The 140,892-nt window shown below is 37.8% G+C and overlaps 6 protein-coding genes across 8 annotated transcripts; 3 read left to right on the top strand and 3 right to left on the bottom strand.

Annotated features, from left to right (window-relative positions):
- The first annotated feature begins 26,311 nt into the window (after positions 1-26,311).
- On the top strand, positions 26,312-30,171 carry LOC306879803 (actin, alpha cardiac muscle 1). Its single transcript, XM_079432995.1, has 8 exons — positions 26,312-26,353; positions 27,101-27,245; positions 27,347-27,586; positions 27,949-28,033; positions 28,113-28,274; positions 28,350-28,541; positions 29,398-29,579; positions 29,674-30,171. Exons 2-8 carry the CDS (start codon positions 27,117-27,119, stop codon positions 29,815-29,817), a joined length of 1,134 nt encoding a protein of 377 aa, XP_079289121.1. The 5' UTR covers positions 26,312-26,353; positions 27,101-27,116; the 3' UTR covers positions 29,818-30,171.
- Positions 30,172-32,064: 1,893 nt separating this feature from the next.
- On the top strand, positions 32,065-36,032 carry LOC306879760 (gap junction delta-2 protein-like). Its single transcript, XM_079432940.1, has 2 exons — positions 32,065-32,349; positions 33,706-36,032. The coding sequence occupies exons 1-2, from the start codon at positions 32,279-32,281 to the stop codon at positions 34,547-34,549; spliced, it is 915 nt and encodes a 304-aa protein (XP_079289066.1). The 5' UTR covers positions 32,065-32,278; the 3' UTR covers positions 34,550-36,032.
- Positions 36,033-56,362: 20,330 nt separating this feature from the next.
- On the bottom strand, positions 56,363-95,616 carry LOC306879947 (syntaxin-binding protein 6-like; the record flags this gene model as incomplete). Its single annotated transcript, XM_079433178.1, has 7 exons — positions 56,363-56,436; positions 56,491-56,629; positions 92,880-93,064; positions 94,671-94,769; positions 94,896-95,145; positions 95,217-95,347; positions 95,460-95,616. The coding sequence occupies 7 exons, from the start codon at positions 95,614-95,616 to the stop codon at positions 56,363-56,365; spliced, it is 1,035 nt and encodes a 344-aa protein (XP_079289304.1).
- Positions 95,617-100,641: 5,025 nt separating this feature from the next.
- On the bottom strand, positions 100,642-117,673 carry LOC306880129 (phospholipase DDHD1-like). Its single transcript, XM_079433450.1, has 13 exons — positions 116,621-117,673; positions 114,790-114,966; positions 114,312-114,440; positions 112,984-113,131; positions 112,789-112,898; positions 112,601-112,707; positions 110,943-111,190; positions 108,512-108,587; positions 108,271-108,420; positions 107,563-107,627; positions 107,193-107,371; positions 103,861-104,109; positions 100,642-103,070 (listed from the first exon to the last, which is right to left on the bottom strand). The coding sequence occupies exons 1-13, from the start codon at positions 117,351-117,353 to the stop codon at positions 102,889-102,891; spliced, it is 2,553 nt and encodes an 850-aa protein (XP_079289576.1). The 5' UTR covers positions 117,354-117,673; the 3' UTR covers positions 100,642-102,888.
- A 1,019-nt stretch (positions 117,674-118,692) lies between these two features.
- Positions 118,693-129,847, top strand: LOC306880629 (cell growth regulator with RING finger domain protein 1-like). 3 transcript variants are annotated; one of them, XM_079434269.1, is made up of 7 exons: positions 118,693-118,734; positions 119,920-119,993; positions 125,812-125,948; positions 126,035-126,212; positions 128,347-128,494; positions 128,573-128,680; positions 128,868-129,847. In XM_079434269.1, exons 3-7 carry the CDS (start codon positions 125,888-125,890, stop codon positions 129,207-129,209), a joined length of 837 nt encoding a protein of 278 aa, XP_079290395.1. In that variant the 5' UTR covers positions 118,693-118,734; positions 119,920-119,993; positions 125,812-125,887; the 3' UTR covers positions 129,210-129,847. The 3 variants fall into 3 exon arrangements, with proteins under 3 accessions (XP_079290395.1, XP_079290394.1, XP_079290393.1); XM_079434268.1 differs by having other exon boundaries at positions 119,920-120,380; XM_079434267.1 differs by lacking the exons at positions 118,693-118,734; positions 119,920-119,993 and adding an exon at positions 125,371-125,626.
- On the bottom strand, positions 128,861-134,262 carry LOC306880628 (26S proteasome regulatory subunit 10B). The gene is made up of 14 exons (XM_079434266.1): positions 134,128-134,262; positions 133,689-133,768; positions 133,565-133,604; positions 133,423-133,475; positions 133,279-133,346; positions 133,047-133,161; positions 132,157-132,244; positions 131,995-132,056; positions 131,765-131,888; positions 131,604-131,665; positions 131,307-131,427; positions 131,150-131,230; positions 130,986-131,057; positions 128,861-129,990 (listed from the first exon to the last, which is right to left on the bottom strand). Exons 1-14 carry the CDS (start codon positions 134,210-134,212, stop codon positions 129,872-129,874), a joined length of 1,170 nt encoding a protein of 389 aa, XP_079290392.1. The 5' UTR covers positions 134,213-134,262; the 3' UTR covers positions 128,861-129,871.
- Between the last annotated feature and the right edge of the window lie 6,630 nt (positions 134,263-140,892).

Raw genomic sequence — 140,892 nt, 5'->3', positions numbered from 1 at the left:
GGATTTTCATCACAGAAATAAATTTCATTTTAAAATATATTCAAATAGAAAATATTTATTTTAAATTGTAATAATATTTCAGAATAGTATAATATATATTTTTTATATATTTTATAATATATTGTATTTTTCATTAAATAAATGCAGCTTTGCACATAAAAAACTTTTTTTAAGAAAAAAAAAAAAAAAAACTTTGAATTACACAAGATATATTTAAATCTTAACTGTTTTTTTTTCTAGTAAGATTAAATTGAGATAAAATTGAGTCTTTCATTTTAAGTCTCCTGCATCTCAAGTTTTTCTTCAGAGACAAAGACCTCACCACATCTTAACAATGCGCTCAAATTTACACGTCTGCAGTCAACTTCTGTAAGAACTCAATCATTTTTTCATCAGAAGACAAATTTATCTAGGCTATTCTAATTTTTGTAGTGCATGTCAACATATATCTCAGTCTTTCTTATCCGTCCAAAGGTTGACAGTAAAGTTAATACACAAATAAAACACAACTGAGAAGTCCATTAAGTCTTCTGAGCAACAAGGTCTTGTTCTGTGGATCCCTTGTGGATGCTATAGACAAAATATTTTTACATATAGTTTAAATATAGACACCCATTGACTGTGACCCCTTATTCTGTCGGCAATATGTTCCTAATACTCTTTTTTGTAACATAGTGTATCATTTGTGAGAGGAATTGTCACCCCTCTGAACCTACACAGTAAACAGCACAATCGTCTTCAGACTTCAGTATGGCAACACATTTCAAATACTCCAAACAATGTGTTTAATCAATGGAGGTGACAGTAAAGGCCACTGCTCATCTGATTGATACCGCAGTTCCTTGTGTCATGTTTGCCATGGTTTGGCCTTACATTTAGAGTGTCATCTATCAGAAGTTGTTTGTGTTAGCAACTGTTCTTTTGCCTAATTGCTCGCACATGTGCGGGGCTGCTTAGATTGGGCATGTGTTGATAAATTAGATATCGTATATCGGTCGGAATGAGATGATGAATTGTGGGTGAAAGGGTGAAGCGAGATGCATGACTCAAATGTGACTTTGATTATAAAACCAATATGGCTACAGATCACCCAAACACAAATACAATCAAAACATGCACGTCCCATTATGATCAAAATAAAGACTATTAGAGGCTTTTGATTCGTGATTACGATTGTATTGAAATTAAATGGAATGACGCTAAACAAAAATCTAAATGTTGTTTTTTTTTGTGTGGTTGTACTGTGAGGGTCTTCTTGCACAGGATAAAAACATACAACCAAGTACACAATCAGTGCTGAAGCAATAAACACCACCTTCATAAGTAATCTACACTCTCTCAGAGGTCAAGCTAAAGTTTGACCTCTCTCTCTCCAACACACACACACACACACACACCTTTCAGGTTAAGATGTCAGTGGGAAGAGAATGTTTCAGGACTCAGCCAGCACATCTGGTTCTGCACTAGGGCCTCAGCAGAGCGGCTTTAGCTGACAGACAGAGGGGCAGGCAGAGGTAAAGTGGGCCCTGGGTTGGGGGTCGGGGAGGGGACGGCTACGGTTTGGCCAGGGGACATGACTCCAGTTGACACCTGAGTCAGATTTCTCAGTGAGAAGGACCTGTCCTCCAGGAATTGTCTTCCCAGAGGAATACTCTGCTGTTCCCATGCACCCTTTACTCTATAACCCCAGAAATCCCAGCGGAAAACTGAGTAAAAACAGTAGCTATGGTTGGAATTTGAATGTTGCATATTTAATTGTTGGGGTTTTTGTTAAATTAAACATGGACATTTTTTGGCAACATATAGGTTTTAGTTTAATGTGTGTGTTTTAGACCAAATGTCACAAGGACAGTAAAACCTGACATTTTTGACATTGTGGGGACCGACCTGCAGTCCCCACGAAAGAAAAAAAATGATTAAAAATAGTAAGTGATGTTTATCTGAAACAAAGGGTTAGGGGATAGAAAATATCATTTGGTTGGTATAAAAGTAATAGAAGTCTATGGAAAGTCCCCACAATTCACAGAAACAAACATGTGTGTGTGCGTGTGTGTGTGCGTGCGTGCGTGCACGCATTAAATAAGTGTATAATTTAAGTACTGTAACTGGTAACCCATTAACCTATGACTTTATTTTAAAAAATTATGTTAATCTGTAAGTATACTGGTCAACATGCAATACATTATTATTTTTTTTATTTTATTTTTTAGTTAGTTAGTTAGTTAGTCTTTTATGTCTCTTATAGTTCACTTAGCCCAGCACTGACAAATTCAATATTTTTATTTTATTTTATTTTATTTGAAATGTAAGTACTGTAACTGGTCATCATTTAAAATATTTTTTGTATTTTCATTTATTTTCATCTTTTAGATTTCTTACATTTCACTTTTACAGGCAACTCTTGTGACAAATTTATTTTATTTTATTTACTGTAACTGTACTGTAACTGTTCACAATTTAATGTGGCTTTTATTTTTACAATTTATGTTTTGCTCATCTGAAAGTACTGTAACTTATCACAATATAATTAAATTACCATTTAATTGTATTGTAATATATTTTAATTTACATTTTTTAGCTTATACAGAGTTTACTTAAATAGCCCAGGGTTGTAGCAAACTTTATTTATTTATTTATTTGTTTGTTTGTTTTGCTGTCTTACAGTTCACCCATATAGCAGGCAATTTGACAAAGGCATATCAATTGTTAATTTATTTCATTTTATACCTATCTGTAAGTTCTGTAACTGGCCACCATTGAATTATTTCTGACAGCTTTTGTAAGCAGCCCAGCACTGTGACAAATGCATTTTTAAAGTACAAACATTCAAACCCTCAAAAAAAGAGGTCACGATAATAATTATACAAGTACCAGACAATTACGTTTAAAAACTCTTTAGATGAACTAGTGTGTCACATTATGGTGCTTATAATTTTACGTAAACTAAGACAACACTCTACACACAGTATTACTGCCTCACGCTTTTTACACGCTTATTAAAAAAAATCTAAATCATTTTTGTCAGATGGTTCTTGGCAAATCGAATGCTTATACATCAGCCAGCATACAAATGCCATGCATCCATATTATGTTAGCTCAGATGAAAGCCTGTGGTGAGAATCTCACACAGATGACAAATGTTTTTGCCCTCTGTCTGCAACCAGATCTGACAAGGCCAGAGAAGAGAGGAAGTGCACACGGACCAGTCTCATCACATAAATCTCACGTGCTGACCCCTAAAAAAACGGGGGGGAAACTACAGAAAGAGATCTTTTATACAACCTGCCATGACAAAACAGGCATTTTTTCAGACGGCATGGATCCTCTTCACTCTATTGAATTTATCATTGCTCTTTTCATCTTTGACTTTGATCAAATGTGAGGCTGTTGGTTTATATCTCAAGAGTTTCCCCAGAAAACTAGTCAAGACATTTTTTAGAGAAATAAAAGATGAAAATGTTATAATGTGAAAAAAAATGTTAGTGACAGTGTCATCAGATGAAGATGCTAAGACCAGCCCCTGGCTATGTGAAGTTATTTTAATCAAAACACTTCTGACTGTTTCCATAGTAGGCCAAGACATATATATGAGCTAGCCTTTACATGTATTAATGATGTAAACAAGTTCTTCTGAAAGTGAGCAATAAGAAGAGCGAATTCTTCATATACACTGCAGATTTGTTTTTGATGAGTGGTTTAAGATAACAATACAGAACCAAAGCCCTCTGAGAGGAATATTTTATTGCTCAGATTTTGCTCTTTCGTACTTCAGGAGGCTTAATTAATTTATTTGAAGAATAAATTTTGTCTCAGATGTTTCTCCTATAAAATCCTTACATGAATGAATTATATAATAAAAAGACACAAATGTCAACAAACAGAAACAGCTGTTAACTTGGTGACTAAATTATTTAATGATGGACGGACAGACAGACAGACAGACGATGGATGGATGGACGGACGGACGGACAGACAGACGATGGATGGACGGATGAACGGACAGACAGACAGACGATGGATGGATAGATGAACGGACGGATAGACAGACAGACAGACGATGGATGGACGGATGAACGGACGGACGGACAGACAGACAGACAGACAGACAGACGGACGGACAGACAGACGATGGATGGACGGACGGACGGATGGACGGACGGACGGACGGACGGACGGACGGACGGACAGACAGACAGACAGACAGACAGACAGACAGACAGACAGACAGACAGACAGACAGACAGACGGACGGACGGACAGACAGACAGACGATGGATGGACGGATGAACGGACGGACAGACAGACAGACAGACAGACAGACGGACGGACAGACAGACAGACGATGGATGGACGGATGAACGGACAGACAGACAGACAGACAGACGATGGATGGATGGATGGATGAACGGACGGACAGACAGACAGACAGACGATGGATGGACGGATGAACGGACGGACGGACGGACAGACAGACAGACAGACAGACAGACGATGGATGGACGGACGGACAGACAGACAGACAGACAGACAGACGATGGATGGACGGACGGACGGACGGACAGACAGACAGACGATGGACGGACGGACGGACGGACAGACAGACAGACAGACGATGGATGGACGGACGGACGGACAGACAGACAGACAGACGATGGACGGACGGACGGACGGACAGACAGACAGACAGACAGACGATGGACGGACGGACAGACAGAAAGACAGACAGACGGACAGACAGAAAGACAGACAGACAGACGATGGACGGACGGACGGACGGACAGATAGATAGATAGATAGATATTAAATGTACAGTTTGTGAAAGTCAATGAGAAAAATTCATCTTTTAATTTACAGTGAAAACCATAAATTTACCTTCCCAGAATTCCCTGCGTGACACTTCAACATTTGATGGTATTTTGTTAATTGTGCTTCTTAATAGTTTTTGTTATTAGTTATATATTATACAACTCATGTTGTTTAATTCATGTTTGTTGCATTAGTTTAGTGTCATGTGTGTTACCATGTTTGTGTTTTGTATTTGTGCGTATGACACGTTGCACCTTCTATATATTAGTATTTACTTCAGCTTGTGGAAAAGCACCCTGTGACAAGCTTTGATTCATCATTTAGGTTTCTCTTTACAACCTATGTTATGGATGTCAGTATGTTTTTGTGTACAGTGAAATTGTAAGATATTGCAAACCTTTGCTCATATACTTTGTTTCTACAAACATGGTTATGCTTACTTTTTTGGATGTACATTTTTACACTACTTGACGGTTACAATTCAGCGCTTAGGGTTTTTTTTTTTGTTTTTTTCCAAGTTTAATTTAAAATCTCTGACTTGTGCTAAATTTGATATCTAAACTATGTTCAATGTGAGATATTGTTTATATCTCCTCTGAAATTCAAGATGAGGCAAGAGATGACTGGGAACTTTATCTCAGGAGAAAAAAGCAAAAGACCTACCTATTCTCTATTTAATCTCATTACTGTCTGTGAGAAACAACTGAAATAAGAAGTAATGTTTTCGTGATTTTTATTTCCCACGGGTATCTCTATAAAACCGTGGTTACTTGGTCAAGAAAACAAGATGTGAGGCCAGCTTCAGTGATGATTTCATTGGACCTCACATCTCGAGTTGTCGGCAGCCATGTTAGCATTAGTAACATCCAATACGGTCCTCTCAGCATATCTCTTTTCAGGCCAGAGCATGTGCGAAGACCCTCCGCAGTCGCTGAGTGAGGTAAGAAAACAAACCATTGGAGTTAATGGGCGAGAGCCACAGTCCCACGACTGTATATTTACCTATGTCAACTTCAGACGCTGGACACTGATCACATCTATCACGACGATCTTTCGCAATTACTCCGCCGAATAAACACAGTCATTCAGTCAGCTCCCGAAATCATCGTTCTGATTATGATATGGCATTAGCTAATGGTGAAAATCAGCCGAGGCGATCCTGTACGCCGCCGCGTTCCAACCTTGTTTGGGCGAAGCATTTCTTAATGAAAAAATAATCTTGAAAAAATCACAGTGCCTAATTTTTTCAGTGCCACACAAACAAGTCAGAGGGGGTGATGAACGAGCGCACTCTGCGCAGGGTCATCCATCACCTTCGCTGTCCGTTTGCCAGCAGGAACGTGACAGGAACGGTCAAATAACGTTTAGCACACGGGACCTGGTGTTGGGGGGGAGATTACTACTGTCAGGGCCATAATGGATTAGCCTAGGCCAGCCAAGCAGCAGCCAATCAGAAGCCAGCGGCTGCATTAGCATAGCTATCAGAGGGCCAGCCAGTCGGCAACGGGGCAAACTTGATTGACAGATGGAGGTGGCCGCCCGGCAGACATGCAGCCAGACTGAGGCCAAACAGAGAGAAGCCAATTATGGAAGGATGCAAGGACATTCATCATTCAGTTAGACACCTGTCCGGCCCTCACAAAGGAGAGAACCTCCGTCCCTGCGCACAGAAGATGCTCATTAGATTGGACTGGAGGAAATAAAGGAAACCGGTGGTTCATTGTCAGAGCACAGTGCAGTAAGACAAATGGATGGCCGGTCTGAACACTGACGGCTGGCAATCCACAGATGCGAGAACGTATAAATGGAAGACTCACGGTCTTCGCATTTACTCTTTTGTTTTACCCTGTAGGCATCTCTCTTTCACTGTCATTCATCTGCATCCTCTCTCCTACCATCCTGCTCTCAACAAAAGATTTCCAACTCTGTGTTTTTATCAGGGGAGGTATTTTGAGGGAACTCCATGTTGGTCTAACCATCAGCCTGCCCTTCAGTTGTTTGTGGAACGTAGTGAGTTCACACCTAATGTCAGATGCCTCGACACAGAGTGATGATATGATTTAAGCCGCACCCCCAGCAACGAGGTGAGTTTGAATGATGGGTGGAGGTTGCAAAACTGTATGTAATTCAGCTTTCCCACAAATATGCTGCTTCTTTAGTTTGTGGCGCCACAAAATCCAATAAGCCAGATTAATACAACTACTCTTCTGTTGATTTGATGAACACTGGTTAATAACATGATTAATAAAAAATAAAAAAAACATTATTAGTTTGTCATGATTTTTCTTTTCATATTTCTTAGAAAATAAATAAAGAAATGAGCAGTGATTAAACTGTTAATAACATTAGGGAGGATTTGTCCACCAAATGACTGTCATTTGGTGAGACCAGCAAAGTCATGTGATGCAACTATCATACAAAAACATGACTTGATCTCTTTTATGCTTTTTTAAAATGAAAATTAATTTCTTAATTAAAATTAATTGTAAAAATGTTTAGGTCATAAAGTCAAAAATGTCATGATGGTATGACTGTCCTTATATTATAATGATGAAAATAGCCTCAGTAAAAGGGTGACATTATTTTAGGGAAACCTTACTAAGCAGTTTGGCGCAATATTTTATTATTATTTCGAGAAAAAAAAAGTAAAAAATATTATTACTATTAAAAACAAAAAGGTCTGCCAAATCACTGTCATGTGGTGCAACAAATATGCAGAGATATGCAAAAATAAAAACATTAATACAAATAAAATAAGGTCTCTTAAAATACATTTTATAATAAGGCAAGATGGGTTTAGGTTCTAAAAAAATATATATATAATAATAATTAATAAATAAATAAATTAAAGATATCTATGAATGAATAATGCATGATATTTGTAAATTAAACATGTACCCTGAAAAATATATTAGAAAACATACATATTATTATTTTTAATAATTTTTAAAATATGTATCACATTCACATACAGTATATAAGGGTTTGAGGAAAATATGTTGTCACTTTCTACTCAATAGTTACACCACATGACATTTTTAGAGTCGTTAAATGTAAACTTCTCTTAAAAAAGGTAAGGAAAAAGTGGGGGAGGGAATTATTATAAGAAACCAACATCAATAAAAAGTATAAATGCTACAAATAAAAAGTGAAAACTTGGCACAAGGTTTTTAAAAAGATTCTCACTTCAAATCTCATGTTTCCTTTTCTAAGCCACAATTAGAATAGCAGCACTTGTTAATTTAATTTATTACCAGGTACAGGCAGGTCCTAAGTATTGTTCTGCAATTTGGATGACTGCATTTCCCAACAACTACTGCAAAGACAGACTAACTGCCGCTGCACATGCGTACACGCCGACAAGAAACATTGTTCTTTCCTCAAAATTGATTCTAGAAGATTGATCTTGTCTGGCCGGCCAATCGGTTTCTCATTGGGGTCATGCCTCATTGGTGTGGGTTCCACCCCCTCCACTGATAAGTCCTCCGCTGCAGAGAAATTAACAAACGTTTGACATTTGTTCCACGTCCCATTGCTCAATAGCCAAGGCTGAGCACATGTTTAATCAACATTCATGTCCCCCAGGGAGCTCTGAGCTGCTTGCATCATCACCCTCTGCCACATTACCAGCCTGTTCCCGGTGCATCCTGGGATTCCGGGGCAGACAGTTGGCACACACGAACCGGCCGAGGGTGAATCCACATGGGATTTCCATGTGGGGGTAAATATTGTCTTTTCACTCCATACTGTATTGAAGAACAAACTACACCCAGGACCCATGTGGTTTGATTGAAACTCCAATGTTCTGCAGGAGCAAATGTCACTCACGCATGAGCGCCCTGGTCGGAGCCCATGCTGAGAAAGAGCTAGCATCAGGAGGATGATGGGATATGGTGTCCGTGCAGAGAAGTTCAGCATTGCGAGAGGTGCATAAGCAAATAGGGAAGGGAGTTACAGGCGGACAGCAAGACAATGTTGGCAGATCGATGCTCAACATTTGGACAATGTGAGCTTCTGTCATTTCAGAACAGCTTCGAGGAATGAATGACAATGCTAGTTCATAGATGATTGGAGACCAGGATCAAAGCTGTTCAAATTAAAATAAGCACCATGGGATATGCTCATTAAGAGCTTGCAGTTTCCAGAGGTTTCTTGCCTACTTGAAAATAAAATTATGACAGCTGAATCTATTTACACTATAGAACTAATACATGGAATATTCTGACAGTATGAGAAAATTTTACTATTTTACAAGGTGGTGATTTTGTATTAATTCATACAATGTGATTTATATGGAATGATTTGATTTTTAGAAAAAAAAGCAAGCATGAAGATCCACCCCTAAACCTAAGCATCAGTGGAGCATAAGTGGGTTTTACAAAAACATATTTGAAAAAAAACCCTAGTAAGTAGTATGACTGTCATGAGATGCTACCAACAAAGTCATGTGGTTCAACTATCATGAAAAAAAAAAAAAAAAACACACTCTTGTATGATGAAAATGTTTTAATTTATAAATTACAAATTAATTGTAATAGTTTTTAGGAAATAAAGTTAAAATTGTTAGGGTGATCCAACTGTCCTGTCCAATTTACACCATCATGGACATCTATTAGAACAAATACATGGAATAACCAGCTCTTATGAGAAAACGTAATTATTTTACAAGGTGGCAATTTTTATGAATTTGCACGATGTGAAAAACTGTTGTCCACCAAATCACTGTCATGTGGTGCAACCAACAAAGTCATGTGGTGCGACTTACATGCAAAAACATCTCGTTCATGATTAAATTTTTATAATTTCTTAATTAAAATAAATTCTAAAAGTGTTAGGGCATTAGGTCAAAGTTGTCAGGGTGGTACAACTGTCCTGTCCAATTCACACAATCAAGGGCGCATGTTAGAGTAAATACACTCATGGAATAACCTGACCTTATGATCATAGGAAAACGTTTGAATGAGATTATACGTATTAGCCACGAATTTACCGAAACGTAAAGCAGTTAGATTTGCCATTAGAGTGTGTTGCTACAGTTTGAGGTTCACAGATACATAAAAGTGCACAAATGCACATCCAGAAAATTGTTCCATGCTTAACAATAACATATCCGTACACACACACTGAGGACAGGCTATGGTAATTCAGCTCTCCATGTGGAGAATTACATCTGTATGGGTGTGTGGTGCAGATCCTGTATAAGTGGATGTGCCAGAGGATGATGAATGACTGAGTAAATATCCAGCATCCCAAGAGCCCTGATACAACCAGCCCAAACCCCCATCCATCTGAGCCCGGTCCGCATCACCTCATTTGTCAAGGAAAACCATTTTCTGTGCAGCCGAGCAGCCAGTTTGGGGTTACCGCTCTCTCCCTTATTACAACCGAGGGATACGTGGAGGTCTCATACACTTCTTAGGAATTCCTTTCATGATCCTATGCAGCGTTTTTGTAAGAGATTCCAAGAATTGCATTTTTGTTTAATCGTTAGACATCCCTTGGTCCCTATTTATCAGCTTGCTTTTGCCACTTCAAAAATGATATAGGTCTGCAGGTGCTATGTTGTGTGTGTGTGCAAGCTATAGGGTAAAAAAAGAGGGAGGAAAATAACCAAATAAATGCAAATAAATCTAAATAATAATAACAACAACTGCACAAAACTAGATTTTTCACATTTTCGGAAGAAAATTAAAGCGGTGCATGACCCTGCAAAACTCACCACCACAATGCTGTGGTGTTGGGAATGGTTGCCACTGTGTTGCTGTGTGGTTACCAGGGTGGGCTGGGTGGTTGCTAGGATGTTCTTGGTGGTTTCTAGGCTGGTTACTAAGCCATATCTGAGCCTCTGATTCCAGTCCTTAGACATATCTCGGGTCCTCTGTTTAGTGTGTAAAATACAGGATAATTTAGTGCATTTTCACCATTTTCCAAAAAGGAAAAATAGTCAGATTAGCTACAACAGAGAAAGAAGTTTTTTTTTTTTTTTTTTTTTTGTAATTCAATGTCAGAATAAAATACTGTACCACAAAACAGTGTTAGAAATATACATAAAATGTATAATAAACAAAATGAACGATATTTATTGCGGAAATGAGTAATTGCAGTCTGTGTAAAGTCTAAAAGTAGTAGGCTAATAGCACACCTATTTTGAAAAATCCCCAAGCATGATAGTGTTGGTTTCCTTACCGAGCACCACTAATGACTTGAATTTACATTAATAAACGGGATCCACTGCATTTTAATGTAATTACCAGGAAATAATGATGACTCTCGTACAGTCTGCATGTATGAGGTCTTATCATAAAGCCCGGGTGTGTGTGAATGGTATTTAGGCTCGAGCTCGACACAAGCACAGAGAGAAACAAAGACTGAGAGCCGTCGTCATTAATCTTAGTCAGTGGCCGGTGCTCGCGCAATCTGCATGACCGGGGCAGTGACAAATGCCACTATGTGACTGCAGCGTCCAATCTCCCCAGCTTCATCTCCCGTTAATGTCACATCCATCAGGCCCGAGCCGCTCGCGCCATGTCGCAGAAAATTAAACTGCCTACAGATAAGGGCTAATTGCATGGACAAGCGCGCGGTGATGGGGTGGTTGCACAAACTGTGCTCCTCTTGCGTGTGACTTCTTTGAAATATGCACCCCCTTATTTTGAGGGTGGTTTAAAAACAGGGCATATTTTAAAGCAATATTCCATTATAACACTATGAACTTTAAAAGGAATAGCCTACCTGTAATGCTGCAAATAACATCGGTTAAAAATTTACATTATTTTCGGCAAACTAAAGAATTACACGGTGCCCACGAGAAGTATTTTTAATTATTTAAAAAAATAAATGCTCTAAAATTGTATTCAATGTCTGAGATCGATATCAAAGGATACAACTGTATTTATATAACTAAACTCATCTTATGCAAGGTTACACAAAGCTGAACTAACTACATTGCTTTTTATGTCTGTGCCTTGATTCTGCCATACAGCTCAACACTGCCATCTAGTGAAGAAGCTCTGTTTGTGAGAATTATTAGCTGTCTAATTGCAAGGTTGTGAAAACATTTACAATAAAATGAAATACTTACTAAGCAATGATGGAATTCACTGCCTTAATTACAAATCACAAAGCCCTTTCAGGCAAAGTGTGCTATATGGTATAGAATGTATTGGACATGCCAGCCTTAATTATTTCCTGCATATTATGGGAAAAGTTTACTGTTGAACATGTGCTCTTACATTGTGAGCCATATAATAGAGAAAAAATTTAGCTTTTTCACAAATTTAGAAATATGGACATCATAAAATTAAAGAATCTGTTTCGATGTGGAATCTATTTCAAAACAGAAACAGTAAAGAATGCACTTTATAACTTTATGTTAAAATATTTTGCGAGACAGGTAGTTATGTTTTTAGTTTCTCCTGTCTGGACTTCACACCCCATCCAGTAGGTGGCGGAATTTCATATAAACATGGTGCTAACCGCCAAAAAACGTGAAAGAAGGAGGAGTAGCATCTGTTCTGACTGAACTGTTGTTCATGAATTGTACCAACCTACAGATGGTCAGTGGACGGATAAAAACCAAGAAGCTGAGAAGGAACAAGAAGCCAGTGTCACAACACAATGTGAGGAGAAGGATATAAATGCAAAGGTGTTGCAAAATAAGAATCGTAATGGAAACAAAAGAGTTTATGAATGCCCTGTGTGCCTTAAAAGATTTGGTGCTCCATGGAAACTAAAAAGGCATCGTCTTATTCACACGAATCAGAGGCCCTTTCAGTGTTCCATATGCTTTCGTGCCTTCAGAGAACGCTCTCATCTAAAAACAGAACTCACACCAAACCTTCATCAACAGATAATGTCACAACTGCCAGAAATGGGATCTTTCCAGTATCCAAGTCCTCTGATCGCATGTGTACGCTTCAACTCAAAAATAAAAGTGGATATCAGTGTGAAATATGCTTGGAAGAATTTCAGTTTCCCCTCAAAACTAACTCGACATCTGTTCGTTCATTTGGACGTCAAGCCTTACACTTGCACAACCTGCAGAAAGTCATTCAAGCAGGCATATTATCTCCATAAACATCTCAAGGTACACACAGGAAAAAGAAACCGTAATTCTAGGTTGTGTAGCGTCCAGCAGAAGCAGGGGGCCAAATCTCCTACACCTGGAGCTTTTGAACGTACAAATAACTGCAGACCAGATGGTGGTAATGTGTGTTTGCCTCAGATGTTAGACTCTTTAGAGACCAAAAAGCATGAAAAACCCGAATGCCGAAGCAAGCTTAACCAAAACGTCCAGTTGATAGTCAAATTCAAGTACCTTAGAGATTAAAAGCTCTGACACTTTGAAAAATACTGAAGTGCAGATCACAACGTCCAGCCCAATTGACCTTAAGCACACACATAAAGGTGTAAATCAGTGCAGCATCTGCCTGAAGAACTTTCCATATCCTTCTAAGCTCGCCAGACATATTTTGAGCCACACAGATATCAGACCTTTTAAGTGCCACGTGTGCTTGAAATCATTTCAATTTCAGTGGCATCTGCAGTGCCATGTCAGGATCCACAAAAAAAGGGTCAGAATATAATTGCTGGTCATTTGGAACAGGATTGTACAGTTTATTTTAGTAATGCGGCAAAATCTGAAGAACAAGATGTGCAAATATCCTCACAAGATGGAGCTAAAGACTCTGCAACAGTGCACCAAGATCAAAATATGGTTAAAGCGAATATGATGAATCCAAAAATAAGCAGTGACAGTAGTGATTCAGGTGTATATTTGCAAGTTTCCCTACTAAATTAAGGAAGATTGATTCTTCCTACTAAACAGAGTTCTGCATATTCTCCCAAACATTCAGAGGGCCTGTGGATGGAGGAAAACCAAGAATCTGCAAATGAAAAAGAAGCCAGGGTCACAACTCAAAATGAGGACAAGGATGTAAATGCAAAGGTGCTGCAAAGTAAGAATTCTGATGGAAACAAAAGAGTTTATGATTGCCCCGTGTGCCATAAACAATTTGGTGCTCCATCCGAACTAACAAGGCATTATCTTATTCACATGAATCAGAGGCCAGTGCAGTGTTCTCTATGCTGCCGTTCCTTCAGAGAACGTTCTCATCTAAAAGTACACTTCAGAGCTCACAACATTCCTGAGAAGCGAACACCATCACTCCAGAGCTATAGAGACGATAGTGTGCCATGTAATCGAGTATCAAAGTCAAGGTTAAAACCATCTCCAAAATATCTAACTGACCACAATGATACCTCTTCAACAAATAAACAGAAGTCAACCGTGCAACAAGATCAAAATGTGCTTACAGAGGATATGCTGTCTCAAAAAATGAGTGGTGGCTGCAGTGATTCAGGTGTATATTTGTCAAAAACGACTATCCCGTTAGAGAATGATGAGAACAAGGTTGTTTTCTGATGCAACAGCAAATCAGTTTGGGGTCTGATGCATAAAACTCACATCTTGCATGATGGGAAAAAGGCATCTGACATTGTGCCTTTTGGCAGGGTGAGTGACTGTCCACCCAAAACTGACTCATCTCTCCGTCATTGGTCTCCCGAATCAAGAACTGAGGAAAAATGGGCACATCACATGGATGATACTGAAGATTGTGTCTGTGGACTCTGAAACTGTTGTGACACAGTGTGTCCCTGATTCTTACGAGCCCAGTTCTTGTCAGTATCAACAGAAACCTGACGTCCCCAAACTCCCAGAAGTTATTGTGGAGCTTGAGGACTTTGATTACAGTCAGGGCAAAAGGGGAGGTCATGTGGAGGTTTGATAAAGCATTCAACTGGATCCTCAGAGTTTCCGCACCATAAGGAACTTATTTGCACATAACTGTGCAAACAGATATCCTGAAGGGGAAATGAAGAAATCCCACCAGTGTGACATTTGCTTCAAATTCTTCAATGCACCATCCAAATTGAAGAGACACTATGTTACTCACACTGGTCAGAGGCCATTCCAGTGCACAAAGTGTCAGACGTCCTTCACACAGTCCCATCATCTAAAAACACACATGCTGTCCCACAGGTAGAAGGGTTACTCAAGGGTTGTCCAAAGATGCGACCAAACCAAAAGGGTTTTCATTTGTATTTCAGTTGTGTGCTATGTAGTTCTTTGAAATACTATGGTTTGGCTTTTCAAATAAATTTTGGATTTCCCTTTAGAGTGTGATGTAATCATAAATTTGTGTGATGAAATCATATATTTTACATAATACATTAATGTGTAAAAAAAAAACAAGACAGAAATTTAAATAAAAACACTGAAATTTGGTGGGTCATTTTCTGATATCATTCCAGCAACACCAAAGTGTTGCATGGCATTTGACCATCTGTTTTCAATTTTTCTGACTTGAAAACTTTATTCAGTATCTGTAATTTGCAGTACTTCTCTGTATATCCTCTAGATGGTGTAATTTGCTTTCGCACTGGTATCAATTTACAAAAGTAACCGACACTTATGGTCCACCGCAAATGTCTATAGCACGGAAATGATATGGCATTATGGCTTTTACAAAGATACCAATCAGGTTCGCACACTATGCCTGAAATTAATGTATCCTATGTAATAGCCATAAGCCTATCTACACATGACTTTTCAACTTAAACCTCTTTTTGTAAACTTTGGAGTCCTTTCCTTCAGTAGCATGGATGGAGGTAATGACAATTGAGAGTTTAGAGTTCAAGTAGGAATCTAGGGAAAAAATAAATAAAAATCCTACGGTTAATTTTATTGTCAATCTAACCAAATATTTCCTGAAATGAGGAGTGTTCATTTATTTATGTATTTATTTTTACCTCAGCAACTCAATGTCCAAATCACTCCATGTAGGCTACCTGTGGGCTTTATTCAAGTTTAATAAGTGTCTGCTGTACCTGGGAACAAGTACTTCACTGGACACACTGACCTCTATGTAATGCCAAGTTTTAATTGTATGTGTTAGCCTATATTTTTAATGAAACCAATCAGTCTATGATTTAGTTTTTCTCGTGGAGTCCCCATGCTAGCATGTCGGTTTCCCATAACAGATCGTATGAGAGTCTGTATGAGGTTTTGTGTAGATGCTTTGTTTTTACCTGTGAGGAACAGCCTTTATTTGGATCAAACAGGTTTTTCCTGGGAGTGCAGGAAATTATTGGGAATTTAGTTTAGTCCTCGTGTCACAAAATTAATCAGAAAATCATTATGTCACACCAACTAAACTTTTATTCCCAGAAGAGGTCTTAAAACTAGTATATGAAGATGTCTTTTTTTCCCCTCAAATGTTTTGGAATATTGCTTATTCAGAGATAGAGAGAGACTGAGAGAGATAAACATTCAACCGACCTAATCCTTCACAAGATACTTTAAATATCAAATGACAGGTCATAAATCTGCTGTGAGTAAGAGTTAGTTGACACTCTATCAGTATTCAAGTTACATTCTAGGTCATCCTCAGATTAAGCTTTGTTCTCATCATTTACATTTCTCTTGAGGAGGTTAACACAAAGTCTAATCCATTGAAAAGTCTCTATCTGATAGGATCATCAAGTCATTTAGGTCAAATACATTGTTAAATGTCGGCTAATGATGTTTTGTGGTGAGACAAAAGGATTTTGTTTATCCTGTCAAATATATCCACAAATGCTTGTTCAAGCGCCATAATTTCATAGTCATGTATTGCTTTTCTGTTCTTTAATGCATGACCCAGACCAACGAGAGGATATTGTCCTGCCAAGCGGATGAACATTAATATGCAACCCGCAACTAGCAGGTCATTAGTGCAACAACAAAAGGCTTCACTAATAGGCTACAATGCTGATTCAGATTTTAGTGTGTTTTTGTTTTAAACCTGAAACCAATTCTTAATCATATATAGTGACCCATCTAGAATCTATATCTTTAAAGCTTAAGTGTAATATTTTCAAATGTTAACATATTTGATTGTAGCAGTGTCCAATTCATAAATTTATATTTTAATGAATTCAGTGAACAGGTTCACAAAACAGTTCAGGAATCTACCTAAATTAGTCCAAGCTGTTCTGGACTAATTTTAATGAAGAAGTAAATTATGTAGGTTTTAAATGGCTTTATGTTTTTCTGAGTTGAATCATGGATGCAACAAGCTGAATAAAATTAAAAACTGCAATATGCACTTGGAATATGTCAAGGACAACATGACGGCAAAAGAATCACTGAAACAATTTTTGAACCTTTTCTTCAAATGAGAAATTAACAGTTTGAAAGAACCAATTCCATTAGCTGATTCTGCCAACAGAGCGACAACAAAGCTTGTTTTCAAGTCCTTTCCATGTCAAAATCTTGCTAACCGGTAAGGCACAGTCTAAGTCAAACACCAATTATTTTTGCAATTCATGTTGACAACTATTGGTGTCTTGTTTCATCAGACCATTTGTGCATCAGTGCAAACAGAGTGAAAGGTTAAGATCCATTTAAGACAAAACAAGTGCTACCAACTGGGTCTTTTGTACTCTTCTGTAATTGAAGTCAGCAACTGAATACAGTGAACGTGTAATTTATCCCATACTATATCTGAACTGGCCGTCCAAAACCTAAAAAGTGTGACCTTATGTGTCTGAAGGTATGACGCTTTGATGCAGATCCGTATGTCTGCACATTTTGAATCTTCTCAAAATGAGAAGTTGAAACTTTTTAGACGAGGTTCAATGCTGATAACTCCAGAGCTTCTTAGTTCAAAAAATCCCTTGCTTTAAATCTGAGTTTTTGTTAAATACTCCATTCAACTAAAATCCCTAGAGCTCAGATGTTCTCATTTTCCTGTAGTGTTTGCCCATTTGTGCGTGCAGGTTCAAGCGCTCTCTCTGTGATGTGAGGATCTCCTTTCAAATCCCTCTATCCTTTTTTCATTCCAACAATGGCAGCTCAGTGTCAATAAGACTGTTCCAGAATAACCTCAGACATTGAGGGCTGCATGTTTTTATTATGTAAAGTATGTATAGTAAAAGATGTTAGCCAAGTACACCTCTCAGCGGGGCTCTGCCACACTCGGTTTAAGAAGTGGTGACTATGTCAAACTCCCTGCAGGCGACAGGATTCTGGCGGTTTAATTTCCGTTAAGTAGGCCCAGTCATGCAAGGACACTTGCAGATCAGAAAAATCATAAAAAATAAATAAATAAATAATTTAAAGTACATGTTAAATGACTGCCTAGTGGCAATCTACATCTAAAAAAAAAAAAAAAGAGTGTGGTGCTTGTCTGTGAAAAATTCCTGCCACAATGCTACGATATTGTGTATGCTGCTTTATGCATTTACTAATATTTTCTGAAAGTGTTTAGCATGATTAATGCATTTGCTAATTGGTTGTTGTGCTATAGTTACTCGCATGTTCTGGGTGATTGTGAGGGAGTATGTGGTTGCCAAAGAGTGTTTTTATCATAGATACAGTATATACATAGATGCAACATTCGTCTGCTCCAGACATGTTGACTTGTCCACCATCTTGGAGCGGTCAATATGTCGTCAATCACAGTAAAAAATCAATGAGTTTTCTAAGATGCCACAACATTGTGTAACTTCAAGTTGTAAAGACTGCCGATGTTTAAATTCCTGAACAAATGTGCTTCAGCTGGTTTTTGTTGGTTGGTCAGCTGGTATGCTAGTCTGACCAGCTAAGGCCGACCTGACTACCTAAAACTGGTCAAAAACCTAAAGCCAGTCTGCAGACAAGCTAGCTATCCCTTACCAAAAAGTAGTATACTTCAGGTTTATTTTATTAAGTATATTTAAGTAAAGTTGAAGTATATTTTTACGTATACCTATTGTAGTAAGTATACAAATATCTGTGTACTAGTAGTATACTTGTAAGTTGTAATACTCATTGGGACTAAATTGGCCCACTTTCTAATATATAAAATATACTTTAAGTATACCAGTAGTAAACTTTGAGTACACAACTAGTTTGCATCAAAGTTCTTAGCTTGTACTGCAACTATACTAAAAGTGAACTTAGGTATACTGATAGTTTACTAATTAAATACTTATAGTAGCATTTTTAGTATACTTTAAACTATAGTCTCAATTAACTACTAGTTTAGTAGTTTTATAATGCAAGTATACTCCTAAGTTTTCTTTAACTGAACTTTACATCATACTTTAAGTATACTACTATGTCCCTATTTATTAATTTGTATGTATTTTGTTCTATGAATATACATCAAAAGAAAGAAAAGGGTATCTGCTTGTAAACAAAAACATTTTATTCTAGCTTCATGTATTCTTTTTTAAACACTTGAATGTGGGTGAGTTTTATAAATAAAAAAAATTAAATATTTTGAACAAAAAGCTATAAAGAACTATGAATTGGATTCAAAAAGATAACCAAATGTAGATGGAGTCAGTCGACACCCCAAAGCTTGACAGTCATTATTACCTCTTCATTGGTCGACATTTTATTCCATAATATTACACAGTTTTGGTGTTGTTTTATGTCTCATGACCGTGTTAGATTACATGTAGAAGCATCTTTTGTTTCGGTTTCTTCTAGTAGACTAAAAGTATACTTTCCTATGTTTTAGTTTAAAAGAAGTATACTAATAACACACTTGAATAAACTTCTTTTTCGTAAGGGATGACCCGCTAAAATCAGCCAACTAGCTTAGATTGGTTTCAGCTTTTTTGTTTTTCTCAGCAAGAAGAGTCTGGCTGATCGATATGCTGTAATTTTATAGTGTGATTGCCAGATGGTTGCATACTGGCCCAAGTCAAAAAAGTCAACGACCAGTATTTATTTATTTTCTGTCCCATAGAATGGCTCAGATCTTTCCCTCAATGTATGTCTATAGGACTTCTTGGCCCCTTTTATCATCTGCCACGTAAAATCCATAACAAAAAATAATAATAGCAAGTCAGGCAATCTGAGGTATGAAACATGTCCATAGCACTATTGGTGTACGTCTTTATTTATCAGTTACAGATCAAGTTATTATGAAGCCAGGATCAATGAGCAACAGCCAAACCATTAGTCATGTTGTAATACCTTCCTTGTGCTGCCAGCCAAAGAGACTTATCTCCACTCTAGATTAGCACCATATAAAGGTGCTCTTCCCCTAACCCCACTCCACATCCTGTGACCTTGTCCCTATCCTGAAGATTCCCCTCTCAGCCAATCCTGGGATGAAGTTACACACATAGGCATTCCAGTGGTCTGAAGCCACAAGGGTCTCTCTCAGCTGTAGCCCCCAGGGTCTGTCTGCTGGCCCTCTCTTGTGTGTTTGTGTTAGTGGTAATAATAGAAGGTTAAGTGTGTGATGATGCAGGAACCAATTTTTGGAGCTGGGGTGAGAATGAGAGGCATCTCTGAGGGTTGGAGGCCAGGATATTTTGGACAGGCCAGGCCAGGGTCTTTCACTTCAGCAGCAAAGGTTCTGGTTTCAATGCCGTCCCCTCCTCAAAGCACAGAAACCTTACACCACAAGAATTGACTTGATGTGACTCAGCTCCTCAACTTCACTGACGACCATAGTGGGTCAGGTATTCAAGACTGGGAGTCATACGGTTGTTTCGATCTCTGAGCTTTGTTGCTGTTGATTGATTTATTAATGGATCTTTAATAGAACTTGAGGCATTTGATATTTACTGGTGCTGGCTAAGGAAAGCATTACTATTGCTTATATGAAATACATGTTTGCTACACTCAAAAAAATGCTGGGTTAAAATATGGACAAACCAAGCGATTGGGTTGTTTTCAACAAACAGTTGGGTTAAATGTTTAACCTTCTGGGCAGTAACCCAAACGCTGGGTCAGAAACAACCCAATCGCTGGTATTTTACCCAGTGTTGGGTTGTATTTAACCCAGCATTTTATTTAGAGTGTACACATTCCCCTAAATAACTATTTGGCATATGCTGGCCCAAACAATTTCTGCAATGAATATCTCAAATCACTGGTTTAAGTAGAGGTGCACTGTTATTTTTCTAAATGATCAGACCTTTGCTTGGTGGATGATAAAATGAGTAAAATGATTCCATGAACTTACTAGGAACCTATGGGCCAATTATCATACTTTGGGGAGACTTTGGGCTGACATCATTTTATTTAAAAAAAAAAAAGAAATCTGATGCCCTGAAACCACTTAGCAATGTCCTAAAAGCAACCCAGAACATTCTAAGAACCACAGAGCAACTTTCAAACATCCTTTCAGATCATAATAGCAAAGGTGTTGCAATGACCCAGAGCACCATATGAGGCAAACAATGTGTTAACAACCACTCAGAACATGTTAGAAAAGTTGTTGCAACCAGAATAACCTAAGAACAGCATAGCAATGTGTTAACAACCACTCAGAACATACTATGTTAAGATACTCATGTCCAAGTCATTGCAACCAGAAACAACTGAAGAACCATAAAGCTACATGCTAACAGTCCCTCATTATAACCATCTTGAACACTCTAGGAACAACTTATTAACAACCACTAAAATGTTTTCAACCACCAGAACACCCTAGGAATCACATATAAACATGCTAACAAAAACTTTCATTTTAGCTAAATTGTTTCAGCCACTGGAACATCCTTGAAACTGCATAACAACATGTTAACAACCACTCAAAGTTAGCAAAGATGATTTAACCAACCTGAATACCCTATGAACTGCATAATATGCTAACAATCACACAAAACGTTAGCAAGTTACTACAACCAAACATAACTGCAGAGTAACAAAACTCAGAACAAGCAAAGTTGCAACTTGTAATTACCCAGAATAACCGGTGTGCGTGTCATAGGCAAGCACCAAAATGTAAAAATCTTAAGTCATTTGCAAAGTTTGGTACGGTTGTGAATTATAAAATGTTTCCTCGGGTGGCACATACATTGTCTGTGTTGTCTAAACACTTCCTTGGGAAAATGTGTCACCATTTTGCTGACCTGTAAACAAACAACAAACTTGGCCCCTCTTAAGTCTTGGGCTTTACTGTGCATGGTACTCTCTGCTCTGGGAAGACAGGTGTGTGTGGTTGTGTGTGTGTGTGTGTGTTTGTGTGTGTGTTGCACAACAGCTGTTCCACAAGAGACCCTCCCCCTAAACACACACATACAAACCTTGTCAAACTAAAAGAAACAGGAAGCAACAGGGAGCCGGTGTCTATGAAACAGTTGTTCCATTCTTTTTCCAAGTCCTTTTTCAAATCACAGCAGATGAATCAACACTCAAGACTCAGGAACACTGGACCACACATGAAAGAAAACGTCTCAAGACACCTGGAGTCTCCAAACCTGGAAGGACCAGCAGACCACAGCATAGTTTAGATATTCCATGCACTAATGTCTTAATTCTCTTAAGGTGTCTTCATATTTCTGTAAAATTTCAGGGGCAGGAATATTGTAGTGATGTAGGAAGCACAGCTGACACAGAAGTCTCTTTCCAATCAAGAAGCTTTGTGTTGGTCAATGCAAATTTGCCACTTCACTACAAACTCTTAGTTGTCAAGAGATAATAAATGCCATGTTCACTACTGGGTAGTGTAATCTGAATTACATAATCAGATTCCAAAAATGAATTACTTGTAATTAGATTCAATTAAATTTAGAAATACATGTAATCAGATTAAAGTTACTTTTTTGATCACATGATTGCATATTCACAAAAGCAATAACTTATCCATAATAATTTTTTCTCATTTTAAAGTTTCCTTTCTAAAATAGACTACCACTTACATACATTTAGAAACACTTCAGTTTTGTGGACATTCACACAAAAAAACAGCCACTAGTCACTGACTATATTTACACAGATAATTGAGAGGTCGCACAGCATTTGGCCACTGAATTTATAAAAAATCATTTAAATTTTAAGAAGTGTCTCAACATGTCAAGATTGCATCAACTATAAACACGTGCATTTTTATTTAAATGATCACTCAGAGGGTTATTTAGCCATTAAGTAAAAATAAAATGCACACATTATTATTATTATTATTATTATTATTATTATTGATGCAGGGATTCCCAAACTTTTTATTAAACTTACTTGAAGTACTCATTGAGATTTTAAGTTAATAATTAAATAACACATTTGCATGTTCATAGTTCTCTGATGTTAGTTAATCATCACATGACATGCAGGTAAACAAATAAAATAATTAATCTTTTTTAGCAAGTATATAATATATATATTCATTTTGTTATTTTAAAACTACTTATTTTACTTTTACATTTTTATGATATTATTTTATTGTTTATCATAACTTAATTAATAATGAATTATTAGCCGCTCCTTCACGAACTCCAGTTTGGGAAACCTTGATTTAATGTTTAGTGCACTTAATCTTTGCTTTGCCTTTGTATTTTAGTATCAATATGGTACAAGAATATCCTATTTAAATCAATGTGATAAATGAGTTAGGTCAAAAGTAATAGTAGTCAGATTATTATACCTAAAATGTGTAATGCAATGGATTACGTTACTAGATAAAACTTGTGTCATGTAATTTGCATCAGTACCGGAATACAATTTGTAAGTAATCTACCCAGCACTGGTTTTGTTTGTATACCAACTGCAGTGACACATATTTGGCATTTGAGTGTATCTACACTATACAAGAGAGAAGAAGAAGAGAGAGGGTGGTGACAGGTTATTCCTGTGAAGCTGGCATGAGTTTGGATCACAGAGAGGGTGTGGATTCAGCATTCCACACTCCACTATGAAATGTCTGGCTCTCACCCAGCCTTTATTCAATGTTTGACACCGACCACTCAATTCCATATCCATCAAACTATGTGTCTGGCCTTTATATACTGTAACTGGTTATTGATTACTGATTAATTTACTGATCTACCAATTCACAACAATTTTGAATATTACAATTGGCAACAAGTGTAGCTCATACAACGCATATAAATACAGCTGAGTGTAATGTGAATTATTGAACGTCAGTTCTGTGGGTCATGATGAACGAGGTTAGCGGCATGTAACATGGCTCACATCATAATTATGTAATCATACTATTTATAAAATACGAGCGACAATGTCAGAACATTGCTCAGTACATAGTATTGGCTAGTCTTTTCTGAAATCAAAAATGTGTTGTGTGATGAATGTCCCAATCAATTAATTTCAACAAATCAGAATATGAAATGCATAGAGTTTCAGAGGACCACGAAAAGATCTTGCCGACAGCAAGCAACATATCCTGTGACAAGACCAGACGGCATTACTATCCGGAGAATTTGACCCTAGAAAAATAATGTTTCTCTGCTCAACAGAAACCACTGCTCATCTGAAGAGTTATGACCTTCAGCTTTCCTTTTTAAGCAACTAATAAGCACAAGAGGTCCTTAGAGGGCAAAGGAGATGCACGTACGTTTCAAAAGAGAGATGCCACGAAAACCATTTGCATAGCCTTTTAAGATTAGCTAGGAACACTGCGAACAAAGGTTTACTGTTTTGGAAAACTGTGAGGAGATGCTTTCAACGTGAATGTTAAACAGAGTTTTGAAGTGTGAGTGGATTATTGGAATAGCTGCAGGAGAAACAGCAAGTAGATTAAGCACAACTGCTATCCCTTTACAGGCTGTTGTGCTGCTAAAAGGATTAAAGTTTTCTGTAAGTTCAAAGCAAGTGTATTGCAGAGGAAAGCAAGTTGTGAAGACTGAATTTTCTGGTTAGACTTCATTCTACAGCAACATATACTGTATATACAGAACAGTCTTGTTGATCATGAACAGAGTATCTTGTCTGAAATACATTTCCAAACATTGGCATATTCGCACACGTGCAGTTCGAGCAAACATCAAGGTTATTTTTATAGCAGCCAAATCACCCTTAACACAGCCACAACGAGTTCAAATAGAGGAAACCTTAAGCCCCTGCCGGCTGACAGATGCTCAGACAGAGAATGTTGGGGATTATGTAAAAAGCAGCACGTTACATCACTCAGTAGTCACATGAATTTAACATTATGAGAGGGAACGGTCATTACTAGTAGACAGTGTAGCGCAAATTAACATTTCAATGGAGATCTAGACCCAGCAACCAGACATACTTGCTTTTGCCCCCTAAAAAAAAAACAGAAATGGGGCGAAATGCTGATACAGGAGCGAGGAGGTGAATTGAGAGGGATGATAACACCAAAACTCAGCTATTTTTGGTTAAATAATAGAGTTAATAGAGTACACACTGGCAGTGGGTGGTGATGTGACTTCCAAAATCCCTAACAATATTTATTATTATAATTCTGCTAACCTAAGGGTGGTGGGTCTTTGACGTGGATTTTCAAGGGTGCTGATGTGGTACCTCAGTGATCTCCTTAGAATCAGAGCAGCTTCCCATGAATAAATTCATCTTATTCATCGCCTTTAAACGGTTGATGACTCATGCCAAATAAAGTTTCATTAAGTATCTTTGATATCCAGTGCCAGTTCCATGCACTAAATAAAGCAAATAACCCTACATGAGTTTTGCACTCTGGCTTTCATCTTCCTAAAGCTCAAACACTTCAACTATGATATGGAAACAAATGGCAGGGACACATCAGATGAAAGGTCTGGCCTGAATGGGGGATGGAAGAAAAAACAGCACAATTGCATTTTGGGTATCTTGTCTTGTCTATTGTGTTTTCAGGATTTTGGTCAAATTTAATTTGCACAAATGATCATTCTCCCTGATACATTTCTATTGTTGGTGCCCTCTATAGATATATCATTATGCTTCAAATTCTGTTTCCAAGACTAACATATGATTTAATTTCAAAGTCAATTTACTTATCCCAAAGTAATAATATTAAACTGTGTATTATATAAAGATTATGGCTTCTCTAGATAGATAGATAGATAGATAGATAGATAGATAGATAGATAGATAGATAGATAGATAGATAGATAGATAGATAGATAGATAGATAGATAGATAGATAGATTTCATGTTTTTATTTAGTTTTTCTGATGTTATGATCATTTTAAATGTTAAATACATTGACTTGTCATTGCATATTGGCCCAGAAAGGAACATATACAACATAATCTGTTGTTCCAGTCAATAGTGTTCTTTTCTTTTCTTTATTCCTTGCTTACCTCTTTTATGTTCATTGTTTTTCTCAGATAAAGTTGACAAACTCTTATTTTGCTTCTAAATGAAAATCTCAACACCTTAATCTAGAAAATGAGACATCGTTAAGTGTAAACGGCGGATTATCTGTTGTTTAAAGAGACAAATCGCTTATTGTCTTGTAATTTATATTTAGAGTGCAGAATTTAGGGATGCCATTTCAACAATGTCCACGGTGATTAATAATGACGCGTTGAAAATCGTGGAATACCATCACTCGCCCCCCGCGATGCCTCCCCGCGGCTCTTCCCATACATGGGCGTGGGACCGAGTGCCTCGCTGGGGGTCTCTCCTCTCCGCGCCCTTCCATTCATGGCCACTCCGCTCTCAATGGCGCTCGGGCTACCAAATAAGGAGAGGGAAGTCCAGCGGGCGCCAGGCCACTCTTGGAGTATAAATTGGCTGCTGCTCAAGGCGCTGTCTACCAGTCACTCTCCAAGGGAACCAGCTCCTGGTGCTGATCTGGTAAGTACAGCTGCTAAAGCTTTCCGAAATGTCAGACTTCGTTTAATGGGATGATCTTCTGAACGCTAGGATTTAAACTAGGGCAGTTCTGGTGCAATATCACTGGAATTCTAATGAAAATAATTGACTGTTGAGCTAACCAAATATTTAAGAGACTTAGAGTTGTCAGTTAGGAATACTTTGACTTTGAGTTTAAAAAAAAAGTTAATATTTTTACTTTTAAACTTGTCAGTCAAATTAGTCAGCATCTCAGGAGGTATGGAAATATGCTCTCCAAAAAGGAGTTTTCGCAGGGATACCATAGAAGAACCATTTTCGTTTCTCAAAGAACCTTTAACAGTATTTACTTAACAGAGGTATTTACTTAACAGTTCTTAAGTGTGAAGAACTTTTGAATAATCTGAAGAACCTTTTTCCACTATAAAGAACCTTTTGTTCAATGGAAGTTCAGATTCACTCTTGGTTCCCCAAAGAAACTTTCAGTGAAAAGTAATTTTTCTTAGCGTGAAGAACATTTTTATAATCTGAACCTTTTGAACAATGGAAAAGGTTCCATTGATGTTAAAGGTTCTTTGTGGAATCATAGATGCCAGTAAAGAATTTTAGTTTATTTTAAATAAATTTACAGAAGAATTTCAGATGGTTTTGTGGTCTATTCTGAAGAGAAAACATGAGCTTGTCAGGAATGCATACATAATGACTTGGATGTTCACAGTATGTTCATAAATGTATCTGCTCCTCATTTAGACCCCCATCTGACACCATGTGTGACGACGACGAGACCACCGCTCTTGTGTGCGACAATGGCTCCGGCCTGGTGAAGGCTGGCTTTGCCGGAGATGATGCGCCTCGTGCTGTCTTCCCCTCCATTGTTGGTCGTCCTCGCCACCAGGTAAATTCGTTTTTCAATGCAAAAATGGGCAAAATTATAGATTCAATGAGGAATATTACACAGTATGTACTGAAATATTGACAATGTCTCTTCTCTAACAGGGTGTCATGGTAGGTATGGGACAGAAAGACTCCTACGTGGGTGATGAGGCTCAGAGCAAGAGAGGTATCCTGACTTTAAAATACCCAATTGAGCATGGTATTATCACCAACTGGGACGATATGGAGAAGATCTGGCACCACACCTTCTACAATGAGCTGCGTGTGGCCCCCGAGGAACATCCCACCCTGCTCACTGAAGCTCCTCTTAACCCCAAGGCCAACAGAGAGAAGATGACACAGGTAAACTTAGTTAAACATCCTCAAATACGACTCACATGACTCTACAAAAGACTGTTCAAATTAATTGATGAATGACTAATAAATAACAAATTATATAACTACTATAAGTATATACAAGTACATAGTACAAGTGGTATGTATTATATAGCATATCTCAACTGCTTTATTGATTTTATTGTAGCAACATATAAACTACAGAATATTATTCCCTTTAATCTACTAAAAAGGCATGGAGATATTCAGATATTATAAACATTAACATGATTTTCTGTAAAGCTGCTTTGTAACTATGTGTATTGTGAAAAGCGCTATAAAAATACATTTGATGACTTGACAAATGTCTGGCATCCTCTAATGTGCAGATCATGTTTGAGACCTTCAACGTTCCTGCCATGTATGTGGCCATCCAGGCTGTGCTGTCACTGTACGCTTCTGGCCGTACCACTGGTGAGTATTAATACATGCATTGAAATACTTCATTACTTATAGGTTTTTCTGGAGCCTTAAAGGTTTTTGTTGTTTGTAGGTATTGTGCTGGACTCTGGAGATGGCGTGACCCACAATGTGCCCATCTATGAGGGTTATGCTCTGCCCCATGCCATCATGCGCCTGGATCTGGCCGGTCGTGATCTGACTGACTACCTGATGAAGATCCTGACTGAGCGTGGCTACTCTTTTGTGACCACAGGTATGAATAAGCTATGCTGTCTCATTATTAGAGTTATCAAAATATATTGTTAATACTGGAATTATATTCTCACAGCTGAGCGTGAGATCGTCCGTGACATCAAGGAGAAGCTGTGTTACGTCGCTCTGGACTTTGAGAATGAAATGGCCACTGCTGCTTCCTCCTCTTCTCTGGAGAAGTCCTACGAGTTGCCTGATGGTCAGGTCATCACCATAGGAAATGAGCGTTTCCGTTGCCCAGAGACTCTCTTCCAGCCTTCTTTCATTGGTGAGTGAAATCATATTGATTCTATCATTTTTCATTTTTACTTATATTGTTCTTAACTAGTTGATTTGGTTTTTAGTATTACTTATTACTTACTTATCTAAAGTTATTAGAAATTAATTAATATTTTGAATTAGCTTATTTTAATATATTTTCAGTTGGATTTTAATTATAGTTTAAGTTTTAGTAATTATGTTATGTTTGTTATTATTATTATTATTATTATTATTATTATTATTATCATTTCTATTTAGCTTTTATTTAGTTTTACTTCAGTTTTAGTTTTAGTCATTTTAATAATTCTACCTATTTTGTTTCAGTTATTTGCCACTGCAATATTTCTATATTGCACCTTTTTCATTTAATAATTATATTTATACTTTGTTTTTTTATTTGGGTTTTAGTATTTTAGTACTTCAAACTTTCAAACTGTTTAAGTTAGTTGCCAAGAAACCTTTTCTTTTCTTTTCAAGTTTATCACCTACTATTTATATTTAACGGCTTTGTTTTAATTAAATGAAAAAAAAAGTTAAAAATAAAAAAATTAAACTTTATTTTTAACTAACCAATAAAGATTTTTCATAGTTTCTAGTTTTTGTAATTTTGTTGTGCTTTTGTGATTTTCATTAATTTTGTCTTAATTAAAAAAAAAATCGATTTAACTTTTAAGTTTTAGTAATTTTAGTACTTCCACTTTAACTTATTTTCAGTTATTTACCAAGGCAACATTTCTAATTTTTGCTTTTTTTTTTTATCTAATATTTATATTATATTTTATTTCAGTTTTATTTAAATGGACAAAAAACTACTGTTCCAAGTTTTAGTTAACAATAACAACACTGTTTTCTTCTTATCTAAGGTATGGAGTCTGCTGGTATCCATGAGACCACCTACAACAGCATCATGAAGTGCGACATTGACATCCGTAAGGACTTGTATGCCAACAACGTCCTGTCTGGTGGCACCACCATGTACCCAGGTATTGCTGATCGTATGCAGAAGGAGATCACTGCTCTGGCCCCCAGCACCATGAAGATTAAGGTAGAACATTTATTCAGTCATTCAGATTTCCTGTCTTCTTTTAAGCTTAATTCAGTTGTTGATTTGTAACCTTCATGTGTCTTCTTTCTGACAGATCATCGCTCCCCCTGAGCGCAAGTACTCCGTCTGGATCGGTGGCTCCATCCTGGCTTCCCTGTCCACCTTCCAGCAAATGTGGATCAGCAAGCAGGAATACGATGAGGCTGGCCCATCCATCGTCCACAGGAAGTGCTTCTAAGTGCCAGGATACCCCTTTTACACCGCTGATTATGGATGTAAAGAACATAAATTCTCAACATTACCTCCGCCTGTTACACATACAGGCAGATTTTACCTTTATTTTTCTTTGTACAGTATGTTTACACCAAAGTGCAATTTGTTTGTAGTTATTTACTGGATCATAAATAAAGTTGTATGTGGATATTTATTGGTTTTTAAATAAACAAGACTAGGAAATTTGTGAAGAAATCTTTTTCTTTCTCCTCCAGAAATGTCACTATTTTAATTTGTCTTTAATTAATCTCTGTCATTTACTACAATAAATGTAACACTCTGTTCATTAATACACTGAATACAAGATTATATGAAAGCCATCCGTGATGAATTCATATTTGCGACTTCAATTAGCACCCAGTATAAAAATAGCTGCGGCTCTCTGGGAGACTAAGGCAGATCAGAGGAAAATGCAGCTCATTGTTAAGATGCCCTCTTCAGGCTTATGAGGGTTTTATTTTTTATCTTACCTACACTATAAGCATGTGCAAACATTGATTGTCCAGTGTTGAATTTTGCAGCTTCAGTTATCATTTGGATTCTAGCAGGGATATCCCATGTTGTCTTTAATTGTTTTATCGCTCAATCAGTGGGTAGTCCTAAAGCGATTACTCACCAGAGGAAGTTCACCACAGGCGTTACCACAAATAGGCCTACCTCTTCATTACCTGCAAGAGAGTGCAAGCGAGGGTTAAAGAACTGTGCTTGATGGGAAGAGTTCAGACTAACCAACTCAATCAGTTGGTTACAAAAATTAGACCGGCGTGTAATCATGTTTTTGCAGAACAGAAAACATAATTTTCATTTATAAACAGTGTTGCAAACATACAGACTTTCAGGGCGGTCGACAATTTTAAAGTAAAATACCCGCTAAACTAATTAAAATAAAGGTAATTTTCGGGGAACAATTGGTGGAGGTTCGTCTCATGCAACACCTTAGTCAGGTTAGACGCCATATTGAATTTACAGCAAAAGAAAACGAGGTTGTGAGGGATAGACTTACAGCACTGTGGTGCTATCACATGATTTCCCCCAACTCACAGTTTACAAAAGTTTCAGTTTTTGTCTTCTGAGTTTTTTGTTGTTGTTGTTTTATGCGTCAGCTGAACAATCGGTAGGCTAACAGTAGGCCTACAATCCATAAAGCGCACTGTATTTCAATCCTTCACTTCTTCGTTTTCACTCCTGTCAACAGTTAAATATGGCGGTAGCCTGACAAGTCTATTGTAATTTCGTACGTCTAGCTAAACATCATCTAATATACCTTTTAAATTTGTCTTGTGTATGCTTTATCGACGTACTGCCCGAAATCGATCGATGTTGCCAAATGCCTACTTGAAAAGTCTCTAAAATGTCTATGACGCCATGCACTAATTAGCATATATAAGTCACCACATCCTATCAGTCCTTCACATTAGTTTATTTTTATACAGCTATTTTAAGACCCAATAAAACTGTTCTCATTTACATATTTTTGTTTCTCTTATCAGATAACGCGATAAAATTGATTAGTCTGACAAAATTGCCATACAAATAAGTTGTGAACGGCAGAACAGAGAAAACGTTACAAACTTTTTTTTTTTGTTAATCACCAAAATATATACTGCCATAATTGCTCCTTGTCGCAAAACATTGATAAAAAATTACTCTAAAGTCATTAAAACCTTACAAAAGTCACAGCAAACACCTAATTTGGTGGCAAAATCCCCAAACTGACAAAACTGAATTCGCGATGTATTGTTGCTATGGTGACCTGGTTCCTTCAGCTTCTGTTGGTCGGTGTTTTGGCGGCAATTGAAAAGGCGCGCTCTGGCAAACTTGTAATCTAAATGAGTAAAACGCAGGAAAGCTCTTCTGAAACCTGTACTTACCTTTTGACTTTCTTTACCGGGGTTCAAGCCTTAATTACCCCCCATGATCCGCGCCCTGTTTATTAGACAAACTCTAAACTCTAATCTCCCATCCTGTCACGCTACTGAGTGTGTCGCCGGAGATTTGAGTTCATCACCAATGATTTTTTATTACGGATTAATCAGGGCATCTCTGGCATATTCGGAGAAAAATGAAACGGAGAAATCCCGCTGTTCTGATTTCTCTCCAGCAACCTGTCTGCGCGTGACGCAGGGGGGAGGAGGAGGGGGGCAGTCTACTTAAAGCGGGATTAGCACGAGCCAAACATTATACTCCCCTCAGTTCAGGCTCAGAGCGACCTATCGTCCTGCTCGCGAGATAGAAAATAAGAGGGCTTTCGACTAATCAGGACCTCGGACGAGTGCGTCCTCCGGAGCGAGGCGTGGAAGTCAAGGTGGACAGCAGCTACTAATCAATGCACTCGTCCGATACTACACTCGCCTTAGGAGCGGAACAGTAGCTCGCGTTTGATTTTACACGCTCCACTGTGTTATATCGTCTCCGAATGAACAGCCATGGGGGAATGGACCATTCTCGAGCGTCTCCTGGAGGCGGCTGTCCAGCAGCACTCTACTATGATCGGGAGGTGAGGGGAAAAAAGTAGAAAATGTTTATAGATTGCTTTGGACATTAAAAGAAAAAATATCGAGGTGACCCTTAATGTGCCCAATGTAAAGGACGGGAATAATTAAGATTACTGTTGCTGTTGTTATAGTTATTACTGCACATTTTAGACAACAATGCTTTTGTGTCATCGGTAAGATTGCTGTTCCATGTCAGATCTGATTTGCTTTCAAAGAAATGTTGTGCGCGCCCTGCATGTCTGGAAGCGCGCGTTTGCCTGTGGAGAGAGTTTCAGCACTGGACAGCTCCCCGCCTCAATCTGCACAGTCCAAAAAACATACAGTTAAAACCTGTTAGTTGGTTAACTGTAAATTACCATATCATATATAATAATAAAAAAAAGCAAAGTTAGATTTAACAGACATTGCGTGCAATTTTACTCAAAAAATTATAAAGTGACGTTTTTGAAAGTGAAAAGCATAAATTACCTTAAAAATAACGGTGAAATATTCGACACGACAATAAAACAGTACATTTACAGTCGCAGTAAATAAATTAAAAGTTAGCTTATAGATTTACCGTGAAAATCAGTAAAAGGGCGTTCACGTGTGCAAGTCTACGCGTGGCACATCATATTTCAATAAAATACTACTGTTTCTTTTTTTCTTTTTTTTCCTAATCAGCCGTGTACATTCATAGTGCATTGTATGTTAATATATATAACATTATTCTAGCGCCATGCGTGTTACTACCTTAATATTGTTTTGTGTGTTATAGCTAAACGAACACTGTATGCTGAGCGCATTTACATAATGTGGATGTGCTTGCTATTTTTCCAGGAGTTTCACATTTGATGAAACTGAATCCATCATGTGGTCTTGTATTTAACAATATGTATCAGTATATGCAGAGCAGAGCTTAGTACATTGTAGTTATTGGAATATTAATATTGTTAGATGATAGTATCAGTACATCATTGGAATATTAACATTAAACCAGGTAATATATGGTTATGATGTGCAAAATTTATGCCAATTATTTACAGTGAATTTTTTAGCAATCACAGCAAAATTTTTATAAAATCTTCTTACATTCTTTTTTTTTTACTTATATATATATATATATATATATATATATATAACGGTGCAGAATTTGCACCCTTAAAATGAAGTTTGTCAAGGTATTTTTACAGTTTCTAGAGTTTTCTAGAATTTCTAGCAACCACAAATGCCCATTTTTTATGTGCATTTCTTTCTTTTTTTTTTGCAGTTTTGCAAGTTTTAAGCGTTTTATATTCCTTTGCTTGCTTTGACCTAACTGCTTGAGAATACCATAGCAGATACAGTATGAACAATAATATTTGTGTCCTTATGTTTAGGATCCTACTGACAGTGGTGGTGATCTTCCGAATTCTAATCGTTGCAATAGTAGGAGAGACCGTGTACGACGACGAGCAGTCCATGTTCGTGTGTAACACTTTACAGCCAGGCTGTAACCAAGCTTGCTATGACAAAGCGTTTCCTATATCTCACATCAGATACTGGGTGTTCCAGATCATCATGGTTTGCACACCCAGTCTATGCTTCATCACATACTCGGTGCATCAGTCGACCAAACAGAAGGAGCGGAGATACTCCATGGTCTACCTGTCCCTCGACAAAGATCCCGATTCAATGAAACGAGACGACAGCAAAAAGATCAAAAACACCATCGTGAACGGAGTACTTCAGAACACGGAAAACTCCACCAAAGAATCCGAGCCCGACTGTTTGGAAGTGAAAGAGATCCCCAGTTCAGCCATGAGAACTACCAAATCTAAAATGAGAAGACAAGAAGGCATCTCGAGGTTTTACATCATTCAGGTGGTTTTCAGGAACGCGCTGGAGATCGGTTTCTTGGTGGGCCAGTATTTCTTGTACGGATTCAACGTTCCCGCCGTGTATGAGTGCGATCGCTACCCTTGCATCAAAGACGTCGAATGCTATGTTTCGAGGCCCACTGAGAAAACCGTGTTCCTCGTCTTCATGTTTGCGGTCAGTGGGATTTGCGTGGTGCTCAACCTTGCAGAACTCAATCACCTGGGCTGGAGGAAAATTAAAACGGCGGTGAGGGGGGTTCAGGCCAGGAGGAAGTCCATATACGAGATCAGAAACAAGGACTTACCGCGGATGAGCATGCCGAATTTCGGCCGCACCCAGTCGAGTGACTCTGCCTATGTCTAATGCTCCTTCATCAGTAGTTTATCAGAGCAGAGGTGCTCAATCCTGGTCCAGGAAGACCTCAGGATGCACATTTGGGATGAAACACGCAGCTGAAGTCTTGGAGCCTCTATTCTAAACGAATAGATTTCTCAAAAATAAAAAATTCTGTCATAATTTGCTCAACCTCATGTCATTCCAAATCTGTGTGAATTTCTTTCATCTGTGGAACACAAAATAATATATTTTGAAGAATGTTTAGGTCCATCCAATGAAAGTCAATGGGATAACACTGGACCCCATTGACCCTACTGAGATTTTTTTTTTTTTTTCAAAATATCTTCATTTGTGGTCTACAGAACAACATTAGGGTGAATAAGTCATGACAGAATTTTCATATTTGGATCTCAATGGCATCCAAAATGCATTTCTGAAGGAGCCCGGGCCTAGGATTATATTATTCAAACTACTTCATTCAATTATATACAAGAAATGTTATGTTATGAACTGTTCATCTCACCTGTTTCATGGTGGGGTAGATGGATTGTATGTGTCTGTTATGGACAACAAGAACAAACGGACCGAACAAACGTTTGTTTCTTATCAGTTACTGAAGGGCATTGATGCAACTTTTTCATTAGTCAGCACGGAAAGCTTGCAATCAGTTTTCAACATTTATTTCTCCGTTCACACGATCAGCTGAACCCGAAATATGTTTTGCACTAAATATGGATTTAAAGAAGCCAAAACGAACCCGAACTGTGCTGTGAAGGTCTTTTGTTTCATTATATTGTATTCTCATTCTGGTTTTAGCTCGCACATGTGATAGTTTCAGTTTACTCACCGCAACTAGTTAGACCGCAGTTCACATATGTTTATCTGTATTATATGAATCATATCTCTCTTCTGGCTTAGATAGACTGGCATCTTTAATGATTTGTTTGCCTGTGCTTGCACCACTGACCTTAACGTAAGTTATCGTTCCGTTATTTTTATGCTGACTTGCAGATCAGCAGCCGATGAACTGGCCAATGCTGCATAATGCTTAACTGTCCATCTTTTGTATTTATTTATTTATGTATTGGATTTATTTATTTATTTTTGACACCAAAGCGCCCATTGCTTTCATTTGTGGGAAAGAGATATATTGCTTTTATGTATTCAAGTGCCATATGTGTACATAGATATATACATATTATAGTATATTGTAATCCTTATCATGAGATATGAATTCCATGAACTCTTTGCGTGGACTCTTTTAAAGGATGTCCAATCCCTTTAATGTGAGATGTTTGGGAATGGAAGAGTGGGAAAAATCATCCATCCATATTTTACATTCATGAAAAGTACATATAAAGTACATATAAAGCACAGTTGATCAGAAATCAGCGAATAAGGGGTTGGGATTCACTTTCCCTGGTGCTTCTATTTCTCAAAAAAAAAAAAGATGTTAGGAACTATGTGAGATGAAAAAAAAATCTAATAATAAATTATAGAATTCATGACTAAAAAGCTGTGTGATTTGCATTGCTTCCTTTATGATAGAATTGGAATTTTAGTATAATGCATCAGCAAAAAGTGCCATTCTCCTCAGGGATTGAGGTCCCTGTCATCTTCCCCATGAATCAACTTCCTGTCAGGTCAGTTAGTTGAAATGCTTGCATGTATTTTTTTGACTGGTTCAGCAGCACAGTGCTTAAATTTGATCCGGGCGTCATAATTCTACCTGTCCAGCTTCAGTCATGCTGACACAATGACAGAAGCTTCCTCTCGGGCCGGTGCCCTGTGTACAGCATCGCTGTATTATGCGGAGGTCCGGTCCCTGCAGAAGCTGTGGTGGCCCTTGTGCCAAGGTCACAGAGAAAGTGCTGAACTCTGCAGCTGGTGGCCTCAAACCGGGATTTCTCTCTGCTGATCGGGAGAGGCCTGAGACTCACAAAAGTGCCAAGATGACTCTTCAGCAGAGAGGAGGGGGTGGGAAAACTAGGCCCAAGCATCCTGCAGATCAATTTGGAATTCAGCAGGGACCTGAGATTCCTCTTTGACACAACACAAACAGTGAAGGTCCAACCTGACAGGAGGCTGCTCTTGTGTGTGTGTGTGTGTGTGTGTGTCTTGTACAATTTCAGACTGCCCTGTCTTACCCTCCCTCTTTCATTAGTTTCCTCTCCAAAAGTCCTAAAAAAGTCCTCCTGAATTTGTTCTCTGATGCATTTAAAGGAAATCAATTCTGGTGTATGGCAGAATTACGGCATAAAAACAAGAAAGAGTGGGGGAACTTTATGTTATTTAATAACACATTTTTATAAAGGAACCTTAAAAGTATATTACCACTGTTTAACAACGTATTATATTAAGTATATTAAGCCACATTTAAGAATGCATCAGATACCAAAATAATAGAATCCAACTGGAATTTAATATATTAAAAAAAGTACAAACAAATATTTCACAAAAAAAAAAAGTTATTATAATGTATTTATACTTCAAACTGCTTGTCCTACATAGGGATATAATATATTATATATATATTTTTTTTAATTAACAAAAAAAAGTTTTTATAAATAAATATTAAAAATGAATTTACTTTATCAAACTTTGTGCAACATGTTACTCGATCAGAATCATTGTAAAATGCCTAAGAAAAAAAAACAGTTCAGAGAAAAGCTGTAGCATCATTTGTTTGCAGATGCCAGTTGAGTTGAGATTTTGTATATTAGACTAATAAAATCATTTATTTTTTAAGTGTGTCTTATGAATTGTAATATTTCTTATTTAAACTTTACTCGGTTAGACTACATTTAAATCATGCCCCAAACAAATAAATTAGTAACTTATTAACAATTCAAATGTGGAACGTGTAAGCAATTCAAAGGATCGCATGTTGGTTTATTTTTAGCTCTCAGTCAGACTTAGTACTGTGCAATGCTTAGAAAGCGTTTTGAATAATTCAGGCTCAATATACTGGCACAAGCTGTAATTCTCTAAAGCAGGTTAGGGAATGCTGATGCTAAGGACACCCCCCAAAGATCCCCTCCACCTCATCATCTATGAAGCTTAATAAAAGATTAAGGCAAAAGAGCGCCAATGCAAACCTTGACAGAAGCACAGAAGTCTCCTTGAGCATTAGTAGAGAGAGATAGAGAGTCTGAGACATCTGTGACGTGAACAATTTGTGATATACTTAAATAGTTTATAAAAGTAACGCAAACGTAACATAAGACATTACTTTCCATAAACAGTAACTAATAATGTTTAGGGAGTAACACAATGCACAATGCTCATCTGAACACAAGCAACTATTGCAAGACAGAATCAATGAATCACAGAGAGTGTTCACTCACTTCTGACAGTGCATTCAAATAGGGCTGCCGCTGCATTCCCAAAAAGTATCATATTAAGGAAGCATTGATGTTTTGGGGAACCGCAGCCTATCAGAGGACAGAAAAAACATGTATGTTTGAGTTATTTCACAATAAACAAACTGAAATTGTAGCCTACATAGTTTCTATGATTCTGGCCTTTAAAATTATCTGGATCATATCGAAAACAAAATAAGTGGTATTGCCCATCCCTAGCATTTTTGCAACTTTGGAGCCTTATTGCCTTATTAGAAGTGTACCCTTCAGAATGATTTTGAAACTCATATGTGACCCTGGACCACAAAACCGTAAGTCGTAAGTAGCACGGGTATATTTGTAGTAATAGCCAACAATACTGTTACGGTACGGGCCTCCAGGTAGGCAGAACAAACACAAAGGTAGACAGGAGTATCCAAAAATAGAGAGGTTTTAATAATGAGAGCTTCCAACGTGTAACATCAAATAATAGCAGACAAAATGGCAAGGGTGAACACAGGCTTATAAAGGCAGGTCATCATTAGGGGAGAACAGAAACAGGTGAGGAGCTAATTAACTAATCGGGGAAACTGGGTCAATGGAAAACAAGGCAAAAACAGAACAGACTCGTGACAAATACATTGTATGGGTCAAAATTATAGATTTTTCTTTTATGCCAAAAATCCTTAGGATATTAAATAAAGATCATGTTCTATGAAGATATTTTGTAAATTTCCTACCGTAAATATATCAGAACTTAATTTTTGATTAGTAATATGCATTGCTAAGGACTTAATTTGGACAATTTTAAAGGGGATTTTCTCAATATTTTTATTTTTTGCACCCCTAGATTCCAGATTTTCAAATAGTTGTATCTTGGTCAAATACTATCCTACGAAACCATACATGAATGGACAACTTATGTACTCAGCTTTCAGATGATGTATAAATCTCAATTTCAAAAAATGACCCCATATTTCAAGGTAAAACACATATCCAGTTGCTTTAAATGCTCAAGCTCTAAATTCAAGAGGATTTAAACTGACTGTCCATGTTTTTGTCGTTTATCAGCTGGAAAGAAAATCGCTCTGAAAGTGATTCAAATAATGTCATTACAGTTGTGTAGATTTCCCGATCCTTGTAAATTAAAATGATTTTTAAAACTTATTTGTGTTATTTATTGTCCTTGGAGTGAACAGGCCTAAAGTCGGGCAAAGTGCCCTGTAATTATTCAAACTCACAGTCATCTGGGTATAAGGTCATTTGCACTGGGCCTCTCATGCATCCATTGGCAACCAAGCCATCAGATGTCCACTTATGATGTAGGCACCGTGCCTGGCCACCAGGGTCTCATTAGACTGCCAGACATGAGCCCATGTAAATATACTGGCATAATAACCAAAACATTTCACGGCATCTGCGATAGAGTTCAAACGTGTCAAACCATTGGTGTAGACTGAGGCATCCAAAAGCCTGTCTGATCTGAGATGCTGTCATCAGCCATCAGTCAGGGATTTCCGGCAAAGTCATCAGATTCACAAAGTCACAGTCAGCAAGAACAGCTGCCAAAACACAACAGCGAAAACAACACAGGCACTTTTGTTCATCCAAGACATGCATGAAGTTCCCACAATAAACAATGTGCTAAAAAAAATACACTGTGATGATGCTAGACACAGCAGAAAAAAAGAACGGCAGTATTTTTTTTCTTATCTGTGGTAAAAATAGTTCCGCTGAGGATGGCTTATAGTTAAAGCGAAACCAAAGACTAACCCAAAGGTTGTGGATTCCAAGGCCAGACGGGGCAATTCATAAGCTACCACCACTGTGTCCTTGAACGGGGCACTTAATCCTGGGTTGCCCCAGGTGAAGCCTTCTAAAAAAGACTGTTCTGTTGACTGCTGTGTCTTCTTAGAAAAATAATACTAACAAGATATTTACATTTGAAGATGGAGCATTGCAGTGGTTGCTATAGTGTTGCTAGATGATTGCTAAGAAGTTTGGTAGCGAAAACATTCTGAGAGCTTTGTAGGGCACTGGTATGGTGTTGTGGTAGATGCTAAAGTGTTGCTAGGTGGTTACTAAGGGATTTGGAGTGGATTTTTGGAAGTTACTAGGCTGTTCTTGAGGTTGTTGTTTTTTTCTTCTTTTTTGAGTGCTCTGCTAAACAGTTCTGGTGAATGCTATACTGTTGCTAGGTGGTTGTTAAAGTGTTCTGAGTGGTTTGTAGGGTGCTGGTTTTAGCCATTGCTGCATGGGTACTGGGTGGTTTGTAGATGGTTGCTAGTGTGACTTTTGGTGTTGCTTCTTGGGTGTTGCTAGGCAGTTCTGGTGGTTGTTACATAGTGTTGTGAGGTGGTTCTTAAGGTGTTCTGAGAGGTTTGTAGGGCGCTGATGATCTAGTCATCGCTGCATGGGTTCTGGGTGGTTTGTAGATGGTTGCTTGTGTTAATATTGATGTTGCTAAGGTCTTCTGATTGATTTATTGGGTGTAGCGAGTCAGTTGCAGTGAATGCTATACTGTTGCTAGGTGGTTGTTAAGGTGTTCCAAGTGGTTTCTAGGACGGTGGTCTTCGATTCATTGATGCATGGGTTTTGAGTAGTTTTTAGGTGGTTGCTAAATTGTCTGTTTGATGTTCCTAAGGTCTTCTGAGTGGTGTATTGGGTTTTGCTAGGCAGTTCTGATGAACGCTATAGTGTTGTTAGATGGTTGTTAAGGTGTTCTGAGTGGTTGGTAGGGTGCTGGTTTTAGCCATTGCTGCATGGGTTCTGGGTGGTTTCAAGATGATTGCTAGGGTGTCTTTTGTTAAGGTCTTCTGGGTGGTTTTTTGAGTGTTGCTAGGAAGTTCTGGTGAATGCTATAGTGTTGCTCGGTGGTTGCTTATGTGTTTTGAGTGTTTTGGGCTCTGTTAGGCAGTTCTGGTGGATGGTATATGATGATAAGTGACTGCTAAAGTGTTCTGAGTGGTTTTGGGGTGTTGCTAGGGCATTCTGGTTGATGCTATAATGTTGACGGGTGGTTGTTTACATGTTAAGATTGGTTTCTAGGACATTGCTAGGGTTTCTTATGGGTGCTATAGTGTATACTGCTATGGTAGTTGCTACAGTGTACTGAGTGGCTCATAGAGTGTTTTTAGGTGTAGTTAGGGGTCGCCATAAAGTGTTACTAAGTGGTTGCTCAGTTATTCTAATTGGTTTATATGTGTTTGCTTGAGTTTCCCCTGGTGCTGCTAAGTTCTTCTGAGTGTTTTCTTGGTTGTTGCTACGCTGTTCTGGTTGATGCTCTAGTGTTGCTGGGTGATTGCCAAGGTGTTCTCATAGGTTGTTCAGGCATTGCTAGTTGGTTGCTAAGGAGATCTGATAGCTTTTTGGGGGCATTTCATGGTTGTTGCGAAGCTCAGAAACATGTTGTTTTGCTAGGTGGTTTTTAGGGTACTGTTAGGGTGTTCTGGTGGGTTTTATACTGTTACTAGATGGATAGTGACGTCTTCTGAGAGGTTTCTATGATATTGCTAGGGTACTCTGGTGATGGCTGTAGTATTGCCAGGTGGTTTCTATGGTGTTCTGAGTGACTGCTGGGGTGTTTGATTGCTGCAGCTAAAGGAGCCCAACTGAAATATTGGGATGCAATGTTCTGATCCCAAGATATGTATATATGGTCATTACAAGCATACTCCATACAGCAAACCCATTTTCCACTTATTAAAAACTGTTTTAGATCATTTTCTTTGACAACTGGCTTTTGTTCCAACAAACAGTTGCCAACTCTTCCTGGTGAAATCTAATTAGAATCCCACAAATCTCATTGGAGCACAATGGCTGGGCCTTAAGTCACCTGCCAAAACACTGGTACAAGCCCAAGGGGATTAAAATGTCTTGCAAAGGCTTAAACCCATGGGCCCTTTCCAGCCCACACCATCCTCCAACACCAAGGCCTTCATTCAGAGTACATCCCTTTAAGACTCCCTCTTTTCACAGTGGTGTAACATAATCTTCCTGTATAAGATGCAGGGATCAAAGTATTACCTCTTTTAGGGGACTCTGAGATGACATTGAAGCTCCCGTCAAGTCTTTGGTTGTGTAAGACGCGATTGGCTAGCGGTTGCTGATTTGCCAAACCAATCAAAAAGGAAATCCTTGATATTGCTCAGGATTGTGCTCATTAGACAAGATGCACCTGAGCCTCTTAAAAGAGCTGAGGATCTCTAGCAAAGCTGGATTTACCACATTTAAGTGTAAACCAGTTAAAGACATCTACTATTTTTCAAAATTGCATAATGCATCTTTCCGCAGGTAGGTAAGGGTAATCCAGCAGGCACATTTATTAATTTCAATGGCACTTTACTTGCTAACCAATAATCTACTTATGTAATTATCTTTTAGCTAGTTTAGATAAACCTAGAGACGCTCTGAGTAAAGCATGATATGTAGACTGACTCAGCAACCATTTATTCCAGACATCTCTTTCTGAGTATGGATCAGAGTCTGGGTAAGAATGTGACTAACTTCTATTACACTTCTATGAACACTTTTTATACATTACACCTTATTAGAGTTCCATTGTACTATTTATGCTTCTTAGGACAAATTTGAGTGTTTTAATAATTTGTTTCCAACAGTGTCACATTTTCGAGTCTTTTTAAATGAGTCTACTTAGAAAAAAGTAGCTATACATGTTTGAGTGGATAAGGACAGAAAGCAAATGTGAGTGGGTGGAGGGAGGGACACCACCAGTGTGGGGAAGGCTACTTTGGAAATGTAATAGGTTACAGATTACAAGTTACCCTATTTAAAATGCAATAAGTAGTCTAACTATGTCAATTATTAAAGTAATGTAACTGATTACATTAGATTACTTTTTGATCACTTTTCTAAATTTCTAACCAATGTTTTCAACTGTTCAACAATAATTTTCAACATTTAAACCAGGCAGTGTTAACCTCACAGTTGTATTCAACGCTGATTACTGTCAGACTTTCAAAATCCTTCATCACTTTAATTAAGAATATAATAATTCAATTTGAAAGTGCTACCACCACAAAATCAGACTTTAGCTCTTTTTACTTTGAGGTCGTTCTGAGGTTAAATACCGATTTGAAATCATAAGATATAGTTTAATAGCTTTGATACTGTTTTTGAAATCAAACATTTGCATAGCTGTATGACAGGAAACACTGGCATCTAACATGCTTTAGAAAAAAAAAAAAAAATTATATGAGACACATTGGTATCTCATATTTTAGAGCAGTCAATGCAATTTGGGAAGAAATCAATCAAATCTGTATGTGTTTGAAAATGTTCAGCTGTAACCCCCTTAGTAATCATTAACATTTATTTATTTATTTTTTCAGTAACTTCAGTAACTGATTACAGCTATATTATTTTGGGTAACAATTTATTTTTTAAGGTGTCCTTGTTACATGTACTTACTATTATAATAACAATAAATTATGCATAATTAAATACAAGTAACCCTAAACCAAACCCTAATCCTTACCCTAACCATATAGTAAGTATATGTAGTTATTGCTCAGTACTTAAATGTATAATTGCACTGTAATAAGGACACTTTAAAATAAAGTGTAACCTTATTTTGTAATTTTTGTAATAAGTAATTCTGTTATGTAACTAGTTACTCTCCAACACTGGACACCATTGAGGAGTCAGCATGCCAAAGTCAACAGCTCAGTAGAAAACAAAAAGGATTCACATCTGCTATGGTACTGAATGAACAGGAAACTAATCTCGAGACAAGGCTGAATTCAAAATAGTTTACTAACATAGTACTGTTACGGTTTCTCTAGTTTCTCAGTTGTTCTGAGTGGATTATATGTGGTTGCATATTAATATTGTGCTTTATTATGCTCTGTTTTCCCATATAATTCTTGCTCTGGAAATGGCTTTCTACCTCACATGCACATCACATCATAGGAATTACCCCTCTTGAGGAGGCATTGTGAGAAGTGGTTTAACTTCCATAAAGCCTGACATATTAAATCCCCTCAAGTTTCTGCAAGTCCCTTGTGACAGCAATTCTCTTTGGAGACTTCCTGTTTGTGTTGTAATTACTCTGCAGTGGATAGCTGGAATATCATAGTGACTGAGTGTCTGAACAAATGAACAACTGATGAACACAAATGGTACGGCGGCGCTGCGAGAGCTTCCTTTTGCTCCGTATCTCTCAGCATCTCTAAAGGGAGACCTGGAGGAGCGGTCGTCATTCAGTCCCGCTGCAGCTGTTCAAGCCTGTCTTCCTGCTCACCCTGTTTCCTCTCTAATCCTCTGCACATGCCGACATAATATAGAGGGTCACGTGATTCTCTTTCACTCTTGCTCTGCCTACATTATCTACAATAAATGAGAATTGAAAGTGACTCATCTGCATTAGAACATCATACGCTCATGAAAAACCGCTTATCACACTTCTAATACTATCAGAGGTTTCACGGCGCTCGTTCATTATTAATTGCTTTAATGAAAATATCTGTAACCATGACCTGAAACCTTGATAATTGATCAGTTCTACTGCACGTTCTTACCTATTAAAGAGATAGTTCACCAAACACTGTCATAATTTACTGTACTTATCCTCATTTGCTTTCAAAACATGTATGATCTATCAGTGTTGTTTGTTTGTTTGATTTTTTTTTGTCCATATGGAGTGAAGATTTAGTGCTGTTTTGGGCCCCATTGACTTTTCATTGTATGGACAAAAACAGGTTAAACATTCTTCAAAATCTCTCCTTTTATTTGTTTGAACATCATGATTTTTCTCGCTGTCTTTCTTTCAGCAAGCGGAACTTTCTCAGAACTTTGGCTAGCGTTCTGGCAAGTTTCTTTCAAAATTAACATTGATAGAATGCTAATTTAATGTTATCTAGGGTTTAATAACATTCTCAAAACATTAGCACAGAAACGTTATTCATCAAACATTTTTTTCTGAATCATTTTAGTTAGATGTTTGTCTGTCTTATTGTTTTGTTTAGGTTACTACTTGTTTCAGAACGTTCAGAAAAACTTTCAAAACATTGTCAATGTTTTGCAAACTTTTTAAATATTTAAAAAAAACACAAAATAAACTGGATGTTTTGAACATTTAGAGAACATCCCAAATTAATGTTTTCACAACTTAATGGGAACATTAGCAAAACATTCTTAGAATATTTGTGTTAGCTGGGAACCATTCCTTTAGGATGTGTGGAGTTCATGCAGAACGTGTTCTTGATTGCTTTAAATGAATGCTTTATAGATCTTGGTTTGGTTGCACAAAACCCTTTAAGCTAAGAAAACCCTTTACAAATTTACCACTAAGACTTCTGTGCAACCAGAGCTTGTCTCTGACTATAGATGTATGATAGGAGCTCCCAGAGAAATATCTGCTTTGGTTTCAGCACAGGTGTCTGATTACCATGTTCCTGTGAGCTATTGTTATCCACAATGACCTTTCTGACCTTCGTATGTAAAGATAGGAACCAGAGGTTTCACTGTTCAGAAACAATCCTCACTGCAACAAAAGCTCTTAAGAAGTCAACAAAGAGACAGACCATAATGACTTAGTGTTGTTGCTGTCATGTTACCCAATCGTATTAGGCCTTGAGCTGTCTCGTGCCCAAGCACACTTTACTATCACTGCACCACCTGGGCACGTAAGGACAGCTAGTCACTATCTGTGGTGCCAAGAAAAGATTCAGCACGGGTTAATCCCGACTGAGCCTTGCTTCTTAGTGGATTATTAATTAAGACGTCACAATTTGATACGTCACAATTCACAACCTATCAATCGTTTTCTCCTGCATGGTTTTTCTTTTCTTTCTTAATGTTAGACTACAGGCTCTACAAGATTAACCCAGGTTAACTGTCTTCCTTTTGTTTGTCTAAGTTTGGCTGTATATGCTCGTGTGCTTTTGTTTATGTGTTTGTATGAGATTTCCATCACATTACCATCGTAAGCCTTCACAACAAGTCAAACATAGTTGGTTTCACGTTTAAAAATACGACACACAGGGCAGTGGAATGAAAAAACTCAATGATTAGATAAGGAACTTGTTTTTTGTCATGCACAAGATGCTCCAATTGTTTTAAAACAATTTACACTCAAAAATTGCTAGTAAATAAAAACAAACAAAAAAAAAACATTGGATTAAATGCAATATATATATATATATATATATACACATATATACACACACATATATATATATATATATATATACACACACATATATATATATATATACACACACATACATATATATATATATATACACACACATACATATATATATATATATATATATATATACACACACATACATATATACATATATACATATATATATATATATATATATATATATATATATATACACATATATATACACATATATATATATATATATATATATATATATATATACATATATATATACTATGAGGTGCCAATCAGGAAATAATTATATAAGAATCTGAATATATAGATATACGTCTGAATATATAAATGTAAATTGTGAATATATAGAAGTAAACCTGAATATATAGTTATAAGTCCGAATATATAGAAGTAAACCTGAATATATAGTTATAAGTCCGAATATATAGAAGTAAACCTGAATATATAGTTATAAGTCCGAATATATAGAAGTAAATCTGAATATATAAATGTAAATTGCGAATATATAGAAGTAAATCTGAATTTATAGCAGTAAATTGCGAATATATAGAAGTAAATCTGAATATATAGAAGTAAATTGCGAATATATAAATGTAAATTGCGAATATATAGAAGTAAATCTGAATTTATAGCAGTAAATTGCGAATATATAGAAGTAAATCTGAATATATAAATGTAAATTGCGAATATATAGAAGTAAATCTGAATTTATAGCAGTAAATTGCGAATATATAGAAGTAAATCCGAATATATAGAAGTAAATTGCGAATATATAGAAGTAAATCTGAATATATAAATGTAAATTGTGAATATATATTTATAAGTCTGAATATATAGAAGTAAATCTGAATATATAAATGTAAATTGCGATTATATAGAAGTAAATCTGAATATATAATTTTAAATTGTGAATATATAGATGTAAATCTGAATATAAGTACATATTTTTGGATTTACTTCTATAAGTCGGAACGTACAAAGGTAAATCATAAAATATACTTTTAAGTCTATGTGTGAACGATTGCCCTAGCCCTCTCAGCCATGTTGATTTGTGAGGACCTTTTGGCGCTACGGCCAGCCTTTTGTAAAATACAGAAAAAAAAAAAAAATTCATTTGGTTTGCATAAGTGATACACTTACAGTAATTAATATAGTACAAAATTCACATTGATGCATTCAATTAATAAAAATAATTAATAAGAACATCTGTCTTTTGACATGCCTGATAATAAAGATATATTTATTTAGATGTAGACAATAAACATATATTCAGATTTGCATTTATATATTCTGATTTACTAATATATACACACAATTTACACTTATATATCCATAACTATAACTTTATATTCACAATTTACATTTATATATTCAGATTTACTTCTTTATATTCGCAATTTACTTCTATAAATTCAGATTTACTTCTATATATTCGCAATTTACATTTATATATTCAGATTTACTTCTATATATTCGCAATTTACTTCTATAAATTCAGATTTACTTCTATATATTCGCAATTTACTGCTATAAATTCAGATTTACTTCTATATATTCGCAATTTACTGCTATAAATTCAGATTTACTTCTATATATTCGCAATTTACATTTATATATTCAGATTTACTTCTATATATTCGCAATTTACTGCTATAAATTCAGATTTACTTCTATATATTCACAATTTACTGCTATAAATTCAGATTTACTTCTATATATTCGCAATTTACATTTATATATTCAGATTTACTTCTATATATTCGCAATTTACATTTATATATTCAGACGTATATCTATATATTCAGATTCTTATATAATTATTTCCTGATTGGCACCTCATAATGTATGTATGTATGTATGTATGTATGTATGTATGTATGTATGTATGTATGTATATATATATATATATATATATATATATATATGTATATATATATATATATATAACATACATACATACATATATATATATATACATATATATATATATATATATATATATATATATATATACATATATATATGAACATATATGAACATCTGTTCTATTGCAGTTGAAATATTCTTTATTCTTGTTTCACAAACAAACCAAATTATCGCAAAAAAATTATTTAAACAGTGAAATAAATACCATATTAAAGTCATCTTTACAGCAGAACAGTAACACAATAGCAAGTATAATATTTAACAAATATAAAAAATGACATAATAAATAAATTGTATTTATTTATTTATTTATTTAACACTTAATGATCACAAAATTACGGAAGCGTATTGCATTCACTTGAGGAAAAAAATCGACTCTGTTTTTCTGAATTAACGAGTTAATTATCTCAGAATTACGAGATACTTTTTCATTAAAAAAAAGTTTTTGCTCTGTTTTTCTGAATTAATGACTTAATTATCTCGTAATTCTGAGATAATTAAGTCATTAATTCAGAAAAACAGAGCAAACATTTTTTTAATGAAAAATTATCTCATAATTCTGAGATAATTAACTCGTTAATTCAGAAAAACAGAGTAGATTTTTTTTCCTCAAGTGAATGCAATACGCTTCCGTACAAAATATATTTAATTTAATTAAAAACTAAATAAAAATACATTTAATTTATAATATTGTATTACTCCAAAAAAATAAAAAATATATATTACTTTGTAACATATATTTTGATTGATGTCACATTTTGCCACTTTTATACTAAATGCTATTTTAAATACCTAAAATGGAGCAACTGAAACTGCTGAGCATATGACCTGATTGATGGTTGGGGTTGAAGCGGCCACAGTACATCACATTTTATTGGACTGCATTTCCAATCCAAGGTAAGACTGAATGAGGTGCTATATTTTTTAACTGCTCAAGTAAGAAACCACTCTTTATCTCAGAGGAAAACATAAAAAGTGAAATGACCAAATTTCCCTGTTGCTGTCTTGTGCAGACTTCAGATATCAGCTGGCTTTCAGAGGGTGGAGGGGTTTACCTCTTATGTAAAGATTTATGGATGATTTCTTGGTCCCTTCCTTGACCAGGCCCTAATGAAAATAAATAATCAATAAGATAATAGCACCTGACCAGCACACAAGACTGGATTTATGGAGGCACAGTAACTTGTGATGAGTATCTGTGTGACAGCTCACTCTAAACAGGAGTGTTTAAGGCAGTTTCATATTATCAGCATGTATCTCAACATCAAATTCATTTTCAAGTGCTGAGAAATGAGAGATAGAGAGTAACAGCAGAGCAAATGAATGGTGAGAATCCTCTATGTATATAAAATACTACAGTTCTCACAGGCATGATTTTTCACATGAAGCTATATTGGAGAATTCAAAACACAGCTTGATGCTTAATGGTTTGATGCTTAAAATATATTATAAATTATCCGTCTAATATTATTTGCATTTTTGTTAGAATCTTTTTTGTAACAAAACAGCCCACATTTAATTTTTTCATGACATTTTTCCACCCTATCTCTGACCCTTAAAATTAAACGACTATATTTTGCTGCCGTCACTTTAAGAAAAAATTAATTTCACAGCACTTAAATTTTAATTTTAAACTTAAATTTTAAAACACTTTAAACTGACATGGAAATTTAAATCGTTATTTACACAATTTGGTGTTTTATGTTTTCTTTTGTCATGTTTTATTTGTTTTGTTTTGTTTTGGTTTGGTTCCATAAAATGAAAGCCAGTATAAGATGTTGTACTGGACCTCACAAAGAATTGGTATGTGAACAATTTTTCACTCAGAAATTGCTAGTACGCAATTAATTAGAAAGAACCTGCAAAGAACACACTGAATTAAACATTCAATTTTAAAGCAGAACGACTGAAATAGTATTTGGAAGTTTAAAGTGACACTTTAAACTTTATTTCTATCATTATTTACTCAACTTTGTGTTTTGTGTTTTCTTTTGTCATGTTTTATTTGTTTGTTTGTTTTTTTGATTGTTTGTTTTTTGTCCCATAAAATGAAAGTCAAGATGTTGTATAGGACCTCACAAAAAATATTTATTATACATTATGAACAAGTTTTCACTCAGAAATTGCTAGTACACTGTTAATTGCAAAGAACACACTCAATTAAACATGAAACATTAAAGTAGAAAGACTGAAATATTATTTTCTTGTAAATCGTACTGCAATAATCTATAAATTAACATCAGATGATGCTGAACATGAACTAAAAATGAACAATATATTCATTAATAAACATGAAATAAGATTAATCAATGTTGAATAAAAAAGTTCAAATTATATCTACTGCTAATACACATAATGGCGAATATAACATTATTATAAAGTATTACCAAAATATACAATAATGATCACAAATGCAGAGCTAATCTAGATTTAGACTGTTGATGCTTTCATCTCTTGTCTGCAATATTACTTTAGTGAATTAATATAGACCATGAATCTGCAGCATGGTTTTGATGGTGCTCAAACACCCAAAGGCTACACTTATGCCAATCAATGTTAGAGATATGGATCACGTGTGTTTGAGTGTGTGTGTGTGTGTGTGTGTGTGTGTGTGTGTGTATCCATCTGTGGCCGTGTCGATCAGCTCATTCTGTGAGAGGAGAAGGCCAGTACTGGTTTGTCATGGAGAACCGCTGGAAGAGGTGACGCCAGAAGACTAACGCAGTGACACAAGGGTGATCCATCAGCAGCCACATACATTAAACACACACACGCCAGCACACCCTCCCCTCCCCCATGTGTCTGATTGATAGCCAACAGAGACATCAGGGTGACAAGGACCCGCCGGTAATGCTGTTACATGTTCCTAAACCTAAACAGCCAGAAACGCTTTACCAAAGACCTCCTGAGGCACTGACACATTATTATCCTTCCTCAGTGCAATATGGATTGAACTCTTTTAGCATATGTATGTATGTATGTATGAATGAATGTATATAATGGGAATATATAATTATGTATTGGTCATATTGTATACACATAATTATGTATATTGTTATGTATTTGTTTATCTATTTTTTGGGGGGAAAAAAGATCAAAAGTGACAGTAAAGATATCTAAAATGTCACAAAATATTTTTATTTCATATAAATGCTGTCCATTTGAACTTTCTGTTCATCAAATATTCCTGAAGTTAAAGTTTACACACAATTAAGCAGCACAATTGTTCTCAGCACGGATGATAATAAGGCCACAATGTTTCTTAAGCACCAAATTGACATATTAAAATGATTTCTAAAGGATCAAATGATACTGAAGACTGGCTGAAATTAATGGCTGCTGAAAATTCAGCTTTGTGATCGCAGGAGTAAAATTATACATGTATATCAATGCTTCATAATTCTGACCACCAAAACCATATTAAGAAATATGCACACAAAAAAAAATCTATATAAAAAATATAAAAGTCAATATAAGTCAATAAGTAATTAAAAATATCATATAAATTACTTAAAGTTGACAAATGTTGTTTGGTGCGACACCCACAAATAAATTATATTTAATACATTTTTATTTATATATATATATATATATATATTGTATAATATATAGATATATATGGGTAGTTGACAAATAGGCAGTAAAATTGCTTTTTTTTTGTAAAAGACATTTTTTTAAAAAGAAATGCATATATTTATGTAGTGTGAAGTCTGATCTTTGAGAAAATATAAAGCGTCACAAAGTGTCATGTTGAAGTAGTAATAGTTCATACAGTTTATCAAATCAGCAAATTCATATGATATTGTACAAGCGTACTCATACAAAATTCTACAACTTTTACTCCTCCTGCTGTCATTGGCCTTTGCCTTAACTCTCATGCAGACTGTGCCCATTGTAAGTAGTCAGAGTGTTTATATCATAAAGTTTATATTAAGTCCATTGTATTCTTTATTAATCTTTACAAATTGGTGCTGTCTCTTCCCATTCTAACAGTACATGATATCTGTCCACACCTCATAGTCTGCATTTCTTTCCGTGTTGAGTTTAATTGAACACATCTGTCTAAGAAGCAAGAGTCTGGAAATGCTAGTTTAACTTCTCATGTGACAAATCAGATCTTCAATTAATTTGGCCAAATCAGATCACTTAAAGCTGTTCACAGCAAGAACAAAAATATAATGGTAAATATTTTAGCATCCACACCAACAGACGATACTGTTCTGTTTACTGTTTTACAGTTACATACTGTACTGTTATGCAGTTACAGTATGTTGTTGTCTGCTATTTGTTGTTCCCTTTCAGTCGGTCACTCCGAGTCACGTCGGATGACCGACGAAATTGGGATCTTGACAGAGAGACCAATCCACTTCGAGTGCAACTAAACGAGCCAATGGATATTGGCATGCGATCATTGCATCCAATAAACGCAAGTGCAAGAGGCCCTGAGACGGGCGACCCAGAGATGGAGGAGACTGCTCATCGGGAGATGGTGACCGCACCACTCCCTCCCCCCGGAGGAGGGCCAGGTGGAGAATCTTTTGTTTCGTTTTGCTTTTGTTCCGGTACCCAAAACATCTATAAAAGAGCGATTTCCTCAATCTCTGGGTCTCAAGAGGAGGAGAGTGGTGAACAGTGCATCACGGGATCACTTCCCTCCTCCTCTCTCGCCAGGCAGCGGGTGGTTGCCCAAGAGCACCCCTCCTGCCCATTCGTGGAACCAGGTAAGGGCGGCAGCACTCGAGTCTCCGCTTCAAGTCGTCAAACGCCGGGCTGTCACAAGCCGGGTTCCTGTGTTTCCTCCCGCACGAAGAGGAATCAGGTGAGTGTTACACTACACACCCAGACCCCGCCCCCTGCCGTCACAGGCCCCAGGGCGGGTCCCTATGTTCCACCTCGCTGCCCCTCCGCGGGTACGTCCGTGGCCCCGCTGGTCCCGGTGGCTCCTGCGGACCATCAGACTCGGCTACGCGATTCAGTTCGCCCGGCGTCCCCCCAAGTTCAGGGGCATACGGTTCACTTCAGTCAAGGCCGTCGATGCCCCTGTCTTGCATGCGGAAATCGCAGTCCTGCTGGCGAAGGACGCGATAGAGCCGGTCCCTCCAGTCGATATGAGGTCGGGGTTTTACAGCCCTTCATTGTGCCCAAGAAAAGCGGTGGGTTACGACCGATCTTGGATCTGCGAGTTTTGAACCGTGCACTTCACAAGATGCCATTCAAGATGTTGACGCAGAAACGCATTTTCGGGTGCGTCCGTCCCCTAGATTGGTTTGCAGCAATCGACCTGAAGGATGCGTACTTTCATGTCTCGATTCTCCCGCAAACTCGTGCCAATGCTGAGGATCTCTTTTCTCGGCATGGAGTTGGATTCGGTCAACCAGACAGCACGCCTCACCCAGGAACGTGCTCAGTCGGTGCTAAACTGCCTCAAGACTTTATCAGGCAGGACGGCGGTCCCACTGCAACACTTTCAGAGGCTCCTGGGGCATATGGCTGCAGCTGCGGCCATAGTTCCGCTCGGTCTGCTCCATATGAGACCGCTTCAGCACTGGCTCCATGGCCGAATCCCGAGGTGGGCGTGGAAATGCGGTACTCACCGGGTTCAGATTACACCGGCCTGCCACAAAACCTTCAGCCCGTGGTCAGATCCTTCATTCTTTCGTGCAGGAGTGCCCCTGGAGCAGGTATCCAGTCATGCTGTGGTATTCACAGATGCCTCGGCCACCGGCTGGGGAGCCACGTACAACGGGCATGCAGTGTCAGGGGTTTGGACGGGTCCCCAACTGCGTTGGCATATCAATTGCCTCGAGCTGCTGGCAGTACGCCTTGCCTTGAGCCGCCTCAGAGGGTAAGGACGTTCTGGTCCGTATGGACAACACTGCGACCGTTGCGTATATCAACTGGCAAAGCGGTTTACGCTCCCGTCGCATGTCGCAACTCGCCCGCCACCTCCTCCTCTGGAGTCAGAAGCATCTGAGGACCCTTCGTGCCATCCACATCCCGGGAGTGTTCAATCGGGCAGCCGACGAGCTGTCTCGAGCAGCACTTCCAGGGGAGTAGAGACTCCATCCCTAGGTGGTCCAGCTGATTTGGAGTCGGTTCGGAGTTGCACAGGTAGACCTGTTTGCATCTCCGGAAACCACCCACTGCCAGTGGTTCTACCCCCTAAGCGAGGCAACGCTCGGCACGGATGCACTGGCGCACAGCTGGCCCCAGGGCCTGCGCAAATATGCGTTCCCCCCAGTGACGCTACTAGCACAGACACTGTGCAAGATCAGGGAGGACGAGGAGCAGGTCTTGTTATTGGCTCCAAATTGGCCCAACAGGACCTGGTTCCCGGAACGCATGCTCCTCGCGACAGCCCCTCCCTGGCCGATTCCTCTGAGGAAGGATCTGCTTTCTCAGAGACGGGGCACCCTCTGGCACCCGCATCCAGACCTGTGGAAACTCCACGTATGGTCCCTGGATGGGACGCGGAGGTTCTAGGTGACCTACCCCAGGAGGTAGCACTCACTATCGCTTCAGCACGTGCACCGTCCACAAGACGGGCCTATGCTCTGAAGTGGAACCAGTCGGGATCCCATATGTGTGTCCCATGGTATGCTTATTAGAGCCGTGTTTCCCCTGGCAGACCACGTTCTGCCATTTCTGATGATGCAGCCTATCATCTCTGAGACTTCCATGTGCTATAGGGCCCTACGGGGTTACTTCACATGTCTAAATGTCACTTAACCCCCTCTGGGAGGAGGTGACTCCGCAGTGTGCCTCTTTCAAGCGGAAGGGCACGCTTCCCAGTGCTATCCAAGTCCTATTGGTGGGTTACTCAAGGAACAACTGTAGTTGACCTTCTCTGTGTAGAGCCCGGTCCTATCGTCTGCCTTATAGGAAGGATCAGGAGGCCTACACAGGGCACTGGAATGGGCAGCTTCTGTGGCGCTTTGGTAGGGATCCCAATTTCGTCGGTCATCCGACGTGACTCGGAGTGACCGACTGAAAGGGACGTCTCACTTCCCTCCTTCCGGGAACGAGGGTTACATACATACAATCTTTTTATTGTTCATCAGCTTGAAAAAGTTGTTCTGGAAGAGATTCCAATGATATTTTTCCTCTGTATCATTAAATAGCTGTGCTGTGGACACATCCTTGGTGTGAAGAGACCTTTAAATTGCTTACACCAATACCGGCAGCATGTAATCATATTTAAAATAATTCATATTAATATAACTTGCTATTGAAGAATACAGTTTTTTCTAATGCTGCTTTCCTCTCATTCTGTTAAACTTACGCTCAAAATTTTGCCTTTCTTTGCCTATTGCTCTTCATCCTATTTCTTTACTCTGTCACTCACTTACATTCTCACTTACTCACTTACATTCTTTTATTCTTTTATACTCTATTGTAAGGTAGAAACTGATAGTTAGCATGATGGCCTTTTCTCAGACTCTGAATCTGTTGTATACAGATGAACTCCTGCTAGAGTTTCCAGGAATATATATATATAATGTGTGTGTGTGTTCGCGTAAAAAAATCAAAATATAATTAAAATGTAAACAAAAAAAAAAACCAAATAAAAATTTGATGTATAAAAATTTAAAATAAATTAAAATGTGTACACTGTGTACTCAATGTGTGTGTGTTATAAAAAAATTGAAAAAATGGAAACATTCATAAAAAGGTAAACAAAATAACATTAGATGATAGATAGATAGATAGATAGATAGATAGATAGATAGATAGATAGATAGATAGATAGATAGATAGATAGATAGATAGATAGATAGATAGATAGATAGATAGATAGATAGATAGATAGATAGATAGATAGATAGATAGATATAAACTACTATAAAAACCAACATGAATTCAAAAGATTCATTTCTGAGAATATATTTTTTTTCTTTATTGTGGACACACTTATCATTGGCCAATAAATGAACTGCATTTTACAATGGTGGACAAAAATGGTTTCACAATGGCTCTCAAGAAGACATTATTTGTCATTTAGCAGAGGCTATTCATCCAAATCCATTTACAGTACACTCTGCACAAACGGCTCTCCCGGAGCAACCTCACTTTAAGTGCCCTGCTCAAGGGTGCGGCGATGACAGCCTTCTCTTAGTAACTCTGCAGTCAACATGCCTAACACAGACTGAAGCTAGCAGCCCAAAGCCTCAACAACCAGCAGCCAATAACCCTTCCCCATGGAAACCATACCACCAACCACAGGATATCTGAGCTGAAATGCTGTCTTATCATGCTCGGCTTTGACTGACACAATCAAACCATCACACTATAGACTTGTAGCCTGACTACAGGGTTTCTCGTCTCTGTGTGCCCTCAAACATTATGATGCAGGCTTTGTCCCCATCTCTGGACTGTGCTGGTCATGCGGTGTGACACATCTCGTCATGTCCAGCTGACGTCGGCCTTTGGAGGTTGCTGCGTGAAGGGACGTGCTGTCACGTCGTGAAATATCGGCCCTGACGTACAACAACAGAGATCTGCTGACACCTGAATGTGCCCAAAACTGTTACCCAGCATGCACTGGGAGGGAGATAACCGGTTGCTGGGGGAGAATCCATTCAGTCCATTCATTTGTTTGCTCAGAGGCTTGGATGTGTTTATTCTGTTGTGGGGTTTGGGCTTTGCAGTTTTGCCCTGATTTTTGTTTCTCTTAAAAGGCCACACAGATAATGCACAGAACTCAAATAAAGCACTGGAATTTGGCATAATGTCTAATATGGATTGGCTTATAAGAAAATATTTTGCATTGGGAGCCTAATACTGTATGTCTATGACCAACCAAGAGTCCTAAATATGCTAAACATGATTTAAACTCAACACACGATTTGTTGTGTTTTACTAAATAGTAATTTTATGAAATAATAATACAATGCAAAATAAATGTTTTCTATTTAAATATATTTTAAAATGTAATTTATTCCTGCGATGCAAAGCTGAATTTTCAGCATCATTATTCCAGTATTCAGTGTCACGTGATCCTTCAGAAATCATTAGTGTTTGTTTGTTTATTTGAGGTTTCATTAATGAATAGAGAGTTCAAAAGAAGACCATTTATTTGAAATAGAAATCTTTTGTAACATTATGTATGTTTTTACTGTCCCTTTTGTTTAGTTTGTTGCATCCTGATTCATATGAAAGGGGTGGGGGATATGGGTTTGGGACCACTGGCCCAAAGCTGTAAATGGCATGGCAGCATAGGTTAAAAGGAATATATAAAAATAAAATGTTTCACAATATTGCTATATTTATGTCAGGGATTCATCACTGTCACAGCCACCGCCGTCATCACAGTCACCAGCTCCGACACACACCAGATCCTTGTCACCAGATTCCCTATCACCCACACCTGCAGCTATTCATCAGCACTCCTTCAAATACACGCTTCACTCAGACACTCACTGTCGGTCTACTGTTCACTACCCTGAACTGTTCCCAGACCCTGTATGCACCCACCTGTGTATACTTACCATTCGGACTCCAAACATTCGTTCCGTTATTCTCCAGCGAGGTCTCCCTTGTTCCTGGTTCCCGCTCTCCAATGATCCTGCAATAGCAAGCAACCATCAGCATTCAGCTAAGACCCATTGAACTGACTCTTACTCCTTTATTCTCACCAGCCATTTGCTCCTCACGACCAGCTACCATTCCTGTCAATAAATCATCCTGTTAATCCACTTACCTGTTGTTTCCGGCTCAGTTTAAGACAAATTACCATAGTTTTTGATCAAATAAATGAAGCCTTGGTGAACATTGACATCAAAATTATACCAAACCATTAATTAATTCATTCATTCATTCAAGAAATGTATACTTTTATTTACCAAACCTGCATTAAATTGATCAAAAGTGACAGTAAAGACATTTATAATGTTTCTATTTCAAATAAAATCTGTAAAATCAAAATATTATTTCCTATAGTCATCAAGTGAACGTTCTGGTCATCAAATAATGACTTATTATTATGACTTATAAAACTTTCCCAGTTTCAGCAAAAATATTGAGTTGAGTTTTCAACGTTGATAAAAAGAAATATTTCTTGAGCACCAAATCATTTTGAAGGAGAAGTTAATTGTTTTCTCAAAAGTTTGGATGTTTTTTTGTTTTCTCTCTTGTTGTTTTATTCTCTCGGTTTGGCCATTATAAGTTTGCCCTGATTTTTGTTTCAGTAAAAAGGCCACACAGATAACGTTCAGGACTCAAATAAGCACTGGAATTTGGATTAATGTCTTAATATGGATTGGTTTACTAGAAAATATTTTGCCAGGGGAGCCTAATATGTCTATGAGCAACCAGAGTCATCAGATTAGACGATTCGTGCAAACGCTCTAAACACTGACTTCCAAATATGTCACATGATTTAAAGTCCAAAAATGACAGGCTTCACCTTGTGATCATTGTGATCCCCAAAGCGCTCTCTGTCTGTCTGTCTGTCTCTCGCTCTCTCTCTAGGATCAGAGAAGCATGTATTAATGCAAAGGTCTGTTATTCAGCGTTAAGCTGATTCAGTTCCACAGAGCGGCACATGCCAGGCATTGTTTGTAAGCATAACTCTCAAGGGCAGTAAGACTTATCACCACATATGTCTTTAAGCCTCAAGAACGAGGAGTACAGATCCACTAATTCAAAAATATCACCTGACATGACAGATAAGGCGTCACAGGCACTCCAGCTGCAGAGACTATAAAAGCTCCCAAAATAGTGAATGCTATCATAGCTTATTTTGGGGGAGACTTAAAGTTAAAAATGTTGAGTAACCATCCTGATTATAATAAAGATAAAAAGTCACAGAAATGTTTAAATTAGTCAAGGACACACACACACACACACACACACACACAGGACTTGTTTAAACTATAAGATTTTGAGCTCTTTATGACATAAAGTTAGTTAAATTAGTCAAATGTCAAAGGGTTTAAATTCTGGTGTCATAGTTTTTTTTACTACGCTTACCAAAAAAAAAAATTTATTTGATCTTATATATGATTATGCATACTTTCTGCTTTATGGTAGAAAGTCTACATTCATGACATTTACAGTCATTAAATTAAAACTGAAAACAAGTGACAAAACTTATTTTAAAGATATTTTCACTTTTTTCCCTAATTTTGGATATCCTTATTTGTCATTGACCTATACGTATGTGCAAGTATGTGTGTGTTGTATCTGTATAAATATGTATGCATACTGGAACCCACATACACAGAATTATTTATATGCTTGTTATAATCATGTTATCTTGCCACCCATTATACTTTTCATTTGTCACAGCATATGAGAATAACTGGAGAGCAAGTTTGGTCTGTATCTCTGTATCCTTGTGTGATGACCGAAGAGTGTAAAGACCATCGACTCCACCGGGCAGAGACACCGGCAAAGGATATATAAGTATCACTTATTATTTCTCCTCTTTTCTACTTGTTTCACTTCTGTTTCGGTTTTTATAACCATTTCTTACTATGTGTAAGTAGTTGTTTTTAGCATGTCTGTTTGGTAGTGTTATTTCTTAGGATTACTGATAAACTATACGTGATTTGTATTTGTTATCTATTTTAATTTTAGTTAAATAATGTCTGAATTTATTATGTCTGTATTGGTCTTTTATTAAGTTTTAGTTTTATTAAAATTTAGTTATTTTAATACTTCAACAAACTAAATGGAAATGAAATTATATATATATATATATATATATATATATATATATATATATATATATATATATATTATATTAATTATATATATATAAATGTGTATGTATATATATTTATGTATGTGTGTGTGGTTGTACATATACATATATATATAGTTGTTGTTTTTTGGTGTTTGGCTTAGTGTTATGTTAGAATCATTATTATACTTATACCTTTTGTTCTTTAATATTTTGATTTATTTATTTTTTTAATTTAAGTGTTAAGTTTTTTAATTTTGTTGTATGTATTTGTCATTTTTATTTAATTTCTTTATTTGTAAAATGTGTATAGATAGTATTTATAAAGTTTTAGCTTTTAGTTTTGGATCTGTTTTTAGTTGTTTTATTACTACAGTTGATTGCTTCTGTCGCTTTGGATAAAAGTGTCTGCTAAATAATAATAATAATAATAATAATAATAATAATAATAATAATAGCTGCTTGGGTCTGTCCTTCTCTATCCACCCTCAACAGATTTAGCTTTGCCAAAATGGTTGCTCCAATTTCATTTCTCCTTCTCTTTTTTCCGTCTCCCTGGTGAGCCCATTAGGAATATTTGGGTTGTGATTGTATATTTAAATCAGAGTGCATTATTTGGGCTTGGTTTTTTAATCATCCCAGGTTCAGAGTCATAGTGGATTATGAGATTTGTGGCCTCTTCCCTCTCCGCATTGTTGTTAGGTGAAGTAGGCCAACAACCACCATGTACTGTAGCCTCACATGAACTCAACTACCCAGAATGCTCTGCTAGAAAATCATAAGGGAAAAGTCTGTGGCTATGTTTACGATGAAATAATTAGCTTACTACTAACTGCATAGTGTGCAAATTGTTGCAAAGCAGCTTCTCTGAAAATTTAGTAAAGTTTCTATTATATTTAGGAGTAGCTTATCAGCCGTGACTATGTAAAGGTGATGTCCATAAGGCAGAAATGTACAGTAAAAATAAAGCAGTTAGTTAATGACATGTAATCAAACAGAGGGTGAACACTATATTAACAGCCATGATTATATGTTGCAATTAAACAATAGCTGGTAAAATGCAAACAATCATCATCTTGCATGTCTTTATTGAGCACACTCATTAAACATACAAAGAACACAGATCCTTGCAGCACTCCATACTTTACTGGCGTTAATATCGTTCTATTTTAGAATGGCTGTGATTAATAGTTTTATTAATAATGTAAGATAATAAATTCTGTACTTGGTCATTTGCATCCTTGGAAATGTTGTATATAGTCCTTAGCAGAACTCATGTGTGAAAGCACAACTCCTGTAGACTTTGCTCTGCCAAGAGGGAGACACCGGAAGCAAGTCATCAGCTCCAGGCAGGAATTCTTCTCATCATGAAGATCAATGCTGCAGATTGCAGCTGGTTGCCATGGATATCTCTGCTGAATAGAGTTGAGTTTGAAAAGCAGCTCCGCTTTGCTCCACATTCATTTTAACATGAGCTAAAGTGGTGCCAGTGTTTACGATGTACTTAAGGGATTTTCTTTTCATTCGCTCGTTCGTTCATCCATTCGTTCGTTCGTTCATTCATTCATTCATCCGTTCGTTCGTTCGTTCATTCATTCATTCGCTGCTTGTACTTGTTTTCCATTTCCATCCTCTCACTGACCCTTAGAAGTAATCTGACTGTTTCTGCTCTGTACCTTTTGGACTTCTAAAGGACTTTTATTATGATTCAATAACCTCTTTTTTACAGCTTAACCTCTTTGCAATTAAACTTTTTCACAGTTTATTAACTTTTGAAGAGATTAGGTACAGTTACATAAATAATTGAGTGTGGCTGAACATAAAAAGCTGAATGATAGCAACAGTTCTGAAGGTGAAATAAAGGTCACACAGGCAGGATTACAGAGGCATCTGATGAATACAACTCCTAGTCCTGACCCACACACACACACACACACACACACACACACATCCTTCATCTTGCTGACTTGCTGCTAGCCGATACCTCCGTCTGGTCAGGTGATCAACAATGCAAAGGTGTCTGAACTTATGCATACACATGCATGCATCTATATGGGTGTTACAGGCATTGTTCGTTTTTCTGCAAAATGACAAACTAACTTATTAAAACTTAACTTTTATAAAATATTCACTTTTATAATAAGGTGTCTTATCTACTGTTTTTGAGTCGTTAAGACAAGGCTCTAATACTCTGGGCTGCATTTATTTAATTAAAATATTGTAAAAACAGTAATACTGTCAAATATTTTTGCAATTTAAAATGACCGTTTTTTTATGTAAATATATTTTTAAATGTAATTTATTACTGTGCTAGTAAAGCTCAATTTTAAGCATCATTACTCCAATCTTAAGTGTCACATGATCCTTCAGAAATTATTCTAATATGCTGATTTGCTGCTCAAGAAAAACTTTTAGTATTATTATTATTATTATTATTATTGAACTATAATTATAACAACTATTGAAATAGTTGTGCTGCTTAATATTTTTGTGGAAACAATAACATACATTTTAAGAAAAGAAAAAAGAAAGAAACTTTACAAAAACAAAAAAGAAACCTGTCATTTTCTGCTAGGACATTAGTGTTTAAATTATGGATTCAAATTTGTATTAACCCTAACACAACACAATGCGATGCACAATTTGAAATTATGGTTAAAATGTGTGAAAAAAATCAATATGGCAAATTTCTTCAAATTAATGAATCCTAGCTGAGTAAAAGTATTATTTTTTATTTCAAAAAACGACCAAAATAATAATAATAATCTTTATAATACTAATAATAATAAACATTTCAATTTATATTAAATACTTTTAAATTTATTTACATACATTTTTATGACAGTCAGATGTGTCAGAAAGTGTATTTATTATTATTATTATTATTAGTGCTGTTGTTAAAAATTGTTATTGTGTATTTATTGTGGATTATTTGATTTTTATATTATAAAAAAAAAGTCATTTCTATCACAGAATGTCATCATACTCAATATACAGTTTGAAATGTGCTAGAAATTACATTTGTTAGTTGAGAAAAAGAACAGAATTCTGGAACAATAGCCTTATATGCTAACTAATGCACTAATGCACTCCAGGAATGTTATTTAAGCCACTATAGACCGTTTTAACAGATTAGGGTGGTATCCACATATACACATCCTTTACTGGAATTTACTCTGCACTCAGGATTGAACAGATGTACAGCTCAGGCCACCGTTAAAGTAGATTTAATGAATAAAAATCTGATACAAAGGGTCAATGAAAACACAAATCAGACTGTGGTGCGTCCTTGTGCAGCACAGAGCATGGCATGAGATTTAGACTAATGTGTACTGGATTACTGGCTTCTAAAAATAGACTGGGAGGAAGTACAATACACCCTGACATATGATGGAGTTCAGTGTGAGTGTGTACGTGCATGTTTTATGCACTGCACTGGTTCTTTGTTAGCCAGATGTTCCCTTTCTGCACAAGGCAGATATCCAAGAGTAGCTTTAATGACAGTAATGACTGCAAGATTGACACTCCCTTTATAACCGAACCATTACATTTGGTTACACATGCTGTAATCCAAGCATCAGCCTCGCTTCCCATTAATAAATACTGGCTGGTTAAATACCCAGAGGAGCGTATAGAGAAACAGAGAACATACTTTCAGTAGGAGGAGTAATCCTGATTGACTGCAACAGTATCATGTATTAATTCTAAATTTAGTAACAAAGCTCCATGTATGAATGGAGGCTATAGTCACAGGGCTCAATGCTTATATTTGTCCTTCAAAAAAAAATATGTGGATTTAATGGTCTGTTTGGTTAGTACAGAGATGACAGGAAACAATGCAGAGAAGATGGGAAAATGTTGCATGCCAGATTCGAACTGCCAACATGAGCACCATGTTTTTGTCTTTTTAGTTGTCTGTATTTTGTCTTTAATGTATTTATTGTTTTAGTGAAACCTGAAAAAGTTTAATGCAACCATGCCACAAATACAGGGAAAAAATGCAGAGAGCGTGGGAAAATGTTGCAAGCCAGATTTGAACTTGTACTGCTCATATGAGCATTTTTTGTCGTCAATGAATTGATTGCTTTATCTTTTGACACCTGAGAAACTTTAATGCAACACTGAAAACAATGCAGAGAAAATGGAAAATGTTGCAAGCCAGATTCAAACTCGCACTGACCAAATGAGTACCATGTTTTTTGTTTTGTTTTCTGTTGGGTCTCCAGATTTTTTGTCTTCAAAGTATTTGTTTTAGTAGTTGAAACCCAAGATATAACCTTGCCACAAACAGGAAAGATTTCAGAGAAAATGGGAAAGTGTTGCAAGCAACAATCGAACTGCCCACTTGAGCAGAATGTTTGTTTTTGGGGGTTTTTCCACACATTTTTGATCTGCAATGTAGTAATTGTTTTCTTATTTGAAACCTTAGAAATTTGTATATAACCTTGCTAAAAACACAAGGAACAGTTCAGTGAAACGAAAAAACATGTTTCAAGCCAGATTCAAATTCGCACTTACCACATGAGCATGTTTTTGTCGTTTCTTTTTTTTTTGTCTTCATATTTTTTGTGTTCAATGCATTTGTTTTATCAGTTGAAACTCAAGACACAATCTTGCCACAAACAATTCAGGGAGAACTGGAAAATGTTGCAAGCAAGATTCCAACTTCAGCTGCATTTTAGTCTTTTTTGTTTGTCTTTAATGTATTTAAAAACAAACACAGGAAACCATTAAGAGAAAATGGGTAAATGTTGCAAGCAAGATTCGAACTAGCACTGCCCACTTGAGCACAATGATTTTGTTTGTTTGTTTGTTTGTTCAACACATTTTTGATCTTCAATGTAGTGATTGTTTTATTATTTTTTTATTTTGTGTTATTATTAGTTCAGAGTTTTAGTCTATCAGTTGTATCTTTTTTGTCTCTATTTTTATTTGTTTTCTCTTTTGAAACCACGGAAAGCTTAATACAACCTTTCCACAAATACAGGAAACAATTCACACATACAATTCCTTAGATATTTTTGGGTGATACAGCCTTGCCACAAACACTATTATTAGGTTTTATATAAATAACATTGGACAAATCTATCTCACAGTGAAACTCAATATCTGGAGTAAATAGCTCGAGTTATGGTTGTACAGCAGAAAACCCTCAATGGCAGGCAGGAAATGTACAAGAATGATTTCATCCACAATCATCTGAACAGAACACTTTAACAAACTCTGGACCTGATAACCTCTACAGAGCAATCAAAAACTGTACACCTTCTCACCTCAGACTGGAAGTCACAACTATAGGCTTGAGCAGCAGAGTGTAACTGATCTTACGTCAGTGCCTCATTATGTCGACCTTGTGTAGACGGTCATGCTGTGCGATGTCAGCACTGTTCTGGGGTCAGTGGGGATGGGTATTGATGTTAATGCAGCTGAACTTCGTCATCCAATACGCCATTGCTCATGTTGGACACCATCGGTCTTCATAAACTATCTGCTGTTCTGCTCTGGCTGAAGCCTTCAGTAGATGACTTAGATAATAAAGAGGAACATATATTGCTCATCTAAAGATATATTGAATGAAAGCTATAAAATAAATGGTTTGCAGTAACAGCAGAGATGATTTTTCTGTCAAGTCCATTTCAGCACTGATATAATAGGCTATATATTATACAAATACTCCTAGGTCTCCTATAGACGTGTGATGTTTTTTCCACAAAATGGTCATGTGCAAAAAATATATATACAGTTTAGAGTTCAGAAATATCATGGATTTGATTGCAACAAACAGTATTGCTTTTAACATTAGTAACATCTATCAGGATGTGCTATCAATACTATACCGAGGTTAAGATTAGGATATAGGTCAGGGTTTGGAGATACTATACTACAGGCATGATGTCCAGAAGCAATTTAGCACTTTTCTGGTTCCATTGTCCTGAAGTCAACTGTTTTTTTTTTATATGTTTTTTTATGAGTTTTTGGTTTAATGCCGGAAATAAGGTCTGTAGTTAACATATAGATAATGTATTTTCATGTTTTATCCTACAATGTAAAATACATTAGTAATAACCACTTGTGATTTTTTTTTTTTAATTGTTTACTTGTCTCGAAAAAGGTGCTTGCTAACCAGTGGCTAAATAACATTAAACGTCATCACACTGAACAGGTAAACTCATCTAGTCTGCTTTTACAACCTTGTTGTGTTTATAAACAAACTCTCGCAAACTGTTATAGCTCAAACCTTCAGGGAAAGTTTTTTTGGTACATCTCTGAGACGTCTATTTGATGTCTGCATTTACATCTGCAAGATGTATTTTTTAGGGTGTTTGCTCATCTGCAATACGTCTATAGGACATTTCCTTTTAGATGTCAAATAGACGTCTATTAGATGTCTTTAAGATGTTTATCATTTAGAATGTATGTAAAACTGACATCTGAAAGACGTCTGCCAGACGTTTGTAGACGGCAGATGCTTTCCAGATCAAGAGATCTTTAACAGACATCTTGCAGACGTACGTGTGCTATCTGGGAGCGTAAACAAACAGCGATGTCTCCATCAAAAAGATGATTTGCTCTTTTAACGGAAATGTAGGAGTTTCATTTGTCGCCATATTGAGTCTAAGGATTTCTGTAAGTCTCTAATAGTATTAACTCGTTTTGTGAAGAAAAAGTACATACTTTTGAGTGTGTAGCAGAAGAGGAAGTAGGTGTTGGGGGACATACTACCAAGTCATAATTGTGTCTTGAAACCATGTACCACTTTGTTGCATATTTATGTGCATCCTATCATTCATCTTGTCACAATAAACATCCTCATATACACAATCCACATTTCAGTTCATTTAATCTTTGCTACTCTAAGGAGCTTAGAGCTCCCACAACTTACTAATTCATTCCCTCATTTATTTTCTGCTTTTCATTTTTTATTATTTATTTATTTTATTTTTTCTATTGTGGTCACTGTGTATTAATTTGTCCCTTGTTTTAATTCTGTTTAATCATGGTCGCAATTTAACACTGCTAGTCAAAAGTCTCGCAAAACGTCTCAGTTTACGTATGTAACCCCGGTTCCCTGAAGGGAATGAGACGCTGCATCGACGACGCTACGGGAACGCCTTCAGGTGTGACCGCGCTCTGAACTAGAGTGTAATCTGTCCAATGGATGGGCGAGACGTCATAGGCGGGTGACGTCACCGACCGGGAAGCATAAAAGCACGTGCGGTGGAGCTGGCGTTTGCTTCTAGGAATGAAGCAACCGCTCGCAAGGGTGCAGGAAGTATGGCCTCGAGACGCAGCGTCACGTTCCCTTCAGGGAACCGGGGTTACATACGTAACCTGAAACGTTCCCTTCCAGGAACTCGAACTGCGTCGACGACGCTACGGGAACGAGATGCCCACGCCACCAGACTTCCAAGTCCCTGCCCTGTGTGTATCCCTCAGGAGCACTACGAGGGCGAAAGAACAGAAGAGCCCGGAGTGGCCCTAAGATCAAGGTCATAGAGCTGAACAAAGGTGAGGGGCGTGGACCAACCCGCAGCATTGCAGATATCCTGCATAGAAACCTCTGCCAGAAAGGCCTTGGAGGTCGCCATACTCCTTCGCACATACAATTAAACTTCTGGCCGGGCTCCCCAAAGGGAGGAGGACTGAAGACCTGCAGCACGACAGGCCATGGTATAGAAGAGGGGATCTAGGAAATAACCCGCTCGAGGGTAGATAAACACTTTGGCCAGACCAGGGGCAAAGACGAGATAAGAAGGGGCCATGAAGGGCCTGCAAATCCCCACTCTCTTAAGAGAAGATATCGCCAAAGGAAGGAAGTCTCAAAGTGAGAATGCGATCAAAAATCTCTTCAATAGGCTCGAATGGAGGTACAGAGAGCTTCTAAAACCACAGCCCGGGTCCCCGTAGGGACACGTCGTACAGGAGACCTCAGCCTCAGCTCACCGTGGAGGAAACATGTAACCAGGGGGTGTCGACCCACTGTAAGGCCACCGAGAAGGGCGTGGTAGGCCGATAAAGCCGCCACGTAAACCTTCAGGGTGGAGTGACCGCTTAAATCTATCGTGACAAACCAGTCCTCGGACTTGGCCTGAGACACGACTGAAGAGTGTAAGCACCCTGAACTTCTGTCACATGACTGAGTGGTTCAACTGACGCAGATCTACAATCCTTCTTTGGAACAATGAAGTGCCGGCTGTAGAACCCGGGCTCTCTTCCGTGAGGAGGGACCACCTCGATGGCCTCTTTCCTCAAGAGAGTGTCTACTTCCTGTTCCATGATCAGAGCCTGCTGGGGGCCCACGCACGTGGGAATCACCCCGGTGAAAGGCGGTGGCGGAGCGCTGAACTGAATACAAAAGGCCTTTCTCAACAGTACGCAGGACCCAATGAGATCCATTTGGCAGTAGTTTCCACGCTGCCTAAATGGTCTACTAAGGGAACCAGTCTCTCGAGACTGGCCTCTGATGTACTCAGAGCTGCTGGAACCAGGAGCTCTAGAGACCCCCGCAGGGGTGGCGAGCTTCTCAGCTCCGCTACACTTCGGGGCGGAAGAAACTGAGAACATCACTCGCTGGAGCCAGCTGCGCCCTGGAACTCTGGCAGGGTTAGCAGACTGGTCTCCCGAGGGCACTGGGGGGGGGGAGACGGACACCGTATAATGAGGTGTAACCCGCTCTGCCCCAGAGGGGTCTGCCCTCGTAAGTCCTGGCCATAGCATCAGGACTGCCTAAGCCGAAGCCCCCTAATGAACGACGATCCTCAGACCCACGTCATTCCTAGGAAGATCAGGCTGATAGAACCAGACCCTGCAAGGCAGGACCCAAAGAGACACATTGGCAGTAGTTTCCACGCTGCCTAAATGGTCTACTAAAGCCAAGTTCACACTACAGGACTTTACACGTCGGCAGATCGCTGTGCCGTTCAGACTACATGACTTGATTGTGTGTCTTTTAGTCGTTGTGGTGTTCACACTATGACTTTATGTAAATGATCCGCAACCAGGGGTTACACACTACAGGAGCTGACAACAACTGTCACGCAACTACTGGGTTCGGTCCCTAAACCACGTTTTGTCATGAAAACACGCGAGAATTGACCGTTCGCAAAGAGCTTGATTGAGAGGTGATCTGACCAATCAGAACCGCTGCTATCCGCCATCTTGCCCGACAGCTGGCCAGTCTTCATAGAAATACATGTTAAAACGGGGTGAAAAAGATCGACTGAATTGAAACTTTTTCAATATAACTAAATATAAATATGTGAGGAGGGTTAAGCTGTGCTGTTGTTGGCTGCCACTGTAACAGCAATAAGCTGAGGTATTTAAAAATGTTTGTTTTGCTTACCAGGAAATCTGCTCATGCACTGTATGCATAGCTTGCAGAGCTAAAGTTAAATGCTGAGTGTTAAATAATAAAATAATATGTTAAAAAGTGTGCTCCTATCATTCTGTGGGCAAAATCCAGTGAACTTCGCCCCGATCGGGAGCACATGAGCACATGTGCGCTCAACTGTTTTCAATGCAGGTTAACCGCGAGCTTCATGTCATCTTCCACTCATTAAACTATGACCTTTACTGCAAGAAGACGGTCACTGCGACACTCGCAAAGTGATGAAACTATGGCGCTATGTGCTTTTTAAAACCATTTTCATTGGTTTCACGTTATATTGTGGGCTCGGAAAATATGTAAATGCGCATGCCCAGTAGCCGCAGCTGTATCCCTTCTGGCCTTAACCACAAATCAGACAGGAGTAGATTAACTTCGGTGGACTTAAAATGGTGTGTTCCGCGGTTGAAATAAAACACTTTCTGATGTTTATTCATGTTCATTTCGTGCATTAAATAAATATGAAAAGACGATCGGTTCAAGTGTTTGAATTGAGGCAATACAGTGATCTGTCATGACACATTGAAGAGCCACAGAAAGGTATTTATTGTTTGAATTTCTTTAAAAATGACTCTATTTAAAAGCTGAGAGTCCTGAGACCTTGTTTCATATCAGCAGTAACCTGCTCTGTCTTCTCTGTCGGTGTGTGTTTCCTCTCTGCTCTGAGATGTGTTTTTCACTGCGTGAGATAGAGTGTAGTGTGTGAGTGTTTGTCGGTCATGGCAACAGTAACTATTGGTGGTTAATAAAAAATATAGCAGCCAAAAGCCTTTGAAAGAGAGTGAAAGATGCTTAGGTGCAAAAATATAAGTTGCTGCTGTTTTTCTTCCAGTGACCTCAACCCATGCTTTGCTCTCTCATTGGCTGTAGCTCGTCACCATACCTGACACCACGTGATGTCGAGTCGGCCGACCGGTCCAGATATTTGGCATGCTAGATATTTGTTTGGCATTGGCGAGGTGTCGGTGACGCGTCAGCGAGCGTCTTTGATGCATCGTTGTGTAGTTCACACATAAAGATCGCAGAGCGCCGATCACCCGCTGATTTTCCCCCGATTACAGCCCGACCAGTCAGCGAGCTCATTAATTTGCAAATCGGGCTTAAAATCCTGTAGTGTGAACTAGCCTTAAGGGAACCAGTCTCTCGAGACTGGCCTCTGGTGTACTCAGAGCTGCTGGCACCAGGAGCTCTAGAGACCCCCGCAGTGGAGGCGAGCTTCTCAGCTCTGCTACACTGCGGGGCGGAAGAGACTGAGAACATTGCCTGCTGGAGCCAGCTGCGCCCTGGAACCCCGGCAGGGTTGGCAGACTGGTCTCCCGAGGGCACTGGGGGGAGACGGACACCCACTCTGCCACACAGGGGTCTGCCCTCATAAGACCCCGTAGGGCTTCTTGGCCGAGGATCCCTTAGACTTAAGAACGGTCCACAGACCCGGCTTAGCCTTAGAGGTCCCCGACTAAGAGCGTTTGCCACCACGGCCCCACCTGGGTGAGGTATGAGTAGCCACGCTCTGTTTTGTGCCTCTCTGAAGAGTGGTTGGCACGCGGCGAGGGCTGCTCCCACCCAGAAGCCCCCTAAGCTAGAGATAAGCGAGGGAGAAACCGCTGAAATGCCGCCGCCTGTATTCAGGCCTCTTGGTACCTGTCGACGACGGAAATGATAGCGTCGCCGAACAGGCCAGAAGGCGTAAGCGGGGCGTCCATGAGGAAGACCCTATCTTCTCCTTCATGTCAGATAGGGTCAACCACAGACAGCGTTTCTAGGGAGCTCAGAGATCAGTTTATATTCCAGTCAAATTGAGCCCCATCCCTCATCCAGCTCTCTAAGCAGGTACGTCAACTTGGTGCGCCTGTAACACTGCCATGGTGTGCAGACACGCACCAGCCTGACCTGCAGCCGAAATGATAGCGTCGCCGAACAGGCCAGAAGGCGTAAGCGGGGCGTCCATGAGGAAGACCCTATCTTCTCCTTCATGTCAGATAGGGTCAACCACAGACAGCGTTTCTAGGGAGCTCAGAGATCAGTTTATATTCCAGTCAAATTGAGCCCCATCCCTCATCCAGCTCTCTAAGCAGGTACGTCAACTTGGTGCGCCTGTAACACTGCCATGGTGTGCAGACACGCACCAGCCTGACCTGCAGCCGCGAGCCTTCAAAGACAACTCCACGCAAGGGGACAGATCGCTCGCGAGCGTCTGTTCCACCCGGGGCATCGCTCTGATATGAATGAGAATACATAATGCAAGCGTCACCTCGGCAACGCGTGCAGCAACAGCCAGCTCTCTCTCTCAAAGGGGGAAGAACCGCACACGCGGGCTTCCACGAGCCAGAGCGCTAGATCTGGGGAATGCAGGAGGAGATAGGGCGAACCCGTCTCCAACCCGTTCGCCAGATCCATGTTGCAATTCCCGCAATCTCACTCGCCGCCGTGCCTCAGCAGCGGCGGGAACGCAAGATGTACAGCGGGGAGAAGCACAATCAGCCCCTTTTCTTTTATCTTTTTTTATAGAGCTGACTGCGCTCCCTTCTCATTCATAATATGCTTGTGCAAACAAGGTTTCATTGACGCATCCACCTCCTCGGAGGAAGACAGGTCTAGGGAAGGGAAGAAGATAGGGGCTCATCCGTCTTCATTCAACGCTAGTGAAAACTCACTCCTCTCTTTTTCTTTTTCAAAGAGAGCCTTCAGAGAGCAGGCATAAGCAATGAAAAAAGCTCACAAAACGGGCAGTCAGCTCCATCAAGAGCTGAATCTGCGTGCTCTGCTCTCAAGCAGACCACACACAGACTGCGTGTATCCCAAGCAGTGATATAAACGTGCAGGAAGGAACACACAGCCCGTAATGCGATCTGCTATCGCCCCAGTGCTTGCACATATTGCTGGAGCCTATTTCAAGTGATTGTGCCAGGACAAACAACACTAAATAAGACTCACAACACAAATCGACAGACACACAGACAGAGTAGCGGTTGCTGAATGACAAAAAGCAAACGCCGGCTCCACTGCACGTGCTTTTATGCTTCCCGGTCGGTGACGTCACCCGCCTATGACGTCTCGCCCATCCATTGGACAGATTACACTCTAGTTCAGAGCGCCGTCACGCTGAAGGCGTTCCCGTAGCGTCATCGAGGCAGCTCGAGTTCCTGGAAGGGAACTAAGGCTACCCTTAGAGCTCTGCATTTCGGCCCGGGCCCGACGGGCCCCGACTTTTTTACGCCTCTAGGGCCGGGCTTCGGGCCAATCTCCACGTCATAGTTCAGACGCGGGCCGGGCCTCGGGCCTGTTTTGGGGTTCTCCTTATTTTTATATTGTAGACATCTATCGATTAGTGATGAAAAAATTGCCGCGCTGGTGGAAATAACACGAGACCGTGCCGCGACTGAGAGCAGCTCGATGGTGTTTAGTGTCCTGCAGCAGCAGCGTGCGCAAGTGACTTCAGCGCAGCTGTATAGTTCTGCATTCAAATGCACGCAATAGGCTAAAGCTTGCTGCAAAACCCCAGCAAACATAACCATGAATGTGTCTGCGGGAAATAGTAAGGAGATATTTGAATTATTTACTAAACTAATGTTTTCTGAGTCCGTGTCTCAAGGATGAAGTGGCTGATCCTGACTCTGCCCTCTCCTTATTAGACGTGCCTTTAGAGAGAAATGCATCTTTATGATTAAGATTATAATAAAAGAGTTTTTGTTTTCAATTATTTTATTTCGTTAAGTAATAATTTAAAGCTTTCTATAGATATATGTATCATGTCTGTGAGGCATGTATTCGCTCAGCTTCGGTTCATTTTTGTGAAGCGCTCCTGTTCAAGAGAGACTGCAGAAAGCGCATCATGTTTGTTTTCGTTGTTTTATAAAATAACTAGCCTACCTTTTGTTGATATTGTGAGTGCACACAAATACAAGTAGACCCTTTACAGGTCCGAATGATGTATATTACCTTTATCAAAAAAATTAAAAATAAATAAATAAATGACGGCGTAGGCTATTTTAATTTGTTTCCACTGAAGTCATTTCCAAGTGTTTGCGCTGGTGCCTCCATGTCCTGCAGAGCGCGCTTTAGCTTCCACTCTCCGCACAAACTTAGATATAGGCTAGCGCACATTATTATTATAGCGCAGGTTTAATGTTTAAACATTGTTATATGCTTGAACTGTTTTAGTATATCTATGGATTTTATTTTAGGCAAGTCGTGATGATATGAGAAGGCTAAATTGATCAAACATAGGCTATGATCAGCTCATGCAGCTGGCTGCTTGGTCGTTAAAAAAAAAAAAAACACTTATAGGCTATTTAACGAACAAAAATGCTCCAAACGTTTTTCTAAATTAACTTAATAAAAAAACGAAACGAAATATAATAATTTTGCCATTACACACAAAACTGAACTATTTTAATAGCCGAAATGAGGCGCCACATAGGATTTAATTCAAACTTCGCTTATCAATACATGCATAAAACACATGCATATACACCTATAAATTACTCACATATACATGTATACTATGGGATGTTCAATATATATATATATGAAATACATATGCACACTAATATGAAATCCATACCAGTACATATTATGTTAGTAATGAATGCATATACACTTGCGTATACATATAGACTTGACACATGCATACACGTGTAGACTCTGGCTAATACATACAAACACTATCCATGCATATACACCCACAACAACACACGCACATACATATAAACTGGCTGCACGCAGACACACCTATACATACTCGCATATACATATAAACTTGATCCATGCATATACACCTATAAACACACGCACATAGACCTACATATAAACTGGCTGCACGCAGACACACCTATACATACTCGCATATACATATAAACTCGCTGCATGCATATACACCTATAAACACTCTCACACATACATATAAACTGGCTGCACGCAGACACACCTATACATACTCGCATATACATATAAACTCGCTGCATGCATATACACCTATAAACATTCTCACACATACATATAAACTGGCTGCACGCAGACACACCTATACATACTCGCATATACATAAACTTGATCGATGCATATACACATATAAACACTCGCACATACATATAAACTCGATGCGCACATACACGTGTATATGTATATGCAAGTGATTTCATATGTGGATATGCGCGAACTTTTCAGTGTAAATGGAAGCAGCAGCACTTCCGGCGGGACATTTGAAAATGCTTAATGTGGCTTAATGCATTAAAACAGTGTTTTTAAAAGACCAAACTCAATAAACACATTATTAATAAACCATACAATGCATAGACAAGCAGATGAGTCCAGAATAAGAAGGTAATGCGTTTAATTACACGTAAAGCCTTTTCCTCCCATAAAAAAAAAATTTCACATACAGAAGACAAAGTTGTCAAAAAAAAATCCTTTTATACATAGATCCACGAAAATTACCAAAAATGCTGTATTGTGCATGTCAGGCCAGTAGTTGGCGACATCACTTTAAAGAAACACCACACATGCCTGTGCACATATGAAAACCTATAGACTGAACACCTAATGCACATATCTTCACTTGTTTCACATGTTTTTTGTCATCTACACAGGGACGATAATGGTATCATTTTCAAGAAATTGCACATTGAAACCTGTTTTCAAAAGTTTGAGTTTTCAGGCCCTCAAAACACTGTTGTCCTGTAAATGAACTGCCAAATTGCATTATTTAAAATAGTGTAATGTAAATGCCTCCTAAGGACTACAATATTAAATCACAGTGAGTGCAAAATACCAATAAAATCAAATATGAGGTGAGTGAGGCGACCAGCTTTTATGGTCGTTGCATTTTTATATTCTTCTCTCTCGCTCTTCCTCTGTCCTCTCAGGCATCATTGCCTGATCTGGTGTGTGGGCATGCAGGGGAAAGTTATGCTGAAACAGTGGCTGTATGCTGATGCCAACCATCTGCCCAGAGCTCAAACCGCTCCAGCGATGGATCCATGCCCAGACAAACACAGGACACCAGTGCATCTATGGTGCCGTCAGCCCTCAGCATTGATTTTACTGCAGATCCTATCTTAGTGTTTTAGCTCAGTGGATGGCTGTGGGCACAATAGGCTCTTATGATTAATAAATGACAAACGGTCTGCAGTGAACTCACTTGCCATAGACTTTTTTTCGGAATGACAGAATGATGTCTATTCTGATATGACAGTCTGTCGCATGCCTACATTTCTAAATTAAGGCCACAAAACACTACTTTTAAACATTTTAAAAGATTCTTGAGATATATGTACAGTGGGGGTAAAAAAATATATATTTGATCCCCTGCTGATTTTGTACGTTTGCCCACTGACAAAGAAATTATCAGTCTATAATTTTAATGGTAGGTTTATTTGAACAGTGAGAGACAGAATAACAACAAAACAATCCAGAAAAATGCATTTCAAAAAAGTTATAAATTGATTTGCATTTTAATGAGTGAAATAAGTATTTGATCCCCTATCAATCAGCAAGATTTGTGGCACCCAGGTGTCTTTTATACAGGAGCTGAGAGAAGTGCACTCTTAAAGGGAGTGCTCCTAATCTCATCTTGTTATCTGTATAAAAGACAACCTGTCCACAGAAGCAATCAATCAGATTCCAAACTCTCCACCATGGCCAAGACCAAAGAGCTGTCCAAGGATGTCAGGGGCAAGATTGTAGACCTACACAAGGCTGGAATTGGCTACGAGACCATCACCAAGCAGCTTGCTGAGAAGGTGACAACAATTGGTGCGATTCTTCACAAATGGAAGAAACACAAAATAGTTGTCATTCTCCCTCGGTCTGGGGCTCCATGCAGGATCTCACCTCGTGGAGTTTCAATGATCATGAGAACGGTGCGGAATCAGCCCAGAACTACACGGGAGGATCTTGTCAATGATCTCAAGGCAGCTGGGACCATAGTCACCAAGAAAACAATTGGTAACACTACGCTGTGAAGGACTGAAATCCTGCAGCGCCTGCAAGGTCCCCCTGCTCAAAAAAGCACATGTACAGCCCGTCTGAAGTTTGCCAATGATTCAGAGGAGAACTGGGTGAAAGTGTTGTGGTCAGATGAGACCAAAATCCAGCTCTTTGGCATCAACTCGTGTTTGGAGGAGGAGGAATGATAATTACAAAACAAAACCTAAGCAATCAATCACCTATGGCAACAGAGAATAATTCACTGCACACACACTCCAATCAGTGATTGGGGCAACATCTCCTTCAAGACGCCTTCAGATAGTAACACTCAGACTAATGATGCAGTCTGATTTAAACAGCACTACAGGAAGTAATGCAAGTGCAACAACTGGGAAATATGGTTTCTTTATTTGTAATGCTCAGATAGATGTTAGGTGTACTCTGTGTGTATTCAGTGTATCCTGTTGTTGTTTTGGTTCAGACTTGCTCTTTCTGTAGCTCAAGTAGAGCACGGCATTGGGAACACAAAGAGATCTGAAGCCCAGTAAAACGCAACAGTGATTGCTCAGTTTTTTTCAGCAGACTTAGTTGTGAACATTTTGTTTCATTCTTTTTCTCCATATAAGGATTTTAAAAAGTAAGCACAATAAAGATTTCTTAGCCACAAACAAAACCATTGATTTGATTAGCATTTTAAAATTACAAAACAGTCAAGCATATAACATATACATTAAAAAATGGCTTAACTGTGCTAAAGACAATACACATTTTGGTTGCACAAGACAAAACCTCAAATTGATTGTGTCACAAAAACTACAAATAGAATAAAAAAAAAGTTGAATTTGCATTAATGTTCTGTTTCTCTGTGGAGCACCATCATTGTCATACATTTAGACCTTTTTAGATTTTGGGACCTTTAGATCACAAAGATACGGAAGTTCTAAGCGGCCATGCATTATTATAATTGTTCTGTCTTGTTTTCTCGTTATCACGACTTAATTTTCTCGTGATCACGACATAACGAGTTGTTTTGTCGTTATTACAACTTAATTTTCTCGTGATCTCGACATAACGAGTTGTTTTGTCGTTATTACAACTTAATTTTCTCGTGATCTCGACATAACGAAAGTTGTTTTGTCGTTATCACAACTTAATTTTCTCGTGATCTCGACATAACGAGTTGTTTTGTCGTTATTACAACTTAATTTTCTCGTGATCTCGACATAAGGAAAGTTGTTTTGTCGTTATCACAACTTAATTTTCTCGTGATCTCGACATAACGAAAGTTGTTTTGTCGTTATCACGACTTAATTTTCTCGTGATCTCGACATAAGGAAAGTTGTTTTGTCGTTATCACGACTTAATTTTCTCGTGATCTCGACATAACGAAAGTTGTTTTGTCGTTATCACGACTTAATTTTCTCGTGATCTCGACATAACGAAAGTTGTTTTGTCGTTATCACGACTTAATTTTCTCGTGATCTCGACATAAGGAAAGTTGTTTTGTCGTTATCACGACTTAATTTTCTCGTGATCTCGACATAACGAAAGTTGTTTTGTCGTTATCACGACTTAATTTTCTCGTGATCTCGACATAACGAAATTTGTTTTGTGGTTATCTGGACATAACGAAAGTTGTTGATCTCAACCTAAAAACCGTTTTCTCACGACGTAATTGTAGCTATTGTGAGAAAATCAGGGTCGCAGTTGCAGACCCGACAGCCTCCTTCTCAAGTGTCGAACACTTATGTGTAAGTCGTCAATCACTGACAGACACAGAGCTAAAATGTCCGAGTATGAATATGCATGACAAGTATTCTATCATGGATCAATGTAATCGGTCACACACACAACACCTTCAATATTTGGGATGGTACTTATACCATATTTTTGTTTTTATTATTTCAGTTTGAGTGAGTCTCTAATCAAAGTAAAAGCGAATCCGATCATCCATGATGCTGCGATGATGCTGCTTCTATAGCATTTTCTCATGCCGAATACACAGATAAAATTAAGTCGAGATAACGACAAAAAAACTTTCGTTATGTCGAGATCACGAGAAAATTAAGTCGTGATAACGACAAAACCACTTTCGTTATGTCGAGATCACGAGAAAATTAAGTCGTGATCACGAGAAAACAAGACAGAAAAATTATAATAATGCATGGCCGCTTAGAACTTCCGTACAAAGATGTGTAATCTTTTACATCAAATTCTTAAATTTTGTCAATTCATTTAGCCCTCTGGCCCTCTTCGTTTAGGAGTCACACTTGCCTTCTTCGCGGTCAAAAGTGACCGAAGCCTTGAAATGTAACTTTTTTTTTTTTTCAGGAAAATCAATGTAATATATTTTTGTTCAATAATATTTTATTATTATTATTTATGATTTTGAGGGAATTTTATGATGCTATTCAATATTTATAAAATTTTAATGAGCTATTTTCTCCATTGGAATTCATATGTATTTTTTTAATTTTTAAATTTCTTTATTTTTTTACTATTTTTAAATAAATGCAATATTTCACATTAAAATAGTGAAGGCATTTTTTGAAGTGAGAATTGGGCCATCTGAAGGCATTAAAAAATAAAAACTTATGTAATGTTGTACGCAACTGTAATGTTGCGTAACCTTCTTGTATTAGCACCCTATATAGATATATACAGAGGCTTTTGGATTCCTGTTGTTTATTAGACATAATTTTCTTAATTTTTTTAGGTTTTGCATTTAGATATGTATCTAGACATTCTAAAAGATTAGATGAGGTGAGGCACGAGCCGCGCAGGGACCAGCTCTGCAGTCATCAACCCTAAAATTGTCTTACCAGCTAATTTCTCTGTGTGTGTGCGTGTGTGCACGTGTGGGTGTCTATTTTGCACTCCTGATATTCCAGACAGTCACCCCTTGATGGCTGCACACTTTTTTCTGACCAGTGACTGATTTTTAGTTTGTACCACCAAAAGATTCACTGACTTTTCACATTTTTTCATATTTCCCATTCATTTCCTATGTCGGTCATTTTTGACCGCGAAGAAGTCAAGTGTGACTATTTTTTTTTTGACCCTTTAACATATCCGAATCATGTCCATGATTTTTTTGTGTGTTCATATTGCTAATGTGACAGAAGTCACCAAGTGTCATCTCATTCTGATGAAGCTAAGATTTTTTAAATTTCAAAATATAAAATTTTTCGGTCAAAAATGACCGAAGAGGGCCAAAGTAACAAGACACTATAGGGCTGATACTAGTCAAATCAATCAGTATAAACAAAATCCATCTTTGCACAGGTGTAGATGTGGCACAGTAGCTGCATCTGAAGTGACATTTAGATAGTAAATAATGGTATAGGATAAAAAATGGAATATAAAAATAGGAATGTCATCTCGTTGAATCAGTCACTCAACCAATTTGTTCCAAAATACAGATTCACTCAAAAGTTGTGCAACGGTTCTGCTGTGGCTCAGTTTGGAAATAATTTCATTGAAAAATAGATCACAAACAGAAAATATAAAATCTAAGGCCCCGTTTACAATAGTGCGTTTTCATTTTAAAACGGCGTTTTAGAATGAAAACGATCCTCGTTTACATTGGCGTTTCACACATGGGAAAAAAAAATCATTCATGCATGTACAACCATAGATATGTATAGGCAGATGCCCTATTATTTAGATGGCGGACGCATCTGCGTGCTTGGAGCGGTCGAATGGGGAATCTACCCATACACATCTATGGGTACAACAATAAGCATGATTTACACGGTCTTCAAGGATACGCAGAGAGAATGTGGGCAGCCAAACAGTCTCCGTTTTGGTCCGTTTACACTGAAAAGCAACCCCGGAGTTTTCAAACTAAAACGGGGTCTGAAGCGTTTTCAAAAGTCTCCGTTTTCAACCTTGAAAACGCCGGAGTAGCGTAAACGATAGGCGTAACCGTAGCAAAAGTTATGCGTTTTAAAAGGAAAACGCACTAGTGTAAGCGGGGCCTAAATAGTACTAGTCAATCTTGTTTATTGAACTGTTATATAAAATCAATATCGCATTTGTAATCTTAATGGGGGAATAAGATTCCCAAGCATTCTGTTTTGTATGGTATAGGCTTAATTATCTAAAAATTTTAATAAATACATAAATAAATACATACATTCATGCATAAAACAAACTATTTTTGCCCCCATATCTTGAATTTTGGGGACATTTCTATTAGTTGTAATGCCATTTTTGCCCCAATCACCCATTAATTTCTAGAGTAGCTACTGCTGCAACACTGATTCATCTAACTTGTTTTGCATAAAATATCTGCCAAATTAATAAATGTAGCTACTATATTTATTAGTATCCATAGAGCTAAAGATACAAAATGCTTCTTGAAATTTGTTTGATATACAGATATATTAAACATTTTTGTTTGATATACAGCATATTTAACTTGAAAATAAATCAACCACCCTGTCACATTCAACTGAAAGAATCCTCGAGGTTCAGCAATGCTTTTGATGAAAACAGCACCGCTGACCTCGCGGGAAGTGTCTACCTCTCAATATCTGCACAGCGTCCTGACCATGAACCTGTATGCAGGCACACACACCTACCTCTCCCTTCATAAATCACTAGGCGAGGGATTAAGGATGTGATCTTCAAAGGAGCTTAGAACTGCCTGTTATTTACCTAAACTGTCCCCTGCTTGGCTCCGGTCCCATACAGCCATGCGCTAATTTGAAAACCAGACTAAGCTGCGTCACAATGCATCAATAAAAAGTTTTTGATTTGACTGGAAGGAGATAAAGAGAGTAATTATATAAATACACAGACGTTATTTTCAGAACAGGTACACGACAGGTACACCAGGATATTCCTCAGTCCCGAAGAGAGACAGAGACGTGACAGGTAAGAGACGGTAACCCAGACAGTGTTCTCTCAGAGGACAAATGGGTTGGCAGCACTTGAATTCTGAAGGTTAGCAGAGGTTTGGCTGGGACGGAAGAGGAGAGAACCATATGGCCCTACTGTGAGAGATATCGCAGAGTCACTGGTGAAAGGCCTGTGAGAAATCAACTGATAGAGCATAACGCAACCTGCTCTGGCAGCTGTACAGCACTCTTTCCATGACTTTAAAGGGTCCTAAATGGCTCTTCTTATTTGGATCTATGACATTAGAGTCATTGACGCTCTTTTTCTTATCCGGATATATCCAAAGTTCTAGCATGAGACTCTAGGTGGCGCAGTCCAATAGGTCAAAAGCAATCTGACATAATGACATCATTATTCAAAAAGCGCAGCTATTTTATTTATTTTTTGTATCAGCAGCCAATGAATTTCCGCTCAACATTTAAATTATCGGCCAGTGCTTGCTGTAGCAGTGGTAGCAACAGCAAGAAACCCTCCACCTTCCCCAGCTCCACCTGTATAGATCTGCTACGGGGTGCTTCATGTATGCTATATGGGGGTTATTTCATATATGTTATATGTGCAGCAGCAGTATTTCTTACATGCTCACAGCAGCATGTTGTGGATATATTGGCAGTAGCAAGTCGGTACTTGCTCTGCCGCAGCAGCAGCGTAGCAGATCTATTCTTCCCAGATTAAACACAATTGTCATGTACATTATATATATATACAGTAAAGTATATGATGAATCAAGGTCAGACTGTAAAGAGAAAAAAAACTAAAAACTATAAATTAATAATGCATGGTATTTGTTTTTTTTGTTTGTTTTTTTACTTTTACTTTTAAAACTTTTTTTGAAATGAATGTCTGTTCACACATGGGAAATACATGTGGCATGTGTGCATACCAAGGCAACTAGGAATTACTCAAGCTTCAATCTGGATCCAACCCTTCCGAAGAGCTGAGATGACCGAAATCTGCACAGTTTGATCTCAATTAGCACACCAAGTGGAAACACTAGGAGTCAAAATTAATCACACACCAGTCAGAACCTTCGATGGAGATAAAAGGGCTAAAGTCAGTTTACAGTGTTTCTCAGTGTCTTTGGTGCATTTCTCAGATCAGAAATCAAATTCTCAAAACTTGTTCAAACTCCACATCTAGTCACTTGTGCACATCATAAAAAGTTTCTCATTCTTTTGAACAAGTTGCGATTTCTTTGGTACATGCATGGTACATCTTTGTGTACATTTGTCTGCGGTTTCCTTCATTATCATTTACTATTGTCATGTTTCTCAAGATGTATTATATAGATCTCTGTGCCTTACCCCTCAAAATCTCAATCTTACGGTAAATGCAAAATGGTTGATCTAGTTGTCATAAACTGTCAAGCATATTTAGACTTTTACCGTAATCAATTTGGCATGAACTGTCCAAGTGAATCTTGACTTTCACTAATGAGGAGAATATAGATCAACCAATGACAAACCAGTTCTCTGAAAGTGGACTTTCTAATTTTTATTTTCGCCTTTGTGCACATATTTCTTTTTCTTTTCTATTTCACAATGACGTTGTAATGTGTGTTTTTTTGTTTGTTTGTTTTTCGGTCAGTCCACTAGTAAAAGTGTAACTGTGAATCATAGCCAGTCTTTTTCAATCAATATCCCATACAGTAATGTGTACATTTGTACTTTTGAAATGGATATATGGCATACATCAGAAGTGCATCCTTCTGCATTTCAGTACAGTAACTGTCATCCAAACTGTTGTCATAGTTTACATCAGGTAATACTAACAGAGTGCACTGTTATATTGACAACATGACTAAGCATTTTGCCTATCTTGTTTGTGAAAAAGGACACAAGGACATCAGGCAAGCAAGAGGATTTTACCCCCGCTGCCTGGCCAAGGCCAGTATAGTCTGTGATGTTGAAGAGGTTCTTTGGCCTGTCCCTGACCAAAGACGGGATTCTGGGGCAGAATAATTATTTTTGTTGTTGTTTGCTGTATTGTACTCTACATTACAGTACATTAAATTGAGGAATAAAACATTTGGGTGGTACCACACTTATTACTGTTTTTTCGTCGTATTGTTTTGAATTGATCTCATCAGTGTGTAAAACTGTGTTGTAGCGTGTGTGTTTTTGACTGCTTGTGTGTCATGTCTGAGAGCAAAGTTTGGTTTTTCAGCAAGATTTAGTTGTTTTGAGTGGAGAGCTTCATTTTGACCTGAATATAGGACGTTTGGGGAATTTGAGTTAGGAGTTCGCAAAAAAGAGGCATAATTTCAAGAAATGTGTTTAAGCAATCGAGAAAAACTGTAATAGTGTTTACCGTCTGATTGCTTTTAATTTGTCACTATCTGCATGATTTTTACTGTAAATAACCTACTCCTAAATATAAACGTAAAGCTGCTTTGCAACGATTTGTATTGTGAAAAGCGCTATACAAATAAACTTGAATTGAATTGATTAGAGACAAGTGATTCAGTTAGAAATTTTCTTGAAAACTACAGTATATTAAAACAATATGAATACAAAGAGTGTTCTTCTAATATAAACTTTTTAGATTTTTTTAAATATTGTTTTTATATTATAAACATTCTTGTATGTCATACAATTTAACTTCTCTACTAGCACATCCTGTCTGTCTGAGATCATGGCTACATCTGTTAACTCAAGTGAATCAGCTCACGTCTAATGACTGCTGTGTTGGCGTCATCAGTTCATTAAGACTTTAAATCACTGTTAATCAGTTATAGAGCTTCAACAGGAATGTCTTAATACTAATGTAATATTTCTTACTTTATAATGCATTGCAGATTATTTGCTGCAAGTTCCAACCTGTTAGATCTGTTAGGACTGAATCTATGTAAATACAAACTGGAGATTATTAGGATCAAGATGCATATGTGCATGACCCGACTAACTGCAAGTCCATTAAAATCTCACTGCTCTATGTCTGTCCTGAATGAGACTGCTGGTGGGTCGGACATCCCCTCAGAGAGGCTGAGAACTCATCCAGTCCTGTGTTGCCAGGGCCTGATGGGCTTCTGACACAGATAGAGATAGATAGAGAGAGAAATAAACAAACACTCTCCTGTCCCACTTTTTCCGTTAACTAACATCTGGCCTAAATCTCTCAATATCTCTCTCTCCTGCTCTTCTACTCTCTGTTTTCTTATGAGCAACAAATTGAATTTCATCATTTCCCCCCTCCCGTACACAGCATTTGTCTGGAACAGAGAGAACGCTGGGGAATAATGATGTTTGTGCGCCGGGTGTATGATCTCTTTGTTCACTAATCGCTTTTTCTAGGTCTTCATTTTCACCAGTGACAAATAGGCTATAGTTTTCATTGGGATGTGGAATTATGGGTACATGGGCTGTTGATTGTGTTTAAAACATATTTAAATAACTGTTTTGAAGGGTATTTATGATGAAAATGAACAGAGCTATTTTTTTCTCCATCTAAGACCCTTCACTTTCATTCTCAAATTTTTTTTAAATCCTGAATTTGCATTAAAATTTCTTGCTCTTGAAGACTAGTTAAAGGGATAGTCACCCAAAACACAAATCTCACAATTATATCTCACAATTTAGACTTTTTTATTGCAATTCTGTATTTATATCTCAAAATTTAGACTTCTTTATTGCAATTCTGAGTTTTTATCTCACAATTCAGACTTTTTCCCTTGAAATTATGAGTTTATATCTCACAATTCAGACTTTTCCCCTTGCAATTCTGAATTTATATCTCAAAATTTGGACTTCTTTATTGCAATTCTGAGTTTATATCTCACTATTTTGACTTTTAATTCTTAGAATTGTGAGATATAAAATCAGAATTGCAATAAAAGGCCTGAATTGTGAGATAAAAACTCAGAATTGCAAGAAAAAGTCAGAATTGTGAGATAAAGTCACAATAACCTTTTCATTCATTAATTCATTCATTCATTTATTCATATAAACAAACAAACAAACAAAACAAATGAATAAATAAATATTTTGTGTTCCACAAAACAAAGTAAACCAAGTAATACAGTTTTGAAGCAACTTGAGGCAAGTAAATAATGACAGAATTTACCAGTATTATCATTTTTAGGCAGCGGCTATTTGCACTGTGTAAATAGTGATAGAGGGTATTTACACTAAGTGTAAATAAAGAAAGTTCGGCTATATGCGGGTTCGAACTCGGGTCGATCGCTTCAAAAAGGACGCCCTTACCATCTAAGGCGGGCTATTTGTACTCAGTGTAAATAAACACTCCGTTATTTTTTTATGGGGTCAGCTGTCGCTTTAAGGACAATCAGCGAGTCGGTTGAGAAGCTCATTATACGAGCTCTCTGCTGTGGAATGCACCTTTCCAAGGTCTTTCTAAGGTCAGTTGCCATTCAGAATCCTTTAAAGGTCATTCGGTGGTCATTTGAAGATCCGGTACAGCGTTCAAACTAAAAAGGGAAGCTCCTGTGCGAGTCAATACGTGATTGATGTTCAATTCCCGTCTCATCGTCAGAAAGTCAAGACCCGCACCTCTGGCTTTTACAGCGCCTCGCGCTCTGGAAACATAACTCCCGGGTCAATATCACACCCGCGAGGCACATCGACAATGCTAAATCATATCGATCGATGACCAAAACGCGTTTTCTGGCAGGCAGATTATGGTCAAATCTATAGCACATCAGATTATGAAATTAGAGCGAATTAATCCTCCCAGTGTCAATGCATAGTACAAATCATCAATCCTGCAGTCAAGCGGTGAGCCTTGACCTTCATTCGGTCTCAGCTCAGGAGGAGTTACAGTAGATGCTGATCCAGCACCATCACAAGAAGTCTAAATGCTACACAAATGCTTCATCATTTAACAAGAAATACGAGTATGAGATGAGACCACAAATCAGGAGGCATCCGTTTTGTGTTTTTGTTTTTCTGACTGTAAATATATGCGTTGTTACAATAAAATACTTCAAATAGGAATAAAATAATTAATGCACTAAATAGCCTATATAAAATAAATAATTTATATAGCTCAAATTATGTTGATGTTTTATAGGCATAAAATAATAAAATTATCCAATTTAAATGATTATATTACAATAATAAATCTGTCTGTGTGTATTGACACTTAAATTGTTTATTTACTTACATCTCAAATGATGCTGATACTATATATATATATATATATATATAATTTATTTATATTTATTTTAATGATACATTTATATATACAACTTTAATGACTTAATACTAATTTAGAATTTGAGTGAAATGTTTACCTGGTAAATATGTTTTATTGTGTTTTATATATGTGTGTGTGTGTGTGTGTGTGTGTGTGTGTGTATAATTATATTTACACACACAATAAAACACAGTTCAGATACAGTTCAGAATTTCATTTTATGACATTTGTTATGTCCTCTTTTTACTTTACTGCACTTACCTCCTCAAAAGTTCTTATTTTTTATTTGATTTATTTATTTATTGTAATTGGTAGATGCTTTTCTCCATGATGTTGAACTGTTTGTATTCGAGCGCCATCTAGTGGACAGAAGTCGCAAAGACAACCACCACACATACAGTATGTGACCTGTACCACAAAATGTAAGAGGTTAAGTGCCAATTTTTCGGAATTGAGATTTATACATAATCTGAAAGCTGAATAAATAAGCTTTCCATTGATGTATGGTTTGTTAGGACAATATTTGGCTGAGATACAACTATTTGAAAATCTGGAATCTGAGGGTGCAAAAAAATCTAAATATTGAGAAAATCGCCTTTAAAGTTGTCCAAATGAAGTCCTTAGCAATGCATATTACTAATCAAAAATTAAGCTTTGATATACTTAAGGTAAGAAATTTACAAAATATCTTCACGGAACATGATCTTTATTTAATGTCCTAATGATTTTTGGCATAAAAGAAAAATTGATAATTTTGACCCATACAATGTATTTTTGGCTATTGCTACAAATACACCCCAGCGACTTAAGACTGGTTTTGTGGTCCAGGGTCACATATATCATGCAATAATACACGTCACTAGAAGTGGGTCCCGCGTCATTTATTGCTCAAATGATGGGTGTTAACACATTTAACATGTTTTAAATGTGTACAGGAGCACAGACAAAGACAGATACAATTCTCTGTTACACATATATTATGAAATTGAAAATGGACATAAAAGCAATAGGCTATAACACATAGGCTGCCTAGGAGACAACAAAATGAGAGCATAAGGACAACAGCAGAAAACAGGATGCATCACACATGCCAACACCAAACAGGGAGTCCGACTCCATGCGGAAAACACCCTCTGGCCTCTCGTGACATGCAGCTCCTGCTACTGCTGATCACAGTCACACAAACAAAGCACACTGTTATCACATTACACAGAATCAGGAGACGACGAAAGCCTTGACAGGAGAACAAAAGTGTGTTATTCACACACAGATCACATTCAAATAAACACTGTGATCACTATGAAATAAAACAGCTTGTAGCATCTTTAAGGAACTTAATCTAAAAAGCAGATAAAAGCAGCTTCCTCGTGTGATCAGAACGAAACATCAGAGGGACGTACAGCCATTCACGAGTATCTCTGTGTTAAAGTAAATTACCACTGTTAAATTAACCATTATCATGTGGGCAGTCATAATCTGAACCCCCCATTAAATAGGTAAAATATTAAATAAGTAATGTCATTAAACTTTCAGTTATGTTAAAATATGTGTGTGTGTGTGTGTGTATATATATATATATAGATTCATTGATTCATCCAGTCATTGAATCATTCCATTCATAAATTCCATGAGATTTTGTTTAGTTGTCTAATATTCTTTCTTCAGACTTGTGAGAAAACTACAACCTTCATAAAAAATCAAATAAAAATGATCCAGAATCGTGCAGCTCTATTTTGCACAGCTCTTAATCAAGTCCAGTTTTTATGCAGCTGGCTGATTTTTGTTCAACAGCAATTAAATGTTTTGCACAAAGAGACACAGAATAAATATGTTTGATATCTAAATGTTTGACTTTTTTTAACCACATTAGGATTCGAAACTGGGAATCAATAAGAATCAGAATCAAAATTGGAACTGATCAAATTCAACCGATACCCAACCCTATATATACATACTACACACACTGTGTATGTTATATATATATATCTATATAATCGTATTATTTTAAGAGTTAAAAATAAATAATTGCTATATAGTTAATGGAAAAGAAATGGTGCTTACAATAAGCTGAAGTGCTAAACCTACAGAAATATCACCCAAAAGTAACCCTAACCCTTAAAAATGCCACTTCACAATGTGTCGATACATGTAAAAAAAAAAAAAAAAAAAAGAAAAGAAATATTACAATCTGAAATGCTGTAGCTTGCAGATCAACAATGCATAAAGATTTTTAATCAGTCAACACAAGTGCAGCTACACCCCTTTCATTTCAATGTGATGTATTACTTCAAAGGAGGCAATTTCTTCTTATTTTGCAAGAAAAAAAACTGCAAAACAAACACAGTTTTAGTAGTATTACATATCTCAGCAGAACAGGATCAGCCACCTGCTGCTATATTATACTGTGCTTACTGTAGAAAGGGCAAAATAAACAAATCTGCAAGTCAGGCCACAGCACAGCACAATGGCTTGCTAAAAATACATTAAGAAAAACTAAATACATAAATATGAGTCCAATCCGCAGGTGAAGAGGAAGCTGAACAAAATGCTTTGCACTCAAAAAACAGCATCTGAATTAGATGAGAAGTTATATTTCAAAATATCCAGCGACCAGATGATTAGGAGCTTCTTTTTAAAATGTGTATTTACAGGCCTTCAGGAACACCTCTAAATCTGCTTCAGAGCCAGCTGTGGGAATAAAGACAAATGTGATGCTTTAGTTTAATTACATATAATTCATTGAAATGGTTTATGTGTGTGTGTGTGTGTGTGTGTGCGTGTGTGTGTGTATGTGTATGTGTGTGTGTGTGTGTGTGTATATATGTATATATATATATATATACACACACACATTTATATATACATACATACAGTGGTGGCCAAAATGATTAGAACACTAGTATTTCACCAGCTAAAAAATTGTTTTAAGTCAGTTATTTCTATCTTTTGCTGTTGTGTGTCAGTAGAAAATATAAGTTTACATTTCCAAACATTCATTTTGCCATAATTATAATAATCCAGTGAGATTTTGTTTGTACAAGGAGTCTGACAAAAGCCAGATCTGATCTCATCATCATTAGTCTGTCTGGAATGACATGTAGAATCAGAAGAAGAAAAAAAACTGAGACTTTTCATCTCCAAGCTGCTTCAAGAAACCTACCTGCAAATCTACAGTACTATTAAAGGTTTTAGGAACTTGTGTAAAAATGCTGTAAAATGAGGATGCTGGCAAAAGTAAAAAAAAAAAAAAGATTTTCCTTAATTAACTTCAATGAACTAAATTAAATCAACATTTGGTGTGAGCATCCTTTGCATTTAAAGCAGCTTTTGGTGCACTTGCACATTGCTCAGGTAGTTTGCAGGTAGGTTTCTTGAAGCATCTTGGAGACGTTGCCACAGTTCTTCTGGATTTAGTCTGTCTCAGTTTCTTCATGTCATTCCAGACAGACTGGATGATGATGAGATCAGATCTCTGTGTGGAGCACTGGCTGTTGTGCAAACAAAAATGTCACTGGAGTATTACAATTAATGGCAAAACGAATGTTTGGAAATGGAAACTGATATTTCACACAAACACACACATACACGGGGTGTAATGGTACACAGATGTCACGGTTCGGGAGTCACGGTTCGATATGATTTCGGTACAACAACATACAGTGCCCTCCAAAAGTATTGGGACAGTGAGGCCAATTCCTTTATTTTTGCTGTAGACTGAAAACATTTGGGTTTCACATCAAAAGATGAATATGAGATGAGAGATTAACATTTTTATTTACAGGTATTTTCATCTGGATCTGATACACAACTTTTGTTTGAACCCACCCATTTTTCATGTTACCAAAAGTATTGGAACATGTGACTGACAGGTGTGTTTTGTTGCCCTGGTGTGTCCTATTAATTGATTATTCAAACAATAAATAGCACTGAATGTCTGCGCTCAGTTTCAGATCCATGCAGACTGCATTTATAGTTAGTTAGACATGTAACCAACATGAAAACCAGAGAGGTGTCTATGGGTGAAAAAACAGCAATTGTGAAGCTGAGAGAAGATGAAAAATCAATCAAACCATTGCACAAACACTGGCAATAGCAAGTACAGCCATTCAGAATCTCCTGAGGAAGAAAGAAACCACTGGTGTACTAAGTAACGCACCTCAAACGGGTAGATCAAGGAAAACATCTGCAGTTGACGACAGAAACATTGTGACAGCTGTAAAGAAAGACCCTAAATCAACTGTTAGTGACATCAGTTGGTTTTGATGTCAAACCCAAATGTTTTCAGTCTACAGCAAAAATAAAGGAATTGGCCTTACGGTTCCAATACTTTTGGAGGACACTGTAAAATACAACAAATCTACTATGCTAGGTTTCTTTTCATTTATTTTGAACACACAGTAGTACAAATTACATTTTTTTTCCCATCTAGATATGCAAATACTAAATATTATATTAAATTATAATATTATATATAAATATATACATACAAGGAATAAATACTTGAAATATATTTGATTTAGTTAAATAAGGGGGAAAAACAGTGTGACACGTAACGTAGCCTATATACAGTTTGCTGAGTTTCAGTTCATTTTTGTGACACTTAATTTGTTCACAGAAAGGATCCCATTTGTTTTCTTTATTTTACCAAAGCACAATGTTTTCTTTTCATTGTGAGTGTACACGAATAAAAGTGGACCATTTGCAGTGTTGCATTATTAATAAGACAATAAATGTGGAGTGTTTTAAAGGTGCCATAGAATGGAAAACTGTATTTACCTTGGCGTAGTTGAATAATAAGAGTTCTGTACATGGAAATGACATACAGTGAGCCTCAAACACAATTGTTTCCTCCTTCTTATGTAAATCTCATGAATAAAAAAGACCACTGAAAAATAGGCGAATCAGAACATAACACCGACTGTGTCGTAACAGACAGGATCACTAATAGCTACACCCCCAACATTTGCATATACCCGCCCATGTTCTAGGACAGCTGCCAACCCATCAGAAGTTCTGCATGTATTGTGAAGAAACAAGTGAGGACAACAGTGAAAATGGCAGATCGTGGAAATAAATGTTATGTTCCAGGTGCAGGGGATGTGAAGTGCAGGGATGGGTTGGTGTCTGTATTCAGAAAGGCACGCGAAGCAAATAACGCGTTCTAATAAAATAATGCGAGCCACTAAAGGGACATGGTTAGCTTCTTGCTAGCGGCTGTTACATTACAGTACATAAGATTTCACTTACCACATAAACAGAGTAAGGAGAGATGAGGATGATGGCGAATGATTTACAGATCCTGAGCACCACTGACAGGCATCTGATCTTATAAAATGTGTGGTAAGTGCTGCCGCTCCATAGTATAAACAGAGTTTGTGCGATCGCAAATCTCGAAAGCGAAAGTGAAAGTAAAACGTGATCATGCATTTGAAAGCAGTTTAAATGCCCCGCATATTAATAGCGGCTCCCTGATACCCTCATTTTATATACAGTATAATTACCCGACAATATAACTGCGAGAGAAAGTATTGAAATATATATTTTTCCTGTGATTCCTTCCTGCTGTGAGAGCTACTGAAATGAGCCGCACTGTGAAACAGCCAATCAGAGCAGAGCTCAACATTAATATTCATGACCCTTCCAAATAAGCCAATAACAGACAAGAGAAATCCTAGGGCTGTAAATGAACATGTAAAACCGTTTCTAGAGAATTTTTGCACTTACCTAAGCCACATACCTTCTATGTAGATATCAGAGAACAATGTAAAATATTGTATCAATGCATTCTATGGCACCTTTAAGTTGATTCTGCTGGTATAAGGAATCAGTTGAAGTAATTGTGCTGGCACACACACACACACACACAAAACATATCAGTTCCAGCATTGCTAACTTGACAGCGCAGTTGGTACTTTGTCAAAATAAAATACAGTCAACCAAACATCAGCGCACCCGCCTCTGTGTCACCATTGAAGTGCGACTGAAGTACAAAGCCTATAATTTACATAAATAATAGTTTTGCATTCAGCTACATCGCAAATATGGAAATATTATGGAATATTTGGATTTGTGCCAAATGAGAGAGGTAGGATACACGAGTATCCTACCTCTCGATAGCTTCTATCGAAGCTCCATTTTGCAAACAGTTGAGTGTGCAAGCCTTTAAAGTATACTCTTTTGTCAGTGAGAGAGGCGTTCAGAATCAGAACATGGTCACTGTCTAGGGGGCTTTGTTTTCAAGTGCGCAACTCATGGCTCTATCTACTGTTCTGCTGCCGCTTATCAAACAGCGTTGCATTACCGCTGGCGCCCCCTTCTGGATTGAGGGTGAATTGCCTGTATTCGTTGTAGTATTGTTGCTGACCATGTCCATCCCTTTATGACTACAGTGTACCCATCTTCTGATGGCTACTTCCAGCAGGATAATGCACCATGTCAAAAAGCTCAAATCATCTCACACTGGTTTCTTGAGCATGACAATGAGTTAACTTTACTCAAATGGCCTCCACAGTCACCAGATCTCAATCCAATAGAGCACCTTTGGGATGTGGTGGAACGGGAGATTCGCATCATGGATGTGCAGCAACTGCGTGATGTTATATCTTGTCAATATGGACCAAAATCTCTGAGGAATGTTTCCAACACCTTGTTGAATCTATGCCACAAAGAATTAAGGCAGTTCTGAAGGCAAAAGGGGGTCCAACCTGGTACTAGCAAGGTGTACCTAATAAAGTGGCCAGTGAGTATATATATATATATATATATATATATATATATATATATATATATACTGTATATACACACACTGCCTGGTTGTTCATGACAATGTGCAGTTTAAATTCGAGTAAATCAGAGTAGCTCACTTTCTGCGCAGCTTCTGCAAACTGCTTGGCCCCATGCAGGAAGTGGCTGGTTTTATCGTCGGCCATCATCAGACGCTCCCCGCGTTCACTCAGAACCTGACTTGCCCTCCGCATCACGTTCCCCATTTTCCTCACCACCGGAGGAGACGGGCTGCTCCTGCTCCTGGATGCTTTAACAGCTGCTGCTGTGGAAATATTCAGAACCACACATGAGCATCATGTCACGTTACAAACATTCTTTTATTTTACACATATACTGTATAGGTTACTAAATAGACTTAATTTGAATAATAATATAGAATAGTTTAGTATCAGTGGAAGTTTCTCTATCTACTGTCTGCTGCTGCTCTGGAGCATGGTCTAGGATAAGTTTTTCAGTTTAATGCTTTACTATAAGTGTGATGGAAAACAAATATTCCAGATCAGCCACTCACTGAAAGCGTGTTTTTTGGGTCTCTGTTTCTGATCTTTTGATCTAACGTGAAATAAGCTTGCTTAATTTACAAATGAACATGAAAGGGGAAAACAGAAAATGATAGCAGCAGCTTTCTTTTATGGATTGCCATTATATACACTTGAAAATTCTGCTATGCCATTAACTAATCTCATTAATTGCAAAACACAGACATGGCAGTCTATGACTAGGGCTGATGTGTGGACTGGTTCTCTGCATTTTGCGGCTCCAGGGCAGCTTGGCACCTCTCCCATTCATTACACACCATTCATCCATGATCCGCTGTGAAGGCTGGTGCCACTTCACTCATCTCCGCTCCTCTCCCCCTCCTCAACGCCTGTCTTTGTGTCCCCGCGCATGCCTTCATCAGAACAAAGTGGCCTCTGAACTAATCGGGCCCTCTTTGCAATGGAACCATTCTCTGGCGCTGCCGAGAGATCTATCAGAGCACTACAAACAACCTCCCGCCGACAAAGCGCCCTCTCTTCCTGCCTGGACCCTGACTGATGTGACCCACACAACGACACAGACAGGGCAGGATGGAAATGAACGCAACTGCCTAAAAGATGCATTTCTAATACACTGCCCAGGGGTCAATGACATTATATTCCTTTCTTTTTTCTAATAATTTATTTAAAAAATTACTTGAAACTGCAATTCATTTGGATACACCTTTTCAATGAGGAGCATGTTTATTTTTTATTATTACTATTTTTTTTTTTTTCTTAATTTGTTTTATTTATTTATTTATATATTTAAAATATATCATATATTTTGAGTAAGAATTATATCGAGTAAGAATAAGAAGTATTACTATTGTTGTTATTATTATTATGAAAAAATATAAAAACTTTCTTGAAAACAAATGATGATAATTAGAAGTAAGCATTATTGAAAATAAATATTTAAAAATATCAATAATAGAAGTGACTTAGTGAAGAAGTGATTATTATTATTAGTATGCACTGAGATTAAAATTTAAATTATTCCTAAAAACAAATCCTTAATTAATAATAATAATAATAATAATATCAAAATAAAACCTGAACAATTTATGTTAAAATGTTTTATAAAAATTTTATAAAATTATTAATTTAATTTATTTTTTGAATGAATTATTGATTAAAAGGCATACTTTTTTTTTTTTTTACCTGATTTCAAGGTATTAAAAAAGAATTGCTTTCTTGATGGTTACACCATAATTCAATTTGAATATTTGTTTAAAAATTGTATAAATGTTCTTCAAAACCATATGACACTAATTTGATCACAATGAATTTGGAAAACAAACAAACACACACACACACACACACACACACACACACAATCCTACTTACCTTCTCGCTGTGGCCGACCCTGGTTTGCTGTCATACTGGTCTTCATTCTGTTCAAAAAAATCTTGCAGCGGTAGATAACCATATTAACAGAACAAGCATCTGAAATATGGAAAAGAAAGAAAGAAAGAAAACAGGGCTTTGTTATGTTATAGTTCTCAGGTTCTCCATACATATGCATTCTGCAAAGAGGTCAATACAGCGATCTGTCTTTCTCAGCCCACTCACCTCCCATTAGCTTCTGCTGACAGTTGACAAAGCTAGTTTGGCTTGGATCACCAGGGCTCTTCTTGTTCTCCGGAGTTCCTGGTGTCTTCTGGTCTGCAGGGGATGCTGGGTTGGCTTGGGCAAGCTTGGCCTCCCGATAGTTTTGATAAGCATGGTACAGAACCTGCACAAACATGCATTTCTCTGCAGCTGAGCTGGCCACCCATTGATCAGTGGTGCGGTCGAACACTAGGTCGAACTCAGGAGTGTCCTGAAAATATGCATTCAGTCAGAATAACAGACTATGCTGGAAAATAAAAGGTGCATAAGAAGGATGGTCACCTTATCGGGGTTGATGCCATTGACCTGCCGCAGCTGCTCCACGGACCACTGAGACCTTTTAGCAAGCTGTCTTGTGCCTCGATACCTCTTAACTTTAGTGATGACGACTTCAGCTGGTCTGCTGTTAGTAACTACATGGAAACAATGACGTCTCCATCAAACTTCAAGAACATCCGACTGCTCGACAAACGATTAAACTAGTAACTAGTTTAGATACTTTGAGTTTCTGAAGACACACATTACCTGACAGGCAGAGGTAGGTTAAGTAGTCCCTCTTGCCACCTGCTTTGAGGAAGGACAGTCCTTTCCTCTTCATCCTCCTCCTCACCTCAATGGCTACCAGTAACTTTTCGTCTCTTGGGACAAAGATCTCACGGCTGATGGCTGACTGAATGTTCATCTTCAAAATGTCTTGTATAAATTTTTCCAAAAACATGAACAAAACGTTTTTTTTTGCCCGACAGGACATATTTGAACACAGAATTTGAACTAATTACCATTATAAAACATAATAAATTAATTCAATTACACACATATAGTATGTAAACAAAAACGTATTTTGGAAGTGATTAATAGTTTTACAGCACTATATATATATATATATATATATATATATATATATATATATATATATATATATATATATATATATATATATATATATACACTTTTAAATATTTTTTTTACATTAAATACTTTACAAAAAAATTGTTCTACTGCTGTAATTTAACTTTAAATAACTTCTATGTAGTATCTTCCAAGTATCATGAAAAGTATCAGTTTCCACAAAAATATTAAGCAGCACACCGTGTTCAACACTGATAATGATAATAAATGTTTCTTGAGCAGCAAATAATCATATTAGAATGGTTTCTGAAGGATCATTTGACACTGAAGACTGTAGTAATAATGCTGAAACTTCAGCTTTGATCACATGAATAAATGATATTTTAAAATATATTAAAATAGAAACAATTTTCTAAGATTTAAAAATAATTTAAACAGTATAAAGTATATATTTTATATATAGTAGCCAAGTTTAAGTTATGTATCTATACAGATATGGCACGTTAGCTCACCGTTGCTCTAAAAGTTTTCCAAACACAAAACAAATTTGTGAATTCCTAAAACCACACAAATCTTTGAATAAACAGATAAATCAACACACCTTCTGTAGCTTTCTTCCTCCCTCGAGCCCTACAGAGCGGTGAGAAGTGTCCAGCAGCCCTGTCTGTGTCTGCGTCTCAAGCCATCTTTATCCCGCAGCTACTGACAGACTGTTGCGCGTGTGGCAAGCCCTGCAGGATGTGTGCTATATCCAGTGAGCTGCCTACTGAGAGAGCTCTTTAGGGACCATACACGCGTGAGCTCAGACATGCTGTCGAGTTTAGCGGCTTGTACTTGAGGCAGAGCCACACACACTCAAACACACCGAAAACTGTGACTTGACACTGATTTTATCAACAGCTGAATGAACTGATATGAAACGTGTCTTCATTTTAGAGTTGAAACAAGGGTTATAAGGCACTGCTGATTTTTTTATTCATTTATTTTTTTTACTTCCCCTGGAATAACTATAAAGAATTATTTAGCATATAATCTTAACTGAACTTCATAAATTGCGAATACATAATTCAATTAATCGAACAATCAAATATTAATGAATTGATAAATAGGGATTTTTATGCCATTTACATCTAATGATATAATAAAATACGTACGCAGTACATACAGGACAAACATCACTGCAAAACTCCACCGATCTGTGCTTTATGTTGGTGTGGCCAGACTCAATCATCTCCTCAGTGAAGACACACAAAAATCCACTTGGAATTTGCTAAAAAAAAGCACCTAAAGGACCCTCAGACTGCGAGAAACAGGATTCTTTCGTCTGTTGAACCTCAATACCAAGCATCATGTTTGAAGGAAACCAGACTCTGCTCATCACCTGCACAGTACCATCCCAAAAGTAAAGTGTGCTGGTAGCAGCCTCATGCTGTGGGGCTGCTTTTCAACGACTGGGACTGAGAAACTCATCAGAGTAGAAGAAAAGCTCAATGCACCAAAATATAGAGATAGCCTTAATGAAAACCCAGTCCAAAGCATTCAGAACCTCAGACTAGGCAGAAGGTTGACCTTCTGACCCTAAGCGCACAGCAAGAGTGGCTTATAGACAACTCTGTGGATGTCCATGAGTGGCCCAGCCACAGCCTGGACTTGAACCCAGTCAAATATTTCTGGCGAAACCTGAAAATGTGCGTCTGCCCCCATCCAACCTGACAGAGCTTGAGAGGTGAAGAGGTGAGGAGAAGAATGGAAGATAATTGCCAAATGATGATGTGCAAAGCTTGTCGCATCATACACAAAAATACTTGAGGCTGCTTCAGCTAAGTATTGAGTTAAGGGTTTGAATACTTATGTAATGTACTTATTTCAATTTATTTATTCATTTTTTTAATATAAATTTATATAAATATAAGCAAAGTTGTGACAGTTCTGTTTTTGCTTTGTCGTTATGGTGTATGGAGTGTAGATTGATGTGGAATTTTTTTTATTAAAAGCAGTTTAACATACGGCTTTAAAGGATGAAGGGGTATGAATACTTTCGCAAGGCACTGTATATAACTGAAACTAAAACTGAAAAATAGAATAAAATGCAAAATATAATAATAATAATAATAATAATAAATGGAACAATTCCAGTGAACAAGTGCTTAGTGCCCCCCCCCCCCTCAAAAAAAATAAAAAAAATAAAAAAATTATAATAATAATAAAAAGTATAATAGCCTACCATCTCAATGATACCAAAATATGACTGGTTCAGTGTCACAGTGCTGATTTGGTGCAGAACAAACATTTCTTATTATTGTCGTTGTTGAAAACAGTTTCAGCCTCTTAATATTTTTTGTGGAAATCAGGATCCATTCTTTCAGGGTGATTTGATAATCTGAAAGTTCAAAAGAATAGTATTTATTTGAAATAGAAATCTTTTGTAACATTATTAATAGAAGTAGTATTAATTAGAAATAAATAAATAAATGACCCCAAACAAGCAAGTGCAATTTAAGTTCAAGTTCAAGTTTATTTGTATAGCGCTTTTTACGATACAAATCGTTGCAAAGCAGCTTTACAGGAAATTAAGTTTCCACAATATATTTATATTTTGCAGAACCTTAATATATTTAACTTGGTAATGTATGTTGTCTGAGCGTTGGCATCCTCGGAGGTCCTCTGAGGGGTTGGCATCATCTTTTCTCAGGTGTTCGGTCATCTCAGATTATTTAAGGGTTGGATCCAGACTGAAGCTTCTGTAATTTCTAGTTACCACGGGATGTTAATCAGAAACAGAGAAACAAATAGAGACATAATTAGCGTAGCTGCTGTTCCATCTAAGCAAAAATGATTTGTTCAACCCAAGCTAAAGAATAATAATAATGTACATTTGATCAGATATAACTGCAGTACAAGATTATAAGATGCATTATGTGAATGCTTGGCTAAAGAGACGTGTCTTTAATCTAGATTTAAACAGAGAGAGTGTATCTGAACACCGGACGTTATCAGGAAGGCTATTCCAGAGTTTGGGAGCCAAATGTAAAAAAGCTCTACCTCCTTTAGTGGACTTTGCTATCCTAGGTACTACCAGAAGTCCAGAGTTTTGCGACCTTAGGGAGCGGGTTGGGTTGTAGCGTGGTAGAAGACAAGTTAGATACGCAGGAGCTAAACCATTTAGGGCCTTATAGGCAAGTAATAATATTTTGTAAATGACACGGAAATGAATAGGTAACCAGTGCAGAGACTGTAAAATTGGGGTAATATGATCATATTTTCTTGACCTGGTAAGAACTCTAGCCGCTGCATTTTGGACTATCTGTAGCTTGTTTATTGAAGATGCAGGACAACCAGCTAGCAGTGCATTACAATAGTCCAGTCTAGAGGTCATGAATGCATGAACTAGTTTTTCTGCATCAGAAACAGGTAGCATGTTTCGAAGCTTGGCAATGTTTCTAAGATGGAAGAATGCTGTTTTTGTAACATGGGAAATATGATTTTCAAAGGACAAATTGCTGTCTAATATAACACCCAGATTTTTGACTTTAGAGGATGTAACAGTATATCCGTCTAGTTGCAAATTGTAATTCAAGAGATTCTGTGTACTGCTTTTTGGTCCAATAAGTAATATCTCTGTCTTATCTGAATTTAATAGGAGGAAATTATTGCTTAGCTTAGATAGTTTAGAAGTTTCATCTGGTCTTGAGATATATAGTTGAGTATCATCAGCATAACAATGAAAACGAATCCCGTATTTTCTAATAATATTACCAAGGGTAACAGTGAGTATGCACTTTACCTTCAGCTAACGTAGCATGGACGTGCCGGACGATGGAGTCTCCGACGATCACAGCGTGGCGTTACATCTCGCGAAGGGGAGTGAAGTGGTTCCGGGTGGAGATCTCGAAGACCCGAGGTGCGGAGGGGGAGAGGTCGTCACCCCGGGCCTGGCTCGTGTCTTCCGCTGCTGGTGCACCCAGGGTCCGTGGCGTCCCGGCGCCGGAGTGAAGGACATCTGGGAAGATCGCGTCTTGGGTGCACAGGGTCTGTGAAGAGAAACACACGGAGTAGAGGTGGTGGGAGTGTTAGCAGCATGCTGTATACTTAGCCCGGACTTGTGAGCATCAGCCCGGGATGTTTCCAGCACGGCTCTCCGCTCTCTCAGCTGGGCCTGCTTCTCCACGGCCTCCAGCTGCACCGAATGCAGCTCGAATGTGTCCTCACCTGCACTCAAAGGTAGACACAAATCCGCCATTTAAGCAAGTAACAGTGAAACAATGGTAATGTGTTTGAATAGAGTATTAGCAATGTAAGCGAGATTAGCGGCAGCCGAGCTGGCGATGCTATTGGGCTATAAGCTAATAGCAGACTCGAAAAATCAAAATACAGCTAGTAATAACAAGCCGCTCTGATTGGTTTTGTTTTAGAATGCTATAGGGGATATATTCACACTCAAAACACGCAGTTATAAGAACTTACCAGCTTAACACACAACAAAAACAGTATCAGTACTGGGCATATTATCAAGACAGGTGGATTTACACCAAAATACTGTTTATTTTGATAGAATGCATATTTGACATTAACAACAAAACGTATGGAAAAATTGTACCCTTTTTTTTCCATTTTGAAAATGTACAGTATTGCTGACCTGTTTATTGGGTTACACCCCCCAGTTGAGAACAACAGCTCTAGTGTCTCTATTTGATGACTCATTATTGATGGTTAAAGCTAAATCACCCCTCAGGGATTAATAAAGTTGTATTGTTTCCCATTTATTCTGATCAAGGCCCACAGCAAACTCTGCTTATAGCTGATACCTATTACCTATAAAGTCAGAATTTAAAAGCAATTAACAGAATGAGACAGAGCAGGCGGTCGATATCGATTTTAATGAAAAACACGAGGTTCATAAAAGAGGAACAGCTTTGTGTTCACTGAGGCTAAACACGAACAGACACGCTGGAGTCCAGTTCTAATATATTTGCACATAATGCGGACGTTTCCCTCTGACACCTGATGAAGATCGCACTCTTCAGTTTATTGGCACATTCAAGGGTGAGGTAAGGAGAAATGTTAAGTGCTTTTCTCCTTTCATCGTAAAGGCATGGGGGTGTCATTTTTCAGGATTACTGTAAACAAATCATACAAAATTAATACAGAAAACATGGACGTAACACAAAAACGATGGTATTAGTTTAAAATGGCAATGTCTTTGTGACTGTACGATTCATTAGTGCTATAATACATTAGAAAACAACATGACGAGTAACAGGTTTGATATGCCGACTGCAAAGAATGCCACGTATGAAAAATGTTAAGTGTGTCAACTTGGACAGAACTAAGAGGAGATCCAGTTGTGAAGGGTTTTTCTAACAGCCTCAGTGGAAAACATCCAGACTTTGTCTTTCATGCATGTTAAAGCATCAACTCTAATTCAGTGGTGATCATGGGATTCGAATATGCAGTAGATTTCAGTGTCTGTCATGTGAACACAGAGGAGAAACTAAAGCCTCAAATGTATTGGAAAGAGAAGAAGGAAAAGGAATGGAAATGTCTGGAATAGTTCACCAAGAAACGAAAATTCTGTGATCCTCCACAATGATGTTCCAAACCAGTAGGACCTCCATGGAAGACAAAAGGAGAAATTCTGAAGAATGTACTGGGCTGTGTTTCTCAAAAGCATTGTAAGCCTAAGTTGATCCATTGTCATCAATGGAGCTATGATCAACTTGGGCATACAATGCTTTTGAGAAATGCATCCCTGGTCGATCTTTCCAATTACAATCAATGGGAACCGAGGCTTTCAAGGTGCAAAACGGATCATGAAAGGGATCCATACAACTATGTTCCAAGTCGTCTGAAGCTCAGGTCAGTGGTTATTCACAGATAACGTTCTCCTAAAACACTACTATCGGATCAAGGATTCAGTGAGTTAAGCTCGGTTGATTGAATCATTCAGACTGTTTTTTGTCAGCTAAGTTAGTTAAGATCTAAATCAAATAAAGATTCATTCATGATTCAAACACTGCTACTCCACTCATGACTGTGGAAAGGAGAGCTAGGGCAGATATTAACATTTTTAGAGAACGACAATTTAAAATTCAATCTGTTCGTCACATTAAATTCAGAGGACTTGGAACATTTTCACTTTTCTGAAACTTTATGGTGCTTTGCAACATTTTTTAAGCTTAAAAGCTTCAGTTTGCATCAGGGTTATTATCGTTAACCAATAAAAAATAAATAAAAAAAATCATAATTTGAAAAAAATATAAAATAAAAAAATTTAAACATTTTATTACAGCAACATTTCCCATTTTCTTATTTAAAAAAATACTAAAACTAAAGTACTTTAACTAAAATTAGACTGAAAACAAGCAGACAGAACAAACAACTAAAAAAATAAAAACTCAAAATATGATTATGAATATATCAGTGATACTTAACATACTTATTCATTGTAACTGCATGTAAAAAGCAACTAGTACAATTCTTCAAAATATCTCTTTTTGTTCCACTTAAGAAAATCACATGAATTTGGAACAACATGACGGTGAATAAATAATGACAGAACTGATGTTTTTGGGTGAACCATGTTTACTAATGGTTATTCTATCTACATGCACTGCTCCCGTCAACTATCAACTCAATATTTGGCCACTTTTAGGAGTGATGCAGATTGCGTTTTATCATCTAAATAATGTAAACATATATTTAGGATTAATTTATTAAAAAAAAGGCAATAAAACAGATCTTATGTACCCTTCTGATTGTGAACCTCCAATTCAGCAGACTTTTGTCAGTCATTCTATACAACCACAACTTAAGTCGATACACATCAGTCAATATGAAGAGTCTGCTGCTTTGGGAATTATCAAGATGTGAATGGTCAGAATTTCCAAGCTGCAACAAGTAGGATCATTACCACTGTCTCATCGAGGTTAAGAACAATCCCTGGGGATGTAGTGGAGAGGGTAGGTCTCTTCCATGGGTGTGCTTGTAAATTAGGGAAAACAAGGCAAGGACAGGATCTCTGATACACAGTGAACAAGGTCTGCTAAACTAAATTAAGGGAGTGATCGCGGGTGGTGCTGTGTTCGAGAGTTCATATGTGTGTTTGTTATGACTCAGGGTTGTCCTCTGGCATGTCATTTGCTTCATTTGGCCTGTACATGAACGTTAGCAGAAACAGAGCCACATCGTGGGAGCACCAATAGGCTGTGTGTGACGTCACCGCTGACCAATAGCGGCTCTCCACCAGGCCCTCCCTCAGCTCGAAGTCGATGCGTTTCTCGAGCTCAACTGCAAAACAGACACAAGAACGATGTCATTTGTCAGAACTGCAATATTACATCTCACACTGTGACTTCATATCTAGCAATTTGACTATATCTCATAATTGCAATTTTGTTTCTTATATTTTATTTCTTGGAATTCTGACTTTATATCTTCAAAGTGCTAGTTTATAACTTAGGACATTTCTAAATGTGACTTTATATCTTGCAATTGCGATTTTGCATCTCACAATGTATTTTTATATCTTGCAATTCGACTTTATGATTGGTAATTGCAACTTTATATCTCACAACGTGACTTACCCCTGGTTTCACAGACAAGGCTTAAGCCTAGTCCTAGACTAAAATGTATATCTGAGCTGTTTCAACTGAAAGAAACTTGCACTGACTGATCTTAAAACATGTCAGTGCCTTTGTTTTGTCTCAAGATGCACCCCAGTAATGCTTTTTTCTAAGGCATGTTTATAAAAATTACTTAAATGTCCTTATTGAACTATGGCCTAATCCTGGTTTAGGCTAAGCCCTGTCTAAGAAACCGGGCCTTAATTTCTTACTTTAAAAACCTTATCTTACAATTACTTTATTTTTTACTCAGAGGTGGAGACGTTTCCATTATAATAAAGGATAAAGTTATCAGTAAAAACAACTGTTTTTGGAAATATTAACGGCACCAAACTGCAAAGATATAGTTTGTTTCCAAACAGGTTTTCTAAACCAAAATACTGAAATCATGAAATTATGAGTACTGAGAAAATTATCAAACTGCACAATGACTTCTTTATGTAGATGGTGCTTACAGGTTGAGTTATCCATAATGACAGAGGGTGATTGTGACATGCTGGTGTCTCCTGTCTTCTCCTCTATTTTCTCATCGGTCTTCTCCTCAACTATATCGTCTAACTCCACAGGCCGGCCGTCTTCCCCTTTCTCACAAGCCCCTCCTTCAGAGTCTAATGGCTCCTCCTCCACACTACCCACCTGTCCACTAGAGCGGGAAAATCTGGAGAACAGGATACCGCCAATGCCTTTACCAATACTTGCCGCTCCTGCATAAAAAAAAGTATGCACAGAAAACGTTACAATTTAAGTCATGAAACCTTCTTATTTCAGAAATAAGGATGGCTTTGGCACATGCAGTATTTGTATAATATATATATATATATATATATTATTTTTCATGTCACAATTGAATGATTCAGATCAAACTCATTTTAATATTACACAAAGATAACCTGAGTAAATACAAAATGCAGTTTTGAAATAACGAGTTCATTTATTAAAAGAAAAAAGCTGTCCAAACCTGCCTGGCCCTACGTGAAAAAGTAATTGCCCTCCAAATTTAACAACTGGTTGTGCGACCCTTTGCAGCAACAACTGCAATCAAGCGTTTGCAATAACTGGAGGAATTTTGGCCCACTCTTCTTTGCAGAATTCAATTGTTTTAATTCAGCCATATTGGAGGGTTTTCGAGCATGAAAGGACTGTTTAAGGTCATACCACAGCATCTCAATCGGTGGGAAGTCGTGGCCTAATGGTTAGAGATTCGGACTCGTAATCCAAAGGTTGCGGGTTCGAGTCTCGGGCCGGCAGGAATTGTAGGTGGGGGGAGTGAATGTCCAGCGCTCTCTCCACCCTCAATACCACGACTGAGGTGCCCTTGAGCAAGGCACTGAATCCCAAAAGGCTCCCCAGGCGCCGCAGCATAAAAATGGCTGCCTACTGCTCCGGGTGTGTGTTCACGGTATGTGTGTGTTCACTGCTGTGTGTGTGTGCACTTTGGATGGGATAAATGCAGAGCACGAATTCCAAGTATGGGTCACCATACTTGGCTGTATGTCACTTCACTTTTCACTTTCACTTCACTTTAATTCTGGACATTGACTTGGCCACTCCAAAACCTTAATTTTGTTTTTCTTGAGCCATTCAGAGGTGGACTTGCCGGTGTGTTTGGGATCATTGTCCTGCTGCATAACCCAAGTGTGCTTGAGCTTGAGGTCACAAACTGATGGCAGGACATTCTCCTTCAGGATTTTCTGATAGAGTGCAGAATTCATGGTTCCATCAATTATGGCAAGTCGTCAACATGTTTCACTGTTGGTATGATGTTCTTTTTAGGAAATGCTGTGTTGGTTTTATGCCAGATGTAACGGAACACGCACCTTCCAAAACGTTCAACTTTTGTCTCATCAGTCCACAGAATATTTGCCCAAAAGTCTTGGGGATAATCAAAATATGTTTTGGCAAATGTGAGATGAGACATTGTGTTGTTTTTGGTCAGCAGTGGCTTTTGCCTTGGAACTCTCCCATGGATGCCGTTTTTGCCCAGTCTCTCTCTTATTGTTGAATCATGAACACTGACCTTAATTGAGGCAAGTGAGGCCTGCAGTTCTTTAGATGTTGTTCTGGGTTATTTTATGACGTCCTGGATGAGTTGTTGTTGCGCTCTTGGAGTAATTTTGGTTGGCCGGCCACACCTGGGAAGGTTCACCACTGTTCCAAGTTTTCCCCATTTGTGGATAATGGCTTTGACCGTGGTTCGCTGGAGTCCCAAAGCCATATAAATGGCTTTATAACCCTTTCCAGACTGATATATAATGAACTATTTTGTTTGTCATCTGTTCTTGAATTTCTTTAGATCGCGGCATGATGTGTTGCTCTTTAAACATTCTTCTCTTTGTCAGACATGTTATATTTAAGTGATTTCTTGATTCAACAGGTCTGGTAGTAATCAGGCCTGGTTGTGGCTAGTGAAATTTAACTCAGCTTTTTAAAATAATGTGGTTAATCACAGTTCTTTCAAGATTTAACAGGAGGGGCAATTAATTTTTCACGTAGGGCCAGGTAGGTATTAACAGCTTTTTTCCCTTAATAAATGAAATCATCATTTAAAAACTGCATTTTATATTTACTTGCATTATCTTTGTGTAATATTCAAATTTTGTTTGATCTGAATTTTTTAAGTGTGACAAATAGGCAAAAAAATAAAAAAACAGGAAGGGGGCAAAAACCTTTTCACGGCACTGTACATATTAGGGCTGTCAGTTTAACGAGTTATATACTATATAGTTTAACGTAAATAACGCACATCATCTTACATTTGACTGTTGACAAATGATGCAGGGCAACAACTCCATAAATGTAGTTATGCCCTAAAATTCAAGATATTGGGGCAAAAATGCTCCAAAGTTTTTGTCTCATATTTATATCATATGATAAGCGATATCACACGAGCAGCAAGAGCTATATCATATGAGTGCTGTTTGTCCCGAGTGCAAATGTGATGTTATACAACAGTTCAGTAAATAAAAAGTTATTGTGTTATATTTTAAACACAATATTGTCTGTTTTTGCTCCGTTTTGGCAACAAAAATATTACCTTTAAAGCCACAGCAGAATTGTTGTGCATCTCCGAGCAACACAAATCGGATGAATCAAAAGGCCCATTCATAAAGAAAGCCGTTTAAATTTTTGAATGAATCACATTTGCAGTTTGACTTATAAAGACATTTACAGTCACCTGCTGGCAGTTTTAGTTTCTTATTTTGAGTATTATTTCATAAAAAATAAAAAAAAAAGGGGGAAAAACTTTAAAGGGATAGTTCACCCAAAAAATTTAAATTGTCATAATTTATTAAAACCTGAATGACTTTTTTTGTGGAACATAAATCAAGGTATTTTGAATGGTTACCAATGACTTCCATTGCAAAAAACAAAACAAAAACAAAAAAACAGATTATCTTTTATGCTGTATAGTTTATGTCAGGCCGTTATGACACAAAATATTTTATTATTACTTACACACCTAGTAATATATATACAATCTAGTTCATTTCTGTTAATTTTGTTTTGGCCTATAATATATAGTATTGCTCAGGGGTTTTACAAATCTCCAGTTGTTTCTGTGACACTTCCTAATTGCTTCCTATTGAGCCAATACTTTGCTGAGCTGTTTCTATTTATCGCTTTGTGGACTAAAATCAAGTGCTATAAACTGCAAATACGCAGTAATTAAAGGCAGACTGCCATTATCTCAGTATTTGGGAAGCGTAATCCTACTCCTACACTGCACACTATACATTCTGCTCTACTACTCCAGACGCCTTTAATGACCTCTCTCTTTCCATCTCACCCATGATGCTGGCCTTGCCCAGGTTGGTGATAGACTCGCCGTAGTGTCTGCGGGGCTGCGGAGGGGAGGTGCAGGGGCTCGGGAGGCTCTCTGTATCGGACACAGAAGCACTTTCCTTTGACGGATTCAGTAGAGTGGGACGGATCTGTTCATACGGTGTGGGGCTGGTGGTGTTGTACCTAAAAAAAAAAAAAATCAATGGTTACATGAATGTAAAAAACTATATGCAGTCACAGTTGTGCATTGTACATTATAGAAACAGTACTTTATTTGCTTATATATATATATATATATATATATATATATATTTCCAATTTAACACTTTCACTTAATTTTTGCATTTATTTAGCGAAGTCATTCTTTTACTCACCAGTGAATTTGGACAGGTGCTATATTACTATAATGCTTCAGGATGAGAGGTTCCAACCTGTATGCCTAAAAGGAAACCATTTGTCTTTATTTGATTGTTATTTATATTTCCTGACTGATACAGATATTCTATATCTTCGATTACAATAACAGGAACTATACTGAAAAAAGAAATGGTGTAGAAACAATTTTCACTTAGAAATTGCTAGTAACACATTCAACTGAATGAAAAACTTTGACGCAGAAAGACTGAAATAGTATTTCCTTGTAAAACATACTCCAACAATATTGGTTTTATTTTTTTTGGCTGTGTTTGTCCTATTTTAAAAATATGGTTCAAAGGGGCGGGGGGGTACAATGAGGCACGGAAGAAACATTTTTTGGGTTCCTTAAAGAATCTTTCAATCAAAGGTTTTTATAAGAACCATTTTTCTTGCTTCTGTGGAATGGAACGGTTCCATGAATGTTCATGGAACCACAGAAGCCAGTAAAAAAGCCTTTTATTTTAAAGAATGCATTTGAATGAATTAGAATTTAGGGACAATTTCAACAGATTAGAGCTAATTACATGTATTTTAATGCTAGAATTCATTATTTTATTTCAAGACTAAAGACTAATTTTTGTTTCCCAACTGGCTCCTAATATGGACCAGTAAAAAGAGAAATATGATCCTGAGCTATGTTTACACTGCAGTCTAATCACACTCACTACAGGATCAGTGGGATGGAAGATGTTGAAAAGCCTCTGGCAGATGGACTTGGGTAGGATGTGGTCCTGTGTTCTGTTGGTTCCGGGACGGACACCTCGCAATGCCAAGAACACAGCCAGAGGAGATCCCATGCAAAAGAAGTTCTCCACCTACAATCCCAAATCACATGGTTTATTGATTAAGACAAACACAAACAGGAGGTGAGAAGGAGAAAGGAAGGGTACGGTTACACAAACATACCTTGAATTTCAGGGCTGGAGAGGGTCTTGAAGATGAGGTTTGGAAATGCCGAAGCTTATCCTCCAAATCCCTCATTCTGCAAATGAAATATTAAATTACATTTTTGGAGAGCAACATCACATAAACCAGATTAAAAGAGGGATTGTCATTGTGGGGTAGAGTGCAGACAAAACTAAAAAGCTTTTAATAATTCACGATTCTTAAATGCATCAGAAACAACAGGGGAGCACTAAAATCAATACAGCTGACAAACAAACAAATGGATAATATATTACGAACTAATGGAAAAGGATTGTAAAGGTTGCTATTTCTAAATCTTAATGTATCATTCAGACAACAGAAATCACAGTTAAAATAACAGCTATATTTGTGCTAGCCATGTAAAACTGACAGCCAGGACGTTAGTGGCTAATATGTTGTGAATGTTTATTAGCGAGTTTCTGTTTGGTTGCTACAGTGCTCCAAGTGGATGTTAGCATGTCGCTAGTGGTTGTTAGTGTGTTGCAGAAGTGGTCTGGTGGTTGTTAGCATGTTGTTACAGTGGTTAAGGTTGTTAGCATGTTGATATGTAGTAGTGTTCTGAATGGTTGTTGTTAGCGTGTTGCTAGTGTGTTCTGAGTCGTTGTTAGCATGTTGCTACAGTGGTTAAGGTTGTTAGCATATTGCTATGCAGTTTCTAGCGTTCTGAATGGTTGTTAGTGTGTTGCTAGAGTGGTCTGAGTATTGCTAGCATGTTGCTGTTTTATTGTTTTTGAGTGTTCAGAGAGGATATTAGAGTGTTCTGAGTATTGCTAGCATGTTGCTGTTTGATTGTTTTTGAGTGTTCAGAGAGGATATTAGAGTGTTCTGGGTGGATGTTAGCATGTTTCTATAGTGGTCTGAGTAGTTGTTAGCTTGTTTCTTTGCTGCTACAGTGTTCTGAGAGGTTGTTAGTGTCATGCTATTGTCGTTGAGTGTTCTGAGTAGCTATTAGTGTGTTGCTATGCTTCAGTTTTCTGACAGGTTGTTAGTGTCTTGTGTTTTAGGTGGTAGTTAATATGTTGCTAGTGTGTTTTGAGTGTTTGTTAGCATGTTGCTATGCGATTGCTCAACTGATTTTAGAGGTTTTGTCTTACTAGCGTGTCCTGGGTGGACGTTAACGTATTGCTATACAATTACTAGATTAATCTGAGTGGTTGTTAGCATGTTGCTATGCAGTTGCTACAGTTAAGGTGGGCATCCACCTGGTTTCAGGTTGGACAGTCTGGTTTTGAAATACCATGTCTGTTTACCAAAGCAGACATTAATTTGTCCTCCTTTTAATATCGCTATCTTATACTTTATAAAATGGTATATAATAAATAAATACGTTTACATTAAGTGATGTACATTTCAGACACAATATTGTCAGTATTGACTGTTTTGGTCTATTTCTTTTTTTCTATCTCTGATCAACATGGTAGTGTTTCGTTCCTGAGTGATTCAGCATTTCTGAACGAATCGGATGAGTGATTCAATAAGACAGTTATCCGAAACTCAATTGCATACTAGTATACTACTTTTACTATTTTAGCATAACCTTTTTAGGTACAAATTGCAAGAGTAGTATACTAGTATGCGGAAATGAAGTCAGTAAGTCACTTTCTTCATTCCTGAATGAATCAGCCGTTACTTTCTTTTATATTCAACATGTTATTTATGCAGTTGTATAAACGCATTCATGGCATCTCTGAGTTGCTTTAAACAGTCTGCAGAAATACATTTAAATGCAACTTGAGATGCAGCTTCTTGAGATTTTGCTGATATTGATTTAAGTTGATTGGTAATTGCATTTATTGAATAAATATACAGATTTACATGAATGATGATGCATACATTTAGACATAAGGTTAGAACTTTGCCCTTATAAAGGGTAAAAAAAATGTCCATGGAAATAAATTTAATAATAAAAATCAAAAAAATCTAATGTTTTTGTCACGTTTAGGAATATTTTTCAGTTTTTATCCTGGAAAGTGTCCTCCTTTTTGGAGTCATAGAAATGGCCACCCTGAAGATCCTTGCGCACGGAGTCCGAAATTTTCGTATGCGTTTTTCGTATTTGTCATCCTTTCCTCTCAAAACGCTTGCTACGGATGCGAAAACGTAGAAAATCAAACCAGGTTTCGGAGGCAGTGTGTAAACGTGATTGACACAACGTGAGGTTGTATTTATTTTACAACATGCGAAAAGTTCGGACTCCGTGTGCAAGGATCTTCAGGGTGGCCATTTCTATAAGAGTTCGGACTCAGTGTGCAATAGCCTTAAAACAGTTTTAGGTTTAAATCTCTGTTAAAACTCTAAAAAAAAATTTGTGGAATGTTCATTATAATGTTCATTGTCACTGTCCTGCTTATTATTATTAGATTTACTAATACAATGGAAGTGTAGAGTGTAACTATAATTAGTTGTAAACCTTAAGCATGTGTTACGAAGATCCTCCAGTAGCTGACGTTCTTGTCTGCTAATGTCAGCCTCCATGGCATCTGGCACCTCTTCATGAACAAAGCGCACAGGGTCCCACCCTGTCATGATGTCAAAGGTGATGACACAGCCGAGTGAGTGGGAGACGATGGACACCTTTCCTTTCTCTGCAAATTCTGGGTTGCGCTCACAAAAGAGCGTGTAGAGTCGGTTCAACTCTTTGGTTAGACCCCGGGTGATCTAAGGATGCAAGTGCAGTGAGCATGAAATGAACAATTGTGACACTTTTTTTGTGTACTAGGAAATAGTAGGACAGAGTGTGCTTCAGTGTGGGACATTTAGTCAAACTTTACATGAAAGAGACTAAGAATAGCTATGCTCCAAAACCTAGTCAGCTGCCATGCTGTGTACTGCCTACATAGACAGCTGCCTTCTAAATTAGTATGCATTCTGAATTTAACCTAATAAGTGAAAGACTTATAACACTGAACATAGGTACTGAATAAAAAAAAACATGTGAAGTGCATGGGAAATTCAGTAACTGATTTCAACTGAATGCTGCTAAGCTAAAAATACTCTAATAAGCTAAAAACCATAGCACACACACGTACTGATTAAAATAATATATTTGAAATAATATTTAGCTATATTTATTTATACTTTCTGAACATTATACTCAACATTTCTGGTCCACAAATTACACGTACTTGAGATAATATAATATTAATCAAATAAAAGGCCAATTAAGCATACTCAAACAGATGTATATATAAAATATATGTTGCATGTAAAGTATGTGATTATAATTTTATTAATAATCACATACTTATAATATATTTCACATATACTAAATTGCAACTTCATTATGAAAATGTGATCGCCTTAAACGGAGTGTCTATTTACACTAAGTGCAAATAGCCTGCCTTGTTGTCAAAGGCTATTTACACTGACTTCACCCAGTAACGTGTGATTGGGTTAGTCAACACTAAAAAAAAGAAGCTAGTTTAGAATTAGTTTCAGTGGTGTAGATGGTAAGGTGCATGCTTTTTGAAGCGATCGACCCGAGTTCGAACTTTTTTCTCCCTTTTCAAATCTCATTTTGCATCAGAAAGGCATTTAATAAAAATGAAAAATTTCAATAAAAATGAAGGAAATAATAAAAAAGTTGAAAATAAAAGTATCGGGTAGAGTAAGGGTAGGTGTAGGCTGTAAACTTTAACCATATTTGAGAGACATTAGAATGATAAAATTACATATAAAGATGGAATTAGGTGGGTCAAAAAAGAAAAAAGGATCATCTAATTGCATTTAATATAAATTTAAACTATAATAATTTTTCAAAAAAATACTTTCAGTTCACATTTAAATATATTATTTTATAAGTATACTATTTTCATAATAACTTAAGTATGCTAATGTGTAATTTCTTATTTGAATGGAAATACATTCTTTAAAAAGAAAATGTGATGATGCCTTAGATTTTGGCCAATATAAGATAGCATAATAATTTAAGTACAGTCTTTTCATAAGGAGCATGTTGTTTATGTACTAGATTTTGAAACATGACGTTTATAATGGGTAGAGAGCTGAAAAATAAAAAAAATAATGAGAAAACGAATGAAAGATTGGAGGATTGTGGCTGTATGTCACCTCATCCCTGTACAAAGGGCTTGTGTAGTACATAATGTCCATGGCACTGCTGTTCAGCATGTCTCTCAGACCTCGCACTTTGTCTGGAGTAATGGAGTCCACGGTGTCTGAAAAAGTACACTTCATCATAATAGTTTTCAAACATTATGTACTTTGTTTTTTTTTTTATTATTGTCCATAGTCAATACCTCCATCAAGGGCGAGTTTAGATCGCCATTCCACAGGAAGGAACTCAACGTGTTCATTTGTTCGGTCCGAAAAGTGCTTCTCCTCCATCTTGCGGGCAGCATCACGCATCCTGTCCATCAGTGAAATGCATCAGTTAGTTTCAGGTTTAGATGACTGGTTTTGTGCAGATTCAGCTGTGTGATCAGTGGACTCACATGCTTGTATTTCTAATGATACGGCCCTGATCCATCTTCTGGCCGATCCCATGCACCACAAAGACTATGTGCGTTGTTTCAGGGGGCGTGTCCTCTGGAGCCGCCTCCTCTACGTAACCTCGATGGAGACGGGTCCCGCTGCTGGACGCTAACCAGACATGAAGTAAGAAACTCTGCTACTTTGTAACATTGATAATCCCTTCATTTTATCTTTAATTTGAATAATGACTCTGCTTGTGAAAAAGATATTGAATGTGCACTTGTTGTGTACTTAAAATTTTAGAAGAATGGTTCAATTGTACTTGCAGATAATATAATATTAATTAAAGAAAAAGAAAAAGAGTTTAGCTCCAACCCCAATCAAACACACCTGAACAAGCTAATCAAGTCTTCAGAATTACTAGGGCTACATGCAGGTGAGGGTTTTTTCAGGGTTGGAGCTAAACTCTGCAGGACATCGGCACTTCAGGACCGACGTTACCTACCCCTGCTCTAGTTTATCACTTAATGTTACATTTAAATATATTGTGAATGTACTAAACTGCAATAAATGTCTAATTGCAAATATAATTAAATATATGTCATACAGGTTTAAATAGAAATTACATTAAAGCATAATTTATTTTAATCAGCATATTTGGCAGTGCACTTTAACCATATTAAAAAAAAAATAAAAAAAAAACGAGAATTAATAATGAAATTAAATTTAAAGATGTACTTAGGTGTACTTCTTGGGTCAAAAAGTACTCTAAAGGTCAGCTAATTGCATTTAATAAATTTTAATTTCATTTGAATTAACATGCAATTAACATGTCCGAAAACATAAAATTTCATTTGCACTTAAGTATTTTCTTACACAGTATATTATCTCAGTAATAGTTACTCTAACTTGTTTTTGCTTTTTCACAAGGGTTATACTGAACTCATTTTGGTCAAAACCTCAAATTCACTGACATTTTTCACTTCTTTTGCCTGTAGCTCAAAATTAGCCCGTGTGACTTCCGACTCATTTCGCCAGAACGGGTCACATTTTAAGAATGTCCTTGCTACGTTTCTGAGCCTTGATCCTGTAAGGATCCTTGCTGTCTATGGGAGGGTCAGAGAGCTCTCGGAATTCATCAAAAACATCTCAATTTGTGCTCCGAAGATGAACGAAGGTCTTACAAGTTTGGAACGACATGAGGGAGAGTCATTAATGACAGAATTTTTATTTTTGGGTGAACCATCCCTTTAAGACAGAATACTGCACTCATCAAGCCATTTCATGTGGTCTTTTTTTAATGAGCAATACCATTGAGAAGTACTTACTAGTCAAGATCGTTACAAACCTTTGGAGAATCCCAGTTTCTGAGTAACAGTCCGTGCGATCTTTGAAGTGGTAGCATCGCTGTAAAGGTACACTTCATCCACGCTGTGCCAGTCCACGTGGCTCCGGCTCAGTTTCAGACTGTGCATGGCTAAGTGAATTAAGGGCAGAAGTCAAACACGTCCGTTTCAAATTACCTGACTGTTAAGTAATGCCTAATCAGCTCAGTTCATTTCAATTAAGGGTCTTTTTGACTATTTGCAAACACAAGTGACAGCCAATAGCCCTTCTGTAGTATGCATGTCACCGGTGTTTGACTTACTTCAAATGTGTGTCATATTAGACAAACAGGAAGTCTGGGTTGGGTTGTGGTTCATTCATGGCCGTGCCTCTAGATCAGCTGAACTAGGCCTCAATGTTAAGTCGGCCTTTTTTGTGTGCTTGACCCCTATAACAAAGCTTCCCTAACCCTGAGTGCTATTCGTAACATGGTTTATTACCATCTTTGCTGTCCACCGTGGTGGCCACCGCTTCCGTGTCAAAGGTGTCTTTCATCTGCTGGCCTCGGAAACGTGCCAGGTACTCCAGTTCAATGAGGTCACTTTCCTCTTCCTCCAGTGGCAACCAGGTCCCGTCTGTGAACCACTGGCCTCTCATGACCGGGATGTGGTCCTGTTCTGTAAATGCAAGCAGTATGAATTGTTATCCGTTTCTGAAGAAACATTTTATCTGACTTGAGCCCAAAGACCCCACAAGATTCCTGTTATTGTAGGGTAAATTTGTGAGTCTTTGTGACGAATTCATGGTTTTTGCGATTAATTAAATGACATTATATTTGTTATTTACGTACATAATGACTTATGACATTTTCTGTGGCTTGAATAAAGTCTACAGAGAAAAGCAATATATAGATTTATATTTTTCTTTAAGTTTGTGCCGTTTTCTCAAACACCTAAAATCATATTCATGATTCAGAAGTGAACTTCTGTCTGTATGGTAGTTAGTTTCTTAGTTTCTTGAAATTGAGAATGCAAGTACAGAGTGACGAGACGGATATACAACTGATTTCAATGCTGAATTGTGCCGAGATGTCTTGGCTACAATTTATTGTAAACATAAAAGACTGTACACTGTAGTGTATAGCAGGCTGTAAAGGAATAGTTCACCCAGAAATGAACTTGTTGTCATTATTTACTCACCCTCATGTTGTTCCAAACTTGAATTTCTTTCCACACTATGGAGTGGATACTAGCAACTGCTTGGTTTCCTACACTCTTCAAAGTATCTTTTGTGTTCAACAGAAGAAAGAAACTCATACAGGTTTGGAACAACTTGAGGGCGAGTAAATAATGACTGAATTTTTACTTTTGGGTAAACTATTCCTTTAAAGTGCAGTGACATTAGTGAAATCTCACTGAAATTTAGTGTCTAATAGTTGTCTAATAGCTCTAATTTTACAGCTCACACAGAAGTCAACGGTGCAAACAAGTGTGACCAACTTAAACAGCCTTTACTTTTCACCTTAATGTGAAATATCTGATTCCTAGTGATTGATTTCGTCCACAAAAAAATCACTGAAATCCGTCTGCACCTCTGAATAAAAGGTTAAAATAACAGTTATCCCATTGTTATTAAAAACACAAAAGGAGAAGTTACACATTAATGCTCCTTTATTAAAGTAGGAGGCAACTTTCCTCCATTTGAGGAACAACCCGTAATGTTGTTATTCGATAGAGACTGAGGTAAAATCTGATGCAATCACTTTCAGGGTCAAGTTTGAATATTGAACTCATTGACATTTAAGATTTGTGGCAGTGTTTTTTTGGGCAAATAATGAGTTAAATTTCAGTTTGTTTGTTTTTCTCACACAAGATTATCATTATATTATCATTTCACACAATGAATTATGTACTTTTAGGATACTTTCATGGTGCTTTTGGAGCTTGACAGGTTCAGACACCAGATATAATTTTTGATATTTTTAAGTGGGTGCAGGACACTATAGTTAATTTATGTAAGCGAGGATAGCAAAATAAAGTAAACTGTGACATATTACACCCAAAAAAAACTTCATACAGTGTAAAATTGATTACAATTTTTGGGGGAATTTGGAAATGTGACCTGCCCATGTTTTGTTCCCTTTCTATCAAATGTATCTGGCATTATCGAGATGACTCTTGAGTTCTACCATTTTCTTAACTATAGCGAATAAACTGTGATAATGTGTTAAGTGTTGAAGGTGCCTGAATAAATTGTGGTTTGAATGCATGTAAAAGGTCATTCTGCAAAATAACATTGTTTTCTTTAATGTAAGCTTGTAAAAATACTCACGGTTCCAGTAAACAGGATAACAGTCTTTCTTGTTGATGTCCACCTCGTAGAGTCCTCCACGGACACACACTGCGTCCACGTTGATGCTTTCTGAACCCAGCTCCGTCTCTTCTGTTGCGCATCCAGCCTCCGGGCTCTCGGTTACCGACTGTCTCCGGACCTCCGGTGCTTCGCATCCCGATGGTGACTCGAATAAGTCCTCCGCTTCTTCACCCGCATCCCTCCGTTTGACCTCGTTCGGGTTAAGTTCGCAGTATTTGCGATAAGCCAACTCGATTTTCAAAGAATCGTGTCCGACAAACGGTTTCCAGGTCCGCTTGTCCTCTTTGTAGAACCAGCGCACCTCCTCGGGTCCGAGCTCCGTGATGACTTCCCCGCGGTGCCGCGAGCTGTTGGAGCGGTTGCGCTTTTTCGTGGCGACGGTCCCATCACTATCGCTGTAGTTGGGGTCTAAGGGGATGTCGAGATAATCGGAGTCCGGGTCGGAACCGAGTAGGCCATGATAGCCGGCGAAACCCTCTTCCACCAGGCCTAGCATCAGTTGGCGTTGGCCTCGGGGTAGCGGCAGATGTCCGTCTATACCCGGCTGCACCGCGTCCATCCCGGCGCGTATCGCGTCGCCCGTTGGTTCCTCGAAGCAGGACACAAACGCATCCTCCATCCTTCCCCATTCACTTACATTTTCCCTGCTTTGGGAACAACTCAAAGACGTTTTATCCTGACAAGCGCTCATCGCTGTCTCCGCTTTCTAGAAAACAGCAAACGAAGCGATTCCAGCTGATTATAATAACAACAAATCTAACGATGTCAAAACCTCTCCTTCCCCCGGCGCCACCGGAGCGGCCAGCATCTGTCCGGATGCGTCAATCACACGCGCTGGACTCGAAACCCCATTAAATAACGACGAATTCAGTCGCACAGTCCTCAACTTACCGGGCGGACACGCCAACCTGTTCACTTTCCATAAATATGCCGACTGTATTTCTCTCTGTGGAGCCCCTCTTGCTCTTTAGCGACTCGTGAATGAATCTTTCTGTTGAGTTGAGTCGAATCTTTTTAATGAATTGATTCAACCGGTTCACAGAATCAGTCTGAACGAGTCGTTCTCGAGTCCGTGAAATATCACATATTATTTCTTCCTTAGGCTGTTTATAGTCTATCTTTATGTGACTTTAATAATATAAGTAGGCAGCAGGCCTATTTTAAATAACGTTGTTTTGATAAGATTGGTTAAAAATGCAGTAAACAACCTTATATGGGTGGGAAGTCGTGGCCTAATGGCTAGAGAGTCGGACTCGTAATCCAAAGGTTGCGGGTTCGAGTTGCAGTTATTCTAATTTCTATACTATTATATACATAGTCGGGGAGCCAAAGTCTCAAAAATGGGTTGAACCTGACATGGTCTGTCATACTTTTTATTTGTGTTTTTTCTGTTAATTTTGACCCTATGAACCAATAATTGGAGGGTCTGCTCTGCCGGAAATATTGCGAAAAAAATTTGTGGCCATTTTAGTGTATGCACCCTTTATTTTTTATTAGAAAAATGTGAAAAATGATTTTTTTCCTCAAATCCTCAGTGGGTTTGGTAGGCTGTCAATAAATGCATTCCAGGTACACCGAACACATGTTCTGACAACATCCACTGAAAAAATAACTCTTAAAACACATTTCTACATGATTTTGCATTAATTTAATGCCAAAAAATTTGGCGTTTTCTCACTTTTTTCCAATATTTTCATCTTTACTTCACTGGCAATCAACTATTCCCCCAAGTTATGACATCAGTCAATATGTCATTCTTTTCACCAAACAGTATACTCATTCCACAGAAAAAATCATAAAAATCCAACCAAAATCAATGGATCTGTGATGATTTCACTAATAGTTGATCAGCAGGCTCAGAACCTCAATAGAATTTTAGGCTGCTCTCAAAATTCTGTAAAACATGCTGGATATTTAACATCATGGCACACTTACGCACACACACACATGATCTTAGTAATTTGAATGAGTTTGTCTGGAACAACTAACCAACGGTAACCAATGGTTACCAACAGACTTCGAAGCTGCTCATCATTGTCTGTGGTAAGTGACAGTGACTTCAGTGAATACCGGTAGGTCTGCCCTAGCGTTTTGGGAAAAGAATGGTAATATGGATATTGTAATAGTAATTAACTGAAAGGACCACGCCAGTTTTCAAACAAGTATATTTCTGATGATTCCTCATCCCAAATGTATCCCTGTAGTAGCAGCATTCATTCTCTACTTAGCTAGCTTTAGCCGTTTTAGCTAATTTCTGTGGTTCCTTTAAACGACCATAACTCCTCACAGGAATGGGGTAGAGAATTACTTTTTTTTTTTAATGCTCAGAACAGTGTTAATTTCATTGACACTGTAATTTTCGTCATTATTTTCATCAACAACATTTTTTTGTCATTGACGAAACTGTCACTAAATTGTCCTCATAGTTGTCGTCATTTAAAGCTGTTTTTTATTTAGTTATCGTCTCGTTTTCGTCTGTGAAAACTTTTTATCTCACTGCAGTTAAATCTGTTTCTCTATTGCATGTTCAAGCTTTAAAAGTGATTCATATTAACAGGTTAATTAATAAATGTTTTCTCTGGGAGTATATAATGGGTTTGGAAATTTTTGAGAAATTCTAAATTAATGCATTACAATTTATCCAAACCCATTCAATTTTACATTTAGTCGACTAAAATCTTATTGTATTTCGTTGACTAAAACTAGACTAAAACTAAAACAATTCAGATGACTAAAATATAACTAAAACTAAAATGGCATTTTAGTCAAAAGACTATGACTAAAACTAAATAAAAATTTGTTTTGTCAAAATTAACACTGGATCAGAATCGTATGCTTTACGAGGGGTATGTGTCCTATATGTCCATTTTGCTTCGACCGGAAGTTGAGAAATTGCGAAAATTTCAATTGGACTTAAAGAAATAGATATGAGAATAAATGCTGCTTCAGGGATACGTTTGGAGTGAGGAATTATTAGAAATACACTTACAGTATATGAAGGCTGGTGTTGTCCTTGAAGTGTTTTTCATGTCAGACAGATAGTAAGCCACTAAGGATAACTAAAGGCTGCACTAAACGTTAATACTGAACAATACAAATGTTCTGTAAGATGTAAACACACTATATATTATGCATCCTTTTTTTGTATATAGTACTGTACAGTATATAGAGTGAGTGATTTGTCAAAAGCTAGTTAGCTAGTAGTGTCAAACATCTAGATTTCTTTCACCTGAATGCACAATATTTCCCATTTGCAGATTTTGTTCTGATCTTATTGGGTTTGCTGTGGAGGAAAAGTTAGCGAGAAGAGAAGGCAGCAGAGGATTGAAAAGTACAGTAAAGCCGGGCTCACACTGTGCGATTTTTAATAATCTTTTGCGATTGTTGCTTGTCACACTGTACGAACATGATCCCCATGTCAGACTGTAGGATCTCAGTTGTCTTAATGTCAGACTGTACGACAGTCAAGACATGATAAAAACGGACGTAGGCTACTCAAGAAGACTTGTCCGGAGTTTTACGTCATCAATACGTGACCCGCGTTCTCTCGCTATAATGGTATCTAGCAAACAACAGCAACGTGTAGCTTAGTTTTATTAATTACATGCCTTGATGTTAAAAAAAAAAAAAAAAACGAAAAAGACGACGTGTGTGGAGCAAGTCATGGCTGGGCAAAAGAGGACTTTATGGACTTCCAGTTCTACAGAGCGAGCTTAAGGTAATTTTGTTATTCGAGTTTAAACATCCTGCCCCTTAATAAATAAACTTTAAGTAAACTTTACTTTGTACATATATTGTTTTTACAAATAACGAAGTTTAAGTTTGAAGTTGTCGCGCTTATTGCGTCTTCAAGTTCAGTGTTCCTATTGGTTCTTGGTTTGACGGTCGTCGTAGGAGATGTCACACTGGAAGAGGAGAATAGTGGAGAGGAGTAGAAGAGGAGAAGAGTGGAGAGGAGAGGAGAGGAGAGGAGAGGAGAGGAGAGGAGAGGAGAGGAGAGGAGAGGAGAGGAGAGGAGAGGAGAGGAGAGGAGAGAATAGTGGAGAGAAGCGGAGAGGATTGGAGAGGAGAATAGAGAGTGAAGAGTACAGGAGTGGATTGAAAAAGAGAGAAGAGTGGAGAGGAGTGGATGGAATAGGAGAGAATAGGAGCTTAACACGCTCAAAACTGTGGAGATGATTGTGGACTTCAGGAGAAACCCCCCTGCTCTCCCCCCACTCACCATCATGAACAGCACTGTGACTGCAGTGGAGTCATTCCACTGCAGTCTTGAGGGAAGATGGTGGCACGATCGATCGCTGCGGCTGCTCCGGGTCCCAAAGACGGTGCTTTTATGTCGTTTAATGTTGTCTGTTCGTCTCCAAATAGTGTAAGTTTACCGCTAACTCTTAAGGAAATCACCCCAGAATTCATCTATGATCGCCAAAGTCTTCTGGATATCAGCAACGCATACGAGCATCAACTCTCGCCGGCGGCTACTGAGAAGCTACGAGGCCTTTGTTTACTGCTGGAGCCAGACCTCGAGACCGCGGCCTCGCCTACTGACGCTACCCGCACAAGGCAGTGTCGCAAGCGGTGTGAGAGAGGATGGAAGCGCGGTAAGCGCGGAGGTATACGAGCTAGGCTAAGAGCTAACCCCTCAAGACTGGCTCTTCCAACACTCATGCTCTCAAACGCTCGCTCTCTGGAAAACAAACTGGACTTAATTCAACTCAGTCGATCTACACAGCATGAGGCAATGGACTGTTGTGTGTGTGTTCTCACCGAAACATGGCTAAACGACAACATCCCGGACTCCGCCATTCAGCAGCACGGGCTAACCAACTTCCGAGCGGACAGAGATTCATCACTGTCTGGTAAGACCCGCGGAGGTGGCTTGTGTGTGTATATCAACAAAGACTGGTGTAACAATGCTGCGGTATTATCAAAACACTGTTCATCGCTGGTGGAGTTTATGGTTGTGAAGTGTCGACCGTTCTATCTGCCGCGGGAGTTCACGGCCATTGTTATCATTGCGGTTTACATCCCCCCGTGTGCAAACGCTAAGGACGCGCTTCGTGAACTGTATAGCACCATCAGTGAACAACAAACAAAAAACCCCGACGGCTTTTTCATCATAGCCGGTGACTTCAACCACGCAAACTTAAAGACAGTTTTGCCAAAGTTCTACCAACATGTGAACTTTGCAACAAGGGGAAACAACACACTGGACTTTGTTTACACAACAGTTAAGAACTCTTACAAGGCTGAACCCCGCCCCCACCTCGGGTACTCCGACCACATCACTGTTATGCTAATCCCAGCATATAGACCACTTCTCAAACTCACCAAACCGGTTGAAAAGCAGATCACAGTATGGCCAGACAATGCCACCTCAGCACTGCAGGACTGCTTCCAGGACACAGACTGGAACATGTTTAAAGAGGCAGCCACCTACAACAACCACACAGACCTGAATGAGTACACTGAAACTGTGACTGCTTACATCAAAAAGTGCACTGATGATGTGACAGTCACCAAGACCATCACCACACGTGCAAACCAGAAGCCATGGATGACAGCAGAGGTTCGTGGGCTGCTAAAGACCAGAGATGAAGCATTCAGATCAGGAGATAAAGCAGCCCTCAAAACAGCAAGAGCCAGTCTGTCCTGTGGCATCAAAAAAGCAAAACGGTCATATGCCCAAAAAATCAACAACCACTTCACAGACAGCACAGACACACGGAGCCTGTGGCAAGCCATTCAGACCATCACTGACTACAAGTCCCCGCCACAGGCCTGTGATGTTAGAATGCTGTTCATTGACTTCAGCTCGGCATTCAACACAATAATCCCACAACAGCTCATAAATAAGCTAAACCTGCTGGGCTTTAACAATTCCCTTTGTAACTGGATCCTATACTATATGTCCCCACATGTAGCGGAATGACAAAGCTCAACTTGACTTGAACTTGACTTGACTTCGGATTCCTGGGCACCACCATCTCTCAGGACCTGAAGTGGGATATTCACATTGACTCCATTGTCAGGAAGGCCCAGCAGAGGTTGTACTTTCTACGCCAGCTGAGGAAGTTCAACCTGGCACAGGACTTACTGAAACAGTTCTACTCCGCCATCATTGAATCCATCCTCTGCACCTCAATAACTGTCTGGTTCAGCTCAGCTACCAAATCTGACCTCAGAAGACTACTGAGGGTAGTCCGGACTGCTGAGCGAATCATTGGTACAACCCTCCTCACTCTCCAAGAACTGTACTCATCCAGAGTGAGCAAAAGGGCTGGTAAAATCACTCTGGACCCCTCACATCCAGCACACTCCCTCTTTGAACTGTTACCGTCTGGTCGACGCTACAGAGCTCTGAGCACCAGAACGACCAGACACAGGAACAGGAACAGGAACAGGAACAGTTTCTTCCCTCAGTCAATACATCTCATGAACACTCAATAAATAAACGTGGAACACACAACTAATTCATTATCCATTCACCACACTCACTTATTTTATTTATATTTTTCTCATTTCTAATTTGCACATACTTGACCTGTACATACATAGTTGCCTATATTATATATTATATGTTGTGTTTTTTCGTTTTGTTTTTTGGCTGCTTTTACATTGGTTATTGGCTATTTCTTGTTATTTTGTTTTTATTACCTGTGTCCTGTCCTGTTACTGTGTTTCTGTTGCACCGTGGAGCTTCTGTCACTACAACAAATTCCTTGTATGTGTAAACATACTTGGCCAATAAAGCTCATTCTCATTCTCATTTTCATATCTTTCTACCTGTTCATGCCATCACAGAAGTTCTGGCGGGGAAGTATGATGTTGCAGCTTCAGATCTTACATCCCTTCTCCTCAGCACCTACATACTTACCGGATGTGACACAGTGAGCTATCTGTACAGAAGAGGGAAAAGGCGGGCCTACACAACTGCTATTAAACACCTGACAGACCTTCTGCTGCTGTGCAGGTACGGTGACCCTGAGGAAAGCCTGGATGTTCAGGAAGAGGTTATAACAGCAGCACGGCAATACATGGTGTCACTCTATGACAGGAGTGACTTTGGTGGTACTCTAGATGCACTGCGAGCCCATCTCTTTGTGAGCATCAAAGGAGACATGTGTTGCCTTCCACCAACTGAAGATGCCTTCCAATTACACCTTCGCGGAGCCCTGCATCAGTTGGCTGTGTGTAAGCGGGCACACATGGTTCAGCCAACCTACCCAGCTGCCACTGATTTTGGGAGACAACTTGTCAATGGCAAATTGGTGGCAACCATGATGCTGAAAGAGGCAAAACCTTTTGAACTCAAACACAGCCAATACTGCCACTGCAAGAAAAGCATGTGTGCCCGAGGATGCTCCTGTGCAAGAGCCAATGTGAAGTGTGGCATTGCATGTCTCTGCACTGGGGACCCCAACAGATGTTCAAGGATTGAACTTGCGCTTGAAGACAGGGACACGTAAGCAGGCCGCGTGTGTGTGTGTGTATGCGTCTCCTCAGGTGGTGAGGGTGAAGGTCTGTCCCCAGAGCAGTATCTGCAGTGTACCACCCTCCTGATTATCCCACCTCACAGGGACCTGCACCTAGTTAATTAAGTCATGTTAAATTATTTTGTTCCGTTGAAGTTGTAATAGTTGTCATCTGAGTCAATAAAATAATGAAAGTCATTTTGCTGTATTAGATTTCTTGTGTGACACATTTCCATTGGGAGAACAGGGTTATGTTGAAATTAAAAAAATGCCTAGGCCATGATGCTTAATAATGTAGACATTAAAAACCATGTTAAATATCCAGCATGTCTTTCGGAATTTTGAGAGTAGCCTAAAATTCTATTGAGGTTCTGAGCCTGCTGATCAACTATTAGTGAAATCATCACAGATCCATTGATTTTGGTTGGATTTTTATGATTTTGTCTGTGGAATGAGTATACTGTTTGGTGAAAAGAATGACATATTGACTGATGTCATAACTTGGGGGAATAGTTGATTGCCAGTGAAGTAAAGATGAAAATATTGGAAAAAAGTGAGAAAACGCCAAATTTTTTGGCATTAAATTAATGCAAAATCATGTAGAAATGTGTTTTAAGAGTTATTTTTTCAGTGGATGTTGTCAGAACATGTGTTCGGTGTACCTGGAATGCATTTATTGACAGCCTACCAAACCCACTGAGGATTTGAGGAAAAAAATTTTTTTCACATTTTTCGAATAAAAAATAAAGGGTGCATACACTAAAATGGCCACAATTTTTTTTCGCAATATTTCCGGCAGAGCAGACCCTCCAATTATTGGTTCTTAGGGTCAAAGTTAACAGAAAAAACACAAATAAAAAGTATGACAGACCATGTCAGGTTCAACCCATTTTATTGAGCTTTTGAGACTTTGGCTCCCCGACTAACAATAGTGTAATAAAATATTTATCTGCTTTAGTTTTGCATGCATTATTGTATAATGTTCGGTATTTGCGTTTGGACCATAGACTGTAAAAAAAAAAAAAAAAAAAAGAGAGAGGAAGAAGAAGAATTTTTACATAAAAAATGACGCTTCGTTACGTGATGACGTAACCAAAACTTTTTGAACCGGTTCATTGAAGTGATTTGTTTGAAAGAGCCGATTCGCGGACTGAATCGGACTTCCTTTCACTATCTCGCTGTAACGCTCCTCCCTACGCGTGACGGTATTGGAGTCATGTGCGGATTTGGACCTCCGGACCACCGTAGCGGCTGTCATAACCGGAAGTTTACGTTTTTGAGTCTCGCAGGGTGACAGCTCAACGCAAGACTGCATAGGATACTTAAAGTATTTATTTTATCAGACGTACCGACATTTATGCGCATTGTATTAATGCAACATTTGAATAATGGCCGCGGAGTTTTTAGTGATGTTGTACGAGTATTCTCCTCTCTTTTATATTACTGTCATATCTGTGTGTTTCATTATCACTGTGGCTGTTGTGTTGGGCTGGTAAGTATATTTATCAAATAAACTATCGTTGTAGTCCATTATTAGATGGTTGGACTTCTTTAAGGTGTGATATTTTTGGGGTTTAGTATGGCATCTCTGTTAGTTATCTAGTTCCCTCTTAAAAACAGAAGTTGGTGGTTACATCCTCAATCTTTGTCTAACTAACTTTGGCCTCGTCTGTCAAGGTTTGGATTTGATGTCCCGGTGATTTTACGCAGTTCAGATGAGACTGAATCTTTAACACCTGTCCCTGAGAGGAAGATGGTGCAGGTGACCAATTCCTTTGCTTTGGAGATGGAGTCTACGGCTGGTACAGTAACTGGTGAGGAATTATCAGTAATAAAGCTGAATCAATGTGAAATGAGTAAAATGTGGTCAGTATGTGTGTGTGTTTTCTCGTTATGTCAGAGGGTGTGAGTTTGCGGCCGTATTGTCTTGAAGACTGCGTCCTCAGCTGTTTCTGGGGCTGTGGGGTCCCGGCTCTCCAGGGGGCCCTTCAGAGTCACCAGCACGGGCTCCTGCTCCGTACACCAGAACTGTTTCAAGAGGCTCTGGGCTTAAACTACCTTCACCACCAAAGCTTCAAGTATCCTCTTAATTTGTCTTAGAAATAGCTCTGTAATAACATTTCAGGGGAAAATGAGGGAAACTCTGCCACTTTTGACTTAAATTGTCCTTGAAGTAAAGAAAAAATGATGGAAGTAATTAGAGGTAAACTATATCATGTCATCATGATGATTGTATAAAAATTATATAATATACATAAGTAAAAACAAAATGCATGGTCAACATGATGATTGTGTTATGTAGCTAATTTATTCTTGGAATGGCAACACTAGATTGATTAATATAATTCAGTTAGAAATATAAATATTTTATTATTATAGAATATATAAACATTTAGTAAGATTATACATTTCTTTACTATATACACTCTCCTAAAGGATTATTAGGAACACCATACTAATACTGTGTTTGACCCCCTTTCGCCTTCAGAACTGCCTTAATTCTACGTGGCATTGATTCAACAAGGTGCTGAAAGCATTCTTTAGAAATGTTGGCCCATATTGATAGGATAGCATCTTGCAGTTGATGGAGATTTGTGGGATGCACATCCAGGGCACGAAGCTCCCGTCCCACCACATCCCAAAGATGCTCTATTGGGTTGAGATCTGGTGACTGTGGGGGCCATTTTAGTACAGTGAACTCATTGTCATGTTCAAGAAACCAATTTGAAATGATTCGAGCTTTGTGACATGGTGCATTATCCTGCTGGAAGTAGCCATCAGAGGATGGGTACATGGTGGTCATAAAGGGATGGACATGGTCAGAAACAATGCTCAGGTAGGCCGTGGCATTTAAACGATGCCCAATTGGCACTAAGGGGCCTAAAGTGTGCCAAGAAAACATCCCCCACACCATTACACCACCACCACCAGCCTGCACAGTGGTAACAAGGCATGATGGATCCATGTTCTCATTCTGTTTACGCCAAATTCTGACTCTACCATCTGAATGTCTCAACAGAAATCGAGACTCATCAGACCAGGCAACATTTTTCCAGTCTTCAACCGTCCAATTTTGGTGAGCTCGTGCAAATTGTAGCCTCTTTTTCCTATTTGTAGTGGAGATGAGTGGTACCCGGCGGGGTCTTCTGCTGTTGTAGCCCATCCGCCTCAAGGTTGTGCGTGTTGTGGCTTCACAAATGCTTTGCTGCATACCTCGGTTGTAACGAGTGGTTATTTCAGTCAAAGTTGCTCTTCTATCAGCTTGAATCAGTCGGCCCATTCTCCTCTGACCTCTAGCATCAACAAGGCATTTTCGCCCACAGGACTGCCGCATACTGGATGCTTTTCCCTTTTCACACCATTCTTTGTAAACCCTAGAAATGGTTGTGCGTGAAAATCCCAGTAACTGAGCAGATTGTGAAATACTCAGACCGGCCCGTCTGGCACCAAAAACCATGCCACGCTCAAAATTGCTTAAATCACCTTTCTTTCCCATTCTGACATTCAGTTTGGAGTTCAGGAGATTGTCTTGACCAGGACCACCCCCCCTAAATGCATTGAAGCAACTGCCATGTGATTGGTTGATTAGATAATTGCATTAATGAGAAATTGAACAGGTGTTCCTAATAATCCTTTAGGTGAGTGTATATATAGTGCTGTCAAGTGATTAATCGCATCCAAAAATATTTGTTTACATAAGTGTGTGTGCTATGTATATTTATTATGTTTATATAAATACACACACATGTATTTATATATTTAAGAAAAATACATTTATATTAAATTTATACTAAATTACATTTATATATTAAATATATTTTCAAAATATATGCTGTATGTGTGTGTATTTATATACATATTAAATATACACACATATATTATGTAAACAAATACTTTTGTTTTGGATGCTATCAATCACAATTAATATATATATATATATATATATATATATATATATATATATACACACACACACACAAATCTAATTTGCAAGCACATTCACATTGCTAACATTTTTATAAACCAGCCAGGAATGCGTGTAATATTCAGAAATTGCAAATACGGCAGGACAGTTCTCTGTATATGACTTCCTAAATATGTTGATAAAATGCATTTTACATGTCTCTCACTCTCTCCTATGTGACAAATAAAACATTTTTAAATTAATATAATGGAACACAATTGCATGCTTTGTCCTTGACATATCATTAGTATACATAAAGAAGAAAAAGAAGAATACTTCACTCAGATGCCTCCAGATCTCAGAGTAACAGATTTTGGGTTGCTCCCCCGGGATCGATACCCCTTGGTGGCTGTGCTTACACTGGCCAATCCGGAAACCAGAGACAACTACAATATTGTAAGCAAGCAAGCAGTCTTTTCTTCATCATTTGCTTGATGGGACAAGATGAAGTCCATTATTCTGTTGTCTTTCTAGGTGGCCAGTGTGACAGTGCTGCACGTTCCTGATGACAAATACAGACTCTCTGCGAGAATCTTGTCTCAGTATCTCCTCACGGCCCAAGGGAATTTGTACGATCTGAAGGTATGAAAACGTGTTCGCAACATTGTCATTTTCTACTGTTCTGGATCAGTTTTTGTATGCTCATTTTGATCACACTTAACCTTCATCACCTAGTGTCCCTAAAGCAAAATGGGACAGTGTTTAATTATATACCGTTAATTAAGCGGGATTGTGTGCTTAAAACTACTTTTTTTTTTTTTTCCCACAGCCTCTCTTCATGTCAGCAGACAACAGCAACCTGTCTGGAACCACAGAGCCTTCGACTAGCACGCAAGGGGCGGAGCCACAGCCCGAAAGGCCAGGTGAGAAGGGGGAGGAGTCTGATTCAGAAGGGGATTGGCCTGATGATACCCAAGGCAGGGACTGTGTGGTGTGTCAGAATGCACCGATAAACAGAGTGCTGTTGCCGTGCAGACATGCATGCGTATGCAACGGCTGCGTATGCCACTTCCAGCACTGTCCGATCTGCCGGGCGTTTGTCCTTGAATCTTTTGCTCTGGCTAACCGACCAGCTTGTGATGAGGAAGAGGACTTCTTATCAGAAGACTAAACCTGTGTAAACCAAGTATTAAAAGCAAGCCTTTGCTGGAAAGGCTAAACTCAAAAAGGAAACGTAGCATCTTCAAGATAAAGAGATGCAGGCAGCTGACCTTTAAACCCAAGTATGAACTCTTCCAGAATTATGTCAGTTTTAAGCTTTTGAAGTTGTGTGTGCTTGTAAGATATTTAATATAGAGATTTTAAGTTGAATAGAATATTTATTTCAATATATTGGTTACACTAACAAATACACATTTCAGAGTTTTTCTTCCCACCAAATGATTTTGAGAGATACAGCAATACTGTGGTAGTTTATTTTATTTATTTATTTAATCATTGACTTTAATAATGTGGAAAAGCAGGCCAGGCACACACCGTTTATATAACTGATCACACAGATTTCTAAAGAGCTGTATCATCATACAAGTCTACACTTGGCCAACGGGTAAATATTATTTTTATCAAATTGGGGTAAACATTAACTGAACAGCTGAAGTCACTTGATGGTAGTAATGGAAATGGAACATCAGAATGCTTTCAAATGTTGACAAGAAAAACTATTGCAGTAACTAAAAAAAAAAAAAGTGTTGTGTCCATGGACAGTATACTGTTTACTGACCGAAACCCACTCACATTTATACTTTGCACAAAAAAAAAAAAAAAAAAGTGGTTTTATACAGGCTTGTAGTCCAGTTTGGACTCCAGCTTCTTAGAGTCTGCCACCTTCCTCACAGCTTTCATGAAATCCTCCTGAGTCACGTACTCATGGTCGGCACGAATGGCAAACATACCTGTTGAACAAAAAGAAGAAGAGGTCATACAGTGGGAATTCTAGAGGCTCAAAGGTTCAACAAGGTTTGGCTGGTTAGTGTCATGCTATTAGACCCAAAACATTTCCAATAACAGCTATTTAAAAAAAAACTAAGTTGTAAAAACTGACAAAATGTTTAATTATATTTAGGGCTGCAACAACTAATTGATAAAGTAGATAAATCAATGAACACGATTACTAAATTAGATGAATCGCATGTGTGCATGAAAAAACATCCGACAGTCACTTCATGTTGCAGAGAAAGTGCACGACCCAAGTTGAACATAGGCTTCATATTCAGTGCTTCAAACTACTAAGAATCTAAGAACGTTTGAACTGTCTGGGTGCATATCTAACATTTGACAGTTTATGTGTAAATGTTAGAAAGTTACACGAGTGAGTCTCCATTAAACTTAACAGAAGGAGCACCAAATATACAGATCGCAATAGAAAGTGAACACTACAATTCTGACCTTGTGTTTAAAATGCTACATGAAACAACTAATTGTATTTTAATGAGTGCAGTAACTGTAAAGGGACTGTTGTAATGGTGTATAAATGTAATATAAATACAATGTTCGGATGAGTGACTGTGTTCAGTCTGTGCTTTTGTTGTTCTTTATTGGGCAAATTTTACAATGTCCATGTTTTTTTACAATTATATTGCACGTGAAGTTTATTCAACATAAATACATATACTATAGTAGTTTTCATAGCCTTTACACATTTTACTGGGCGGGCAACATTGGACAGGATGCAGAATAATGTTTTAAAATAAAATACTGAAAATAAATTTGGACTTTTTATCTGATTAAATCAAAGGCAATATAAAGATTAATCGATTATCAAAAGTTGCAGCCCTAATTATATTAGCATGGTGCATAATTGATAGTTTTTAAATCAACAGTTATGAACTATTCCTTTAATGCTTTATTAGGACTCCTTGATTTGCACATTGCATATGACATTTCTTACCAGCTTCAGTGCACACATTCCTCAAATCAGCTCCATTGAAACCATCTGAAAGCTTGACAATAGCTTCATAATCTGGAGATAGAAGTAAATGTGATGAGAGAGGAAAAGGGGGGAAAAAAAGTGTCACAGCTGTAAAAAACCAAACCAGAAAGACAGAAGCGCACCTATCTCTCCATGCTTGGTGATGGGTCCAGAGTGGATCTTCAGGATGTCCAGTCGAGCCTGTTCATTGGGCAACTCAATGTCTGTACGTTGGGAAAAAGAAAAATTAGCTCAAGTTTTATCACAGTCACTGAATGATAGTGAAAGAGACAAACTTACGGATCTTTCTGTCCAGTCGGCCAGGACGCAGCAGGGCAGGGTCTAAAGTGTCTGGCCGGTTGGTGGCCATGATCATCTTGACTCTATGCAGAGTGTCAAATCCATCCATCTGATTCAACAGCTGACAGACAGACAGAAATATTTGCTCCAATTAGTGCTTGTTTTTGCTTGTACATTGATATATAGCAAGATTTAAATTCAAATAATTAAGCATAAATTAAGAAAAAGTGTATTCATTTTGTTAAGCTTAATTTCATAAGCTTCATTCACAAGGTAAGTTACAAACCACCTCCATACCTCCATCAGTGTCCTCTGGATCTCTCTATCTGCAGATGTTCCTTCAGAAAACCGACGTCCACCTTCAAAGAGAAAGTATGTGTTAAACCAATTAAGAACAACTGAATTTCCTTTATGCATTATAAGAATGACTTGGACTGCAGTGTGCAGAAGAGCATTACCAATAGCATCGATCTCATCCATGAAGATAATGCAGGGCTGATGGTCTCTGGCGTAGTTGAACATCTCTCTGATGAGTCTGGCACTCTCACCAATGTACTTGTCAACAATGGAGCTGGACACCACCTGATAAACGACATGTTTTATTCAACACTATGACCTTGCAGCATAACAGTTGTCCTGTGTCAGTGTGACCCGAGCCAAACTGTTTATAGCATCCAAATCAACATACCTTCAGGAAATTGCAGTCCAGCTGACTGGCCACAGCTCTGGCAAGAAGGGTCTTTCCAGTGCCTTTAAAAATTAAGCACTTTGTGTGAAAACATACCATTTCACATACATATCAGTAATTAACTGAAGTAACTGCCCAACGAAGCATAATAGAGTGACTGACCTGGAGGCCCGTACAGCAGGCAGCCCTTGGGAGGAATAATGCCCACCCTCTGGAACAGCTCAGGATTGGTCAGAGGCAGCTCGATTACCTACAAGACACAATCATTCGTTCATAATCAAGACATGTCAATGAGTTCAATAAATTACCGTAGGTGACTGAGTCATCGGATATGTATCAGATTTCTAAGCAGATATATGAAAATGATCGAAATCGAAGAAAAAATGAAGTGATTTGACGTGTTCTATCTATTTAAACACACGTAACGAGCACATTTGTGCACAATATCAGCAAAAAAATAAAAAAAATAGCTTGGCAATATAAAGACTTCAAATGTTTGGGATCAGTAAGGGGTTTTTTTCTTTCTTTTTATTAAAGAAATTAAAACTTGTTCTGCAAAGACACTGAATTTATCAAATCTGACAGTAAAGCCTTCCATATATATATATATAAAAAAAAAAAATTCTCCACGTAATTGCTGTTCTTTTGAACTTCTATTCCTCAAAGAATATGTATTCAAAATATCATGCATCACAATGTAATTAGAAACATTAGCACAACTTTTTCAACCTTAATAATAAATTATTCTTGAGCACCAAATCAGCATATTACAATGATTTCTAAAGAATCATGTGACCCTGAATACTGGATGCTGAACATTCAGCTTTGCATCACATAAATTAATTACATTTACAGTGTATTAAAATAGACAGTCATTTTAAATTATAATAATACTTAACAATATTAAATTTTTTCCTGTATTTTAATCAAATAAATGCATTGTTGGTGAGCATAAGATTTTTTTTTTACCAAAAAACCTTAATTATTCCAAACTTTTGAACAACAGTGTATTTCATCAGCTGATAATGACATTATGCTATAGTCTTTCTGACCTCTCTCAGCTCACGGATCTGCTCCGACAATCCACCGATCTCCGAGTAAGAAACGCTGCCAGGATCTTCATGAGACATGTTGTACACTAGAGGATCCACTTCACGAGGCAAATACCTTAAATAGAAAAAAACATACTAAATATTAAAGGCAATTTCAGATGCACAAACTTACCTATGCGCATCTATAAGCACAAGCAGAGCTACACATTCTTGAAGAGATTGAACGTCTTACCTCATGATCGTGAGCGTTGTCATGTCCAGAGCCACTCTAGTGCCTGGTTTAAGCTTGGTCTTATCCAGCTGAAACAACAATACAAGGTCAAGTAATGGCAGTCACACAAAAATATGAATTAGAAAATACAATCAATATGCTCACCTGTCTGCGACATCCAACTACATAACGTGGGCCATTAGTTGCTTTGACAATAACTATAAAAGTAGTAGTAGTTTAGGAACAGAGCAGCATTAGACAAGACTAGACTATCAAATACACCAGAATAAAGTTGATCTGGACTTACATTTCTCCTCTGTCAGTTGTTTCAGCACCTCACCGACAATCTAAAACAACAACGAATCGATCAGACCACAAGAAATACAGAGATCCAGCTCATTTATAGCAGATTAATACAACTGAGATCTTACCTGTCCCACACTCTGTAAAGCTTTCAGATCATTCTCAGACTTCTCATACTGTTTAGTGAGCTCCTTCAGCTGCTCTCTCACTGCAACAGAGGACAATATGAAGCGATAAAGAGTTACAAACGTGGTGACAGTTTCCTCTGCTTCATGTATCAGAGATGCTAAAGGTTCATTGTGAGTGTTTCCTCACGGAGAATAACTAAGAAATGACTATTTTTAATTGTATATATGTTATAAAATACAGCTAGAACACTTAAAAGCATGCTGCGTGCCTTTATTTAACAGGTCCGTAGTAAACATTTGCTGTTACCTTTAGCGGCTAATTGATTTCAGCACTGCATGACAAAGCGACTTACAGCACAGACCGCCGAAATCAAGCAAACAGCAGCCGGAGAAACTGCTCAATATCAGCCTGACGTGCATAGACATTCATAACACTTACACTCTTTGAGGCGTCCGTCAATCTCTTTATGCTCCAGTAATTTCTTTCTGTAGTCTTGTAAACCTTTCTCCCTGTTATCCGCCATGTTCACGACCGCTTCACTCGTCTCGCGCTTCTTCGAGGTGTTTAATGATAGAGACTGGCACCTGACGGCGCGCTACCGCCACCTACAGGACGAGCAAAATCGTCTTTTTAAAAATACTTTTCTTTTTATAATAAACAGCACACATGCCCTTTTATTCATTCTTTTGCGCTGTGAATTGTTGTGCTACGTATTACTTTTAACTATAAAATAAAATACTAATTATAATACTCAAAAATAGGCCTACTAATGTTTAATTGCAAATACACTGTACAAAAACTTCAAATTTTAAGGCAACCAGCTTCAGCAATTTTTTTTTTTTTTTTTTTACAGTGTAGCCTACTATGTTTAAATCTATTTAATAATGCTTTAACATTGTACGCTTGTGGTTATTCAGTTTATTGTTGTGATAAATCTAAAACTGATCAATCAAATCAATCAAATGTTATGAGAAAATATTTGAAAAGAAAGAGAACCTTTCACTTTTTATGGTTTTATTGGACTTTTTCTGTCACATGCAATTCTTAAAGTAAAACCCATCTATAAAAGAACATTTTTTTTTTCCTTTAACATCTTACAGAAATGTTATTAATTATATAAGTAATTATTCTTCACAAATCACAACATGAATGACATTTGACTAGACTGGAGCATAACTCATATAATCTGTGGTATAATTTCTCTGATCGATTTATTGCTCACTAACAAAGCTTGATATTTATTTACATTTAGTTATTTCATAGATGCTTTTATTCAAAGTTTCAGTTAGCCTATACAGTATTAATTTTTAAATAATAAATAAATGTAAAAGAAAAGAATAGATGAGGCTAGTGTTATGTAATGTTAGTGTAATATAGGCCTATATATATATATATATATACTGCAACAAAAAAAAATGTATAATGTATAATGTACTGGCAACCAGGAAACCATTTCCTTCAACTTTAAAACGTAAATTTCTGTAGATTTACATTCTTTGGAACACAAATGAAGAGTATGTTTACTGAAATCTGTGCTTTCTGTCCCTCCATTGACAGCCTATGCAACTACCATTTCAAGGTCCAATAAGGTTTAGCTGTCAGATTTCATTAAAAGGGATCTTCATTAGTGTTGAAAAATGAACAGTCTCACAGGACTGGAACGGGATTTTTCATATAATACCCTCTATGCTAAATGATCTGCATCTACAATTATGCAAAAATAGTTTCTTGTACAGCATTTGAACAAAGATTCATGCACTCATGCCTGACATTTCAATGTGAAACTAGGAGAACTATACAATCTGAATTAAGAGCAGGGCTCCAAGTGTTTGTGCGCTTTCAGTATCTCTTGTCATGTGCCAGTTTGAGGAAACTACTTTTCATGTTCAGTCCAAGTTCCATGTTGAGATTTGAAAAAATTGTACATGGATACTTGAAGTTGTTCGTACATGAGTCTTGGAAGCGTAGGTTCCCTTCATCTGAACCTTTGACCCTCGTTCAGGATTTCTTCACAGGAAGACTGGAAATGACAAGAAATGAATGTGAAGTATAGAGTAACACGCAGAACAGGTTGAGATTGAATTTTCAACTGCTATTCCAAATACTTTCCAGTTCAAACATTGTCTATAAAATGCTAAACTAACATTTCCAGTGGTCTCCAATGGCATCTGTCAATGTGTCAACAATGTTTTACAATATACTTAAAGGGATAGTTCACCCAAAAAATGTAAACTCTGTCATTAATTACTCACCCTCATATCCTTCCAAACCCGTAAGACCTTTGTTCATCTTCAGAACACAAATTAAGATATTTCTGATGAAATCCGAATTTATTTTATTTATTTGTTTGCTTGTTTGTTCAAAAACAACAACAAAAGCACACACAAAAAAAATAGTTTTTAGCACCTTGCATTCTTTCACTTGTAGTCATGGAGCATAGTCATGAATGGAAATTGTGAAACACCTGACCAACCGGTTATGGAAAACATCATAAACAGTGGCTTTAAAGAGATGCTACACAAGCATTTGAACACTTAAGCCACAATCACATTTATAGATGTCTGCATTAAAAATCAAGGCACATTTATTCCACAGAAATATCAAAACACTTCACAAAATACAGTAGGCTTCAAATATAAGCCAATGACTGATTTTATAAATCCACTAAAAATCACTTTGACAATAGTTGGTTAAAAATAACCTAGGTCTAATATAATTAGTTATTTTCTAAGATTTATGACACATGGGCACTCAATCAGAATTGACTTGAACTGACTAATATTCTCATTTACTCGCACGCAAGTTGTTCCAAACCTGTATGAATTTATTTCTTCTGTTGAACACAAAAGAAAGATATTTTGAAGAATATTAATAACTAAACAGTTGTCGGTAGCATTAACTTACAATTTATTTATTATTTTCAGTCTTCTTGTTTAGTGTTTAATACAGTCTCCAGGCACACAATGTTCTGAACACCAATATTTTAACGATTCAGAAACAATGAATTACTGTCTGGTGAATTGACATTTCAGTATTTCAGACATAAAGGTTAAGATCGGGATTATTTTATTTTTTTTGGTAGTGTTGCAAAACACCTTGAGTGTATTGGAGTGTAAATTAACTACACATGTAATACATGTTATTGCCTATATATGAACAATTTTAATTTCTGAATGGAAACTCATTTTAAAGAGAGAAAGAATAAAGAAGGAAAGAAAGTGAAAGGGAAAGGGAAAATTATATGAATTAAAAATATGCAGTGATTATTTTGTTCAAAGTGCTGTATGTCATGATAAGAATTAAAGAATTGAAGACATTTGTAGAAAAAAACATTTGTAAAAACTTATTTAACCCTCTGGTTGTGTTCGGACTCCGGTCACGCCTTTTGTGTTACCGGTCAAAAATGACCGGACTCCAAACAATTGCTTATAAATCTGTCATTATGCTATATTATCACTAAATATTGGATTCAATCTTTTTGTCAACTTGTTTTCTTTCATTTAGGACTGGTTTTGTGTTTCTATTTGCTTCGGTTTAATCGTAGGCCTCATTTATCCGAGAGTAGGTACCTCATTTTTTGAGTGAAAAAAGCATTTTTTATGAATAATTTTCACAATATTAAACAAAAAATTATAAAATTTTGCACTGTTTCTCACACTAGTGTACTTTAATGTTTAATCAGGAAGTTTGCTTTTAAATGCTTTTATTTTGTACAAAATTGCAAAAAGTCACACTCGTGGTGTTCCCGGTCAAAAATGACCGGACTCCAAACAACTGCTTATAAATCTGCCATTATGCTATATTATCACCAAATATTGGATTCAATCTTTTTGTCAACTTGTTTTCTTTCATTTAGGACTGGTTTTGTGTTTCTATTTGCATCTGATTAATCGTAGGCCTCATTTATCTGAAAGTAGGTACCTCATTTTTTGAGTGAGAAAATTATTTTTTATGAATAATTTTCACAATATGAGAGAAAAAATTATGAAAATTTGCACTGTTTTTCACACTAGTGTGCTTTAATGTTTAATCAGGAAGTTTGCTTTTAAATGCTTTTATTTTGTACAAAATTGCAAAAAGTCACACTCGTGGTGTTCCCGGTCAAAAATGACCGGACTCCAAACAACTGCTTATAAATCTGTCAATATGCTATATTATCACCAAATATTGGATTCAATCTTTTTGTCAACTTGTTTTCTTTCATTTAGGACTGGTTTTGTGTTTCTATTTGCTTCTGATTAATCGTAGGCCTCATTTATCCGAGAGTAGGTACCTCATTTTTTGAGTGAAAAAAACATTTTTTAGGAATAATTTTCACAATATTAAACAAAAAATTATAAAAATTTGCACTGTTTCTCACACTAGTGTACTTTAATGTTTAATCAGGAAGTTTGCTTTTAAATGCTTTTATTTTGTACAAAATTGCAAAAAGTCACACTCGTGGTGTTCCCGGTCAAAAATGACCGGACTCCGAACAACTGCTTATAAATCTGTCAATATGCTATATTATCACCAAATATTGGATTCAATCTTTTTGTCAACTTGTTTTCTTTCATTTAGGACTGGTTTTGTGTTTCTATTTGCTTCGGTTTAATCGTAGGCCTCATTTATCCGAGAGTAGGTACCTCATTTTTTGAGTGAAAAAAACATTTTTTAGGAATAATTTTCACAATATTAAACAAAAAATTATAAAAATTTGCACTGTTTCTCACACTAGTGTACTTTAATGTTTAATCAGGAAGTTTGCTTTTAAATGCTTTTATTTTGTACAAAATTGCAAAAAGTCACACTCGTGGTGTTCCCGGTCAAAAATGACCGGACTCCAAACAACTGCTTATAAATCTGTCAATATGCTATATTATCACCAAATATTGGATTCAATCTTTTTGTCAACTTGTTTTCTTTCATTTAGGACTGGTTTTGTGTTTCTATTTGCTTCGGTTTAATCGTAGGCCTCATTTATCCGAGAGTAGGTACCTCATTTTTTGAGTGAAAAAAACATTTTTTAGGAATAATTTTCACAATATTAAACAAAAAATTATAAAAATTTGCACTGTTTCTCACACTAGTGTACTTTAATGTTTAATCAGGAAGTTTGCTTTTAAATGCTTTTATTTTGTACAAAATTGCAAAAAGTCACACTCGTGGTGTTCCCGGTCAAAAATGACCGGACTCCGAACAACTGCTTATAAATCTGTCAATATGCTATATTATCACCAAATATTGGATTCAATATTTTTGTCAACTTGTTTTCTTTCATTTAGGACTGGTTTTGTGTTTCTATTTGCATCCGATTAATCGTAGGCCTCATTTATCTGAAAGTAGGTACCTCATTTTTTGAGTGAAAAAATAATTTTTTATGAATAATTTTCACAATATGGGAGAAAAAATTATGAAAATTTGCACTGTTTCTCACACTAGTGTGCTTTAATGTTTAATCAGGAAGTTTGCTTTTAAATGCTTTTATTTTGTACAAAATTGCACAAAGTAACACTTGTCAAAAAGGGCCAGCCATTGAAAGTGAATGGGGAAGAATGAAAGAAACAACTAGTGTTCAGGAGCTTGTTGTGCTTGCAAACATAAATGCCTTGGACCAGTGCGTGCATGTATACTCACGCTATCACACACACACACACACACATCTATGCATACAAACTATTGTATTACACCTATTTCATCCTACCCTGAACTGTATGCAATATGCTTTTATGAATCTCATATTATAACTCTCTCTCTCACACAGACACACACAATGCACACAAATGCTTAAACTGCCTTGTCTTTGGCCTGCATTGACTTCCAAATAATCTTTTTTTTTTTCATCCTTCGACCAGAACGTTACATCAACTTCAGCTGGGTCCTCAAGATCAGAAGATTGCTTCTTTTCAGTTGTTGCAAGGTTTTCAGCTTGTCCAGTGATATTTTTATCTTCCAATATATCTTGCAATGCATCGTCACTGTAAAATTCTTCTTCAGTTGTCTCTTCCTCGTGTAAATGACAAGCAAGGCACTGTGAGGCATTTGTATGCCCTAGCATTTAATTGTAAACTTTCGTTTACTCTAAGAGAACACGAACGCCTCTAAACATATTGTCATAATGTTTTGTCTAGTACGGAGCCGCTTAGAGCTCATGGTGGTGGAAAGATTTCGGGGTGGGTGAAAAAAAATCGGGGTGGGAGGAAAAAATATTTTTCAAATCTTTTGCGTTCCCTCGCAAAACTTTGCATTCTCTCGCAAAGATGTCTTTGCGTACATATTTGCAAGAGAACGCAAAGTTTTGCGAGAGAAAGCAAACATCTTTGCGAGAGAACGCAAACATCTTTGCGAGAGAACACAAAGTTTTGCGAGAGAACACAAAGTTTTGCGAGAGAACACAAAGTTTTGCGAGAGAAAGCAAACATCTTTGCGAGAGAACGCAAACATCTTTGCGAGAGAACGCAAACACTTTTGCGAGAGAACGCAAACATCTTTGCGAGAGAACGCAAACATCTTTGCGAGAGAACACAAAGTTTTGCGAGAGAACACAAAGTTTTGCGAGAGAACGCAAACATCTTTGCGAGAGAACACAAAGTTTTGCGAGAGAACACAAAGTTTTGCGAGAGAACACAAAGTTTTGCGAGAGAACGCAAACATCTTTGCGAGAGAACACAAAGTTTTGCGAGAGAACACAAAGTTTTGCGAGAGAACGCAAACATCTTTGCGAGAGAACGCAAACATCTTTGCGAGAGAACGCAAAGTTTTGCGAGAGAACGCACACATCTTTGCGAGAGAACGCAAAGTTTTGCGAGAGAACGCACACATCTTTGCGAGAGAACGCAAACATCTTTGCGAGAGAACGCAAAGTTTTGCGAGAGAACGCAAAGTTTTGCGAGAGAACGCAAACATCTTTGCGAGAGAACGCAAAGTTTTGCGAGAGAACGCACACATCTTTGCGAGAGAACGCAAAAGATTTGAAAAATATTTTTTCCTCCCAACCCAAATTTTTTTCACCCACCCCGAAATCTTTCCACCACCATGAGCTCTAAGGGGCTCCGTAGTCTAGAATATGTGGTGAAAGAAAAGATTATTTTTGAGGTCAATGCAGGCTAAAGACAAGGCAGTCTGAGCATGTGTGTGTGTGTGTGTGTGAGAGAGAGAGAGAGAGATCCTTTTTTATTCATAAAAGGATATTGCATGCAGTTCAGGGTAGGATGAAATAGGTGT

Source organism: Barbus barbus (assembly GCF_936440315.1).
Source record: "Barbus barbus genome assembly, chromosome: 14".
Classification (NCBI taxonomy): Eukaryota; Metazoa; Chordata; class Actinopteri; order Cypriniformes; family Cyprinidae; genus Barbus; species Barbus barbus.
This window is presented reverse-complemented; position numbering and strand designations above follow the sequence as displayed.

What these genes read in the sequence shown, in the direction of transcription:
- LOC306879803 (XM_079432995.1), top strand. Translation starts at nt 27,117, where the DNA reads ATGTGTGACGACGACGAGACCACCGCTCTTGTGTGCGACAATGGCTCC. An exon ending in CTACTCTTTTGTGACCACAG is followed by an intron (nt 28,275 to 28,349) that starts GTATGAATAAGC and finishes ATATTCTCACAG; the next exon opens with CTGAGCGTGAGATCGTCCGT. An exon ending in CTTCCAGCCTTCTTTCATTG is followed by an intron (nt 28,542 to 29,397) that starts GTGAGTGAAATC and finishes TTCTTATCTAAG; the next exon opens with GTATGGAGTCTGCTGGTATC.
- LOC306879760 (XM_079432940.1), top strand. Translation starts at nt 32,279, where the DNA reads ATGGGGGAATGGACCATTCTCGAGCGTCTCCTGGAGGCGGCTGTCCAG. An exon ending in CACTCTACTATGATCGGGAG is followed by an intron (nt 32,350 to 33,705) that starts GTGAGGGGAAAA and finishes CCTTATGTTTAG; the next exon opens with GATCCTACTGACAGTGGTGG.
- LOC306880628 (XM_079434266.1), bottom strand. Translation starts at nt 134,212, where the DNA reads ATGGCGGATAACAGGGAGAAAGGTTTACAAGACTACAGAAAGAAATTA. An exon ending in AGATCCGTGAGCTGAGAGAG is followed by an intron (nt 132,245 to 133,046) that starts GTCAGAAAGACT and finishes TGTGTCTTGTAG; the next exon opens with GTAATCGAGCTGCCTCTGAC. An exon ending in GAATGTGTGCACTGAAGCTG is followed by an intron (nt 129,991 to 130,985) that starts GTAAGAAATGTC and finishes TTTGTTCAACAG; the next exon opens with GTATGTTTGCCATTCGTGCC.
- LOC306880129 (XM_079433450.1), bottom strand. Translation starts at nt 117,353, where the DNA reads ATGAGCGCTTGTCAGGATAAAACGTCTTTGAGTTGTTCCCAAAGCAGG. An exon ending in TAAACTCGCCCTTGATGGAG is followed by an intron (nt 112,708 to 112,788) that starts GTATTGACTATG and finishes GTACTTTTTCAG; the next exon opens with ACACCGTGGACTCCATTACT. An exon ending in GGGCAAGGCCAGCATCATGG is followed by an intron (nt 104,110 to 107,192) that starts GTGAGATGGAAA and finishes TTTTTTATGCAG; the next exon opens with GAGCGGCAAGTATTGGTAAA.
- LOC306880629 (XM_079434267.1), top strand. Translation starts at nt 125,523, where the DNA reads ATGGCCGCGGAGTTTTTAGTGATGTTGTACGAGTATTCTCCTCTCTTT. An exon ending in TACGGCTGGTACAGTAACTG is followed by an intron (nt 125,949 to 126,034) that starts GTGAGGAATTAT and finishes TCGTTATGTCAG; the next exon opens with AGGGTGTGAGTTTGCGGCCG. An exon ending in CCAGAGACAACTACAATATT is followed by an intron (nt 128,495 to 128,572) that starts GTAAGCAAGCAA and finishes TTGTCTTTCTAG; the next exon opens with GTGGCCAGTGTGACAGTGCT.